This window comes from Nipponia nippon, unplaced genomic scaffold (assembly GCF_047370975.1).
Source record: "Nipponia nippon isolate SJK-2023a ecotype South Korea unplaced genomic scaffold, ASM4737097v1 scaffold_17, whole genome shotgun sequence".
Classification (NCBI taxonomy): Eukaryota; Metazoa; Chordata; class Aves; order Pelecaniformes; family Threskiornithidae; genus Nipponia; species Nipponia nippon.
Genome location: NW_028262333.1, coordinates 8,767,927 through 8,892,793, shown reverse-complemented (window position 1 = coordinate 8,892,793; position 124,867 = coordinate 8,767,927). Strand labels below are relative to the sequence as shown.

Here is a 124,867-nt window from a genome sequence, read left to right as displayed (position 1 = left end):
TTTGGTTGTTTTTTTTTTTTAACTCCTGAGACCTTCCTGGGACTCTGCATCCCATCGGGTGCAGAGATGGGAAGGGCCATTGTGTCTCTGCCCGTTACGTGAACACCCACAGGTGCCTGGCTCTTTTCCACCAGTGTGACCCAGTTCATCCTGCGATGGTCCAGAGCTTTACTGCATCTGCCTGTGCATAAGGCCAATGGATTGGATTTATTAGCAGTGTTTAACCAGCTGTGGTGCTGCTCCAAGGGTACCTTCTCCCACCTGATGGCCCAGGCTCTCACCAGACCAGGAGCCACAGCTCTGCAGGGCTGGGGATGTCACCTGCCCCACCGCCATGGGAGGGATCAGGGCAGCACCCAGCCTAGAAAACACCTTTCTCCCCAAAGGTGATGTAAACCATGGAACAGCCATGCACAGAGCGCTCCTGAACATCCGCTTGCACGGCACCGGCTGCGGCACTGCTCAGGCTTGGTCCCTGAGCGCTGCAGCCTCTGCAGGGAGCCTGGAGCTGCAGCACCGGTACGGCGGGGGCAAAAGCGGTCCCAAAAGCCCTGTCCCACCGCCTCCGACCACAAAAACCCACTGGGTGGTAGGAGCACGGGGGAGCAGGAGGGTGAGGGCAGGCTTGCTGGGGTTTAGCAGCTGTATCATAGAGGAATGTTTGCTTGTGTAGCTAAATCGCAATAGGTCTGGTTTTAGTAGCTGATTGGTATTTGATTCACTGGTATGTGGGGAAGTCAGAAGTAATGTGAGTTAAGTGCCTCCAACAGGTGTTTAACCTAAAAGGTTTTATTTGGAAAGCATTCATATATGGAAATCGTTGCTTGTATGTGCCTAAAAATACTTAGAAAGACAAAGCCTCTGAGGATCTGTGTGTGGCATGAAAGATTTTCACATAGTTTGGGTCTGTGGAGCTCCATGTCTAATTAGTGCACGTATTCAAATAATTAAGATGCTTATGACTCTCCCCAGTTAGTGATTTTCCATTCACCCTTAAATGCATACGTATGTCAGATGTGTTTATATGTTCTAGTCACCTCCATCCCTGGCCCCTCTGCCCTGGGCACTGTGAGGCTTCAGTCCCACGGCTGAGCTCTGTGGGGCGATCCCCAGGCGTGAGGCTGAAGAGGGGGACACAGGGTGCCTGGGCAGCCCTGGGGCCCCCCCGAGACCCCCCACTGTCCCCATGGCAGCCCCGGCCCATGCAGCAGCCACCGTCTGACCTGCCCAACCCTGGGAGCCTCCTCCGGGCTCCTCGCTGCTTTGGAAAGAGCAACGCATAAGATCAAACACGATGCAGGGCACCATTTATTAACTAAATGAGGTGGGACTGGGGCCAAACGGATTCAAGTTCTAATTGTTTAACTTTTTCCATGTATCATCATTAAAGTTTCCTACTTAGCTGGGCGTTATTTCCACCACCACACCCCCTTTTTTCTGCTGCTTTTATTTGGAGTGGTTTAACTTTGCTTTTGTTATTGGATGGCTGCCCCAGGGACCTTAAAAAAATCTCAGCTGATCCATTTGTATTAGGATAAAAGTCCTTGTGCCATAGGAGGGGAGGTAGATGGAAAGAGGCTCTTTGGAAAAGTTCCCTCTCCTCCCTTTCTCATGTGTGAAAGAGGCTATTTTAATTACTTCAGGGGAAAAAATCTTCCCCACAAGTATAATAAACCAGACAAAACTGCTCCTGACCATAAGGGCACTTATCTGCAAGTTATTTGCCTCTCTTTTTCTCCCTGGGAAAGCACAGGCTCTCGGAAGACACCCACAGAGCTCCCCCAACCCGGGAGCAGCTTCTCACACCAGGACATTTAAATATTTTGAATTTTTACATAGTCCTAAAGCAGTTCTTCTGTGCAGGGAGAGCTGGTGGGGAGGCCTGGGCTGCGGCCAGCGCTGCTGCTTTGGGCAGTTAATGGGCACAGGGTCACTCTCTTGCTGTGCAAAGATGCTGCTCAAGCACGCTTCATGCTTTTAGCTTTATTAATGAAAACAACTACTTTTTTTTTTTTAAGAAACACCTTAGTTCTTCACTCCCAAACCCAAAGGTGGCTGGGAGGCCAGTGGCGAGTGTCTGTCCTCCCCAAGCTGATTGACTCAGAGCAGATGCAAGCTGCCAGCACTGTGGCACCACGGGACAGTGGTGCTGGGGCCCGGTGGCTGGGGCTCACCTGAGGGACACTGAGCACTGCCCTTGGAAAAGGCGGCTGGAGGGGACCTCAGGAGACCACCTGGTCCCTGCTCCTGTCCCCAGGCAGCACCAGCCACCTGCATCCTTCCCAGGAGGTGTCTCATCTCTCCTCAGGATGGAGACCCCCAGCTCCCCAGGGAGCAGGGGTGCATGGGATGCAAAGGAGTGCATCGGGCGCATGATGTGCAGAGGCATGTACGGGGTGCGTAGGGTAGATAGTGGTAAAAGGGGGTGCCTGAGGTGCATGGGGCTATATAGGATGTGTAGGGGACGCATGGGGGTACATGAGGTGCATAGGGGCACATGGGGTGCCTGGGGTGCAGGGGCTTGGGGGCAGGCCGAGCCCCAGCCCAGCCTAACCCAGCCCAGCCTAACCCAGCCCAGCCCAGCCCAGCCCAGCCCAGCCCAGCCCAGCCCAGCCCAGCCCCGCCGGGCGCTGCGCCTGTCTCCCGCACCACCTAGTGATGGACACCGAAATAGCCAGCGGTTTCGGGCGGAACGGGGGAAGAACCTGCGCTGTGAGGGTTCCCGGCGCCGTGGGGTGGTTCCTGCGTGGGAACAGCCAAATCCAGCCAGAGGGCAGCGCTCCTGAGAAACCTCTGGCAAAGGCTGCTCCGGGAGAGGCGGTTTTAACCGGCAGCGATGGGTTTGAGCCCATCCCCTGGGCCCTTGGGTGCTGTCAGACACCCCATATCTTCTCTGGCAAGATCCCTTGCCTGCCTTTGCTCTGATGCAGCCCTGACCCACATCACTGTGCCCTGACCCAAAGGCCGAGGAGCCGGGAGGCAGGACGGGGTGGTGCTGCCCCGCGGCACGGGTGCTGCTCTTCTCGGCACGCCGCCTCGATGCGTCTGCTCCTGCTGCAGAGCTGCGGTGGAAGCATGTGCTGGTGCCCTGCTAGCTTGCAGGGCCAAAGTGGTGCGTCTTACCTGGCCAGAGTGACGTTGCACCAGGTAAAATTGCTTAAGTCCTTGGTGAGTGGTGGATGGTCTTGGGAAAGCTGCCTCCATGGGAGCAGATGCATTTCAGGGGCTTTATTCTAATCCTCACACATGTGCTACAGGCAGGCACCCTGGCTCCATCTCTTTTACGGGATTCCTACCACATACAATCGCCTGGAAAACAATGACGCTGAGTGCTTGTCTGCCCAGCTCTGCTTAGGAGGGGAAAAGTTCACACACCACTGCCAGGAACTGGGAAGCGATGGCCACAACTGCCCCTAAAAGCTCCAAGTCCCGTAAATTAATATGGTTTCAAGTGAGCCTTGCACCAGGCGATCCTCAGCACTGCTCCATGGGTAGGGCATGGCACTGCTGAGAGAGCTGCAGAGCTGAAATGAGTCAAGGCCTTTTCAAGAGTTGCCAAAGATAATTTTTTCCCAGATGCCATCAGTCCCGTGGGACACGGCCTGATCACCAGCTCCAGCCGCTCCAGGACGGACAGCAAGCAGGCAGGAGCGTAAGTCCAGGGCTTGAGCAGCGCACAGCCATACCATGCTCTAGCCGGGTGGCACGCGTGCCCCAGCACCTGGGCACAGAGCCCTTTGGAGGATGCCCTGCAGACTCAGCAAACACACTTACAAAATGGATTTTGCTTTGCCCTGTCGGTAAGCAAGATTCCACATGATCCGAGTGCTACACAAACAACACGGAATTACAGAACTCTAAATTATCACATTTTCTTAATTCCCAGCTCTTGAGATAGCTACTGGGAGGGTGACGTAGTAGTCCCACCAAGGCAGAGGAACCCTTGAGAGGGGCCTTGCCCAAGCAGAAGAGAAAGAGTGGAGCCGCCACAGGCAGTAGCCATCCTAACCCGGAGCAGCCCAGGAGCGCTGGTGATGGCGGCCACGTCACACCGCGTGCGGGTGATGGGACCGCATGTGAACAGGAGCCGCACTGCTCCATGGCTGCTGGGCAGCTTGCAGCATCACAGCAGCCTGTTGGTGCCACTTCCACCCCCAGCACCTGCCTGGCTGGTTTAGGTCATGTTAGAAAATCTGTTCGCACAAGCAAAATATTTGCACAAGAGGTGGTTTCCTAGCTATTGAAAGATTCGCTCCTTCTCCCCCTGCGACGGAGGTATTCGTCCTTTGCTCTGCAGGCTCCTCAGCATCTGATTTCACTTTACAGGAATCTCTCCAACCTCATTTCCCACACGCTGCTCTTCATCTAAAAGCTGAAAGGCTGTTTTAGAAGGCTGCAGTGAAATGCACCGACCGCTTTCAGAGGGGTCATTTGGGAGAACTAGGACTGGTCCTTGCACTACAGTGAATTTGCTCCACAACTGGCCAAGCCATTTACCGGCCGCTAGCTCCGTGTGGTTTTCATAACCTCCGTGCCTGGCTTGAAGCATCCCTGATGCTGGATCATAAGTGGGGTTTGAAACCTGGGGAGCACCCAGCAAAGGCTGGCAGGAGGGTGGCATTGCTCTGGGCTAAAACGATTGTATGCAGCAGCCAGTGGTGCCGTGGCAGAGCTGGCTAGAACACAAGGTATTTCTGTAACTACTACTAATTTATGTAGATTCACAATATAAGAGAAAACCCCATGGTGTTTTCATGTTGAGCACATGAATTTTATAATACATTAAGGATTCATCTGCAAACCAGATAAACCTGAGCGTGTCATACATGTCTACCACTTACTTTTGATACACTAAATTTGCAGTCTAACCAGAGTTATTTACAAGCACTGTAAATTATTCCTCTGTAAACAATTACTGTTGATTGAATAATTATTAAGATTGCATTAACATTAATGCTTAAAACAACACACTCCCAATTATTTATTTCCTCATGGGAGCAGGCATGCGTTGCCTGTCTTTACTGTGGTTCTTGCACAGCCCCAGGGCAGGGCAGGGCAGGGCAGGGCAACGGCTGCTGCCTGCTGCTGCCTGCAAGCCCCTGATCTGCCCGAATCGGCCCCTGCCCCAGCTCCCGCTCTGCTCTTATCACTGGGGTCAGCTTTGGCTGTGTGGTGGCCCAGGCCTGGCATCGAGATGCCACCTCCAGCCTCCCTCCAAGCAGGAGGTACCTAAATCTTCCCCATTTACTGCATGACATGGGCTCTCCAGCCCTTATCCCGAGTAGCAGCGGATCTCTGCCTGGCCCGGATAAATGCTGCCATCTGCTTCTCCTCCCCAAGCACTGCTGCAGCCATCGCTCCCCAGTCTGTGCCTTTACCTTCCCGTGCGCCCACATAACCCTCCGACCATCTCTGCTGGAGAGATGCTTCCCCAGCCTGCCCTCGCCCGCCACCGGCACCGGCATCCTCAGCTCTGCACGGTCAAACTGTCCCGTTCCCAAGCGGGAGCCCTGCTGTACACCTCCAGGGAGCTGTATCGTTCAAGCAAGCCGAGCGCTGTGCGTATTTGAAACACCGCCGTGTCTCTGAGTGCCTCTTGAGTTATTTCAGAAGATGACAGCGTTGCTCAGATTTCTGAAATGGCTTTACCAGCTGTCTACGTATCTTGTTCCAGGCAAAGCCAAGAGTCACGTGTAAAGCAATAATAGTTAACAGATAGGAAACGGGAATATAAAAAGCTCCTCTTCCGAGGCCAGAGCTGCTACAGGCTCCTTCAGAGCAGACACTGCTGACCTTGTCTGCTGAGTAGAGTAAACACCACTGGGAAAAAATACTGAGCTGCAGATAATGACAGATTTTCAGGGGCTGTGAACACATTTGATTTCTGAAGCTGTGCCTGATGCTTATTTTTCCCCATGTCAGTGTGTAGGAGAGGCTCACACCGCTGCTGCCTCCAGCGTTTCACGGAGCGCTGCTGCCGGAGGGGAGACACCCCGCTGCTGTGGGGTCCCGGCTGCGCTCCCACCGGCCAGGGCAGCCCCCCAGCTCAAGGCCTGATCCGTAACTGCCCCGCGTTCCGATCTATTAACTCTTCTGGTGACTCCCGGCTTTGCCCAGCTCTCGCAGCACGCGTTGTGTAATGGCATTCGTCCATGTTGCAGCAGCATTTACAGGGGGAAACCTGGTTTGGGTTCCAGAAGGGGCTGGATTCGGGGCTCCGGGGAGGGCTGGGGGCGGCGGAGCCATCCCGTCGCTCCCAGTTAATCCCACCGGCCGCTGATTTCTTACCGGCAGCCGCTGCCGGGAACGCCCGCCCCGTCCCAGCCCTGCGGCGCAGCGGGCTGCGGGCCGGGCGCGGATGCCGAGCTGCCGGTACCGGCGCAGCCCTGCCCGCCCCGAGCCTGCCGCCGGCAGCGACTTCAGCCAAACCCGTGAAATATTCGCGGTGCAAGAAGGGAAAACGCCTCCTTGGGAAGCTCCGGAGCCGGCCGCGGGGCAAAGGCGGGTGCCGAGGGTGCCCTGCGGCCCCGGGGATGCTGCGGGGCGGAGGGGCCGGCGGTGCCCGGGACGCGCCGCCTCCGCGGGGGGCCGGGCCGGGCCGGGGCGGAGCGGAGCGGAGCGGAGCCGCCGCGCAGGGCGTCCGCGGTGCGCGCAGAGCCGCGGAAGAAGCGCGCCGCGCCATGCGCGACTACGAGGAGGTGACCGCCTTCCTGGGCGAGTGGGGCCGCTTCCAGCGGCTCGTCTTCTTCCTCCTCAGCGCCAGCATCGTCCCCAACGGCTTCAACGGGATGTCGGCCGTCTTCCTGGCCGGCACCCCCGAGCACCGGTGCGCCGTGCCCCGCGGGGCCAACCTGAGCGGCGAGTGGCGGAACGCCAGCATCCCGCTGGAGCTGCGGGGCGGGCGGGAGGAGCCGAGCCGCTGCCGCCGCTACCGCCTGGCCGCGCTCGCCAACTTCTCGGCGCTGGGGCTGCGGCCCGGCTCCGACGTGGAGCTGGGGTCGCTGGAGCAGGAGCCGTGCCTGGACGGCTGGGAGTACAGCCGCGATGTCTACCGCTCCACCATCGTCACTGAGGTGCGCGGCCGCGGAGCCCCCCCCTCCCCGTACCGGTGCCCCCGGGGAGAGGCTGTGCCCGGCCGGGCGGTGGCAGGGCTTTGGCGGGGGTCGTTCTGCCTTCGGGGGGGTGAACCGGGAGCAGCAACCAGCGGGCCAAGTGCCTGGCAGAATGGGTGCGGTGGGACGCGATGCTGCGGGGAGAGGGAGGGATACGTGGGATGAACGGCCCCGGGAGGGGCTGCCCGTCCTTATGATCTGGGCTCTGTTTCCACTGAAACTTCAGCTTGTTTTGTTTGGAGAGGGTTTTTCTGTGGAGGGGGAGGCAAAGGCTGAAAATAGAAGCCCCATAGTTTCCTTCTGCCAGCACGCTGACTGTCCTGGTAAACTTGCCATCTGATGGAATCACTTGTTCCCAGTCTCACTGTGGATGGGGACATGGACACTTTCTGGTAAACACACAAACAGCCTGGCTGGGTCCAGGGCAGTGGTGGGCCCTTGCTGGCCCCGGCACCCCATGCCAGTGCTGCTAGCCACACCAATGTCTTTGGTGGCCGTTGGTGCTGGGTTAGGTGAGTCAGTGCGAGGCAGGTGCCATGGGAGCTGCTGCAGTCTGTGGCACACCGGCTTGCTGCAGCAGGCTCCTGCACAAGCCTGGACCCCAGGCTGCAGCCAAGCTGTGGCTCGGTTGTTAAGACTGTACAATAGCATCATTTGTGCAGCGTGTCTTGTGGGAACGTCGACGGTGATGGGTCATGTAAGCACTTGTTTGTGTTTTCCGGCTGTGCTGCGGTGCCACGGCAGGGACACACAGTCTTTCTGTCTGCCTGCACTGGCAGGGAGCACGGAGCTCTGGTAGAGAAGGAAAACATGATTCCCCTAAAGCTGCAGGGTTGCTGCTGCTCTTTTGTGTTGTGTTAGCAGGGTAAAGGAATAACGGGCTCATCCTCATCCCATGAGCCAGTGTTTGGGTTTGGCAGCTGGCGGGCACTGCAGTCGTTTGGCCAAGCAGTGTGCCCCAGGTAGCCGAGGGACGCCCCGCTCATGCACCGATGGCTCATGCTCCGGCCGCGTGGCACAGCAGGGAGCAGGCATCTGGCCCTCGTCTTGAGTCCCCGTGACTCAGCAGCAACATCTGCCACCAAAGAATGTTGCACGGGGGCACAGCCAGGAAAGGTCCTGACCAAGAGACGCGTGGCTGCGGGTCTGTGGCCCGGGGATGTGGGCGCACAGTCAGGGTCTGTGCCCCAGGGACACAGGGGCAGGGTCTCTGCCAGGGATGTGCGGCCATGGGCTCAGCCGCACCGAAGCATGCGGGGAGGGAGGGGAGCGGGGAATGGCTCCGGGCTAGGGGAGGGCAGGACACGGGCAGGGGATGCCAGCCACCTCTTGTGTGCCAGAAGCGAAGCCATTGGCACATGTGGCACCCGTGTGTGCGTGTCTCTTGCCATTTGTCCTGGCAGTCATGTTCAGTTGCCGGGGATCCCTCACAACACCAAATCAAGGCAGGGGATGCTTGGGAAACTCGTCCTGGTCCTGGCCGTGGGCGAGCTGTAGCGGCAGCCCGGCTGCAGCCCATGTGCTGCACGCAGCCGTGCCCGGCTGTAACCCGTGGGCTGGCACGGCCGTGTGGCAGATGCCTGGTAGCCGCCGCCAGCATGGGCAGTGCCGTGGCGCTCGCTGCCAGGAGGAGGACGGATTATCCCGGGGCGGCCATGAACTCATAATCTGTGGTTTGGAGTTAGCAGTTGCTCTGAGGGAGACAGTAAATGAAGCAAAAGGAGGAGAAATGCTATTCCTCCTTAATGAGCAGCAAACAAATTGTGTTGGCAGATGCCAAACAGGAGCCAGATTTGGATGGGATGCAGCCGTGGCGTTTGCCACGGGGCCTGGGGCATGCCAGAGAGGCAACAGCACATGCAGAGATGGAAACCAAGTGCCAGGTTCCCATCTGTAAGCCAGATGGAAGAGAAGGATACTTGTTATGTTTTAAAATTGTCATGGACATTTGGAAAAAATAGAGAATTTGGTTTTAAAACAAGGAAAACAGGTGCTGATGAAACCCTGAAAAGAAGCAGCTCAGTTAAACTTCAGATGATTATTTTTGTACCCAACATTTTTCTCCGTAGTAGGAAAGACAAGCCAGGACATGCCATCAGGAAACCTCCCTCATAAAACCTCTTCAGTTCAATAACTTAATTGAGGAGCAAAACTTGATGGTACAGGATTAAGCACTGGAGATTTTATTTGATTTGTGCAGTTGCATCAAGTCCTGTTGTTATTGCTGCTTTGAAAGGAAGAGGCCGGGAGATGCCAGCTCAGCACCAGTGTTACTTGGTCTGTGACGAGATGCTAAACCCTGGGAACAGAGGATCCCAAACTCAGTCATCTGCTTGGTCTTAAAATGGAGATGATGGCGGAAAAGTGAATGTGTCCACAGCACAGGTGAAAAAGGCGATCATCAGGCCAGGGTGATGAGAACGAGTCTGGAAGTGTAACGATGAGCAAGGGGAAGTGTGGGGTTAGGTGTGATCCTGCGGCCGAGATGAGGAGGCTGCAGGGTTTCCTTTTGCTTCGTGGGCCTCAGCTGGGCGCCTTGGCAGGCACCCGGGCTGCAGGAGCTCCTTGGCCCTGCTGCCTCCAGGGCAGCTCCCTGTCTGCTGCAGCTCCTCAAGTTGTCCCAATATAAAAATCCCTGTTTTCCACCTAACCAGGTGGCTGCTGCACTGGGTCAGTGCCACCCACGCTTGCACAAGAGGGCTTGAGCCGACCTAGCAGGTCCTGCCCCAAAGCAGGGCTGCTTTTCTCTTGCCACCCCGTCCTGCTTTCTACCATCTGTGCTTTGAAATTAATTTAAACATTAACGTATGTATTTTTGTTACATTGGGGTTTTTTTTTTGTCTGGAACTTAACCTACTTCTGCTTTAATTCCATATAACGGTGCTGAGATCTGACCAAAATTAGAGGTTCAAGCACAAGCACCAGTTTTGCTCTCCAAAGCGAGGCATTAGCATCCAGTTAATTCCCTTGGGCCAGGTTGTCTTCCAGCACCGCTCCCCAGGCACACACTCGCTGGGCTGCTCGCCGCTACCAGGGCATGGCACGTACGCCAGGCACCATCGCAGGACCACTGCGAAGGGCAGAGCGAGGGCCGAAGGCTTTGCTGGGGCTGCTTGCCTCTCGCCTGTGTTACCCTGCTCAGCTCCCCGGTCCCAGCCCTGCCACTGACTTCTCAGTGAAGGCAGAAACCAGCAGCTTTTGGGACTGGCAGAGGTGAGAAGCTGAATATGAAGTGTTGTGGTTTGAAGGCGTCTGAAGGATTTTTCTGTTCCCTCATGGCTTTTCCTAGCAGCGGTGAGCAGCCCGGCCCAACCCTGGTAGCCCGCCCAGTGGTTGGGCATGGAGGTGTCTGTGCTCATCACTTGTGCGCTGAGCGGAGCCGGTCTCATCGCTGGACGTGGTGCCCGGGGTGCAACATGGAGGGGGCAGCTCACCCTGCTGCTGCAGTCAGGGCAACTGGTGAAGATTTTTTGATGTCTCTTGAGCTGTTCGTCTTCAGATTTGCTTTTAGAAACAAGGTCAGATTTTCCCTGGTTTACAGCCTCGGCCATTTACACAAGGCTCTGCTAGTGTTTTCTTCTCTGATGTGAATGGGCTGATACTCAGGATGGTTAATTATCCATTTCGGATTGAGAACTCGGGCGGTAGGGTCACTTTGGGCAGCCAGGGCACCTTCTCCAGCAGTTTGTTCTTCAGAAAGCATCTCCATCCATAGTGTTCCCACTGGCGGTGCCTGGCAGAATTGACTCTTCCAGGAGCTGGTAGCTGGGAGCTTGTGGGAAAGGGTTGGAGAGATTTGATGGTAATAAAGTGATTTAACAGTGGTCTTGATCAGCTCTTATTCCTAGCATTCAAAGCACTTGCTTGGAAGCTTATGTGAACTTTGCTCTCCAGTATGCGTAGCCAGGGACATTACCGAATTACTTATTTTCTGGTTAATGAGTAATTATTCCAGTACAGACAGTTTGGAAGTTGTAGCTGTAGGTAGTTTAGCTGTGGCTGGGCTGTAGCTCCTGTGCCCATGGTGTGTGTGGCACTGGCTGTGATGGATGCAGCCTCTGAGGAAGAGGTCAAATAAGTTAAATTTCATTTTTTTTCCCCAAGGAAAAAATGTGAGGAGTCAGCGTGCAATGAATACCTTAAAGCTCTATACATTGAAGCACAAGTGAAATCTTACCCTGTCGACGCATGCTTCATCACTGTGCAGCACCAGGGCTTGAGCCTTCATCAGAGCAAGCGCCTTTGGGGAGGGGAGGCGAGGCTGGCGTTTTGGGAGAAGACGAGGTGTACCTATAGAGCAGGGCTGTATAGATCATCGCCCAGGTCCCGCGTGCTGTGGGTGGTATTGGCTCTAAAATAGGCGGTGTGCTTTTTTCACTCAGCAGCTTCAGGTATCCTTGGAGTCAGACGGATTTGATGTGTTTGTGCATTTTCTGGTCAAATACAGCGAGTTCCTGTAGACAGCCACCCCTCTCCAGCCAGCCGGCTGCTGCCTGCTGTTTACCATATCCTGCAAATCTTAAAGACTCAACCCCGTATAGTCAATTTTTGCTGTCTGTGCAGTATGTCATGGGAAAATGTAGAGTGAACAGCTGGGTAGGAGGCATTTGGCACCAAGGAAACACAGGAAGCAATTCAGTTTCATGGGCAAGTTATTATTTAGCTGGGTTTATTTTGCAGCCAAAGTGCCTTTGGCATGGTGGAGGCATTTTAAAAATGTTGACCCTTAACCTTGAGCGACTGAAGTCTAAAGGTCTGGGAGCAGGCGCTGCGCTGGTGGCCCCAAGGCAGGGTGCTCAGCGCCCAAGTAATTCATAATAGTCTGAGTCAGCTGCAAATTCTGCCACCTCGTTAGACACTGGCTTTCCCGGAGTGGGGAAAGGGAGGTGCAGGAGGACGTGGCAAAGTGTCTCTGTCATGTGGGGTGAGCCTGGCCGGCATGGAGCTGCCACAGCTCCCGCAGCCTGCAGAGCAGCCCCTCTGCTGCCGTTCCCTCGTCCCTGCTTGCGCTTTGTAAAGAAACTCTTGCTTTTAATGCATGTTTCCTGATGCTGAGTTTTGCTTTGTTTTAAATATGGACCTTGATTTCCACCAGGTTTCTTTACAGAAATCTGTTTTCTTTGACATGTGAAACAGATCCCTGTATATATTTTTCACGACTAGCATCCCTGAATGTATTGGAGCCCTACTGACCCGCACGCTCCCATCCACCGTGTCAAACACAGCGAAGATAAACGCAGGTGCATGGCCAGATGGGCCTACACCTCACCACCTCTCCCGTCCCAGCAGGGACAAGAAAATATTTTACAGAAATGGCTGCCATAGGTTTCTTTTAGTTGTTAATCAGATTTAAGTATTGGAGGGACGTTTCAGTCTGCAAATCTCCATATTCCCATGTTAAAGACTCTGTGTGTTTCTCGGAAAGAGGCATGGGCTGCGTTTTGAAGCTCAGTTCATCTTTTTGTCACGTAGCTGGTGTTACTTTGCAAGCTGGCTGGAGGGGCAGAGGTATTGGCTCCCCACCGCTGGCGGTGTACCTTCATTCTGCCTGAAAATAGGCATTGATTGCCTCTGCTTCCTCAGTTATAGTCCAGAGCAAACTGCATTGAACTACACCACATCCCTCCTTGCTCTGGGGTTTACTACTTGTTCTTCTGCAGCAGCAGCAGAAGTGAAGCCCAGCTGCCAACCCATCGGCTGTTGGGTTTGGTTTTGGCAGGACTTGCAGTGCTGTCAGATGGCATCTGGGTCTCTTTGTAATGCAAAAGTTCCTCCTTTTTGTTGCCTGCAGCTGAGCTGAGGAGCCTGAGCAGCCCAGAGAGGAGGTTTCTGCTCCACCACCCCTGCCTTTGCCTGGGCTCGGCCACCGCTTGCTAAGATGGCTCAGCCCATCCGTTCCCTGGGCACAGGGTGAGTGCTGGTGCCAATGATGTCCCCCGCTCTCTGACAGCATGGCTAATTATTAAAATCATGCTATACTTTGATCTATGATCTAAATAGCTTTGTGGTAGAATTATCTAATCTGTGACTGACATGTTTGAAGTCTATCCATAAGCACCCCTGGCAAGCATCCATTAACCGGGAGATTAGTCACTGGGATGGGAGCAGGCCGTGGCAGAAACACGCTCCGCTGTAACTTTGGTGGACGGAGACTCATGATGCTGTTTATATTTTTTTAAACCTTGTCTGGGGTTACGAGCGGCTTTAGGTGGAAGTTTCCACGCTGGCTCCTGTCCTAAGCCTCCAGCCCCAGGCGGGTCCGGTCGCGAGGCTGAGTGATGGGCAGTGAGTCAGCCCTGCAGGTTGTGAGGATGGAAAGGAATTTGGAGACACATCAGTGTGGGAAAAGAGCTTTTATTCTGTGCATCTTCTTGCATATGTCTTGTTGAACCCAGAAATTAGAGAAATGCAGCAGTTTTTGTGCTGGCAGAGGTCAGGTAAACTGGAAACCATCCCTAGCCAGGGATGGGGCAGTCTCCTGCCTGTCTCCCTCCATCGCTCTGCCTTTCTGGTGGGGAGCATCTCGGGCCATGGGGAGCCAGGTCCTGGGTGTTGGGGGGCCTGGCAGGTGCGTGGGGGGGAGATTGTGCAGGAAATGGGGCCAGGGCAGCCCCCGGGCTGCACGCACCGACTGCCCATCGGGTTTGGCAGTGCTGCTGCTCACCCACTTCAGAGGTGGTGGGGTCCCATCAGACGGCTGCCAGTGTTTCAGCCTGATGGGGCTTGCCTGGGGAGGCAACCTCTTTCCCTTTTTTTGTGCTTTAAGCAGGGCGTTCCAGCAGCAACCTTCACTGTTAAAACAGTGCCAGCGATGGGTGGAAATGTAGGTGTGGGGAAACTAGATTAAATTACATGGAAATGTGTGTGTCTCCAGCCAATAACCCCTCTGCCTGGATGAGGCTCGACGCAGCGTTGCGGCTGCGTCTGAGCGCGGGCCCTTCTCTTGCAGTGGAATCTGGTGTGCGAGGATGACTGGAAAGCCCCGCTGACCACCTCCCTCTTCTTCGTGGGGGTCCTCATCGGCTCCTTCATCTCGGGACAGCTCTCAGACAGGTAACGCCACTGCTCCCGCTCCGCTCGTGCACAGAGCAGGGCAGACCTGGTGCCATGGCTGATGTGTGTGTTCTTAAGAGGCGTAAGGGAGTTAAAGGTACAGTTCTCTGAGTTTTGATCAAAATGAGATAACTGGCCTGGCTTTTTCAAAAATCCCAACCTTGATCTTCTACCCCAGGCATAGGATTACTGCCTCTTGGGTGCTTTAGGAGACCAAGAGCTGATCTCTGCAAGGAGCCCACGTGGCTGCTTTGCAGATTGATGTGGTGGTTTTCACTTCACAACCACATTTGTTTCTTTATCCGGCCTTTGTAGTTGTTTAAAAGATGTTGTTCTTTGTCAGATGCTAACTGACAGTCCATTCTTAGAGCTGCAGGATAGAAACTTCTCCTTTGAATGGAAGCTCTGCATAGAAGAGATGGTTTGCTGGAAATAAAGTATGCATATCCAAGAGGAAGAAAAAAAGATAACCTGTAAATGGATAGCAATCATGTCATACCATCTAAGTAGATGCAAAACATCAAGAAAACATTATAGACACTTGACAATTATCTCAGCAGTATTGAACTTCTGGCCTTACTAGTGTCAAATGCAGAATATATGTTATATATGTTCCTTCTGTGAATCTCTGCTTCCCTCTTTATACATCCCTTAGCGGTTTTTTTCCATATCATTATGGCAGGGTCTCAAATACTGCTTTGATGACTGCCTCTTAGTGAGGAGTTCGTAAGAGTTTTGGCGCTCTTCAGGGTGTTTAGCAGAGGGGTTTCAAAACTCAATGGGAGTCTTAATCCTAAAGCCTCCAGCACTAAATTCCATGTGATCTGAATTTAATCTCCTGACTCCTGCCCCTGGTGCAGAAGTCAGTCAGTGTTACTGTTTGAAAGGGAGACGAGATAATCACTAAATCCCGCTGGTGCCATGTGCCCACTGGGAGCATCTGAGAAAGCATGCGTGGCCCAGCGGCAGTGCGGCTGGTCAGCTGCCCGATAGCCCGGTCACCTTCTAGCGTGAGCTATTCGTTGAATTTTTTTTTTAATGGTTTGTCAGTAAAGGGGTATGCTCTGAGCCTGTACCTGAGCCATCTCCCCTGTGCTGCTGCAGAAACCTTTCCTAAGTCAAGGGCTGCTGCAGGCAGCCAGCAATGCAGCCCGTGCAGCATCCGTGCAGAGGGCAGCGTGCCCTGGGCCAGCACGCGGGCGTGCAAACCCGTATGTAAGCTTGCTCTTACCTTTCCATAAGAAAATGCTACGTACTTCTAATGCAGACAAGTGGGTGAGAGAAAGGGTGCAATATGTATGGCAACTCAGAGAGACCGAAACCAGCTGATAAAGCTATTGAAGAGATTCAAAGTGTAATGGTGTTGCAACGTATAGATGCCAGTAGCCTAAATGCCATCATTTCCTAACTTTCGGCCATGTGCCTTGCAATCTTCAGGTGGCTCTCACTTACGTACTGTTGTCTAGTCTCTTTGGTCCCTGTCTAGTGGCTCCCAGAAGTTTCTGCTCTTAATTTTTCTTCTTGGTTTATTTCCTGGGTGTTGGAAATTTTACTTATTTCTTTTTAGTGCTTATGAAAATGATACATAAAATTCTTTAAAATTAATGAAACTTCAGGTTGTTCTGAGCTGCATCTCTTGAGGTTGGATATTTGTGCTCCCTCGTGCTCTCTTATATAGCCCTGCTCCGTAAATAAATGCTGTTTCAATAATGCTCTCCTTTATCTTTTGCAAAAGGTTTGGCAGGAAGAACATCCTTTTTTCGACAATGGCCGTGCAGACTGGCTTCAGCTTCCTGCAGATCTTCTCTACCAGCTGGGAGATGTTCACAGTGCTCTTTCTCATAGTGGGAATGGGACAGATCTCTAACTACGTGGTGGCCTTCATACTGGGTATGAATATGTCTGCATTAGATTAAATGCTTGCTTAATGTACTGTTACTTTTTTTCTCTGAACAATTCCTAATTTAGGCCAATATGATTTCTTTGCTCTTGGATACTTCAGGCCTACACTTTCTACAGGTTTAGAGAAAAAGATGAGAGCAGGAAACCTCTAAATAAAGATCCATTTCCCTCCTCTTTGGAGAAGACGTTGCAGGGTTTGTTATCAGAAGCAGCAGGTCTGAGATAGAGAAGGCATTTGGGTTCCTCCCTGCCCCTCCACCCCTTTGCAGAGGGGTTCCTGCATACCTGGGTGCAAAGCCTTGGAGCAAACCAGCGTTTCCAGGCACAGCAAATGTGGGGGGACCAGAGCGGAGGAGCTGGGCGGGTGTCAGAGCCCCGTTAGCCATAAAGTCACCAGTCTTGGTGCCGAGGTTAGTGATAAAGTCCCTAATTTTAGAGGCCAAGGTTTGTTTTGTTTTCTATGGGCAGTGCAGGAAGAAAGAGCCAGCGGCCGCAGGGAGGCTGCACAGCTGCAGTCGCTGCCCAGGGACCCTGTGGGAAAGGGGAACCCGCAGAATGTCTTGCTAGTCACAGGGTTTTCAGGAAGGGCAACTGCAGGGGTGAATTACTGGGATGACTGATGCAAGCCTTGGGGAGGAGCTGGGATTTGCAAGAGCTGTCTTTAAAATACGCATGTATATGTTTATGTCAGCTTTTAAACCAATCGTGTCAAAATTACAATTTGTAGATCGTAATGTGAGCTAGTCTAAATTAAAACCGTATACTAATAGTTAATGCTGCTCTTTCCTACCCCATGAGGCTTTAACAGGGTAAAAATAGAGCAGAAGAGCACGATATGAAATCAGTGCTATGGAGGGGATACAGCTTCGCGTCCCCAGGCAGCTGTGAGTCACCGCAAGCGGCAAGTGGCGGAGGGAGGATTAAGTAGGTCAGGCTGTCAGCGGGGAGATCCCTTGCCATTGCCATCACCACTGCTCCCTCCATCCTGGTAGTTAACTCTTGTGTGGAGCTGATGGAGCCGGAGCGAACACCCGCTGTGGGAATGCTGGGAGGTATGGCACTGGGTCAGGAGTGCTGGCTTCTGAAGCACATGGGATTTGTGTAGCATGAGCCCCTCTAATGGGGTACGGGATCTGATCAGACAGGAATTTAGCTCCGCAGCTCCCCCAGGAACATGGAGCAGTGCTGGATGCAGATCAGGACGCTGCCTCAGCACTCAGCAGAGGCAAAGCTGCGGGGGGGGTCCAGAGCACCCCACTAGCCAAATGTCCCCACTACTGAGAGAGAGGACTGGGTCTCCCAAAGCAATGTTAGGTTTGTTTAATTGCACAGCTGCAATTTGATGGTACTTTACCCCTTGTGTTGTCTCTTCTGCCATCCTGTTTTCTGTGGAGTTGTTGCAGCAGTGCTGACTCCCTGGGAGCGGAGAGGCAGGTGCCTCGGGCACTCGCTGTGCTGCTGGCCGTTCCCCCGGCAGCCTTGATGCTGTTACTAAGGGCAGGATTAATCTAAACTAACTTAGACACTAGCTTCCTAATTTAAGCAAGTCGTCAGCCACCTGCCATCGGTAAGGAGGGAGGCACTGAGGGAGGATGGTCCTTCCCACCCTACACTGTGTAGCTGCGTGGTCGGCGTGCCCCGATGGGTGCCCCAGCCTCTGCCCATGGCAAGGCAAACCCAGGAGCTTCCAGGAAGCTGCACATGACAGAGGTGCTGGATAGGAGAATATACGTACGAAAAGAAAAGTAACTCCTTAAGAAAGCCCATCCTGATTAAGGGATGCACTGGAGATGCTTCCCTTGTTTCATCCGACAGCAGTCAGGGCTGTGACCTGCACTCAGGAGGGGAGCAGTGACACCGGCACGTATAAAGTCCTCATTGATGCTGGCTGTGCTGCAGCCCTGGCACCCTCCATCCCCAAGTGGGGCATTTTTTTTTTTTTTTCAAGTGGCCACCTCAGCACAGGTTTCTCCTGTCGTTCCAGCTTTCAGCATCCAAACCTGTGTTGCCTCCCCATGCGTAGCTCAGACCCTGTTCCAGCATCCTCAGCCACCCGGGCTCTTCCTGCCCGTTGCACTATTGCTGCCCACCTTCATGAGAATAGTTTTCCCCCTAAGCTGTAGAGATTTTTTTTTTTTCCCAACCATGTCCTGTGAAATTTCTCTCTGCAGCATTTTTCCTTAGCTTTAGGCCTCAATTGTTTTCAGTGCTCAAAACTGTTGTGTTCAAGTTCTGGAACTGTAAAACACTATGTAGGTTTGTGAAGGCGTGTTGGTAGCGTCCCAGAACTGTTATTGCCTGGCCAGCAGGAGGGAGGAGAGGCAGGAGAGAAGATAATTGTAGTTGAAAGATGTCATCTCTATTAGCTTTGGATTGCCACAAATTATAACGTAACATTTAACAGGTATGAACCAATGTTTCAAGTATCAGACCTCTCCAAGAGAGCCCCTATAAACAAGAGCAATCAGTAGAGAAAGATGGTATAATTTATCCCCACACACCATTTCAATCCCTAGGAGTTCTTATCTTCAGCTTTCTCACTGTGACTTTATTCAGTTACTCCAAGTTTCTAAAATGAAAATTCAGGTAGCTATCAAATAGGATTTTTTTTTTTTGTCTTGGGTATTTTTTCCATTTTCTCTGCAATATTAAATGTTGGAGTTCTTACCACGCTACATAACCAAAATATACTCTCCAGGCTTCCTGAGACCCTCCTGTTTTCTCAGTGTCATTTGCTTTTTAATTAAGTCTGTATCAAACTGGGGGAGTTATGGCCCTTGCGGGGCTCCTGATGGAGAGGAGACCTCTGTAGACCCAGGGCTCAGAGCTCAACAAGAATTGAGGTGGACCTGAGGTCATCCATGGATTTTGATAAGCAGTGGCTAGGGATTTCATTGGAAACGAAATTAGGTGCTCTTGAAGGCTTACAACAGTCTCAATTTTTATTACTAGATATTAGGTTGCCACTAGGCTGCACATGACGCAGTGGTTGTAGGATGCTTCCATTGACTGCTGCCTGGCTTACTGGATCAGTAGCGTTATTAGAAGACGGCATCTTCCCTGGTTGTGTCCTACAGCCCGTGATGTGCCGGTGCGACATTCCAGCCTTCTGTTCCAAAAAGTAAATGTGACATTTGTTCCCACCTCACTGTAAATTCACGTCTTTCCATCCTGTGTCAGTCCACAGACCTGCTCTCCTCCAGAAGTGCTCAGCAATGAACTGCACCTTAAATCCCAAATGGGTTTAGTGGGGAAGCAGGCTATGTCCTAGCCGAGCATGCTGGGAAGGCTCCTGAAAGTCTGCTGCCCATTCCCCAGGCCTGCCCTTATCTGTCTCAGACAATGCATTAATCAAAGCAAACAGAAGTTGCTCCTTTATCTGAAGGTCCCCGATAATCCCAGCAGCTTTTCTGTACCGGGTGGGTCCCTGCTGTGCTGCAGGTGACCTCTGCTATCGCTGGTGCTGGCACTGCGGAGCAGCCCAGGTCTTCTCTGCCCTCCCACAAACTGCTGGGTAGGACAGAAGCAGATTTGCCAAGCAGGGAGAAGGACCAGGGAGGAGTGAAGGTCCTTCAGGTCCTCACAACTCTTTCAGTTCACCCAATAGTTTGGCTGGGGTTAGTGTACAGTCGTGGAACTCAGTATTTTGGAAATGAGGCTAATGGAGATAACTGAAATCCTCTCTGCTCAGTCCTTCCCATGAGGAGAGGACATTATGAGCTGTTTAATGCAGCTGGAATGTATGGGACTTGCTGCTGCGGGGAAGTACTGCAGTGCCAAGCAACATTTGGGCTTTAAACATACATTCAAGTTACTGCTCATCAGCTGAGCTGCTTTAACTGCCCGGGTGCACGTTCTTAGGCTGACACAGAGGACAAAACACGTAACGTAAACTCTTTCGCTCCAAGCTCAGCCTCTTTGCAGGTACGCACTAGTTGACCACCAGGCTTGGTCCCGTCCCCGCAGTACTCCCGGTACCGCAGCGGCTTCATGCCTTTACGCTTGCATCTGCCTCTGACCGCGGGTGGGAGCTGGACTGGGTGCTCCGTCATCCAGTACTGGGATTCCTTCATCTCTGTGTCCTTGGGGCAAACCACAGAGGGTTCATGTTTCACCGTGTGTTTCCACATGGTAGCCTTCATTTTCTGCTCCCCACTCATGTAAACTCCTGGCAGATGTGAACAAGAAGACTTTGTTAAAAGGACACTGTCAGCTGTTTCTCTTTTACTTTGCCGGCCTTTGCAGCAGAGAACTTGCTGAACCGTGGGTCTCTGAATCCTCTGCTAGATCTGTGAGCAAATACTGATGGTAATAACATAGACACTGCATAGATGTTGCCATTACAACTACGTTTAGCATTGAAAACGCTTTTGTATCAGACTCTGCCAGACTGCTGGGGCACTGGAAGAGCCCAAATGGTGCTGGTCCCGTGGGTGCTTCAATGGCAGCTCCAAGGGAAGAAAAATCTGGAGGAACCTCCCCCCAGATTAATAGCACCGTGATGATGATCATCTCTTGGACCATTACTCCTTGACAATGTCCCTTTAAGTATTATAAGAGAAACCACTCTTTTCTAAGATTGTTTAGCTTTTTTGTAAATGCAGTAAAGTAATGATTGAAAAGAAAGAGTTAAAATGCTAATCCAACCTCCCTTGTTTTAAACAGGAACAGAAATTCTTGGCAAATCAGTTCGTATTGTATTCTCTACATTAGGAGTTTGCATATTTTTTGCAATTGGCTACATGTTGCTGCCACTGTTTGCTTACTTCATCAGAGACTGGCGGATGCTGCTGCTGGCGCTCACTGTCCCGGGGCTGTTCTGCATCCCGCTCTGGTGGTGAGTGCCCCTGCGCTGCGAGGCCACGCTCCCCACCTCCCCTCCCCGCCTGATGCTCTCCCGCACCGGGTACTGGGTAATGGCAGGGTGTCGGGGGGTCCTGTTTCTCCTCTTTGGTTGTTTTTTTTTTTTCTATTTGCCATGTGAGGAGGCTTTGCCTTGAGGCAGGAGTTGAGGGGATTTTTTGTTCGGGGTATTTTTGCCAGCTTTAAGTCAAGTTAACTACGTGCAGAGCCTCGGTGGTGCTGGCCGTGTGCTTGAAGGCACTTTTTCACCAGGTTTCCAGAGCAGCTTGGGAATTCTATATTTGACTCCTAACTCTGGACACTGTTAACCACCTCTAGGTTTACCCCCGTATTACCATTGGGTGATTCATTCTAACTTTTCTTCCTTGCTTTCTTTAAGCCATTTGTAAATGCAGATTCACCTGCTGATTGGTATTAAAATCTCAGGGAAAGGCTGAGCCCCTTCACTTGGCATGCAGCACCTGGCAGTTTATTGCACGTAGTGCCATTAAGCAGTTCATTGCACTAGATGCCATTAAGCAGAGGCGTTGGCCGGCAGAGCTCGCAGGGCCAGCCCTCTCCCACGGGCTCTGCGTGCCAGGAGCTGTGTGTCCTCCCAGGCTTTGCTTTGGCTGCTGGAGCAGAACTTTGATTTGTGAGCTCCTTCAGCCCATAGTAACTCTGTCTGGCTAAGCCAAAGTTTGGCTCTTCCTTACCCTGCTCCTCCGAGCCATCCCACACTGTCTTCTTGGTGGCTGAGTCCATGTTTTCTTTCATCTTTCCATTGCACTCACCCACTCCTGCTCTAATGCACTGGTGGACATGTAGGTGCACCCGCACTTGCCCATGGATGCTCTGCCCTGGGGGACTGAAAAAACAGTTTTGGAAAACTCCCTGCTCTTCCCAGCTGGACAGAAGCATTGAAGAAGGGCAGATATCCTTGTTTCATTGCTGCCTAGGTCATCTGTTGTTTCCTGAAGAGATAGGTGTTTAGAAAATAGGAAGGGAAAGGCAAGGTATCATTCACACCCTTAAAATAAGGATAATTTACAATAAAAAGAGTTCCTTCCTTTCATATTAGTCTTATCTGGGGAACTCCGTTCTTCTTATTATCTTGAAACAGTTATACCTATGAGATTAATGTCTTTATCACAATTAAGTGATTTAGACCCACTCTTCTATAGTCTAAAAAACCTCCTGCAGACCTCAGTCTTGTCAGAAGTCTCTGCTGATCGTTTTGGCTTGCGTTGGTTTTTTTTGTTTTAGTCCTCAAACCAAACCAAACCTTTAAAATGGTTTTCAGCTCCACTTCTGCTATCATCTGACTTCGAAGATAGTCTGATTCTATTTAAAGGTTAATTTGCTTATTTAACTTGAAACGTTTCAAACTCCTTCAACATGGTGGCATTTCCCTCCGCACCAAGCAGCTGCTCTTTGGGGAGGTTGGTTTTGGGTGGAAGCCTCTCACATGTCTGCTATAGAACAGGCACTGTGAGGCACATGAAATTTGTCCCCAAGGCATGGCTTCAGAGTCCTGCTTTGAAATGTATTTGGTGGGAACTTCCATGCTTTTCAAGAGCATACATCGTAAAGCATGCCAAAAATTTCCAGGGATGGCGCTTCCAGTCTGGGGCTAATGTGGTGGTAGATGGGGATCAAGGTGCACTGGCAAAGCTGTGCCAAGGCAGATTGGTATTAGCTGGCATTTGGGCATCTGGGCCCACTGCTTCCACGGGCAACGTGATTGCGCATCCCACTGCTCTGTGCCATAGTTGCTCTTTTATTCATTCCTCTTCCAAATTCTCCACAAGGTTCCCAGCATCGTCTCTGCAGTCTTGTGTTCCTCAGCTTGCCCACAAAGAAGAGCAGTGGAGACAGCTCACCTCATGGGAAGTCACATTAGTGGTTGAACAATCTGACATAAATCATCTGACGCCGAAACTGTTGACATGGCTTTGGGTCAGTCCTTTAGGGAGTTCATCAGAAAAGGAATGTCTGACCTGCTTTTTTTCCAAGGAGAGGAAAAAGTGCTGCTGGCTGAAGGGAGGAAGGTAGCATCTGTTAAGACCAAAGGATTTAGTTAAGGAAAGGTGAGATTTTCTGTCCTGTGTTTGGTGTTAATTCACTCAACACGTGCCTGGAATTGATTAGAAAATGTCATCAACTCTGCAAGGGGACACTGCCATTGTCCTCTGCCTGGGAGAGCCTGCCTCAGAGTTGTGGTAAAATTGTGAGGTTTGTGTATAAGGTTCCTGTGACACAGAGCCTTTAAATATAACTGGTGCATATTTAAAGCATTGACACATTGTGTGCAGTTTCCTAAGAGTATTTTTGCTCAGCACTGGTTAAGCTACCGCCATCTTTGCTGTCTATCTGGTGACATCTGTTTTTTTTCTGGTGCACATCAATTATTCCTTAAAAAACAACCACCCAGGACAAGGGCCCAAGTGTGCATCTACTTCAGCATGAGAATAAACACATGGCACATATTTGAATTCTCCCACTGATCCCAGTGGGATAAATGCATGAATTACATTGCCCACATGCCTCTCTGCTGACTGTCTTCTGCTGCAAGTAATCTGTGAGATGAGAGCGTAACTCATAAAAACGATACATGTGTTTTTAATAACGTTTTACTTTTGTGAAAATGTTGAGTCATTTATTCTGAAACTTATTGCAGGATCATTCCTGAATCCCCTCGGTGGCTGATCTCCCAAGGAAGATATAAGGAGGCAGAAGTTATTATCCAAAAGGCTGCAAAAATAAATGGCGTTCCAGCCCCAGCCGTGCTTTTCGACACCGCGGAGGTATGTTTCATACGTCCTGGTACTTGACCTCGATGGCAGTTTCCCCCTTTGGCCAGTTGACTTGTTGGGAAATGCCAGCAGAGAAATGGTTTGCACCAGCAGCTCTTAGAGGCTGGCAGTGATAGTTGGCATGAGGTAAGTGCTGGGTTAGCAAGTTCAAAATGAGAAGCCAGAGGGAGGGTTTTATTTGTTTGCTTTTTACAGTAAAATTCTCTTCCTCAGCAGTGGTTGGTTGTGGTTTTCAGAGCAAGGGTGACCCAGATTGCTTCATCCCTTGGGCACTGAGAAGACCCGAGGAAGATGTGTTTGTCCCCATTTCAGCTTGGTGCAGTATTAGCGATTTGCAGTTTAACAGCATCCCTTTGCAGCGGGGGGCTGTGCAGGGGACCCTAAATCGGCACCCACGTGTGCCAGGGCTGCGTGGAGCCCCGAGGAACTCCTCAGGTTGCACAAACCAGCCAAAGCACCCGAGTGCTACAAGGGCACTTGAAAACCATGACGGTAGCGAAGGTGGTGAAGAACATTAAGCTCTTCTTCAGGCCTGTTTTTTTCTTGTGTTTCATATTTATTGGTTAAAAGGAGAAAGCCTAGCACAAGCCTAGCCCCACAGCAAGCCAGGGAGCAGCGCGGCCGCAGCGGGATGGCCGGTTCTTGTGCTCATCTCCCCCTCTAGTGGCTCTTCCCTCGCCGGAGGCTCCTGCTGAAGAACCACAGACATTTTTCTTGTGCCAAGAAACCAGCAACACTTCCAGCCTTGCATCAGCAATGACCGCGTGTCTGTGTGCCAGATCTTACTTTCCTGCATTATACTAGCACCTGCATTTTATGTCTCCTGATGTCTCCTGATAGAGCAGAAAGCAAAGCGCTGCGTGCTCCTTTGCGGGATCTGCAGGAGAGAGCTGCTGCATGCTGCACCTCCTGTGGGCAGGATCCATCTGTTGAATGTCATGCTTACGTTTTGGCTGAGCTGCTGAAGATCTCTTTTCCAAGTGTATGTTCTAATGTAAATTGAAGTGCGTGTTCCAGCTATGGGAAGCTCATCCTACAGAAACCATGGAAAAGCACTTTCCTTACTTCACAGCCAGAGTTCAGACGTCTTTCATACTGGACATGACTTTTTCAGGCTCCAGCACGTGACTTTGCTTTTCATCACTTGTGTATTTTTGAGACCAAGCAGCAGCTCAGCTGTCCTTTACTTCATGGGAATCTTGTGTGCCATAAGCGTCCATCCACAAAAGCCTGAGGATGACGTTTGCATGTTAAGCCCTCTGTTGGAAGTATTTTTCAAATAGTGCTAGAAAGATATTCCTCGGAAACCATCCTTTCTTCCTAGGAAAGGAAAACTTCTGGGTAGCCCCATAGGGAGGGCCAGGGTGGTTCGCTCTTTGGGCTTGGGGGGAAGCCTGGCCACGAGGGCTGGCTTTGCCCTGGCGAGGGCTCCCCGTGCAGGCAGAAGAGCACCCTCACGCCATCCAAAAGATTCCTGCTTCAAGCCTCAGACTGGACCCTCTGTCTCTGATCCGGGGTGGTGGATGCTCCTGTGATGTGCCCTGGACACCTCACTGAGCTCTGGGTGCCGGCAGGCAGGCAGCAAAACTGGGTGGTTTGCTGCATTTATTTCACAACGCTTGTGGAGGTTGAACAGAAGAGTTGAGTGGACAGTGCACAGAAAAATGCCTTTGGTAATGAGGTTACTCCTGGAAGTACTGTGTGAGATCCTTAAGGAAATGTTAATGAATCTTTCTTGTCAGCTGATACTCCTTTTTAATTAGTCAGCATGGTGCAGTCGTCTCAGTGCTACCTTTTTTTTAACAAAAAACTGGAAACTACCACGAGTACAGCTGGGTGCAGAGACAAGCTCTACCTAAGGACTGCCCTCCCTGGTGCAGAAGTGGCCCTTGGGCTGGCTAGTTATCCCCTGATAGAGTCGTAACTTCATAACTGCCCAAACGTGTGGGTATGCAGAGGTTGTTTTGCTCTTAGGTGTGTGGGAATTTTTTTGGTTTTGTTTTCCTCTTTCCTTCAGATGCAGGATTCGAAGCCTCAGCAGCAGCAGAAGGCTATCCTTCTGGACCTATTTCGAACCCGAAACATTGCAACTATTACTATTATGTCATTACTTTTGTGGTAAGGAAATGTGTATTCCTAAAGTACCCAGGCAATAGAACAATTTCTGATTTGAGGGCACGTGCCACAGGTTTAGATGATAAGTCTCAGCCTCAGAGCCCATCTACACACGGTTCTTGGCCTGTACATGGCCCTCAATGTCCTTGCACCCGCACTGCATTAATACACAAGAGTACGGAGACAGTAGCCTCGACTCAGATGTAAAATAGTTAGGAAACTATATGTAACAACTTGTGTATTTTAAATTCTGTTGCTTTTTGGTTTGTTTTTTTTTTTTTAAGAAGCTCCCATCTCTGTTTGAAGAGAAATGTCCTTCTTGAAGCAGAGGCAGCAACTCAGTAACATAACAAGAACCAGACCCATGGCCAGCGTTTTTGTTCTGTGTCTGTGCAGTGCCCATCTCAGTGAGATCCTGGTCCCTGCCTGGGCAGCCACGAGGAATGAGGACCCAATAATACCATATAGACAAACCGGGACCCTTTTCTGTACTTATTTCCCCCGGCAGAAAGGAACTGGCCAGCACACTTGGCATGCCATAGTAAGGCACTCTTGAGATTTGAAACCCGAACATCCAGCTCTCTCGTGAAGATTAAATAAGATGTAACGGAACTGCTGAGGGTGGGAGATCCTGTCACTGGAGTTGGCTACAAGTAGGAACGTAGTTGGCATGGGAAGCTTTCAAGAGTTATTTCATTGTGCTGTTAATGAGTCCGTTGCAGTGAAAAGCCTTTGTGAATGACGTCCACAAAGCCTTTTACTTGGTATAGTGTATGCAGGAAGGACAGAGAAATCAGAGGTCTCTTCAAGCCGCTGTGGATATGATCACTGGAAGGGATGACAGAATTAGAAAGATGGGGTTGCCACTGAGAGTTTTTTTAAGCCACGATGCCTGTGGCGACGTGTTGCAACATCCTATTTTTGTAACAACATCTGAGGCAACACAGAAGTCGTTCAGACACCGCCTGGAATCATTTGGTGTTGTTGCTTTTCTCAGGTTTTTCACATCAGTTGGTTACTTTGGCCTGTCCCTCAGCACTCCAAACTGGCATGGAAGTGCCTACATCAACTGTTTCCTCTCGGCTGTTATTGAAGTTCCAGCTTACGTGATTGCCTGGCTTCTCCTCCGCTCCTTCCCTCGGCGCTACTCCTTATCTGGCACCCTGTTTCTAGGGGGAGGTGTTGTCCTCTTCATTCAGCTGGTTCCTGCAGGTACAAGAATCAATACATGACTTAAGGATATAAAATGTTAGCAATATTTTATGGTACTGTCTAATAGTTCTGTAAAATTACTGGAAACCACCATCAAATTTAGAATTTGAGGTCAAGTTTATGCTGACCACCTCCAGCCATGGTGAATTTTTTTATATGCGTATGTGTATGCTGAGTCATGCACGGCGCTCATTTATTGTGTCAAATTACTGAGCTTTTTATAGTCCAGGGGAACCAGCTTGTAAAATGAGAGCCAAAAGTGTACTGTGATTTATCTGGTTGTGCATAGAGGCTAAAAAAACCTGCAAGTCTTCCAGATTTCACTGTGTGTAAACCTCCGCAGGTTTTTTGTAAAACAGGGGTGGATTTAAGCTTGCGCTTTGTTGTTGTATAATCCAGAATTTTGTTCCATTTCAAGAATGCTGTTTTACTGGGAGAGGACCAAAATCTGAGAAGTACAAAATAACCTGAGCTAACATTATGCTCAGTGGGAAGTCTGGAGCCAAGTCATCTAGGAATGGGGCTAATACATTGTATAATTAAAAAAAAAACCCAAACTTGAAACCGCTAGGAAGAAAACAGTGATACAATCTTTGGGATGTAGAAGAAATACAAGAAATAAGCACAAGGTCTTGTTTATTCACCTTGATTTTATTTTTTTCCCCTCCAGATCTTAATGTTCTGTCCGTTGGCCTGGTGATGCTTGGAAAATTTGGCATCACAGCTGCGTTTTCAATGCTTTACGTCTACGATGTGGAGCTATATCCAACACTAGTGCGAAACATGGCAGTCGGAGCTACTTCCACAGCTTCCAGGCTGGGCAGCATCATTGCTCCTTACTTTGTTTACCTGGGTGAGACATTTTGCGTTTCTTGCCTTGTGCTACACAACTGCTCAGAAAAGTTTTCAGAGCTTCTGCAGTGCAGCCTCAGCTTTAAGTCCCTTCATTTGCTGTCTTTTAAGTCCCTTCTCTCATCTTGGGTCTGAGTTCTCTGTCAAACACCGTAGCAATGAAGTGGAGCTCCTTGGGTTCCACAAAAGAATCAGGCACTTTTTTCCTTTATTGAGGCTAGGGCCTGTTCGTACAGCACCAGAGCGGGTCCGAGCTGGTCCAAGACAATGGCGGTGTTTATAAACCGTGCAAGCGGAGTGGTTGGGATGATAATTGGTCACATCTTGGCAATGGGCTTTACCCCTGGGACACCAGTTAGTTTCCCAGGGGAGTGTGACAAGAAGCAATCTAGCAAGTTAAGTGCCAGTAGGAAGTTCATTGCATTGTACTCTTCATGCGCATCCCGAGATGGGTATGTCAGGAGCAGATGAACCAGACAGGAATCCAAACATCCCCTGAATCTGTGCTGTCTAAAGCAATACATGGAAAACATGCAGATTAAGCAGCACAAGAGTGTGTTTAATTGTGACCTTCATGATTTTTTTTTTGAGTTACTAAGCCAGGTACCTCGGCACTCATTTTGCTTTTTCTTATTGGTCATGGCTTGGTCTGCAAGCAGAATTACTGATTTCCTCATAGACTCTTTTTTTGACACTTATTACCATCACATTCTGAGTGCTGCAAAAATATTAATTGATAATTTTTTTTTTAAAGTACACAGAAATGATCCTCATGTTGCAGACAGGAAGGGGTGACAGAGATTAGGGGATTTAAGGGTGGAAGTATCTGTGAATACCGGCTGCTCAGTCCAGCGCTCAATCTCCCGTTTCTTTCACTCGCACATGATTTATTTCCTTCTGCCATCACTGGACCCACTGCAGCTCTCCCCTGCAGCTAACGAGTTTTGTTTTCTGCTGAGACCTTTGATACAAAATGAGTGTGGCTGCTGACTCTGGCGGAGCGTTGCTGGTGTATTGCTAAGGGGTTAATGCTGCTTCACCATGGCAGGAAAGGGGAGAGGAGACTACTGTCGGTAGCTCACCTGTGTTGTCTCACCTCTACATTCCAGTGTGACTGTCACACACTGTACCAAAAATGATGAAAATAATAGTCTTTATTTCATACTCGTACAATGCAAATGTAAAGTAAAAGGGACAGCATGACTGTGATGCTCCTTAGGGTCTTCAGTCTCCGTTGCAGCACAGGTAACAGTAATAGAGAGATGTAGACAGGATAAAGTTTTTACTGTTTGTTTTGGGTTTTTTTCTCCCAGGTTTCCATAGGCTCAGCCTTTAAAACATCTTGTTCCAGTCATCGGAATAGTTTCCTAAATTTTAGGAGGTTTTTAGGAGAAACTCGTCAGCTGCTGATATTTGCTACAGCTAAATTAGGACCTTGCAGTTCATCCAGCTCATGAACACAGGAGAGATCGAATCACAGCTTTGGCTCTATGTGAAATACCCAGGGGTCTTCACTTTAATCCTACTTTATTCCATACATTATAAAGCATACTGCTCTATCCCAACTAAAAAATAAAGCTGTCAAGTCCAGTTTAGTACTTTCTCTACCTTAAATACTTTAATTCCTAGCTAATCCCTTTACTGAAAGACCTTTTCATTGCTGTGCTATTGTGACTTGAAGATCTTGCATCCTGCCCAGCCACATGTGCACTAGCTTCAGGCTGCTGGCAGGGGCCGCTGCCTTCTAGTCCAAAATAATATTCTGAGTAGACCAAGGTCAGAGCCTCCTGTCTGTCACAGAGGCCTGATGCTTTCTCCCCTTGCAATAAGGAAGGTATTTAAGGATTCCACCTGTTAATGGTCCACTAGTCTGAAATTGGCCTGTTCAGCTGCCATCAGTCCCTTCCCTTCTTTTGCACAAGATCAGCAGGATGCACAATCCCAGGCAGCGGATGAGTGCTTCGTTGCTTATGAGCATTTTTATTCCCTCACATCAAATTCTTTAACTGAGGATTTGGTTCCAGATGACAGTGTAGTACTGAAAACTCCAGCAGTGATCCCAGCAGAGCTGTTACCTTGCAGAGATGTTGGCTATCCCAGTTGAAAATGTACAAAAAAACCTATTAGCTGCTACACAAACATGGGGGATGGTATGAAACTGATGGTAGGTGGTGACCATCTTAGGGTGCACGTTGTAGTTTTAAAATTGAAAAATCCCTTTGTTTGCTAGCAGATACCAGATGTAGCTCAGTTTTGGAGTCACCTTTGGTATTTATGAAGATTTCAGCTAATTATTGCAAAGTAATTCTGCATTACAGTGATGTCTAGAATACAAATTTTACATGAGTTCATTGATCGTGGACATATAAGCATTGGTGTCGTGTCCTGTGTTCTGTCAGGTGCCTATGACAGATTCCTACCATATATCCTGATGGGAAGCCTGACTGTGCTGATTGGGATCCTCACCCTGTTTCTCCCGGAGAGCTACGGCAATCCCCTGCCTGAGAGCTTTGAGCAGATGCTGAAGGTGAAATGGTAAGGCGGCTGTCATTCATCCCATGCTTCGCAAGAATTCAGGACCTCTTTCTACATAGTCCCTTTTCACAATCAGTAAACATGTTTCATCAGATCCACTGCAAAACATCAAAGCTCTCAATGTGCCCTTTAGATTTTTTGGGGGGTTGTTAATTTGACAGACAATGACATTATGCAGTTTCTCCAGAGTCTCCGAACCTGAGAGCTGATGCGCTTGAAAGTGGGCACTTGCAAATCAAGGCTGACCTTCACATCACCTTGACACTGTTCCTTCATATCTCCCAACACCTTCCATCCTTTGACATCATTCACTCTCCTTAATTCTTCATTCAAACTATTCAGTTAGTAGGATGATTTACATTACAAAACACTTTACTCTTTCAGTGTAAATTCATTAGGTATTACTCCAGATTAAACACAGGATTTCAATATTCTAGCCTCTAATTATTATAGCCTCTGGAGACATGCCAGGACAGCTTTTCTCCTGGTTTATTTTGTTTAGCTATAAGCAGTGACACTTCTCTTGCCCCACCACCATTGCTATTTAGGGTACCCTGAGTAAACATCTCCACTGAAATCCGTGCGCGTACATTATAGTGCTGGGGCAGTGGAGATGGCCAGTGTTTGCAAGTTACTGTCATGGGAGCAGCAGGGGGAAACTGAATTAGCCAAAGTGCCGCTGCATAGCTACCATCCAGCTTAGTGAGAATTTGTACTGGAACAGAATTTGCCCTTATAAGCAGTAATCGCTTGAAAAAGATGGAATTGCCTGTATCTAATTCCTGGTTGGTATAAGGAGCTGTCATTATGCTTCCAGAATAAGAAGAATTCTTGGGACAGGTTCCTTGAGAAGGGCGTGCTTGTGTTTATCACAGTTAGGGACTTCTTGTATGTCTGACCTATGGCTTTTCGGCTTTGCAGTTGACGAACTGTAGCTAGAAATCCGAAAGTCAAACCAGATTCCCTTCGCCAGCTTCTTGCATAGACTGAAGGAACTGAATTACGTTCAAGTTCCAAGTGGTGTTTGCTGCACTGCTTCTGCCATCCGGAAAGGCATCTTTTACAGAGCACTTGGTTTTTTCCTAATGTTTATATTAGTAGCGTAACGTGGTTGTTTTAGCGGTGCTAATTAGGAGGGTGTCTGATGTAAAATGTTCTCTAGCTTCTCAGTCTTTTACTTGCTTTCAGTTTCAGAAATGGGCAACAAACCACTGGCATTAGGAATTCAAAGGAGAGTCCTAAAATGCTGGTAACACCCTTGTGAAGAAGGACGCACACTCTCAGAGGGGCTGAAAGAAGATGATCTTCTCAAAATGCATTTCCTGCCAGAGGAAAACAAATAAAACCCAACAGTCAGTGCTGCTGCACCATAGTAGTTATCCCCTGTGCTACTGTACCCAAAAACATAGTTTACTGAACAGATGCCGTCTACTCCCATAGGATTCTCAGTCTGTAATTCAGTGTCCTGATACCTGGGGTTTGTCAGCACATACAGTCCCTCTTGAGAAGTGGGGGCCTGCCTGTGCTAATAAACACGATTTGAGGAGTGAGCTAGAAATGATCCTTAGGAATAATAACAGCGATGACTCCAGTCAGTCAGGTACTCAATGAAAGCTGCTTAGAGGTAAAAAAAGATAGCAAACATAATGCTGGTGTTTTTTCTCACTGTGAGTATTGACTGGATGAAGGGGAGCTGGGTGTCTGTCTTTGAAAATCTCAGCACACGCCCCTAAAGGAAAGATCCCAGCCTCTTTTGAAATCTGTGACCAAAGCCCGATAGACTAAGTGGGATCAGAATTTAGTTGTAGCAAAGCAGATATAGACTTCACTGTAAGGACATGGTTTTTAAACAAGACATCGGAGTATCTTTTGATGTCGCTTGCTTTTCCCAGGACCTGGGATCTACTCCTGATCCACTTGTCCCTGTAAAAGCTGATTTTTTTTCATAACGCCTCAGCCTGCTGAAATCCTTGGGCTTCATGAATGTTCAGTGTCTTTGGGGATGGGGGCAAGCTTTTAACACCGAGTAAGGACTACAGCTTGCTGACCTTCTGATGAGCCATGCCCACTTTCAAAAGAAACATGGGCTTTAGCAAGTCAATGATCCTATCCACACATGCCATGCAGTTTTAGCTTTCAGTTTTTTCATGATGTATTGGCATAAGCATTTTTTTTTAGATCTTTGGATTTTTTTTCCAAAGCATTTAATTTCTCCTTTGAATATATACCATATTGTTCTGTACCTCCAAAGAAAGCTCATTGCAGTTTCAAAAGCCTCCACAAAACCTTTGTACCATTTACAAATTTAAAGGGATTTGATGCTCACAAAAAGCTGATGTTCTGTACTGCAGATGTTCACCTGCAACTGTTAAAAATGGAAAAGGACTAATTTGGGACCACGTTTTTTTCAAAACAAAAAAAAAGCCAACAAAGCCATTGTTTTGTTTTTCAAATCCTACAGGTTATGTATGCATTTTTTAAAAGTTCAGCAAAGATAGATTGGATAAAAACTCAAACGTAGAGCTTAGAGTTGTGCTACTACTGTTATATGAACACTACATAGTTTGAAAAAAACTATAATACCTTTTATTTTTCTATTTATTGGCTGTGCATGCACTTCTTGGCCACATAAAATCTATCAATCAGACCTGGTAGACTGATTTTTATCCTCTATAAATAACCATTAGCCATGATTCACCTTCTGTAAGGGCCAACAAAAGCACGCTGTCTCCTCTCTAATGTGAAGTTCATGGCAAGGTGTCTTGTGCTGGCACCTGGCACAGGAATGAGGGTCTCCCTGTAAGTTCAAGCACAAGTATAAAGCTTTATAACATTTAAATGCAAGGAACTTGTGCAATTATTTCAAGCTGCTCTTTGGGATGCGGAAATACTATTTACTTTTGTATTAATTTTCTGCAGTTATCCTTTTGCCATAAATGTAATGTGGCATGAGGCAACCATTATCCTGTGACCCCTGATGTTCTCATCCCTTCTCAAGCTGGAATTTCTCTAACAGCAGCAGTATTTAATCTTGTTTTTACTTATTACAAAGTTAATCTATAGAATAGCTGTTAAGACATAACTAAATTTCTCAACAAAGCCTTTAAATCAGCGTAGGACAGGTTTGAGGACTTGGTTAAATATAGGTGGCCATATTTTTATGAAGATTTTTATATTAAGTTGATACTTATTTTATATGATCGTAGGCTTGGGTATTTCTAAAAGGTACATATTTTTGTACTCTTGAACTTTGTAGTATCTTAAAAACTAGTTTTCCTTTTTTAAATAAGAAAAAGGGTTGTGTTTTTCTTTAAAATAACTTGTTTTAATCAGTCCCATTTTTCTTGCTTATACCATTGATCTCAAGCTAGTGTCACATTTTAGTATTTTTAATGGGAGATTTAAAAAAAAAAACTTTCATAAGAGTGGAATGCCTTTCTGAAAAGTATGTGATGTTGTTATAAGGCCTTATGGTGTCTGAGCGTAGTAAAAATGAGAAAAGGAGATATCTTCAGCTGATGAAACATTCACAAGGAGAATTTCTGTCCTCTGCCAGTATCTTTCCCAGGCTCGAATAGGGATTTCTGATAAAACCCAAAGAGCAATAGTCTGCAGAGGAATCAAACAGGGCTGAATCCGGAGGGCAGGAGTGCCCATTTCTGCCGAGCTACTATTTTTTTAATTGTACAGCTGAAGAAGGCAGCACTGGTTTAGTAGCTATTGGCGGAAATCAGATTTATTGCTAGTGAGCTATTTAAGCCTCTCACTGCAATCTTCAGTGAGTTTTCTGTGTGTCAGATACGCGGCGGGGCTCAGTACGGGACCGGTGTGCTGCCACGCAGCTGGGGGATGCCTGTAAGGCTCTGTCCTGGGGATGGGAGGGAAGCACCAGCTGGATCGCTCCCGCCGACCGCGGAGGCCAGTGCGCTGTGCCTCATCTGTCACCTATGTCACGTTTACTTGGGTCTCTCTGTGCAACCTTTGATCCTCAGCTGGCTTATTGGATCTGCTAAAGCATAAGTGAAACTGCAGTAATTGTCACTCGTTAACTTCTGTCTTCATTGTAATAAAAATGTGCACTGGCAGTACAATAAAAATGTAACCTGCTTTCTGTGTGGATTGTAATTGAAGAATAAAGTCTCCTAACTGTAACACTTTGGGCAAAGAAGTTTAAAGAAGTAATTTAAAATGTATTTAGCATGGATAAAGTAGGAAAATAAAACCCTAAAATAAGCTCTTCCACACAGGAAGACTGTTATGGTAGTACAGTTTTTCTGGCTTTCAGGGGGTTCAATCCTGACTCTGCGATCCTGCAAAGCCCCAGACATAGACCCCGGCCAGGCTCAAGGATGATTTTGAGGTTTGACTTCTATTTTGTCCATTTCATTTCCCACCTTTGAGGGTTTTCACAACTGTGTGATTCCAACATGGAACGAAAGCTCTTTTTAAATACAAGCATTCAAAAATGCTGTAAAAGGTATACATTTGGCTTTTATCAATTAGAGGTGGAGAAAATATCAGAGACAAAAAGCCAGTCAGAAACGTGAATTAGTCTTATGGAGAGCAAGGCCAATTTCTGCAGTGATAATCATGAAACTTCTTAACTGAGCTCTATGGGAGACACGATCTTCCTGACAGTGCCGCTAGGTAACAACCTGGGATTTTTGGCCCAAGAATAGAATATTACTGATTACATTTATTAATTGTCAAACACATAGTACATGTTCCCTCAGAAAATAGTGTCATTGTCAGCAAAACCTTTTGACAGCCGCAGACAATCCTGCTGAAGGGATGATGGAAGCTGTGGGAAGGCGCTGCTGCAGACAGAAACAAGACGAGGAACCATTTAACACTTGGACTTGCAGAAAGCTGCCTGCTCTTGATAATGCGAAGAGCAAAGCAATCGGTGAAGGCTCTTGGCTCATACGTGGTAACAACCCAGACCATGGTGTTACTGAAGAACCCTGCACTGGTTCACCTGTAACACGTAGCTAAGCCCTGGGTGTTGCAGGCAGCTGAATAATGATTCAGTTAATCTGAGGAATCTGGACAGGCTGGATCGATGGGCCAGGGCCAACTGTATGAGGTTCAACAAGGCTCAGTGCTGGGTCCTGCACTTGGGTCACAACAACCCCAGGCAACGCTACAGGCTGGGGGAGGAGTGGCTGGAGAGCTGTCTGGTGGAAAAGGACCTGGGGGTGTTGGTTGACAGCTGCCTGAACATGAGCTAGCAGTGTGCTCAGGTGGCCAAGAAGGCCAATGGCATCCTGGCTTGTATCAGGAATAGTGTGGCCAGCAGGACCAGGGAGGTGACAGTGCCCCTGTACTCAGCACTGGTGAGGCCGCACCTCTAGTGCTGTGTTCAGTTTTGGGCCCCTCACTACAAGAAGGACATGGAGGTGCTGGAACGTGTCCAGAGGAGGGCAACGAAGCTGGTGAAGGGTCTGGAGCACAAGGCTGGGGAGGAGCAGCCGAGGTTGTTTAGCTTGGGGAAGAGGAGGCTGAGGGGAGACCTTATTGCTCTCTACAACTGCCTGAAAGGAGGTTGTAGCGAGGTGGGGGTCCGTCTCTTCTCCCCAGTAACAAGCGATAGGACGAGAGGAAACGGCCTCAAGCTGCGCCAGGGGAGGTTTAGGTTGGATATTAGGAAAAACTTCTTCACAGAAAGGGCAGTCGGGCATTGGAACAGGCTGCCCAGGGCAGGGGTTGAGTCTCCATCCCTGGAGGTATTTAAAAGACGGGTAGACGTGGTGCTCGAGGACATGGTTTAGTGGTGGACTTGGCAGTGATAGGTTAATGGCTGGACTTGATCTTAAAGGTCTTTTCCAACCTAAACGATTCTATGATTCTAAAGCCCGGTTTCTGAACCCTTTGGGCAGTAAATAAGGGATCTCACGCCTGTATTAATGGGTTGCTTCTGCGAAGGAGTCACCAGAGGGCAGGGGACATGCCACCCAGCCGGGCCTGGGCTGCGCGTCGTGCGGGGAGCTGGAACGCAGCCCTGGGCCAGGGCGACGCTCGCCAGAGCGCGCAGCCGAGCCCTGCTTTGGCAGGCAGGGAGCAGCGTACGGGCTGGCAGAGCTCCTGCCGGCCGGCCTCTGTGCGCTGCCTGCCGCCCCCGGCACAGCGGGCTCGCCGCTTCCAGCCGCGGCTGTGGGCCCAGGCCCGAGGCGTTGGCTGAAGCGGGGCCTGGGCCTGGGCCTGGGCCTGGGCCTGGGCCTGGGCCTGGGCCCTCCCTCCAGCCGCACTAGGCCGGCTCGGCTCAGCTCGGCCGCCCGGCCAAGGCAGCTCCCCCCGCGGCGGCGGGGCTCGCAGCGCTGAAACCGGCGCCAGTCCCGGCCGCGCCTCCCGGGCAGGCGAAGGGCATGCCGGGAGCCGCCCGCGCCGCGCCAAGGCGGCCGGGCCGGGCCGGGCAGGGACGTGGTGGCGGCGGCTCCCCCGCGGTGCCGGTAGGGGCCGGCCCCACCTGAGGGGCCTCCGCCTGCAAACCCCACCCCCGGCCGCTCCCCCGCCGGCGAGGCCCGGCCCATGGCGAGGCGCTCGGCGGGCTGCGCGGCGGCTCGGGGTGGCCGGTTCCTGCCCGCGCCAGACGGGTCCGCAGGTAGCGGCGGCCGCAGCTCGGCCGCGCCATGCGCGACTACGAGGAGGTGACCGCCTTCCTGGGCGAGTGGGGCCGCTTCCAGCGGCTCGTCTTCTTCCTCCTCAGCGCCAGCATCGTCCCCAACGGCTTCAACGGTCTCTCCATCGTCTTCCTGGCCGGCACCCCCGAGCACCGGTGCGCCGTGCCCCGCGGGGCCAACCTGAGCGGCGAGTGGCGGAACGCCAGCATCCCGCTGGAGCTGCGGGGCGGGCGGGAGGAGCCGAGCCGCTGCCGCCGCTACCGCCTGGCCGCGCTCGCCAACTTCTCGGCGCTGGGGCTGCGGCCCGGCTCCGACGTGGAGCTGGGGTCGCTGGAGCAGGAGCCGTGCCTGGACGGCTGGGAGTACAGCCGCGATGTCTACCGCTCCACCATCGTCACCGAGGTGCGGGGGCTGCGGGGGGCGGCGGGAGTGGGGCCCCCTCGCAGCGGGCGGGTTGCACCGCAGCGCTGAGGAGTTGGTCGTGGCTACCGCAGCACCGGTTTCTTCTGCACTATTCCCGTGGCCTAGGGTCCCTGCGTGGGCATCGCCCTGCTGTTAAACCTGGCATGCTGAATTTATTTTGAGGCCTTCTGTTCGCTTCCACTTCCAAACGCGGTCTCCCAGCGCAGCGCCTTTCCCTGACTGGTGCGTTGTGCAGGGTAACGGCTTCGTGGGTTTCGTCTGGTATCTGCAGAGCGGGCTTGGAGCAAGGGTCAGCGCAGGGACAATGGGTTCAGCTCGCTCGGTGGTTCAGAGATGTCTCTTTGAACTCGGGAGGTCAAAAGGGTTTGTTTCCTTTCTTTAAAAAAAAAAAAAAAATGGTGGTAGAAGTCACCCTGAGTTGTACAAGGTGCAGCAGTTGGGGAGCCCTCGTTCGATGCTGTGTCCAAAAGGACCCTGAGCTTTGCTGTGTGCCCACGATGCCTCTGCTTTGGTCATGCCCGGCACTTTGGTCTCCCCACTCACCTGCCAGGACAAGTCAGGTTCTCGTCTGCTCACATACACCCCTCAAGTCAAGTCTGTGGTCAGGGCAATCACCGAAGTTGAAGCTGTGCCGATTGTCCAGTGCCTTGTTTCAGGTGAAAGCTGTACAGACCCGCAGGTGCTGGTTGGCTTAAGATGCAAGGAAATGGATTTTGAGGAATACTTGAATTTCAAAATGTGCGCAGGCTTTTTCAGAAGGCTTCCAAACTATTTGTGCAGTCCCATTGCCTGTTTGTGCCTGTGGACAAGTTTACAGAGCTGGAATTACACTCGCCTTTATTCCTTTCTTTGCAAAATGGGTTGTAATGGGTGTTTGGGTGGTGCTGGGTGTGAGTACTTAATGACCATAAGCTGATCTGAGCACAGAAATCTTCCTCTGGAGGACTGGGGTGAGGAAGGGAGCATGGGAGAGGAGCCATGCCAGTACAGGGAGGCATGGAAATGGTGAGGCCGGAGTTGGAAGCTTCCCTTGAACATGCGCAGCAGCAGGGACTTGAGTGATTCTGACAAGTGGCATAAGGCATTGCCTCACCTGTTTCTAAGGACCTGCTAGACAGCAGGTCTTTCCTGGAGAGGAAAGCTGCTCTGAATTTCTAGATCCTGGTCATTGCTGAAATGCGCTTTTGTGAAAGGCTGAGCCGCTCTTAGCGTGGCGTAACGCAATTGGCACCTTCTCAGGGCAGTCCCGCTCGCGGGTGAACGTCTGGGTTTTGTTCCAAGCGCTTTACTATAATGGCCGACCTGGCTTGGACATGGTTTCAGCCAGTACTTTGTCTCTGGAGCATCTTCACTGAGCTTTGTCTCAGTGCAAATTAAAATGTCTTGAGCTACCAGAGTGTCATCAAGGAGTCTTATAATTTGTAAGAAACAGGAGCTGGTAATGTTTTGCTGAGACTCCCCAGCAGCTCTGGCCTGTTGCCTATATGGTTTGGCAGATGTTTTGTGTCTGTGGGAGGTAATGTTTGTCTGCCCAGACATCATGCACAGAGGCAGTATTTTTTTTTCCTTTTTAATATTAATGCTTCTGAAGGAGTTTTGTAAGAGCTGTGGCCTTTCACATACTTGCAGGTTTTCAGTGTTAAACTTGTTTAATTTCTTGGCTTGGTGCTGCTGCTTTTATGATTCACTAATCTTGTGTTTGGTTGCATATCTCTAACTTGTTGAATAATCATGAGGACCTTTGTCCCAGATTTCCGTCGCTGACACTGGGAGGGGGAAGGGGGAATTTTTTTTAAGAAAGCTTTTTGCTGAATCTCTCGTGAGTCTACAGAAAGTCCTCGTTTATGGTTCTGCTTTTCAGGGGAGACTTAAAACATTCAGTTCCCTCTCATTTGAAGAGAGACTTCCTTTTCTCACACAGACTAACAACAAAAGGTTGTTATTAGCCAGTCTGCAGTATGTAACCAGCTCCAGTGTAATAAAATCCCTTTCTGTCTTTAACTTCTTGAAATGCTGTAGCTCGGGGGATAAGAAAAGCTTTACTTCAGCTCAAGAAGCCATCTGTGTCATTCCTATTCCTCCAGGAGTCCCTTAAAAAAAGAATGTAGGAGTAATAAAAGTTCATATGTGGTAGTAAGAGGAATAAAACCGGAGTGATTAAAGGAGAAGGCTTACTTCTGCCAGTCACATCTGTTATGGGGCTATACTGAATAACTGGGAGTAGAATTGAGCAGTGGAGTTAAGAGCATGAGCGGACGAGAAATACGATATAATGAGAAGATGTTAGATGATACAGCAGTCAAAACATTTTAGTCCATACGGGAGTAATTCTTACATACTGAAACATAAATAGACACCAAATTTTGTATGCACATATTCATCCTCAACTTCTAAAAAGGTGTTGCATTGTTCATTGATTTGAAATCAGTTCAATGCAGGTGACATACTCCAGGGCTCCATGTGTTATGCCTGTTGTGCTCATAACAAGCTTCAGGGACTGTGGCTTTTGCAGAGGAAGGACGCACGTGGTGGGAATTGCCAAGTGTCCTGAGGCTGGGCGCAGGGCTGGCGCTCTGTCCGGTACAGATGTGCAGGGAGAGGAAGTTCTGGGCAGATGCGAGGGCCCAGAGGCTTCCATTCCCTGCACACCAGGGATTCAAGCGCCCTGCTGTGCTGTCAGACCCCTCTCGCTGAAGATCGGTGGGTTATGCCAGACCTTCAGGAAACAAGTGGCGACTGCAGTGCTGACATCTGGAATCACACAAATGGACGCTGTGGTACAGCTGTCAAACTAGAGGCTGCGATGTTCAGTCTTTGTTGGAAGGCAGAGGGATGTATTGTTTTGCTTTACCAAAATAAAACCACAGGCTTGTGCTAGACACTGTAATTTCCACAGGCTTTTCTAAGTTTGGAGCCAGCAGCTGAAGTGTAAATCAAGCCCGTGTCATCCAGGTTCAGCTCTCGCAGAACTCTTCATTAACGTTGGTCATCTCCATTATTTCTCATCTTTTAAAATACGTGCATCCTCTTTCTTGCTGTAGGTTAATATCTGCTTTTTTTTCTGGCCGAAGTTCTTACTGACAACTTCTCAGCGCCAGGATAAAGTTATGGAAGGACCTTTAGGTGATTTGCAGGTACAAAATCTTAGTACTAATAGTCTTGTCAGAAGAAGGAATAAAAGTCTAGGTTTCATTTAATAAGTAAATATGAATGTCTGAGAGATGTACAAAAGTACTTCTAAAATGCTGAGGTTTTCGAGGTGTTATTTAAGCAGCACGTAATGCAGGACTCTTCAGAATTGTACAAAGTACAGACATTTCTGACCTTGCAACATAAAATAGGGTTAGTATTATTAAAGAATAATAGGCCTGCAGTTGATATTGTTAAAATGGAAACAATTAATGACAGGGTAATGTTCCCATTATGCTGTCTTTACTTTTAGGTTAACACTTAGCTGATGTTTCTCAGTTTCTGATGTCAGTGCCCTGTCTCCTATTTCTCCAGCCATCTCAAAAATAAGATGTATGGGGGAGAGTTAAGTTTCTGCACTGGAATTATAAAATATTTGGCACTTTCCTTCCTGTTCCATGCAAGTTTTACCTCTGTAAATATTTACAACAACTGCAAGGGGAGAAATTGAGCAGAATGTGTCTTTTGTAGATACAGACTTCTGTTTACATTTAGATAATAACCTTTAATGTAACATCTAGAACTTCTAAGTATTTGGAATATACAAATGTGTTTTCAGAGGAAAGGGTGTTTAATAACATTCATAGCTCTCAAGTAAGCAGAGAATATGTATACAGGTATAAACAAGACCAGATTCTGAATCGAAAGTTGTAAGTACTCAGTTGTGAGACTGCGAGATTTTTTTTTAAGAACCTGCCTCTACTTGCAGAGGGAAGCAAGTGGTAGGAGAGGGTACAGGATATTGAATTAGTTTCAAGAATTCTTGCTAACATGTTGATTTTAAAAAGAAAATATTAGCACATGGGACTATCCCACTTCATTTTTCAATCGTGCGTTATTCTCAGCAAGAGAGGAAAACAGTTTAAAAAAAATAAATAAAGGAGTGGGAGGACACAATATATTGTAGCTGTAAAAATTCCTTTTCCTAGAAGGCTTTTACTTACATAACAGGGCTGTAAAAGTTTTTGTATTTGTCATAGTTCATCTTTGTTTAGGGTTCTAGTGATGCTATTAGGGAAGTGCGAGTGCTCCTGCGGTGGAACAGTTCTCTGTATCTGAGAAATGCTTTTTTCAAGTGAGGTCCTAAATTACTTTATTGATGGCCTTGCAACTACTTCTGTAACTTTCCAGGCATATTTGGTAATGGTGTTTATTTGGTGGTGGTATGTATTTGTTTGCTGTGATGCTGTATTGCAAGAACTTTTGATGTTTTGAAGAGCTCCCCTATAATTAGACTTGCAATTTCCATGTTATGATGCATTAAAAATATTGGGCAAATTTTAGGCTTACATAGGATAGGCATCTTGTTGTTAGCAGCTAGAATTTTGTTATTTCCTGTTTTGTCATCTCTTACAAGGTGATATAATTGCGGTGAAAGTGAAGCAGGATGAGGGATCCGCATTGGTGTCTGGATGAGAGCCACTGCAGGATTTACTGTTAGTAATTCATGAAGTGCCAGCTCTTCTTTCGAGGCAAGTGGTATTCTGCAGGTGCAGTGGATGCAGAGCCTGTACATGGGAAATTAGTCTTTACCCCTTAAGGTTTTGAGTGCCTAGAGAACTTAGAGCAATGATATTTTTCACTTGTGGTATGGCGGTATCTTCAGCTGGACTTCTGGCATCCTGCCTGCCTAAATTTGCCTTGCAATTTTAGTTTGACACCAATGTTTTATGCTTTGAAGGTTGTTCCACAGATTGCAGTTTAAAGAATTCAAATATTTCATCTTGGAGTCTGAATTTCATTGTGATTGCAGTTTGGGTGAAAATTGTAAGGTAGTTTTATTTTTGGATAGAGGTGTTATATTAATGTTCAGTTTAATATTGGAAAGGTATAAGAGAGAATACAGGAAACACCAGTCTAGCAAGACTGACACGCTTCTGTGTATGCTGCGTAGTGTAATTCTAGCTAAACCTGCAATAATACTTCTTGTTCAGGTTGTGTTGCGATAAAAGGCTGGAAGCTAATAAAATGTGGCTGGGGAGGGTCTTGTGTTTGGGGGAGGGAGGAGATCTGAAGCAGTAGTTTAGGGTTTTCATTCTTCTCAGTTTTGTAACGGGGCTTGCCTTATAGTAAGGCATTTGGAGATGTGGTTCCAGGTAGCTGACTCGCCATGCGAGAGATGAAGCAGAACTTGGAAAGTGCTCTCCTAAAGCGATGCTTAAACAACTGGGAATACCTAGGACTGTTTCATACTCTGGCCCCAAACCTGTGCTCGAGAAGCAACTGCTTCAGTCCCTCTCCCTTGTGGTGTCCCGCACCTTCTCCCCTGAGCTGTCCACGTTTTCTGGCCGTCCCCATAGCCTGTCCTGTTTTACTCATCCCCTTTTCCCACCCGTCCTGACCAGCGGCTGGTATCAGCCAGGAATCTGTTACGGAGGTGCGTATCTCACCATGCAATTTGCCTCTGATGCATAAGTGATTATTGCTCTCAGGTGTGAGGCTGCAGATGAAGACATCACCCCAACCTGATGAATTGTTTGGGAAGCAGCTACAGCCCAGAGTATCTGCAAGCTGTCTGAGTAAGAAGATAAGTTTAAACTCCAACAGAAGGATGTCTTCTTCTAAAGTTACAATAAAATTGAGTGAGAATGCTCTGTGCAGCACCTTGAGCGTTGGGTACCAGCGTTTAGGAGCTCAATGCTTTGCAATATCGGCAGCTGCTGTTTGAAACAAAGCTGAAATGGTTTTATCCTGTTTGGAGCCCTGATACCTTGCTGAGGTTAACCTTATCTCATTCACTGGGGCAAAGGCTGTTACAGCTAGCAGGCTAACTCAAAGGATACTAAGAAGTGAAAATAGCACATGATTTTAGAGCACTAGGTCACCGTACACTGTGTCAAAACAGCACTGCCAGCAGCAGAATTCAATCAGTAACTACTCCTGGGAGACTCGCTCTTTGCGATGCTGGTCTTCTAACAGCGATACTTCAGTGACTACTTCTTGGACAAGGTGCAGTTGAGGGAAGGGTCTGGTTGCAGAATGGTTCTGGAAGACTGATGCTACCATGACTCACAGGCAAAACAGTAGACCTTGTTGGTGAGTCATTAAAAAGCTGAAGACTTCAGCATTCATTTACTGGGGCAATGGTAACAGACCTTAAAATCCCTTCGTTCTGATTGTTGTGCATCTGTGGAGTCTGTAAATAACTGGTATTGCGCAACCAAGGTAATTTTCCCTTGGAAATTTGATATTGAAGTTCACTTTGGTGCCTGGTTCAAGCGATCTTCAGCACAACAGCTCCTACTGTTGCTTTAACAGAGCAGACAGAAAAACAAGGCGGTAATCATTGCTGCATTTTAAGGACTGGTATGTTTCCACCTGCCAATGCAAGAAGCTTTTGGCAGAACAGTGCAAAACATTTTAATACCATGAACTTTTCCAAGCAATGGCTCTGCCTCAGTGGTCTGAAGAAAATGTTCGTTACTGGGCACAAGCACGCCAGTGTCTGGAAAGCCAAGGGCTGTGCAGCCTTGTGCCAAAGTACAGAGTGTAAGATAGATGAAAGGAGACAGCTAGCTCGCAAGCACACGGTGATCAGCTGGAAAATAATGACTTATTTAGTAACGATAGACTGTAAATCACTGAGCTAGATGTTTGGCTAATTAGATTTTAGTTCTGTTATTGGAGTGGTCTGGCTCCAGTAGTTGATACAAAGATGATTCTTTGTGAGCAGGCGAGTCTTTATTAATGCAGGATCTGTACTGGGAATGGTATTTGTTTTCCTGGTAAGTGTTGTCATATGATAAACACAGAAAGCTTTGACCTATGTAAGTTTGATAACGATCATTTGCTGTGTATTTCCAAGGTGCCAGATACATTTTGCTGAAGCTTCCTGGCTGGATTAGCCTCTGTGGTTGTCACAGAATTGCTCAAACTTTCTTTAATCTGTAATGAAATACAGCTTTTGTTGAATAAATAGAGATTTAATTATAAATGTTAATTACAGTTTTTAATCCAAATGATATTGATAACTGTAGTAAGTTAAATCCCTTACATGAGCGGTATAAATTTGTTAGCACATTAGAAAGCCACGATTCTGAAAGGAACTTCTGTAATGATGCATAGTTGATGGTGGTGGTAGGATTTGTTGGAGCATTGCATTGGGTGCTGGTGTCTGCTTCAGGTGGTGTGAGGCTGGAAAGGTTTGGGAAATAAGTGCAAGAATAATGTTGAGGACTATGAAATCTGATATAAGGAGAGGTTCTTCAGACACAGAACCACAATCAGATTTATCAAAGGAGATGTTAAGAAATGACTTGAATACAGTTACAAATTGGGAAAAGGTGCATTTTGTTTGCTCCCATGACTTTAAAAAAATAATAATGATGAGGTGAACTCATGAGATAGTCTAAGGATTGGCAGCTAAAGTTACACAAACACTGAGTGCAGCCTGTATGAATGAGCATCATTCATCACTAGAAAAACTTCCAGTTCTAATTCAAAACTGGATGCTCTTCCATGAAACAAGTGGTGGTTTAACTGAGTTTTACCACGGGCATCTGGGAGTGGGAGGCAATTGCTGGTGGTGTTCATTCAGTGCATGGTTTTTAGTGATCTCCCAGCCTTGAAACATACACCGGGGTGTAGTTGTAGCGTGCACTGTTAATAGACGGAGGGCTGTGAGATTCCTGGAGTCAAAGGCTTAATGCTAAGGAGACAGGGCTGGCAAACAAAGCAAAACGCTGGCATTCCCATGTGCGGGACCGCAGACGAGGTGGATGGCGGAGCTGGGACATGCAGCAGCTGCAGGGGTAGGTCTTACAGGGTGGGTGTTCCAGTACAAATTTTAAAAAAATAGGAGGAAAACACGCTATACTGAATTACTTGTAATTGGGGAGTAAGGGGGATTAATTGTTGGGGTCAGGGTGAATATTTTCTTTTCATATCAACCTTTTTAATACAAATTAAAAACGAAAAGTTTCCATCCCTAAAACATCAGAAGGGGCCCTGTGGGAGCTGTTTGAATAACTAAGCTCAGGAGGGTTTGGCCTCACATCAGAAGCATTGGTTGCCTCCAAATTCCTCTCCTGTGGGGCTGCAGCACCTCCTGCCCCCTGCCAGCAGGCTGCTGGGTGAGCGTGGCAGGACGGGGAGAGCTCTGGGAGCTCCTCCAGTCACAGCATAGCAGCGAGGTAGGGCATGAGGTGTCCCTGCTGGGTTTTGTTCTTTCTTCTGTTACTTACATGCTGTTTTTCCCCCAGATAACCAAAATAAAATTAAGACTATTTCAATAATAGCTGTTGGTATAGATACAAAAATAACATGAGTGTTATTTCAAAAACATCAGACTAAAGTGTGTAGGAGATTAGAAACTGTTGCAGTCTTCATTTAGTAAAAATCTTTTCGTCCTCTTTTTTGTTTTCATTTTGGAAATCTTCGTTTGTTTGGTGTATGTTTCAATTTGTATTCCAAAGATAATAATCTATGTTTGTTAGGTTCCCAGTGAGCAGTGAACAGTCTCCAGTCTCTCAAAACCATATTAAAATCTAATAAAGGAGATTTTTTTTTTTCTATATTCTTGTTTGTGTAGTTCAAGTTCTTTTAAATTAGAAATGTGAATTTTTAATGGCAAACTTTACCATATGCAGGGAAATCAAGTTTGGGGTCTGTTCTTACTCCTTCCAAAACTAGCAGAATTGCAACAGTTTCAGGGGCTGCAGAGCCTTTGAAAGGGAGCTGAACCATGCACGTGATGAAATTATTAGTTACTGTCACTCATATACGTCATGGGGAAATACCACAGCCATCGGCTGTGTAAAGAAAGCCACACGGGTCACACCTGAAGGTAGCGTTGGGGCCTGGGCTGCATGGCTCCCGAGACAGCTCAGGGCGGGTGGCCTTCGCCCTCTGCTGCCCAGCATCCCTTCCCGTTATTTCCATGGAGCTGCATCTGTGCCGTAGGTTAGTTATTCATTTCTGTTGTGGAGGTTTTCTGGCCAAAGGGTACACCTTCATCTGGGCTCAGACGAGGCATTTAGGAGGAGGGAGGGGAAATCCTGTTTATTGGAAGACTTTCATGTTCTCTCTCCCCGCAGTGGAATCTCGTATGTGACAATGACTGGAAAGGACCCCTGAGCACCTCCCTGTTCTTTGTGGGCGTCCTGCTTGGATCTTTCGTATCAGGACAGCTCTCAGACAAGTAAAGTATATACACCAGAGCTGCTGGCTCTTTGTTTGATGCTGTTAGTAAGCAATTCTTGTATGTGAAGTTTGCTATAAGTCTCTTCCTGCAACTACTAACATGGCTTTGTTCTGTGACTGTCTAATCTGAATGTACAGAGAGTGTATAGAGTAAATGTCCTGAAGTAGAACAGAATGTTACAAAAATTGTTAGTGAGTGTTATCTTTGTCTTTTATTTTTTCAGCAAAATCACCTCTGGAGCAAACTGGTTTTATGCCAGAAAACAGGTGTAGGAGATAAGTTTCACGTGGAAAAGTCAGATCAATGCCATTTTCTTCTAATTACTTTGGACTTTGTTCAGAGGGTTCCCAGAGGCTTGTTTTCCTTTTTTTTGAGGTCAAATTTAAAATTCTGTTTTTATAAACACCCATGGCTTCGTCATCAAATACAACATCAAAGTCCCATGACCTGTGTTTGCAGAAGCTGCAAAGCATGAATGCTGTTCAGTTGTACTTCAGAGAAGCAAGGCTTTCTTGTTCGGGGATTTCTTCCCCCCCCCCCCCCCCCCCCGTATTTCTAGTCCCAGAGTAAGCTGGCTTTCTTGCTTAGCAGTACAAACATGAAAAAATGGAAGGCAAGGATCCTTGAAAATCAACCAGCTCCCCTGAACTTCTTTCCAGAGCTATATGCCATGGGATTTTTCCAAGCAGATCCCTGATCAGGCCGGCGTTTGCTCTCCCTCTGGTCCTGCCTTCTTCATTGTTCCCTCCCCTCACGATCCTGCTCTTCACCATCGCACAACCAGCAGCCATGGCTGCTGCTGACCTTTACATCCCCAAGCAGTTCTCCCTTGTTTGCAAGCATGGGGTCCAGCAGCGTTCCCCCCTTGTCAGCTCCTCAGACATCTGTGTTAGGAAGTTGTCATTGATGCACTTCAGAAAATTCCTGGGTCTTGTCCGTCCAGCAGGTATTGGGGTGGTTGGAGTCCCCCATGATGGCCAGCGCCTTTGAACACGAGGCTTCCTCTGGTTGTCTGAAGAAGGCCTCGTTTACTTCTGATCGGGTGGTCTGCAGTGGACACCACTGCCTGCTAATCCTGACCCATAAGCTCTCAGCTGGCTTGTCATCCACGCCCAGGCAGAGCTCCGTGTGCCTTCCAGCTGCTCTCCTGCGTGAGGGGTGATTTCCCATCTTTGCCATGGGGAGTCACCCACCCCTTCGTCGTGGTGCTGCTGCAGGGCTCAGGTGCTTTGTTCAACAGAGCTTCTAGCCCCTTACCTGCTGTGAGGGTGCCAGGTGTCTTCCATGGTGGCGAACCAGCAAGTGAAGCAGGAGCTGTTCTCCTGGTGCCAGAAGCCACGAGTTTCCCACTTTACCATCACAGGAGTCTCCTCCTGAAGCTCCTTCACGTGGGCATCCAGATCCTCACCAAGTGCCATCAAGGAAGCCATCAGTACAGCTCAGCCAGTTACTCTTGTAGCCACTGAACGGCAGCTGGCTCACAGTCTAGAGACCAAGTGCATCCAGGAGCCCCGTGAGCAGACTGCTTCGTCGAGGCTGCACACAGTGTTTTGCTGCCGCCATCTGCCTGTCTGGTACAGAAAGTCCTGCAGCGAGCCTGAGCCCTGCGCGCCTGGCCAGGCGTGATGGCGAGATTGATGAAATATTTTGCAGGTTTAAGTAACGGTCTGTTCTTAATGCGTTGTCATCTACCCGAGTGAGGCTCGTGGCACCCAACTGCAGACCTCCTGGTCAAGTCTAACTTCAGAAGGGAGCTGTGTAAACCTGCACTTAGCAGATGTCCTGTCATAGGCTGCAATGCCTGCCTGTGGTGTGGAGCTGCCCAGGCCAGGACATCGGCACTGACTCTTGTAACAGCTTCATGGGTTGGGTTTAGTTTCATTTCTTTTCTTTTTCTTTAATACTTCATCAATAGAATTGCTAGAGTCCCTTAAATTGGTTCCTTTTTTTACCAAGTGGAATGAAGATTGCAGCGTGGGATCACTTACTGATAATAGCATCTTACAAACCTGAGTTTTACCTCTCTGTCAGAAGCTTTCCTCTTACTGTGTCATGAGCTGTGTGCTCCTTAGAGGAGAAGGAGCACCTAATACTCTTGCATTTTAAATAATTTGCTGCTGATGATTTGTCTCCCTGCTTATCCTATCTGTAAGGAAGGAATAGTGTTCTAGCGCATACCTAAAGGCAACTTAACTAGCAGCATTTGGAATATTATTTTCTCTTGGTCAGTGGATTTCTCAATGTATTTAGAATAGTTGTGCCTGAACCTCTGTTCTTTGCAGATGTTCTGTATCTCCCTAAGTATGCATATGAGTAATTTTGTTTTTCCATTTCTGAAGATTTCATTCATGCTGTTGTATAATCTTTTTTTTTTTTTTTTTAATCTGTCCATGGAAGGTTTGGCAGGAAGAATGTGCTGTTTGCAACTCTGGCAATGCAGACTGGCTTCAGCTTCATACAGGTCTTCTCTACCAGCTGGGAGATGTTTTCAGTGTTCTTTGTGCTGGTCGGCATGGGACAGATATCTAACTACGTGGCAGCATTTGTTCTCGGTATGCAAGTCCTGCTGGGCACAATAGGCGTTGTGTAGTCTTGTGCTTTTCCTGCTCCTTTTCAGCACTGGCTTAGGGTTGATTCGTTTTGCCAAGCAACACTGCTAAGAGTGTGTCCTCACCATGCGTGGATAATTCATGCTCTCCTTGGAAGTTTCCAGTTGATGGAAGTGCAATCTGAATTAAATCTGTGGCTTACCATCCTAAAAAGGCAAAAAAAACCCCAGAAATTGATTATTCGAAACAAAAATCTGTCTTCCAGTTGGAAAGATAAGACATGTAAGACATAATTTTTCAGGGATTTGTGTTGTCTGGTTTGGGGCCTAAATGCCTAATTGATGTAAAAAAACTGTAAAAGAAAAAAGATCAAGTAAGTGTTAAAAAGTCTTCTTAGAACAGCCTATAGTAAAAAATTAAATGGCATAGTGATTCCTGCTTGGTATATTTTCAGTTTAACTAAGACCATATTTGATCAGATGGGAATGTGAATTACTTTATGAATCTGAGATTTTTTTTAAAAATTGGGGGGGGGTGGTTTAATTAATATTATTTACAGTGGCCTCACTGTCCAAAGTACCAGATGTCAGCAAGAAATTCCTTTTGGGCCAAAGAAGAGCAGTGCAGCTGTGAAAACAGTGTTTAGCTAACCTCACTGCAGACACCCTGCTGCAACTTCTGTAATCTTCTGCTATTTCTGTGGAAAGGAGGAAGATTATGTCTCTTACAATGTCTCCTGATTTGCAGGTCCCAAAGCCTTTCAGAGGGAAGCATTGGCCCCTGTTAGTGCATTTAATTCCACTGCCAGTAGCCTGGCCTTTGTTAGTGACCCTCCACATGCATATGCCAAAAGACTGCAAGATTTTTGGCCAATAGCGAAATGGTCCTTTAGAAGGTGATACAGGTCAGGAACCTAATTTAGGCATCTCCGAATTATCCTTTAAAGAAGCTAGTCTCTCTCCATAAGCTGGAGAGGACCCTATAGGGATCAAGCTGAGGCTGTGTTGTGAATGTTTTATAGTAGGTCTAGTGGTTTTAGCTCCTCAGGTAACATGGGAGATCCTAAGAACATAGAACTATAGAAGTTTTAGCTACTTTGAGCTACAGAAATACTTTATGGCCTGGTTCTCTTCCTTTTATATTTACCTGGGTTGATGCAGGATCACTCCATGAAGCAGGTCTATGCTGCCTCTAAAATTGGATGGCAGAGCATGCTAACACTGTAACTACCCGGTATAGTAGTATAAAGCCAATCATTAGAGGTATCTTTGGTAAGTTACTTGGTTGCTATTAAGTTAAAATACTAATCTTCACTGTTGTTTTGAACAGGCACAGAAATTCTTGGCAAATCAATTCGTGTGCTGTTCTGCACACTAGGTGTTTGCATATTTTATGCATTTGGCTACATGTTGCTGCCACTGTTTGCGTACTTCATCAGAGACTGGCGGATGCTGCTGCTGGCACTTACTTTACCTGGGCTACTCTGCGTCCCGCTCTGGTGGTGAGTATAACTAATTTAAAAGACTTCAGTCTTTAGAAGGTCCTGTCTGCAGATTTTTAAGATCCAGACTCCAAGCCAACCAGCCTTTACCAATGAAATTCAGCAATGGGCAGGTGAAGAATGAACAGGCGAAGAATGGATGTTGTGTCCTTAGCTCTTCCCAGTTGTTTAGCTGCAAGTCCATAGCTTTGTGGGTGATCTGACTCTTGCTTGAAAAGTCTATTCTTCATTCTCTGTAGGCTTCTATAAAACTAAGTGATGCACATGCAAAGAAAAAAAAAAGTCAATAAAACTCATTCTTCTGCACCAACTGAAATCCATGAACTTTTAAAAGTAGGCCTGAACTAAGGGCAGAAGGAGAAACCGGTTGTTTTGGGAAGCTGGACAATGCTAGGGTGACAAAGATATGACAAGCTACAAAACAGTACTTGCACATCTGTGAGACTTCATTGTTTTCTTCCGTAGTTCATGAAATGCTACTTTTAGGTGGCATGTAAAGCTTAAACAGTCCACACGGTGGTGGTGTTTCTTCACGTACGCTGGCATTTGTGTTTGTGATCCCATCCAGTTTCTTACAAAGTTGAATGACTCAGGCGAATTCTACTTTCTGACTTGCCTCTATATGGCAGTATTTACAGTTACTAATTTTATATGTGTTATTCTCTAAGGATATGCCTCTTAACGTACAGCATGCTGCTTGTGTATTCACATTTGTGAATTTCTTTAATTAAACTGGTTTTCCCATACTTTGAAGGTTTTGGTTGCTCTTGTTTTTCTGAGTCATTGCTTATTTCTTTAGTATTTCTAAAATCCACAAATGCATTTCAGTCTGTTCTTGTTCAGTATGCTAGTCTGCTCTTGTAAATTTGATTTCTGCTGTCATTGCTTTAATGTCTGCAAGATCTGGCAAGTTTTGAGCTCTTCATGCCTGGAACAATGTGTCTTGGTGCCTGCAGCGGTGCTTTCTGTGGAAATGCAGACTCGTTATTCTGCACCTTTTTTGCAGGGTCATTCCGGAATCTCCACGGTGGCTGATCTCCCAGGGAAGATTTCAAGAGGCAGAAGACATCATCCGAAAGGCGGCAAAAACTAATGGCATTACAGCCCCAGATGTAATACTTGACCCTAGTGAGGTAAGACTCATTCAGCAGTCCAGCTGTTTGCTGGACCTATGAATGACCATGTAAAGTGAGTAATTTCCAGACATATGAATTGAGTTATGCCTGCAGTGTATTGCATACTTCTCAAATGGGTAAAAGGTCTTCCTTTTCCTGAAAAGCAGAATACCCTTTTCCCGCTTCATTAAGATTTACAAAGCCCTTGCTGTCCCATTCCCATGGGAATGCCAACATGCATTCTAATGCAAAGATCTTTTTGATCCAGTTTACAGCCACCTTTTTCCTTTTAAACTCTAGTTTTTGGGGGAAGGTAATGAATTTGAGGTACCTATTGCTTTGTTGTCTAAATACTTGCGCTGTACAGATTTTATGCTTGCACAGTCTAATATAGTTCTATAAAAGTCTAACACAGGACTAATCCTGGCCAGTGGCAGTGGAAAGAATGTCATTCTCGTTCAATTCCGTATTCAACTCCAATTTCTATTCCATGTTAAGGAGAGCAAAACTTGAGCTCCTTTTGGGTGGAGTAGCTAGCAGTATTTTTTTTTCCCCATGCGTTTCTTCCAACATGTTCTTCTTTCCTCTAGGTATCCTCCGTTTGTCTGAGCTGTTGGTGACCTTAAGATGTAGAAGCAGTTCCACACTCATTCAAATGTCACTTCCAAAAGTCAGACAGACAAACTGTTTGCATAATCCAGGAGAATGGTCTCTAGGCAGATCTGTAGAGCCTGTCTGGGCAGTTGCCCCATTGTGTTCTGGTTGACAGTTAACATTGTCTTGTCATTTAGGTGAAAATACCTTGTATATTCACTTGCATTACAAGGCCTCTGTACCAGACTAAGGGAAATGGTTAGCCATTAAACTGTAGTGTGTTTGCTATTGATATTGAAAGAGCTTCACTTGGGTTGAGGTTAGCTGAGGTGCAAATAAGCTTGTTTGTCCAAACTTGTTTGTAGACAGTAGGACAGACAGCCTGGTCTTGCTGGAACAGAGTGACAGGAAAACCCAGACCTGCTTATGATAGCTTTTCCCCCTGAATTTTCATTAGAACACGGTTTTTTTTTCCTTTTTTTCTCCTTCCTTCTTATGCTGTAGGCATGAAAAGTCACTCGTTGCCAGCACTACACCAGGAGAATGGAAAACAAACTCTGGCTCCAACATCTGCTTAACGTCACTGTCCCTGGAATCCTCCATCTCCCATTCTTAGAATGAAATATTGATCTGTTTGTCATCTCTGAATGAGGCTGGATGATGAAGTAGCAGAAGGCAGGGGCAAGAGTAGAGATGTTGCCCTGGGGAACACTGGACAAGGGGAAATGCTGACTTCTGCAGCAGGGTGGGCTGGAGTACACGGTACTTATTTACAGATAAATCATTGCATATCAACTTTCAGAAACACAGATTAACATTCTGACACCGAAAGGAAAATAGGCTCAATGAACAGGCACTGTTTAAATACAGAACTCCTGTCCATCTTTTTACTTAAGGTAAAAGTAATACTGTGACCAAAAAATCCGTGCAAAACTTCTCTTCATCAGTGGTCTGTTTACGCTGTTCTTTTGTCTGCTTTCTGAAGAGCTGTAAAGCAGAAGGCTCGCAGCCTCTCTTGAGTTTTTAGGAGGCATGTTTGTGCTGCAGAGAGGTTCTCGGAAATCCGTCTGGCCCCTAGCCCTTGTGCAGTTGGAACGTGAGTTCTGGAGAGAGAAGCAACCTGAGCTCGTGTTTGGAGTATTCCTCGAACCCATGCAGCTAGGGAGCAGCACCTGCAATATTTAGGCTCCAGAGGTTTCAAAACCAGTTAGGATCCAGCAAGTGACTAGTCGCAAACAAGCTGCGGAGCACAAATAAGGCCCGGTTGGCTGAATTATCCCATATGAGGGGGATAGACACGTTTGGATGATAGGTTTAATGTCGAATCATTGTTTTACCCTTCCTGCCCTTCTCAGCTTCTTGTTCCAGCCTGTCCTGTTAAAGATTGTATTGTCTGCTTATCTAGCTCCTAAAAGGCAGGACCCTTTTTTCTCATCAGCTGTGACTCTCTGAATGTTACTGTTCCTGGCTTTGTTTTGTGGTTTGTTTGGTTTTTCTCCTTTTTTTGTTTCCTGTTTGCTGGTTTCTTGGCAACGAATAGTGAGAGTACTTAGGAAAGATCATGTGATTTATGAGAAAGGGCTGTGAGCTGTAAAGCTGACTGCAGTTTGTGTAGTGGGAGGTTTGGCTTCAGGCAGAATGAAGGCTATCAAATGTAAAGAACTGTTTGCATTTCATAGAAAATGAGGATTTATGAAAGCAAATACACTACAGTTTGGTGTGCATGAGCAACTATTTTATCCTCCAGGTCTTCAGAACAAAATATCACTCAGAAAGAATTTTCACCTGACTGCAAGGGTTACATAGACTTCATGTTCCCATTAGCTCACATACAGTTTACAAGACATTGAGGAGATTATGTGTATTTTGAGTTGAGCGACAAGAGTTAAGGGCCCCAAATCAGCGTCCAGCAACTACCTTGCCAAAAGAAACATCACTAACTGAATATGGAAGAGAGGTTGATGAGGAATTAAGTCAAACTAATGGTTGCTTTTGTCTCTATTGGTGTGTTGTGTCCTGCAATAAATCCAGCTACTTCTGCTGGACCAGCCTAATGTTTTAGGGGAAAAAAGTATTGTAAGTTGAACTAATACCGAGTAGAGGATGGTATATTAGACCAGGCAGAAAGAGTTCAGAAAAGTTTCTAGTCGTGAGTAATTGCAGTCTTTTGAAGCTACAATCATGGTTTACTTTCATTGATAACTATTTGGATGTACCATGAAGGAATACACAGTGCCAACAAAAGGGATTCAGTCTTTAAATATATTAAAATTGAATTTGACATTCTCGGGTCACTCTGACTTAAAAAATCAAGGGAGGAAGTAATCTTTGTATACAGTTTATTGTGCTTGTGCATAATAGAGATTTGTCAGGCAAGACTGATTCTTCCAGTTGTGGAAAGAGAAGCCCTCACTTAAATATTGCGAGGTGTCTTGGCAGCATACAATGCAAAAAGTGTGAAAAATATTTCAGTATTACCTTTTTTCATTTGATAATTTTGAGCTGCTTGTTTCTTTCTTGGTTAGATTTCTAACTATTGACTATTGAGTCTCAGATTCAGCTAGGTATAAAATGTTCTAACAGAAAAAAGATTCTCTGTGGAAAATTGTAAGATCAAAATCTTGTTAATGTTCTTACTGTAAGACTTAAAAATACCATTAAATTGATGAGTAAGGAGCCTGTGATAAATCCTGGAAACATACCATTTTTTGCAATAACAAAAATGTGACATGTCTAGAAAACTGTGGCTCTTCAGCCATATAGTGTTGCTTTATCAAAGTTGATAGTTTTACTCGATGGAACTTGTCCTCTTAAATCACCTTTTACGTATTTTGAAAAATCTTTCCCTTGTTACTCCTTGTTAGCGGTCTAATTTAAAGTCCTAAATCAAAAAAAACTTAGATTCTTTCCTTTTTTACAATCTTATCGAGCACAAAACTTGTTTGCGTGTTTCATGGATGAATATCTTTGCATTGTTTACATGGAAGTGGTTTCATTTTGAGGAGCTGGAAAGTTTCATGGGGAAAGGAGAAGTTTGTTGTCTTTTTGCTTATATTCTTAGAAGAAGATCTCAAAACCAGGCTAGATAATGATGGGGACTCTTCAGCTCATTAGTCAGTTTGTCTCAGTTTACATACATTACTGTTAGGTCCAGCATGAGGAGTCATTTACTAAATCTGTCCTGCTGCTGTTTAATCTTGTTACTTCTTGGCTTGTCTGCAGTGGACATAGAGGACAGTTAATCACTTTTTTTGCTGGTCTTTGAAGACCATTCTTCGTCTTCTAAGGCTTCCTCGGTCTTCTGGCCCTTAGGCTAAATAAGCCCTCTGCTTTCAGACTTTTACAGATCACTTTTTTCAAATGTCTCATCATCCGTGGTGCTCTCCTCTTGTCTGGATGCAGCTGATTTACATGATCCTCAAGGTGGATGGTAACTGGACCTAAGAAGTAGTGACGTACAAATCCTAAATTAATACTGTTGCTTTATAATTCAGTTATAAAAGTAACAATAAGCAGTTGCTTTATGGAGCCTCAGGCAGAGAAAATTATTACAAATTTCAGCCTAAATTTTAAGTGACTTTAAATTAGGGAGGAGCAACTGCTTTCACAGGTAGTTGGCTCTTATGGCTTATATGTGTTTGGTTAAAAGTCAGGCACCTGTTTCAGCTCTGCAGCATATCAAAATACTGATGTATAAGTTTGGGGGGGACTTACTTTCACAATAATTCTGCTTGCAGGAAGTTAATGTTCTCATGGGTTTTTGTTTGTTTTCTTCCAGCTGCAAGATTGGAATTCCCAGAAGCAACAGACATACACCATTTTGGATCTAATGAAAACCCGAAATATCCTAACTATCACAATTATGTCAGTGATTCTTTGGTAAGCAAGTGTGGTTCAGGAGTATGTAAGCACAAAAGCAGCAAAACAATTAAAAACTGCTCTTTGAACACTAAGGTGTTCTGAAGAGATAAGGACAAAACCAGCTCAAAAAGCAACGACCTGCTGGCTGAAGCAACAAAATTCTGTAGGTTCAACAAAAATATGTAGGTTTTTCATCTCAGTAACAGTCTAGAAACACATCTGGATTGTTATTTCTTTCTGAAGCAGTCATGCATATCCTGAACTGAGCAAGAATCAGATCAGCTGGCAATGATGTGTGGGAATCCTGCCTGATATTGGCCCTTGGGGAATCCTCATCTGACTGTAACAAAGTTTTTTAAGAGGAGTGAGTCATGCCCTGTCCCCTAGTCAGAGAACTGCTGCCCAGGGGTCTAAACACGGCAATGCCTGACTTGTGGGGAGAATCTTCCTTTCTCTTTCATATTGTCTCTTAAGTGGATAAAGCTGCCTTTGAAGTTCTAATCTGAGATTTCCCTAGACTTTCCTGCTAGCTACTCTTTCTACCTGCCATCTTCATTTTGGTTTTGCACTAGCTGAAGCCGTACTATATGCTTAATTTGATTAAACGGTTGCCATTTTCTTTTACTGGTAATCTCAGTGAGGTTCAGGAGAAAGCTCATTTGCTCAGAAAATGGAGAGTGTAACTTAGAGCCTGCCAGAGGTTTAATTAGTGCATGTACCTACAGTGTCCTAACCAAGAAGGTCCCTCGAGTGCTTTGGAGCTAACTAAGTCTATTTGCTGCCTTATTGAACAATGTTCCTGTGCTTTAGTGAGGCAAAGCCTTAGAGTTCAGTCCACTGAGCTGCCAGTGCATACAAGCTGATGTGGCTTTTTGGGTCAAAGGATGACTTGGCTAATATTTAAGCCAGATTCCCTTGCCCATTACCAAGCACAGTGCTACAAACACACTGAGAAAGGAACTTGAGCAGAAAACAGCTCAGACAAGAAAAGTAATGTTGTTTTTTTGTGGACATGTCAGTACAGTTTCCATATACTGTTGTTTTCCCTCCCAGTCCAAATGCTGACTCTCACCTTTAATTGGAAGTGAGCTAGAGTTGAGGCTGCCCTACTGCTTCTAATCATCTTGGAGCAGATCAGTAGCGAGTTCCTAGGCACAACCAATTTTGTGTGTGTGATTGTAGAAATCCAATGCGAAACCTGTTTGAACGGCATTTCTGGTAGGACAAAGCATCTGAGAGAAACAGAGTGACGTGGCATTGTGTAATCCGTTCCATATGCTGAAGGGCTTTTTGCCACATGATTAATGCAGTTTTATGATAGGCAGAGTCAAACATGTGCCACTGACTTACACAATCTTACCTCCTCTTGCAGAAAAGTATTCCATTGATTTGGGCCATTTTCAATTGCCTGACCTCCTTTTAATTAATTTCCCAAAATATAAAGCATCCTGTGCTGACTCACAGCAATGTTTTCCAACCCATAGTATACTGATGGTTTATTCTGCGTTATGAATTGAAAGATCTCGTAAAAGAAGCTCTGTAAAAGAGGATGGTTGCAGATAGCCATATATCACCTTGACATATCGCTGAGTGTGTTGTTAATTTTGAGTAAGTAGCGGGCCTTTAAACTAATCCCTTTGCTGGGTTTGCGTCGGAGGAGAAAGTTTGGCTTTTCATCACCATGTCATGTGTAAATACCCCTAAAGCTTTCCTAGAAAATGTGTAACTATATAAAAAAATATATATATAAATTGTATATAAAAATAACTTCTCACAGCACAGGGCTGGGCGTATTGCACGGCATCGTGGAAAATACCGTGTAACTACTTTTGAGAAGAATAGGTTTAGCTGGCAGGGCACATGCAGCAGCAGGGGGGTTACCCTCAGCTGTATGACTTCGTACCTTCCCAAGTACACCAGGCAACTTATTTTAAGCAATTGGACCATGAAGGCTCTTCCCATGTGAAGTGAGGAGGAGGAAGAGCTAGTCTTTGGTCAGTGATCCACTTTGTGCTGTGCAGTGATTTTACTCTGGGTTCTGTTGTAACATAGATGCTGAAGGACACGAAGTGCTGAGTGCTCTGTTCCTCACCATTGCACCTGGACATATCCTGACCCAGTGCCTGTTATTTCCTTGTTTGCCACGTGTTACTTGTTGGTGAGGCATAACCCTCTCTTCCCAACATCTCCCAAGACAAGACAGGATTTGTCTCCAAGGCCAGTTGTGTGTTTCCCTTCATCACGTGGAAGCCAGTTCTCATCTGGCAGTGGCATGGTTAAGATGGCAGTATTCCCAGCCACGAAGCTCTGTTCTGCTACGCTGACCAGCCCGGGCACCGAGCCTGTGCAAACGTGACTTGGATGCTGCCCAGCCACCTTGGGGCATGGCAGAGAAAATCCCAGATTGTTTGGGTCTGCCAGGATGCCATACTCTCCTCTTTGACTTTGTACACAAAGCATGGAGGGTAATGACCCAGAAACAATGTTCTTCCCCCAGAGCTCCCTGGTAAACATAATGAAAAGCTACAGTAGGCGTCAGCAGCAGTAAAATTCAGTAGTCCAAACTTTCAGGCTAAGGCTATAACTGCTAGTAATAGGAACTGCTGTATCACTGCATTGTGAATGATTATGACCTATCTCCCAGGGGTGACCTGAAATATGGGGGCATACGTGAGAAGTAGTCAGCCCCTCTCCATCAGCACGACTAGCAGAGACAAATGAAATGTCTGAAAGTGACAAATAACCGGAGCTTCCTTGCAAGGTCGGAATGAGAGTGAGATGGACAATTGCAAAGTCATGCAACGGCATCAGAAAAGAAGTATGACCGGTATAGCTGCAGGACCACCCAGCACTGGTGGGCACATAGGCCCGTGCCTCAGCAAGGCTCGCAACAGCTCTGGAGTTACCTAATTGCGTTAATGCTGAATAGGACTTTTTTAAAATTTATTTTATTCCTTGATTTCAAGAGAAACTTGAAAGATAAAAACCATCAGCACTGTGTAATTGTTATCTTGCTGTTTCTGAAGTCAGCATTTAAGATGCTTCTATGGTGAAAGAATCTGGCAGATGCTGAATTTGCCTTACATTGTGATTTCTGTACTTAACAGAGGTTCATGGCAACCTCAGGAAGAACAGAAAATTGTCTGATCCTGTTATTCTGCTTCTTTCAGGATGATAATCTCTGTTGGTTATTTTGGACTTTCTCTTGACACACCTAACTTGCATGGAGACGTCTATGTGAACTGTTTCCTCTCGGCAGTGATTGAAGTTCCAGCCTACATTATTTCCTGGCTGCTGCTTCGAAATCTCCCTCGACGGTATTCAATGGCTGCTGCGTTATTCTTGGGAGGCTGTGTTCTTCTCTTCATTCAGCTGGTGCCTTCACGTATGGAATCGTTAGTTGATCTCAAATATGTATGACAGGTGAAGTGCAGTACCATGCACTGGGCAGATGTGGAGGAAGAGTGTCTAACTAAATACAGATATTCGTTCCCTATCTTTGCCCCTCTTCCTTGGTTCTCAGTGCTGCTGCACAGGGAGCTCACACAACATGACAATTCAGATACATTTTTAAAGGTGGGTCATTGGCTTTGTGGTCTGTTGGGATCAGCTCTGTAGTCTGGTTTTGCCGTAGTGTCGGCAAGGTGCCCTGGTAAGGTCCAAGTGTAAAACCAGGACTAGACCAACCAGAATTTGGTAAGCAGAGGTTACCAAGAGGCTGCAGAACTTACTTCCCAAACAATTGTAAATGACTGTCTCTTTATGGCTTGTTCAAACGGTTACATTTGAGGGAGTCATTGCGGAAGCATTTTTGCTTCTCAAAAGCAAATGTACTTGTACTGATTTAGTGTTGATAGTTAAAATAATGTTTGGCAACTGGAAAGGAGGCCAAAATAACATTTGTTGGATATCAAACCATATGTGTCTTTAGACCAGTTAGATTAAGAGGGTTATGGACTCTTACTGGTAATGGTGTTGAATACGATGGGGGGGCATTGTTGCTTAGCACTTGTATTGACTTGTAGCGAGGAATGTTAATGAAGAACCAGAGGAGGAAACCAAAAATAACTTGTTTCAAATGTTTAACTTTGTTCACCTTATTTCACCTTTGTTCGCCTTATCTTGGGGCCGGTCCTGTTCAATATCTTCATTGATGATCTGGACGAGGGGATTGAGTGCACCCTCAGTAAGTTTGCAGATGACACCAAGTTGGGTGGAAGTGTCAATCTGCTGGAGGATAGGAAGGCCCTACAGAGGGACCTGGACAGGCTGGATCGATGGGCCAGGGCCAACTGTATGAGGTTCAACAAGGCTCAGTGCCAGGTCCTGCACTTGGGTCACAACAACCCCAGGCAACGCTACAGGCTGGGGGAGGAGCAGCTGGAGAGCTGCCTGGCGGTAAAGGACCTGGGGGTGTTGGTTGACAGCCGCCTGAACGTGAGCGAGGAGTGTGCTCAGGTGGCCAAGAGGGCCAGTGGCATCCTGGCTTGTATCAGCGATAGTGTGGCCAGCAGGACCAGGGAGGTGACAGTGCCCCTGTACTCAGCCCTGGTGAGCCTGCACCTCGAGTGCTGTGTTCGGTTTTGGGCCCCTCACTACAAGAAGGACATTGAGGTGCTGGAGCGTGTCCAGAGGAGGGCAACGAAGTTGGTGAAGGGTCTGGAGCACAAGGCTTACGAGGAGCGGCTGAGGGAGCTGGGGTTGTTTAGCCTGGAGAAGATGAGGCTGAGGGGAGACCTTATTGCTCTCTACAACTGCCTGAAAGGAGGCTGTAGCAAGGCCGGGGTCGGTCTCTTCTCCCACATAACAAGTGATAGGACAAGAGGAAACAGCCTCAAGTTGCACCAGGGGAGGTTTAGGTTGGATATTAAGAAAAACTTCTTCACCGAAAGGGCAGTCAGGCCCTGGCACAGGCTGCCCAGGGCAGTGGTTGAGTCTCCATCCCTGGAGGTATTTAAAAGAAGGGTAGATGTGGTGCTTGAGGACATGGTTTAGTGGTGGACTGGGCAGCGCTGGGTTAACGGTTGGACTTGATCTTAAAGGTCTTTTTCAACCTTAATGATTCTATGAAAAAGGAATATATGGCATTGTTTGCAATAGCACAGATCTAGCCCCTGAAATCTGAGAGGACCTCTCCTGTTCTTGCTCTCTCCTCCTTATTTTTTACTTGGCAGGAAGCCCCATTCTCAAGGAAACGAAAATGTTGAGTCCTAGTAATTTTAAAAAAAAAAAAATGTTGTCCATGCTTGTAGACATGTACAGAGAAAAAAACACCAGATACTGGAATTAATTAGACAGGAGTTATACAAACACAGTGGAATTAAGAGATACCATGAGTTGTCAGAGCTTTATTGAAATCCTTACTGCATTTTGATTTCAGATATTCGTGCGCTATCTATTCTACTGGTGATGTTAGGGAAATTTGGGATCACGTCTGCCTTTTCAATGGTTTATGTTTACACGGCTGAGCTCTACCCAACAGTAGTGAGGAACATGGGAGTTGGAGCAAGTTCCATGGCCTCTAGACTGGGCAGCATCCTCTCACCTTACTTTGTTTACCTCGGTAAGTTAACTCGTTTGTGCCTGTGCTGGGCAAGTGCTGGCAGGTGGAAAGCGATGCTTTTTACCCAGATCAGTGTCCTGCCTCTGTGGGTCATTGGGACTTTCTGACTGTTCTTCGTTTCCAGGTGTGTTGTGAAAGTGCAGGTAGGAATGGGGTCTCAACATCTCTGAGCAATGGTCATAAAGTATTGTTTTATGCCCTGTTGAAGAGATGCTCTGAAGACTCAATCTTATTGACTCAGTAGGGACAGTTCTTATAGCTATTGTTTCCCAGTCTCTTGAGTTCCTAAAACCACATTTAAAACAACATATGCTTTGAATGCCAGACTGTGAGGGGGTTTGGTTTGTTTGCTTTTTACTGAAAGCATAAATCTTGCATGGATAAAGCCCTGTACCTAGGTACAAACATTATCAGAGGCTTAGAGCTGATGCTACCTTTTTTTTGTGTGTGTGTATTTTGCTAGGTGCCTATGATCGATTCCTGCCTTACATCCTGATGGGGAGCCTGACTGTGCTCTCAGGAATTCTGACTTTATTTCTGCCAGAAAGCTACGGTATGCCTCTTCCGGACACAATTGAGCAAATGCTGTTGGTGAAAGGGTAAGTGTCGCCTTCTGATCTTAACATTCTTCTCAGAATAGTTCTCTGTTCTGAGAAGAGGAGTGGACTTGCCTAGGTGTTGTCAGAAGGAGGGACTGGTTTTGGTAGTCTAGTTAGTGCTCTGTTGAAGATATAAGAGCTTGGCTGGAATTCTGGTTCCTCTTCCCAAGTGTGTATGTTCGTATGTACATCTCTTGGCTCCAAGTTTATCGTTTTACTGTAAGGACTGAATAAAATTACATATAAGGAATGCGTTTGTAAAAGTATATTGCTTTATATAGTTGCTTTTAAAGATATAGGGACACTTTGTGGGTTATAATCTATCTTTCTAGGTTCTGAAAGTCGTGTAAGTACTGGTGAAGGGCTGAACTCTTCCAGTTTAGTTCAGCTGACATAAAAAGGCATTGAAAGCGTTTGGCCTTTTGCCACAGCTATGACTGAAGATGGCACATAAGCACATACCTGGTGTAAGAAAGGGACCTGTCCAACAGAAGTCAACAGGATAATAAAATTAGGAGGCTGTAATGTCAAATAGGGCTCAAGATATTTGTTGTTTTAACTCAACATAGATTTTTTTTTTGTCTGTTCTCTCATCTGTTTTTTAAGTTATTTTCTTTTTTCTTTCTTTTTTTTTTTTTTTCCCCAGATTAGAATACAGGCCTGCATCTAGTAGCACAAGGGATTCCAAGGAGGAAGAAGAAAATCCAGAGATTCTTAAAAGCACATCTTTTTGATGGAACTCCTGTGTACTTCCTGGTGGACTGCAAGTTAAATGGACTTTTCTTCTAAAATTCATTCTAGAAAGGGCTAGTGGCAACACTTTGTTTCCTGTCATTTTAACCTTATTTATTAATTTAAACACTATGTTCCGTACATTCTCTTTTTATATGAACATAAATGCTGTATAGCCTTCAATAAGATTTTTCAGCCACAGTTGCTTTAATGCAGTAGTACCATGGTATACTATGTATATATATATATATAAGAAAATATATAATATATTATATATATATATATATAAAAATACCATACAAGTATCTGATCAGTCCTTTGTAACTTTAAGTGTATAGTTCTGCTGAAAGATACTTGAAAATGAGTTCAAGGGCTGGCACGGTACCTGGATTCCTCAGTGCACCTTCTCCAGAGCTAATGCACATCAAGCATCAAGAAGTAAAAATTGCCAGAAAAAACTGCTAACTGGTTTCGATTCCTTAACTTCTGTCTCTGGACAGGAAGTTTATTTATTATAGTGAAGGTTATGAGAACATGCCTCTCTGCAGTCTTACTCAAATGACTTTGCACATGCTGAATTTGTTACCAAATTCAGAAAGATGCAAAGAAAGATTTTGAGAATTAATTCAAACTTGATATGTTTTAACTCAACATAGATTGTGAAAGGATTGTCTTGCACAAAATATTTGTAGCACTGAAGTTTTGCTTACAGAATTCACCTGATTCCAATGCTGGTTTTCAACTGTACCTGTGTGGTGAAGTTGTTTACACCTGACCCTGGGTGTGGCCTGCTTCCAGGCTGTATTTATTTTAAATGATGCAAAAGGTTTCATCTGTGTGTGGAGGGAGCGGAATTTGGGGTTCTTCCGTTTCAATGTGTGTTAGAAGTTTTATGTCTAAACTGTTTTAACGTCTTCTGTGCAATTTGGATGATGGAAACAATTCTGCTGTCTTCTGTGTTTTTCACACACGTGCACATACACACGCACACAATTAATATAGTTAGAGCTGAATTTTTGTGTTAATCTATGCCACTGCGTTGACCTCATGGTGGAATGTACTGAGAACAAAATTCAGAATACATTTCTCAAGTGCCAACTGTACAATTACTATGAGGTCTGTTATTTCACTTAACTCATGTAATCAGTGAATGGTTTTCAAATTGTTCTAAAAAAAAAAAAAACCCAAACCTTGTTGACAGTCTGCCAAGAAATTATTCCTTGGGTCACAGAAGCGCTCTTGGCATTACCTGTGTTTCTTTAAAGATATACAATATATATGTAAACTCAGTCTCATTTGTGCTATTGTGATCGTACACTACATTATACTTTGACAGATGTGAGCGGTGAAAGATTTCTCTCTTGTTTTTGTGTGTTCTGTCTTGTAGAGACTTGAACAGAGCCTAAACCTCTGTAGCCAAAGCTGGGGACCTCACTCTCTGCTGTGGCAGCTGGTCATGGAAGTTTTGCATTTTCCTACTGTAATTAAATACATAGGTGGCACTGGCTGATTCCAGTCTTTTGTTAACCAGTACCCCATATTCTGGCCGTGATGACCAGCTCCAGTAGTCAGACCGATGCACTGGTGTGTGTCCTCCAGCCTGCTTGTCTTAAAAACAAGGAAGTAGAAAAAACTGTATAGACTATAGTGGTTTGGGTTTTTGTTTGGGCTTTTTTGTTCAACTTCCTAGCGGTGTCTTGATCTTTACGGTTTGTTCCACTTTCCCTGCATCTTTTCACCTACTTGGTTAGTATTTTAATTTCTGGATGCAGCAGGAAGTTGGCCAATGTTACCAGGTCAGAGAAGGATACAGAGAAACGTAGTTTTGTCGTGTTGTCAGTTCTTCCAAGGAGAGAAATCCCAATGTTTGGGCAGGTTCAGTGTCACTCCTGTTTCATAGGTTGACAGGCCCTTGGCAGGCAGGTTTAAAATGCAATGTGTGATTTGAAGCTAGTGCAAAAATCAAGAATCTCGATTTTGCAAGCCTCACTGCACATCATATAATAGCCTTGACATGAGCAAATACATGGCAGGAGAGAGCATGTAACAGCCAGTCTCCCTTGCCCAAAAGACATGACACAATTTGTCAGGCTTACCACCTTTTTGGAAATATTCATTGCAAACTTAATGTGTTCTAAAACTTGGTACAGATATTTTTCTTTGTAAACCTTATTTCTAGGAACTGGAACGTTCAGTAGCAGCTTCTTTTCTGTGTGTTGTAGAAGAATTATCTGATAACCACCGGAGTCGGAGGCAAAACACATTTAGCTGCTACTTCCTTGTCATGAATTTGCCAGTGTAAACAACTGTGTCCCATTAAAGTCTCTTCCTTTAAACTGTTTCAGAAAATATCCTGAAATGTAAGATACGTGCTTGCCTGTTACATGATCTAGTATAGGACAGGAATTTCCAAAGTGCAGAGTCCATGTAACGTCTGATTTAGCTGTAATTTCTTATCCACTGTTTTATCTAGGTATGTGCCTTGGCAGGGAGACCTTTGTTCTTGAGTCTTTAAATATTCTGATATTTACTGAAGTTTTTTTTATGGGGTTTTTTGTTGTTTGGGTTTTTTTTGATCCAGCCAAATTGGGGAATTTCCTGGTTATGACTAATATACAAAACGCAACGGCAATCTCTGTGTCAAAAAAATACTTTTTTTTCCTTGCTTAACTTTTTTAGAAATGAAAGTATGAGTCAGAAATGTAGAATATATTTAATATAACATCCTGGGTTATTTTGTATTTACTTTTTTATCCTACTCTTCTCAAGTTTCTCTCTAAAACAAAGAGCTTGTTCTAGTGGGTAGGCAGAATCCAGCTAATGCGTATTTCCAAAAGAAATTGAGGGAGTATTTTAATATAGGTAGGTGATCTGATCTGTGCAAATAAGATGTAGATGAGGGGAACACTTTCAGACATGACTGACTCCTAGACAATGTATGGTATCGTTAACAAGACATGTTGGCATGTCACGTTGTGTCACGCTGATGCGAAGCAGGATTGGGACTGACTTTCTGAGACTGCTGTAAACAGAGCACTTCAACTTACATTTTTGAGATGTTTCACTCACCCCTGCGGAGCTGTTGCGTGAGTGTCATGAAATGAGTCAAGGTCCAAGCGGGAGATGCTTCTCGGCCTCGTGGTGGAGGAGGGAAGCATGGGACAGCCTTGAATCCCACGGTGAAGTCACACGCAAGTTGTCCCTTCTGTAAAGAGTTGATGGGTTTTGGTACCAGTATCTGAATGCACCTACGCACCAGTCTTGGCTGGTGTGCTGGCTAGTGGGGAAGGACCTGTTCTGCTGCTCTCTGGGAAAGCCAGTGCTTTTGCTTCTGTTATCCTCAAAGAAGTAGTGAGTGGCACTTTGTAAGGGGGAAGGGACAGAATTTGCCTTTGAAAGAGGAGTTGTGATAAACCTAGGAGCTCCTTGTACTGCAGAGGAAGATAATACAGACTTCAACATGCAGGCTAACCTTAACCTTGGAAATAATGAGGGGTTTTGGTGCCCATAACATGTATTACAGCAGCAATACAGGTTTATACAAAATTACCTGGTTAGGCAAAATTCTCTGTTGCTAGAGAACAATGCACACTACAGTACCTTCACCAAGGAAAACAGCATATGGCCTCGAGCTGGGAACTAGGATTCCTCCATTCCAGCTCGTAGACTGATTTCTTTCATCATCTTCAGTATGTCGCATAATCCTGTGACTTCGGTTTCTTTGCTTGCAAGTGGAAATAGCATTTACCCAAAAGGTACCATAATTCCTTGTGATGTTCATGCTCCACAGTCTGTATTCATTAGATTCTCTTTTTGACCCTCCTGATGGTGAATGTAATGCTCATGTGAGCATCATTTAATATTTCATCTTTCAGAAGCAGGCAACTTCGGATGACTTCTGACACTCTTTTTGTTAAGTGGTGTGAACACCTCCTCCCCCATTTCCAAGTTACCATTTGGAAGAAAAAAGCACAGGGAGGTGGTGCATTGCCCAGGGAATTGGACTGCAGTAAGTCAAGCAAGGACTGGGTTTTGAACGCTTAATCATATTCTTTTAATTGCACAACCCCCTTCATAGTTCTACAGAAAACTGCCTGCAGCGTGCCGCCTGTGAGGGGGGGCATTATTGAATGTTTTCACTGTGCGCCTAACTACACTGTAAAAATACTGTTCTTTCCAGAGGATTTTCGTTTTGAGATACGGTGATGCTAATACTGTATTGCTGTTCTCATGGAATTTGAGATTAACGTGAGTTATACCCATCTCTGCTTTACAGCCGGTTCCGTTTTATAGCCTCACCTGGAGGGGCTCTTCTTTTTAGCGCTCCCCGGGGGCCTACGCACATGAGCACAGCGAGCACGTGAGGACACTGATGGGACTGTCGCTGCCAATGAATTTGTATTTCGGTATTTGTAGAACAGAACCTTAATCTTGGCAGTTGTAAACGGTTTTCTTAAAACAAAATCAGCTCAGGCACTGTAATGCCTTGCTTACAAACGCCTTTGGGGGTACTTTGAACTAGGAATGGCCACAGCCTTGTATATAGAAAGATATAGAAATTTCTTCTAAGAATGTAAATATTCCTAGCTGTAACTAAATTGATTCTTATCCTAGTTTTTTATAGAAAAATGCTTATTTGTAAAATTCAGAATAAAATCATATCTGGAATTATCTTTAAAATGAAGTATTCTCATAATTTTTTTTACATCTTCATGTTTTAATGTGTTTTTTGCATAACAGAGCTACTTCATTTTTTTTGTGGTCTTGTAGGCTTTACCCTTAGTCATTATATATAATACAAGATTTCTTTCCATAATTTTTTGAAAAAATATGTGCTCTAAGACCACCCTTTTGCTTAGTAAGTGGAGCACTGTCTGTGGCTGCTGTCCGTGAAGGGCGGGCGGGAGGCGGGTGCTGGAGCGGCAGCGCGGGCGCTGGCTTCCCCTGCTCCCTGCGGAGGGGCTGCCTTCAGCAGAATGAGCTGCTGAGAGGTCTCCTCGTGGGTCCTGTCCTCGTGGGTCCTGTCCTCATGGAGCGTTTTCCGAATGCCAGCAACACAGAGAACCAGTAATTTGACATTTATTTAGACATGGCAGGTTATTGAAAAATTGCAAGGAGTTTCTCTAAGGTGCTACTTCAATGTTTGTAGCAGAACTGTATGGGAGTCTTCCCGTGGCCCGAGACGACAAGCCATCATCGCAAGATTCGGTCTCTGGGGTTTTGTGGGGTTCCCCCGTATGTGCTACGTGAAGCTGTGTGCTTGTAGATAAGCAGAAGTACCACCACAAGGTCAGCTGCATTTGATATATTAGGAGGTTTAAGGAACAGTGTGGGGACTCTGCCTATCATTGCCTGTTTTTTCTTTCTCAATAATTAGCAGTTGGCCCATCTTGTACGTGGTACACGCAGGTCTGGTTTATCTGCAAAAATCTTTGCCTATCTTGTGAAGAAACAGCTCCTCTGAGTTTGGACCAGCCTCCACAAATTATCTTTAAAACCTGGGCCGCTTCTATTCTTCTAATACATTTTGTTACTTCCTTTTAAATAAATGCAGTAGAACAGTAAGGAAGTATGAAGATGAGATAATGGGGCAGCAGGAATTTACTTAACATGTTTACAGAACTGAATACTTGGCTGACTGTCTACAAATAAACCCTTGCTGTCCGTAGCCTGAATCGCTAACTTAATCCTTCAGGGAGGGCTGGAGACAAGGCCAGCAGAAAGGGAGGAGAACCCCTTATCCAGCGGGAGGTCGGTTGGAGAGCCGCTTCCCGGTTTGCTCTTGAGAAACCCACCCTTGTCTGAAAGGGCCACCAAGGTGGGAGGTGAGGGCAGGTGGTCCTCCCCTTCCTCCCCTTCCTCCCCTTCCTCCCCTTCCTCCCCTTCCTCCCCTTCCTCCCCTTCCTCCCCTTCCTCCCCTTCCTCCCCTTCCTCCCCTTCCTCCCCTTCCTCCCCTTCCTCCCCTTCCTCCCCTTCCTCCCCTTCCTCCCCTTCCTTCCTCACCTGGTGCAGCAGGGTTTGCCCGGGGCAGCAGAGAGGATGAGATTCCCCCTGTGGCCATGTGTGAAAGCTTGGTTGTGGGTTGTTTTGTTTTCTTTTAGTTTTTTTCTTTAAAATAAATGAAGCAGTGCAGAAATTTGTAGTGCAGAAATCTCGAGATGTGAAGAGAAATGGATACCTTTAAGACAAAGCTCCTACACTGTAGAAGAGATCTGACTTTGATTTCAGAGGGGTCCCGAGCATCTCTGTGCGATGGGATGTGTGTTCCTGGCTCTGTGTCGCTCCTGTGAGGCAGAGGCTGTCCTGAGCAGCTGTGACAGCAGAGGGACTAGCACGCTTTGCCCTCTTATCTCTGGAGAAGTCCAGAACCATGACTCAGGTAAAGCAGGACTCCAGGTTTTTTTGAGGAGTTTATGAATACATCATGAAATACACGCACTTTCCTCTCTCTGTATCCATCAATCTAAACGATTCTTCCCAAGTTCCCTATTGTCCCCTTCAATTCTGTCAAGGATAAAAGTTAAAACAAGTCTTGTAGAGATGCAGAAATCTGAGCTGGGCACCAGGTGTCACCAGGAGATCTTCTGGCAGCCAGGAACAGCTCTTAGGTCAGGGTCTGAAACTTCACAAAGCCCAAGTGCCGGGACTAAACCCAGCCCCGAGGCGTGTGCCTCCGGGTATTGCAGAGGCAATTAGCAGCCTAAGTAACTGGTGTCTGGTTCCCATAACCCACATTTCAAATATGATGTAAATAACTGAAGGTCTCCCCAGTAGCTAGAATTCAGGTAAAAAGTCACCTTTGAAGCAGTGCCTTGGATTCCCAGACCACCGAAGCACTTCTGGGAAACCTGGGTAGTCCATGGGACGCTGTACCGGGACTGGGGGCTCTGGGGCTGCTTCCTTGGCAAGTTGCTCTCATTTCCCACGGCTCAGTTTTCCCACCCGCAAAATAAGGATCATGATTCTGCAAGTTTATAAAACATTTGAGGAGGGCAAGGTATTGCTTCTTCACCAAATACCAACCTTCTTCCTTTATTTAACCCAGTTGCGACAGATTTTAGAAATATATCCCAGAATCTCTTTGAAAGGCTGTTAGTGTGAGGTTTCGTCTTTAACGGCCAGTCTGATATCTCTCGGACTGTTTGTATACTGGATCCTTTTGTGCAAGGGGTTACTGTGTACATCCAAATAGCAACAGTCCCACAGGCCCAGGGGCACCCATCAGCCGAGACAGCCCAGCGGAGAGCCGCCAGCAGCCCTGCGCAATCCCGACTTGCTGCCCGGGATCCAAGGCCGAGCCCTCCCCTTGGTATTCCCCTTCCTCGCAAAAAAAACACCAAAAAAAAAAAACCAAACCAAACCAAACCAAACCCTTTTAAGAATGTGAAATCCTTGGTGCCTCTAGCAGCCTGTGCATCTGTTTCACAGATTTGAGTCATTTTTCTGTGTGGGGCCTGTGAGCGGCATTCTGCAAATCCCTGTGTGGAAACGAGCGCTTCTGAGAAGAGGGAAAGAAAAAACCAAAACACAAAACCAGAGACTGCACTCTGCTGAGCCAGTGCAGTTTCTGGGGATGGATGTCCATCGCTGTAGGGAGACAGACTTGGACCATACATCTTTGAGCTCTTATGCTAGAAGACCTCATCACATGCCTCTTTACCTGCCTTTGAAAAACTGCTGCTAGCTCCCGCGCTAGCCTTACCTCGAGGCAAGGTAAATAATGAGAGCGATAAGCAAGAAATGCCCAAGAACACCCGGTAACTGATTAAATTCCTGAAGAAAATAGCTTTAAAGTGGGCAGTCGTTAAGTGAGCCTTCCCCTAGCAACAGCTTGCCTCCCGGAGCGTGCAGCTGGGCAGGAGGAGCCCAGCAGAACAGCTGGGGAGCGGGACCTTGCTCCTGCTAAGTGCTCGTGAAAGCCCCAGCTCTTCCCCCCTCGGCCGCGGCCGTGTCGATGCGGGGATGCTCCTTCTCTGTCGCCTCCCTGGTGGAAGGGAGGCTTCTCGAGGTGTCTTAATTGTGACCATCTGGAGGGTTCTTTGACCCTGGGGTGAACCAAGTTAATTTCCTTTTTATTTATTCTTTAATTGTCCGTAGCCATCAGAAATCTTATGGCTCTGATAGCTTTTGCCAAGCTACCAGAGTTCATACAGCTCCTGCTTACAATTGCAGAGAGGGTTGGTCAGAAGGAACTCTCCTCTGTTACCAGATTGCTGCTTTCCCTTGAAAGAAGTCGCTCCCTACGTCCCAAGCGCCTCTCCTTCAGGTCCCAAATGGTAAATCACCTGGTAGGGGCCAGCTCTGCCACATCCACAGGGATTCTGCTCTCTTTGGTGAAGGGCTGAGGTACCTCTGCACCTGCTGTGCTGCAAGTCCTGGGAAACATCGCCTTCAGGCAGCTCGGGAAGAAATAAACTCACTTCGTACCCTGCGAGTGAGGAGTGGCTTTCACCACCGACCTTAGGGAGCCCTGGCTTCGGGTCAGGGCGCTCCGGGCTCCGTCCGGGCTCCTCCCCGCCCCGGGCTCCCTCCCGGCGGGGTGCGGGGCCCGAGCCGCCCCCCCAGCCCCTTCCCCGGGGGCGGCCGGCAGCGGGGCCGCCCCTCCTCCGCGGGGAAAGGGAAAGCGAAAGCGCAGCGCGGTGTCACTGCGGAGCGGGGCCGGGGCCGGGGCCGGGGCCGGCGGGCGCTCGGCCGGCACCGCGCCCCGGAGCAGCATCCCCGCCGGAGCGGCATCCCCGCGGCGACGGGAGGTGAGCGGCGCCTTTCGCCGGTCCCCCGAGCATCCCCCGCGGTGCTCGGGGAAGGGGGGAGCCGGGGGGGCGGACCCCGGGGGCCGGCGCTGCCGGGAGGGGAGCGGAGGGTCGGGATGCCCCGGGAAGGGGCTGCGTGCGGCTGGGGAGCGGGGCCGAGCCCGGCGGGAGGCAGCGCCTATGGATCTATAGGTACCTGGCTGGGTGGGTGCCGGGGCAGGGCGGGTTTTGCTGCGGGAGATGGAGGGGAGCTGCTGCCGCCGGGTCCCTTCTTGGCTCCCCGGTGCTCTCCTCCTCTGCCGTGGGCAGGTGCGGGTTTGGGTGAAATAACTGCCCGTTTGCAGATAGCGGTGATAGCCTCCCCCCTCCCCGCTGCCTCTGCCTGGCCGCTCCCGGGGCTCCCGCAGGCTCCCTGCACCCCCAGGGCCTGATTTTCGGACTGCTGGGAGCTCCTGTTGAAGCCGGCACCTGTGAAAGTCTGACCTTTAACTTATAATCTGAGGAGGTTTCTTCCGTGCGTGTGCTCCCAGAGATAACAGGTTTCCACAGGCTGTTGACGAGCCGGGCACTGCTGCCCATCGCTCGGGTTGTTCACTTTATCCCACTGCGAGTTCCTGTTTTAAAGTTTCCAGTTGCTTATAACCCTGCCAACTTTAGTTGTTTGAGCTGAAAATGTTCTGTCCTGGATGTCTGCCTCAGCTTGGTTTTCATTTCTGTATTTATTTATATTATTGAAGCCAAGAGGGAGGCAAGGATTGACCCTTGTCTCTCAGATGGCCGTAGTTCTGGTGACCTTTCCTTGGAGCAGCACTGCCTGCCCAGCCTCCCGCTCTGCTCCGAGCAAGGAATTTGCATTTGGGAAGGGAGAACAGATTTTGTAAAGATCTGTTGCCCAAATATAAGCTGATTTACACAAATTATAATAAACTATAAGCTTAGTTTCCTTCTGTTCTACGTCAGGTCAAGCATTAATTGAGGCTCTGGTAAACACTGCTGGTGGTGCCGCAGCAGGAAGAATAGGTCTAAGTCAGGAGCCTGGAAAGGGTGAGAAATAGATGTGGATTAGAGGAGACCCGTGTGAAACGTGTGTGAGCTGGGGGGCAGGGACAAGGGGGTAAGGCTGAGGCTAGACTGAGACTAGACTAAGCGCTGCTGAGGATGGAGACCAGTGGGGACAGGGTCCCCCCACAGGTAGCTGCTGCCGGAGCCGAGTGCCCCAGGCTTTACCCTTGCCTTTGGCAGATGAAATTCAGTTTGTTCCTCTAGCCACAGCTGTGACCTCTGCTGCTCTCCCTTTGAGAACAGAGCCCTCAACACATCAAACAGTTCAGGCCACGCGCCTTTCCCACAGCCCAGCTGTAGGTTAGGGAAGAGCTAGTAACACCCTTCTGCTTCCTCTGCGAAGGGCGGTTGGAGCAAGCAAAAAATGGGTGCTGCAGCTGGGGAGAAGATCCCATTCACCACACAGCCACCGACGTGTTTGGAAAGGCAGTCTGTGTTCAGGCACTATTCACGCCACTGGCTCAGCTGTCACCATGTGCTCACATTTGCTCATTTTTAAAGCAAGGGTGTGTGCTGACCCCAGGGATGCGCCTGGCCCCAGGTACCCTGCAGGCACTGAAACGGCCAGAGCCAGGCTGCAGGGTCGCGTACAGGCTTCGGGCAGTGGCTGAGCGAAGGTTGCTCTGACATCCCCATCCCGGGCTTGTGCGTTGTGGCCAGGAGCCGGAGGGAGGGAGCTGCGGCCAGGAGCTGGGATGGAGAGAGCTCAGGGAGCAGCGGCGGGAGGAGGTGGCTATCTCCAGAGCCCAGCCTGCTAGCAGGGAGGTTGGCAACAGTGCAGGCAGGAGCAGCAGCTGAGGAGATGCTCTTCCAGAAGTGCTGAGTGCTCAGAGCAGCCACAGAGCTGAGAGAGAGCTGAGAGCTTTGGATATGTGAAGTTCTTGTTGATGTCATTTGAAAATTAGGTGGTGTAGGTTGGTCACTAGAACGGCAGCATTACTGCCACTGCTCTGTCTCAGCCCAAGAAATAAGACCACGAGGCCAAGCCCTGGAATCACACAATAAATATTCTGGCAACGCGTACCTCAGAAGAGCTGGTGAGACGATGTGGTTTGTCCTTGGAGTGGGGTTTTACCAGCACGGGGAGAATGCCAGGCTCGAGCGATGCAGAGAAACAGCACACAGCGAGCGAGCCCCATTCGGCTCCTGCAGGCAGCGAGGCAGGGGACAACAGAGACGCATTTATGTTGCCCAAGTGTCTTGTAATGATGTGAGTTGGGGGATTTCAGTGTTCAGAGTCTGAGTTTGTGACTGCCGTCGTGTTGTTTCTCTATCGCAACATTGCTCACAGAGCGCTTGAGCCCATTATGATTCTGTACCTAAAGATACATATTCATCACTGGTAAAACTGTATGAGCTCTGATACAACTAAATGTTGGGTGAATTTGGCCCACAGGCTCTTGTTAAGCTTATCGAGTCTTGAAAATTGGCACCAGTTTATGGTACTGGGAGCTGAGTGCTCTGCGCTGCACTGGGATCAGGGGGCAGTGGTGGATAACTGTCTTCAGCTCCAGCTCTGTCAGGGAACATCCTTCCAGTTCTCCCCCAGGAGTCAGCCCAGCCTCGCTGTCTTTCTTACCCTTATTGTGTTTATAACAGCAATATTACTGGAGCTTTTAAAGGTGGACTCCGAGCTGGAGGTAGGGGCGGCGGGGGGACGTCACGTGGGAGCCATGGGTGTTCTTAGCCTCTGTTTGAGCTATGTCGAAAGCGCCCAGGTGCCAGAGCCCTTGGCACAGACGCCCTTTCTTATCTTCTGCTTTCCATTTTGCAAACAAGCCACATACTAGACTGTTTTTATGATTAACTTGCTGCTACAAAGCAAATACTGCTCGGCGCTTGTGCTAATACACACATAAAACAAGAAGCTCTATTACCGCTTTTTGCATTAAGGCGTAGATTTTACATGTAATAATCTGACTGGCTTACTAAGAAAAGCCTTCAGAGCAGAAACGTTTATTCGTAACCATAGCTGCTAGCTCACCAGCACGGCCAACGTGCTCAGACCCAGGTCCGTCCTGGCTGGCAGCCTGCGAGACGGCTGGGGAGGAGCGCCAGGCCGGGCTGGAGCGAGGGTGCTTCCCACGATGCCCCCAAAACCAGTCCCCTGCAGCCAGCAGACTCCCTGGGGAGTTCTCCTGGTCTCTCTGTGCAGCTCAGGGAAGAGCAGGGGTTCAGAGCAGTGCTCCCAAAGCTGGTCCTTGCTCTTAGCTGCACTGCAGGGAGTGTGTCTTCTCAGCCGCAGGATGAGGAGAAAGCCGGGAAGCTTTCTGGGCGTGTGGAGCTCTGCTCTGCGGAGCAGGAATGCAGTACTGTGTGGGGAAGGATAGGGTTTAGTTTGCAGGGGGTCCACCAGCCCCGAGCAGAAGGAGCAGAGCTTGTGCAGGGGAGCATCCCCATCCCCAGCTGGGGCAGAACGGGGCAAAGCTCACAGGCATCATCTGCCTGATGCCACACTCCCAAAAGCCTCAGAGGGCCCAAGAAATGCTTTTGGCTGGGACTTCATGATCCCAATGCCTGGAAAAGGGGAAAACCCAGCACTGGTGAAGGATCACCATCCCCTGTGGCTCTCTGGGAGCTCCCAGCCATTGCCCCTCCTTCAGCAGCCAGCCAGAGGGACTCTGGAGGTGTCCTGATGGCTCACCCGCTCTCTGCCTCTGGAGCGATGCATCCGCATGGGTGGCTGAAGAACTTGCAGCTCCTCTGAGTTGTCACTGCCCTGCCCTCTGTCCTGCCCTGATCCTGACCCAGCCAGGTCTCAGCAGTCTACAAAGCTTCAACAAGGACCTTTACGTGAGTTGCCAAAGCTGTTGTCCTCTGCAGCATGTTCCCTCCTGGTGCTGCTCTCTGCCTCCTCACCTCGACTGCTTCGACTTCCACTTTCGGCTCAAGGCGAGTGTGTTACACTCCGCTGACAGAGTCTTTGCTGACTATAAAAGCAGCCTAAAGTAGCTGGTTTCGACTGAGACATCCGTGCTGAGTCAGGCGTGTCCCAAACTACGTGACTGCGGGCAGCCATGGCTCTGCTCTCAGATGCTTGGGGCACGTTTAGCTGCGTTCTCGGGACCAGCTGTAAGAGGGAAGGTTTCCTGCGAATGGACACAGGTGGAGGGATTCATGTGGGATAACACACTCTGATTAGGCTTTCAGCCGTTCCTTGACACCTTCTGCAAGAACCGCAGCTCAGTTAGTGAGTCTCCATCCCTGGACGTATTTAAAAGATGGGTAGACGTGGTGCTCGAGGACATGGTTTAGTGGTGGACTTGGCAGTGATAGGTTAACGGTTGGACTCGATGATGTTAAGGGTCTTTTCCAACCTTAACAATTCTATGATTCTAAGATTCCCAGCTGGTGAAATGCATGGGGTGGGGGGTCAGAGCCCCCGCTTGCCCCCAGTGCCATTTCCAGTGCTCCCACTGTGGGTAAATTCATTTCTTTGGATGAATTATCTTCTGGGCTGGGACTTCGTAGGGAAGTCCATGTGAGGTGAAGCTGGAAGGAGAGGATGCCGGAGGGACGTCCTGTCTGCATGGTGGCGAGCTGCGTGTTCCTCTGGGGACTGCAGAGGGCAGTGGCACCCATGAGAAGTGCGGGTGGCCCTGGGTGCTGGCTGGAGGAGCTGCCCCAGAGCAGCTCCTGGCAGGCTGGGTGGGAGCCCTGGGGTGGTCCTGGGTGGCAACGTGGGTCGCTGCATCCCTTGCTGGGCTCCATCTTTCTGCTTGGTTGCCTTGCCCTGCAGAGCGTCTCTGCAAGTTACTGCATGTGCTGGTGGCTCATTGCATGCGCTGGTGGCTCGCTGCTGGCTGCCAGGGGCTGCCCTGGTGTTCCAGCCCTGGGCTGCCATCCCTCGCTGCCAAGGCAGCAGGAAACGTCCACTCAAGACAAGACACAAGTGACCACCTCCGTGATGCTTCCCTTCTGCTGCCCTGGTGGCGAACACAGTCAGCGGTCTACAGCAATGAGAAACAGCCATGGTCAAGATCAGGACGGCTCAAAAGGCAATGGAACTAAGCGCAGTGCGCTCTTCCCTCCTGCCTTCTCCTTTCTTCCCCCAGTGTGATTGCTGGAGCCAGCTCTGATGGGAAGGAGTCTCTGAGTGCCTGAAGTATGGCGTGGGTTAGAACAGTTGCAGAGCACACGCAGAGCCTGTCCTGCCCCACCCCAGCATCATGCCCCAGAGAGGGGGGGTCTGGCAGCCTGTCAGGCTCTCTTTGCAGGTGCTGATTGCTCATGCAGAAATAACAGCAGCTACCCTGCCTGGGCAGGGTGAGAGGGTGAGGACATGGAGCCTGTGGAGCACAAGTGTATGGAGTTTTCTGGGGTGAGGGTCAGAGGCAGAGAGACTGGAAGATGCTCAAAGTGCAATCAGGGAGGCCCCATGGTCATGCAGTCCCTGTGATCTCAGACCTTGGAGACACCCACCATCATCTAACACTTTATGGTAGCCTCCACATCGGCATCTGGAGGAAGGGTTCAAAGGAGGAGCTCAGCTAGGAGACCCCAACACTTGCTGCTTGTGGGGGACCTGGACACTCTGAAGAGCTTCCAGATCCTGAGGAGTCCTGGGAGAAGATCAGCAGCTCCAGGAGGTCTTGGAGGAAGATCTCAGGTCGAAGGTAGAGAGCTGCTGGTCCTATCAGAGCTGTCAGGAAGAAATGAATGCACTGAGTTCAGTTTTACCTGTCTGTGATCAAAATCCTGTGCCAGAACTTTGCCTTAAGCACTTGGAAGAGCATGTGTGGTTTACTCCCAGTCTCTTTGCCCTTGTCTGCACTTCATTTTACTCATCTCCTTTTCTCTCACCTGCTGGAAGCGCAGCCTGCAGTTGTCACTCTTCCTCAACAGAGTGTTTCTCTGTTCTTATTTAATCCCAATAATTGCTGTACACAATAGCTGTCTGACAGGTGCAAGGGAGTATCTGCCATCCTCCCTAAGCCCCTGCCAACCTTGTGCCCACAATGACTTTCTTACCCTTGGGGCCCAAAGCTCCAGCTGCCAGCCCTCAGTTCAAAAGGCCTGGGCATGGTTCCATTTTGTTTCTGCCCATTGACATCCAGAGGAAAAAAAAAGTCAGCCTCCAGCAGTGGCTTTGAGCTGTAGGGTGGGAGCCACATCTCCTAGTAGTCCTGGGACCCTTGCACAGAAACCATTGGCTTCACCCCCATGCTGAGTTTATCTCCAGGGCTAGAGGTCAAGTTCAGGTCTATGGTGTGACAGCAAAGAGCTTTTACATAGGCTGCAGCATGGCTGGAGAGAAAGACGTAGAAAAGCATGAAAAACACAACTGGTTTGGGGTCTGTGCCACTCTGGGACCCATAACGTGTGTCGGGCAGCTCTGCGGGGCTTCCTTTCCTTCACGGCCCAGGAGGTCTGCGGTCGCCCTTACAGCATCTCTGGTACATCAGGAGTTTCTGTCTCCTGCTTCATGTTTGTCACAGCTTGTTCTCAAGCTGACACCCATCCCACCCTTTCCTGTCTCATCTCGAGCTGCTGTGGGGGAAGGCAAGCTGCTGTGGCAGCCACGCTTAGTGCTTCATAGCAGCCATGGACATCTGCCAAATACAGCCCCATCCTGGAGCCGGCTCAGCTACAATAGCTTAAAAAAATCAAATACAGTCATTTTTTAAAATGCTCCAGGCTTTTCAATATAGGCAGTATGGAGCATTGTGGGGAAATCGCTGGACACCAAATGCAGGCAGAGCTCTGCCAGCTGGGAGACAGGAGGAAACCTGGAAGGGGGTTTATTTGCAGAAGAGGGATTTGCAGAAGAGAGGTTGGCAGAAGTGGGCCAGGTCTGGTGGACAAAATACAGATTGAAGAAACAGGCAAAGGACATGTCAAGCGCTGTGTGCCCTCGCTGGTGTGCTGTGGTTGAGGAAGGGAAGAGCAGGTTCGTTCCTCTCTAGCTCAGATATGCTCACCATGCAGTCATTCTTCAGTGGATTAATACAAATTACTCTAGTTCATTACGGTGCTATTACTGGCCAGGCCAGGCCCTTGCTGCCAGGCGCTGCTGCCAAGGCCATGGGTTGCAGAGGTCCAGCGGAGCACAGCCGTCGCCTGCCTTTGTGGGATCGCCTTCTGCCGCATCTTCCCGCTGGGTCAGTATCTGAGGCCACACAAAGACAGCTCTATTTACATAGATGCAATCCAGCCATCGCTTCGAGATGAATTCATCATGATACAGAACTCCTGTAACCGCCGTTTCGCTGCCCAGTTCATGTTGTGCAGCATAGACGTTGCATTCATGAGCACATTAAATTACTCTGCTAATGAGCCTGTCAATCCCCACTAATTCATCAATATATAATCTATTCCTCCTCTAGCATAGCCATTCTTGCATAGCTATGGAGGAGTCTGTACGCTTTCTATGGCTGGGAAAACAACTGAGAGATCTTCAGCATAGCATGGTCCGTGCTGATTTGCTTTAGGATTATTTTCTGTACACAGTGTCCCGTTTAAGCCCCCAATATGGATTGCATTTTAGTTTTCCCTTTGCTGCAAAAGGCAAATCTGCGGGGAGAGGTGGGGTTTCCTCACACGAGGGGCAATTAAGCTGCTGGTAAAAGTGCTCAGTGACTTCAGAGGAGTTTGGGTCAGTCCCCTTTGCCTTATAGAGCCTTTGCATTTATTTTAGCAAAATACGCCCACAACTTATCCTTATGCTGCTAAGTTTAAGAGCCCAGTTAAGTCTCTCCCAGCTGAGACTGTGTCCGTGGAGAAAGGGGAACACCTTGTGTGACTTTGTGGACCTCAGTGGTCTCAGTGAAAAACCTCGGGGCACCTTCTCCTCTCTTCTTTACCAGCTGTTGGGAGTGACGGTCACCTGCTGTTGGAGAGAAGGCTATAGTTTCATGGGTGAGAGGCTCTTGTTTTAAGTGAACCCTACTTAAGGAGGTTTTACACTAGTTATACAACTTAAATGGTGTTCATCTGGTATACAGTTAATTAACCCAGTGATTAGGCTGAATAAAGCTCGCTTGCTTGCTCTCCCTTACAAGCACCTTGTTTTCCATCAGCAAATTAGCATGACTGAAGGGCTGCAAAACCAGTTCTGCCGCTCTTTTACAGGAAAGGGATCGTCTTAAATGCGAGATTCTCATAAGGCGGTGTTGTGTGAATCGGAGGTGTCCGCTGCCGCCTGGATGCGACTCAGCAGCTGTGTCTGCTCTTGGCTCTAGAGATGAAACAGCTTTTGCTTTTGCCTCATCTGATGGTGGAAGGTGCAGAACGGGGAAATCCGGAGGTGACAAACGTTGAGCCTGTGTGTTCTTTTCTCTGGGTTTCCCATTATACCTGTTAAAAAGCATAGTTGTAGTCTGTCGCCTAAAGCCCTTACCTGCAGGATTATTTAAATGTGGTAACCTCCACATCCCGCAGCGTGCAGCCTTTCCGCAAGCTTAAAAAACGGCATTGTGCCTTCCTGAGAAATGTAGGCTGTGAGCCTTGTGGTACGGAAACTGAAGATGCACAGGTCATGGGTTGCACCCTGCCCGAATCCCGCTGAGCCGTGATGCTCGTGGGGAGATGGGCTGCAGGGTCCCACCAGTCACCGGTGCGTGGGCTTGGAGAGCCTGCTAATTACCCTCACGTCGTTACGGAGTCAGTGATGCCTGCTGATGGGAATGTTGCTTTCTGCAAGCGGGAAATTGGTTTTAATGTGATGTCAATGTGCCTTTATTAATTTGACTGTAGCCATCCTTATGTGTCTGGACCAAAACGCCGTGAGATGCTGTGGGACTGTATGTCCGCAGGGGTCCGAGTCCCACTGTGGCTGCCTGCAGGTCCTGCAGGCAAATGGGGTGGGAGGCCACGTGCACCTGCACCCAGGTCTCTGTGGCTGCTCATGCTAATTTTGATTTTTGCATATAGTAGGAGTAATTAAGCAGTGGCTGGGTGAAGCGCAGCCACTCACTTTCACTTCTGTGAGTGAGACGACATGAGAAGTCTGAAAACTGAACTTAGTTTTAATTGGAGAAAATTGAGTTTTATCAGTCTCCATTTATCCTGCTTCTGTCTGCATAGACTTTTGGATATAGTTAATGATTTGCAGAGGGCAATAAAAGATAATGGCTCCCAGACAGGCCATCCAGTGGAAAGGTTACATTACTGACTATTTAATGCCACTGGAGCAGCAGCGTGCCTGCCAGCTCCTTTACAGTGCGGCGCTCTGCCCGGCACGCCGCTGCAGCTGCTGCTTTCTGCTTGGCGCTCACCTCGATGTGCCGCTTTCTGCCGCCGAGGAAGTGGCTTTGCAGAGCAGAGCACGTCGACTCACCGCCTATGGAAGCCAGGCGGTCCAGCCCTGCCTTCTTGTTTAATAATAATAATTTTGCTTCTGCTGATTAGTTATTGCCTTAGCCACCTGCTTTTAATGCACATTCATAAGCTACTGTTTATCACCTACATCTGTTTTTATCAATATATTATGCTGTCATTTAAATCCTTCCTTTGTTGATGTATGATGTGATATGCCTGGACGCAGCAAGCTCCTATGAAGTTAGTGATGATGGAGATGGCTGGAACTGATGAAGCTGAACTGATTTTATGTCCCTTATGAGAGAAGTGTAACTGCAAGCTACATAAAAGAAAACAGGCAGACATTTTAATTCCACATGCATTATTTGCATGGATCAAAGTTCCCCTGCGTGATCCTTTCCTGGGGAGAGCAATGCCACCTCTGCTCCTTGGCAGCAGCATGCAGCGGAGGATGGACCAGCTCCCCCAGCCCTGTTTGCACCCCAGGCAGCGCCATGGCTGCTGCTCCCACCGAGAGAGTTTAACTGAGCGGTGGAGAAACCAACATGTGTTTGTGCTGAGATACTGCAGCAGAGAAGAGATTAGATAGAGAAAAAGGATTGTCTTATCTGTTCAACCCTTGGAGTTCAGCCCCCAGGAAAAGCCAGAGCTGGTGCAGAGGAGGAGGATCATGGGTCAGGGACAGTGCTGCTTGATTTTGCCGCTTCACCAGCGTGCAATAATTTTTGCATCCTGATATTTTTGCCTCCCTTTCAGGAAAGAAAAGGCAGGGCCAAAAGCCTTCTTGAGGAGGTCAGTAAACGTGGCAGCGACTGTTCCATTTTGAAAGTCTCTTTTCTGAAACAATAAACAGCATTGTACAAAATAGCTGACACTTCCCATGCAGCCATTGCATCATCTTCCTCTGAACAAGTATTGTGGTTAATAAAAGTGTAGTGTGTGACAAGCCGGTGATAACAAGCATAAATATGGGAGGTCCCTCAGCACATGAAAGTGCTCTGGAAGACCTGTCTCTAAAGAGCTTTAGTTTGTATCAAATATACAGTGCAAATAAAACTAGCTCACGCTGTGCAGAAAGCGCTGCAGGCACAGACAGGCAACACGTACACGTAGCACATATCAGGCGTTGGTCTCACGGCGTGTGCTGGACAGGCCACGGGAGCTGCACGTCCATCTGGACTATGGGGAGGGCTAGAAGCTGGTCTGGAAGTGAAGCGCAGCCGCTGCTAATAGTGCTGGGGAGGTATTTCCTCGCAGTGACTGTGTTACGTTCTATCCAGCCGTGTGAATATATACCCTGCAGCTGTAACTGTTTTCATTAGTTCCAATAGATGAAGTACAGTGCACTATAAGAAAGTTGTGTGGGATTCCCTGTGGCTTTTCTTTTCCTTCTGCTTATCTTTTGTTCTGCATACAGCAATGAAGAGAAAGCTGGTTTTTTTTCCCTGAATGATGGATCGGTGGAGATGACTCACATCATCTGTGGTCCCTTGTTATTCCTCATGACCAAAGTCCATTGGGGAGAGCAGAGCAAGTGTCCCTTGCCTCTTGCCTTGAAGAGGAGAGTCAGCAGTAGCATGCTTAACACCTAAGCCTTGCTCGTCAGAGGCAATGAGCTCTCCGGTGCCTCCATGGTCTTCTGCAGAATGCTCGGCAGAAGAGCATCCTCCTCCACTGCTCTTACTCACACATCCGAATGTGGGTCTCTGAGCAGAACAGATACCCATCTTTGCCCTCTCTGCAGTAGTTTCAGCTTTGTCAGTTTTATACAGTTGTATTTCCTTGTATGATTCATGCAAGCTCACCTCGAGAAAAACCAGCCACCTCTGCCTGGTGCCAAGATATAGTGTTTCACAAACACTTTAAGCTGGAATCACCCACAGAAAAGCCGTTCCTCTCTCTCCTCCCTGAGGGCTCCTGCCAGCCCCGGGCATCCCTCGCCAGCTGGCACGCGTGGCAGCGCGGTGGAGTCGGGCTGGCAGGAGAGGAGGGGAGGACTCGTGCTCACATGTTTTCCAAGCAGCCATGGTGCAAACCCCCGGGCACCGCACTCCCCTCCCGTCCGTGCCCTGAGCTGTCCCGGATGATCTGCTGAGCCTTATCACCAGGACTGCTCAGTTCAAATCTAATTTATTTTCTTCTGTATCAAGCAAACCATTGACTTAGGAGCTAAAGCAGATTTTCTTGTGTCAACAACCCAATCTGCATGTCCTCCTGTTATGTTGGTTTCCTTGTTTAGAGAGAAATTGCCCATATGCCGTGGTGTGCATCCCTCTCGTGCAGCTTGCACAGGGAGCGGCCGCTGTTTGCGATGGCAGAGTCACAGCTCTTATTTTAAGGCACTGATGCCCCAGGTGAGCTTCTCAGCTGAGACTTATTTTTTTTCAGGCAGGTTTGAGCAATGAGCCATCCTTTCTCTCTTTGAACTACCCTCCTTCCCAGTTGGGTGTAGCCCAAAGGAGATGGAGCAAAATCCCAGTTTCACTCAGGTGGAGAGGAGCTTTGCCGTTGACTTTAGCAGCATCACAGCTTACCCTGCAGCTTCCTCTAGATGAAGCACTTAAAATGATCCGTGAGCTTTCCAACTTTCCTCTTTTCTTCTGAGAGAAAAGCATTCACTAAGTGCTTTCCCTCCTGTTAAGCAGATTATTTAAGTTTTTGATACTTTGCCCATTTTAAATGAAGTTTTGAGTTCCGTCCTGGGTATAACATTCAGCCACACGCTCCAGCAAAACCAGGCCTGTGTCCTTGATTACGGGAATCATGTCATTAGCTCGGGTTTTGTTTGGTATGTTTGAGAAGAATGGAGGATGCTGTCTCCTAGCCAGTATAAACAGAATCGAGACAGTTCTAGGAACAAAAAGTATATCTATTTGTTGAAGTACATCTTCCCCCCCTAGTTTACCTTGCCTGTTCTCCTTTGTTTAGAACCAAGAGCAGGGTTTAGAACCACAGAGCAAGGGACAAAAAAAGCCTGTATGAGTGTTCAGTAATATGACTTTTCTCTATTATAGTCAGCAAACCTGCTTGATAATGACTGTTCTTTTGCCTTGGAAAGAGAAAACAAAAATATCCCTGGTGGCTAACGCATTTTTTAGTTATACAGCTGGAATATGGATAAGCTTTCGGATTGGGAGTCATGTCAGTAGCTGCTGCTGGCTGTACACTCTGGGCTGTAGGAGTCCTGGTCTGGAGTCTCCTCCACGTCAAGGCAGTGGTGTGCACCATTGCCCTGTCCCCCTTCTCCTCATGCTCTGCTTTCCATTAGAGGGCATTTGGGCTGGACTGGAGCATCCAGGTCTCCATCTGAACGGAGGCAGCTGGAGAAGCGAAGCCAGGCTTGCCAGACCACCTTATAAATACACCCAGCTGGAAGCCTGGCTGACTTTGCAGACCTTACAGTCATGTTTCTGACCCTGTGCATGCCCCGGGATGAGTTTTGCCTTCCTGATGTGCCATATGGCCCCACTGCGAGAGCCGGGCTGGTGCTGCCGGGGCTGCTGGTGCGGGCTGGGTGCTGGCATCGGCTGCGGTCAGCTGGGAAGTTTCGGGCTATTTTGAGCCCAATGAAGGTGAGCGCAAGAACATGACTGTATTATGGCCTCGAGGAGGAGGGATTGTAGCTTCCAAGTGAGTTTTTCCTTTGTTAGGGCGTGTAATGTTGACATGTTTGATTTGGACATGTGTTTGTGAATGCATCTGGTTTCCTCTTGGTGCTGCCATTTCTGAGAACAGATTGCATTGCAACACAGAGACAGCCCTGATGACCAAGTCCATCAGAAACTCTCCTTTGTTGCTGTTATGATCTTGGAAAGAGCACTCTGCTAAGGACAGAAAAAAAAAAAGGAAAAGAAAAAAATTTAAAAAAAAAGATGAAACAGAATTCTGTGTTGGCTTTAATGTTGGTTTGAAGTTGATCAGCAGGTTTGAAGTTGATCAGCAAATTGAATGTAAAGGCATGGAGAGCTGGGAGGAGGCAGGTGAGGTGATTCGTCTGGGGTTACCGCTGCTCGGTCATTGATTCTTGCTCCCATGATCTGGTCATTATTGCTGTTGAAGTACGTAATCAAATCCCATATAGCTTCAGTATAACTTGGAAGGCACAGAAATATGGCAATAAGTGAATGTGCAGGTGGGCTGGAGGGATTCACGCGTGCCTGTACCGTGGTGGGTCAGCAGAACCCCATGCTGCCACGGTCACACCAGCTCTGCTGTGGAAGCCTGGCCACAGGATGGGAGAGGCTGAATTAACCAGGAGTTAGACGCCCTGGGAGTAAATAAGGTGGTTCGACGGAACAGACCCAAGCATGATGATGAGGGTTACTGTGGTGAGGAGCGTCCATGGTCGCTTTAAACCTGCTGGGGCGGGTAGTGCCATGTATCGCTGGAGTCAGGTAAAGGGTCACTGTGCTATAAATAAGTTATGATGTGCTGCACGAACCTTGAGTTATCAGGATGTAAAATATTGCTTCCCGTAAATCGGGGTGAAGCAGCAGAGGCACGCAGAGCTGAGGCAAACAGGCTGATGGAGGCTGTTTCAGGCTGGTCTGGATAAAGAAAGCAGCTAAGCCCAAAGTGGGGTACAAGTGCATACCCGTTTGCCAGAAAACTGGCAAAACAAAACTATTTTAATTCTCTTACAGAAAGCTGTACAGCATTTAACCCACTGAAAATTAAAAACATCACTGGGGGAACTTCCTTGGAAAACAAATAATGGCTGCAAGCAAACTGTTTTGTCAAAAACTCAGTTTTCTGCTAAAAAAAAAAGCAGATTGACAGAAAAGTTTGGGCTTGTCCTTGTGCTTACACAATGAAGTGGGCAGAGTGCTTTGTACCCAATTAATTGCAGCCTAATAGCAGTCGTAATTTTGACTGCTGGACTGTGTACACAGAAAACTGCTCTGACGTCCAGGTATTATAAAGTGCAGTCATAAAGAATTTGAACCATCTTGCTAAATTGATGCTGCTCTACAGCATAATAGGTTGCTAATGGAGATATATTTGATTTAAATATGACTATTTAACAAATCCAGCAGGCACTTTGGTTTTGGAGTTGTGTTGCAGCCAATATTTCCTAGACTTATTTATATAATTCAGTTTTATTTTAGTCTTACTATTTTAACCCTGTAATAACCCTCGCAGCTGCCATGCGGGGCATCTTTTCCTGTCCCAGACTCCAGCCATAGGAAGAAATGGCCCAAGTAAGTCTGACTTCCAGGCAGTGAGGGGGAAATAAAGCCTTCCCGTTACAGATCTCTTAACAGTGTTGCAGCATAATAAATTTGAAAAGGAATATTCGGTTGGGATACCTTCCAAGGTACTCAACTGTAGCTTTTTGCCTTGTCTCGTTTGTTTCCAGAGCTCTTCCCTCCGCTGGCTTGGTGCTTATTTTGCACCCGCCGTGGCCCCTGCGCTGCCTGCAGAGGAATCCTGCAACCCACGCTCACGCTGCGCCTCGGTGCTTCCCAGGGCATCGGCTCTTCTGAATCACAACCTTTTGTGGTTTCATATCTTCAGCCCTTTTCATCTGAACCTCTCCAATTGCCCCATAAACATTAATGAAGTGTTTTAATATGCATCTGCAGGCTAGGAAAAATGTCGGTATTCCTGTTTTAGAGATGATGAAAGTATAGAATAGAGAGGAAAAGCAAATAGTGGCAGGTTTCCTGATCCTAATCTTCTGCTTTAAGCGTTGCATTGTGCTTCCTGTTGATGCAGAGCAGTTCCCCCGATGACCTTCATTATACTGTTGATTCACATGATTAAGGTGAATTAAATTATTGGAGTTACTTACCCAGATAGTCAGGCAGCCTAGGTTTTTCCGTACTCTTGGTTTTGCTTTGTTGTTTTAATTTACTTGCTAGAATGAATCAAGGCTTGATTAAGGTGATAATTAGATAGTCAGGTGTTCCTGAGACGAAGCATTATTCCTACAGAAATTCTCAGACAGTTGAAAATAAATGGTGTGTCACACTTGAGAAATGGGAGCTGGTAGCTTTTGGGCATACATACATGTGCACCCGCAAATAAGCACCGCTGACAGCTCGTCAAGCAGCCTCGGAGAACGAGCTGTTGCCCATCATCTCCCATAGCCTGCAGAAGTGGCAACTGCTTGGGCAACTTCTGGGAGTCGTTGGAAATTTCTAACAGGAGCTGGTGCTGAGCACGTCACGGGAAACACGGGAAACTCCTGGGTAGGGGTTTCTTCGGAGTCGGGTTTCATCCACGTTGGCACACACAACGACTGTAAGCCTCAAAAAATAGAAATAAACCTGCTAGGGAAGCAGGGAAACATATGTATGTGTGTTGGATCAGGCCCATATGGCAGAGCACTACAGATAAAGGAGCAAATGCCATGAAGCTGGTGGAGGCTTCCAGCAACGTGCCAATTTTCCAACTCACCTGCTGGCATTTGAAATCCTGGCGGGTAGCGCCAAAGGCATGTTCCTGTGGTTAGCTCCCTCAATGTATGCCATTTCCCATTTCTGATTAATTGTCCTCATGTAATTGCCTTTGAATTGCCTCTTGCTTCTTCTGCGCCTTCGGAACGGCAGGGCTGAGGTGTCTCCCTGCTCGCGGGGTGCTCTGTCTGCTGGAGCTGTGAGCGATGGCTTTAGTTCATCCTCATCGACATCTGTATCCTCAACAGGTGTCTGGGCTCTTGTAGAAAACATGAGCTTAGGAATCGCATTTGCTATTGAGAAATGTTGCAATGAACATTTTAAGGTAAGTAGGTAATAAGGGAGGAGGATGGTTTTTACTCCAGGTGATGCAAATCCATCTGGAGGGTTTCGGGGGAGAGCATGGCATTGCATGAATTCGCAACAGATGCATTTTGATTAAAAACAAAAGAAACTGAAAATATAGGTCAACGGTTTATCACGCGTAAGGCTGACTCAGCTCTCTCTCGGGGCTGTAATAGCTGCCGGCTGTGTCCCATCCCTCCTGCAGCCCTGCTCTGCCTTTTGCACTTGCTGGTGGGTGCTGCCTGGGGACAGCAGGAGCTCACCCAGGGCTGAGCCTGGGCCGGGAGCCTGAGGGGCCAAAATTCAATAATATAACTGAATATTGAGATTGAGCCACGTAGAGTTGGAAGCGCATCGTCAGGGACTGCTAAAGCTTTGCCCAGCACATCTCTTAGGAAGCTGGAAGTAAAGTGTGGGTAACCCAGGTCTGCGGGGCTGTTACCAAGCTGGCGATTCTCAAACTTTTTGATCCAGCTACCAACTCCCCTGAGTATCGTGGGCTGCACAAGCCTTGACACCAATATCCGCATTTCAATGTTTTGGTCATTTATTTTTGGTAGCAGGGTAACCACACTGTGTTTCCAATAGCATCGTAATGAATTTCTAACAGTAGTGTTCACACCCGTATAATTTCTTGGCTGTTTTGTTTGCGTGGGAAGGATGCATAGGCGGGATTGTGCATGCCAGGAGGTGTGTGGGGTTACAGCAGTCCGGAGGAGATGGGGCTGAGACCAGGGTTACACGCTGGTTTCAGTGTCATTGAACTGGAAAGCTCTGGTTTTTGTGGGGGCTTGGTGGCCGAGTGGTGTAAGTCCAAGAAGAGCAGATTTTTTTTGCAGCTGGCAAACTGGTTAACATGGGTGAGGAAGCAACTGTTGCGCGTGAAGCTGAGAATTAGGCTTTTGCAGTCTATCCTCAAAAGCAAATGCATCATCCATATCTCTGGAAAGGGTCTGTTTGCTGTTGGCTGCACTGGAGGCTGGGCCAGGCTTGTTTGGGAGCCTCCGGGGTGTCAGACGAGGGTACATAGGAAGTTTCTCCTCCTTGGCAATCCCCCGTCTTTTAGGTTTTAAAGCTTTTGGGCAATTTTGCTGTGAGAAAGCTCACTGCATACACTTGATGTGAGAACAGGAAGAGCTTGAAGTAATATTTGCATGTCAAAAAAAAAAAAAAAGAAAAAGTCAAAGAATCAAAGCAGCAATTGAAAAAGGGAAGAAAAACACTGGACTATGTCAAATGCCTGCTCGTGTTTGATGCTCTGAGTGTTTCAGCCTGGTTGCTTCCGTCCCACAAGTACGCCCACCCTCCACCCTCCCCTTGTGTGTTTTATTAATAACTCTGAACTTGAAGTACATGGTGAGCATTTCAGGGCAGGGAGCTGCAGCCCTGGCCGGGGCTCGGGGCAGCTCTGGACCCCACGGGGTGAATTAGCACATGGAAAAACCCCCCGGAGCGGCTCCTTATCCATGGCCATCTGGTTTCAGAGCCTGAGTTCAGCTGCTGCACGCCCAGCAGCGCTGGGTGCCTCCAACCTGCTCCAAACCTCCACTTAGACTTTTATTAATGTAGGAGAGCAGAGAATTAGAGGTCAATCCTCTGCTGTTGTAAACCGGCATGTGTATGAGTAATATCAGCACTTGCTTGATCATAGAATCATACAATCATTTAGGTTAGAAAAGACCTTTGAGATCATTGAGTCCAACCGTTTACCCAGCACTGCCAAGTCCACCTCTAAACCACGTCCCTAAGCACCACATCTACCCGTCTTTTAAATACCTCCAGGGATGGGGACTCAACCACTGCCCTGGGCAGCCTGTGCCAGTGCTTGATAACCCTTTTGGTGAAGAAATTTTTCCTAATATCCAATCTAAACCTCCTCTGGCACAAGTTGAAACAGTTTCATGTACATCCAAGACTCTTGCATGGACCTTGTGTACCAGGGGTTCGAGTTGGAGATCTGTAGGGCAGTTGGAGCTTTCTGTGCTTTGCAGGATGTCTGACGTCAGGGCTGTGTGTCTGCTCGCAGTGCTTGTGCACGAACACCTCGCCAGTGTCATTTCCTCCACCCTCCCCTCTGCTTTCAAGCAGGGCACTAGCTCAGAGCCTTGGCACATACCAGGCGCTCAGTGAAGTCCCCAGTAGGACAGGGAACCCAACGCAGGCTCAACAACGGTCATAAAAATGAAAGAAAACCAGTATCGCCTTCAGTCCCCAAAGCGTACAGCCAGCAGGAAGCTGCCTGGGAACTGCATTCCCATCAGGAAGCACCCAAGTCCTTGCCCTTTTAGCTCTGAAGGGTCTGAGTCTGCTCTACAGAGATAGTTTTTGATGGGCTCTTAGTAATTAAGCCGAGTTCCCCCCTCCCAGCCTGCTCCACCCGCCCTGGGAGCTGGCACTGTTCATAAGAAATGCTGCAACTGGGCCGGACAGATAGGCGTGATGCCAAGGCGAAATGCCTTCTTGTTGACCTAGGAAGAGTAAAAATGTTGGGCTTAGCGTGGAAAAAAAAGACCGACTTGGAGGAAGTTATGAAAAATCACACAAAAACGTCTGTGAACTTGGCCACTCTGCAGCGGCGGTGCTGAAAATAGCTGCAAAAACTGGCCGCATCGTGGTGAGCAAAGCTCCAGAGAGCTGTGGCTTCTGCTAAAGCGTGAGGAGCAGGGGGTGACAGGAGGAAGATGATGCCACATCTCATGACAAGGGCTCGCTCTGTCTTGAGGAATTCACCTGTTTTAGCATCTTGCACGTTTGAATGTCAACTTGCATTTATTGGCTTGTTTTTAGATGAGTTCAAAAGGTATTTGCATGAATTTTGGAAAAAAAAACCATAAGCAAATGAAACGGTCTCCACAGGAAATTTTGACATAATTACTGTGACTCAACTTATTAAGCCTAGCTGTATTATGTAACTGTTGGTCTCGACGCTTTCTTCTAATCTTGCCTTGTGAGTGTGCTACTGGGCACTAATGGAGATAAAAGAATTTGTCAGGTATGAAGCTGAAAATCTAAATTTTCAGGTTTTTCAGTCACCCTTTCCAAATACAGCATAAGAAGGGTCTCCACTGAGCCCCCCTGCAGGAGCAGTCACTCACCGTGGGGCTCCTTAATACCAAAACAGGGGAGGGTGCATCGGGAAGCAGGGTTTCATCCCCTGGGAACAGTCTCATTAGTGGTCATGAACATCCATGGGGTAGCACCAAGATGTAATTAAAGGCTAAATAGATTGTGTTATGAGTGATGTAGCCCGGCTAAGGACTCTGACCACAGAAGTGGGGTCAGGAGGTGCAAAAATTACTTAGAAACTTCATGGCTTGGTGGTAGCTCAGGTGGACACAGGTCACAGTCAGGCTGAGCAAAAATTAAATATTTCAGCTCATTTCAACCAGATAGCTGTTCTTCGATTGTTTTTTGGTTTGTTTTTTTTTTAATAAACACAACTGAAACATTTTGTTTTGATTTTATATTTATATGGGGTGACTTAAGCAAAATTCAAATGTACTTGTGGGAAATTCCCTTTTGATCTAAATCATGTTTTCTGAGAGAAAAGTGCTGTGATGGGAAAGTTCCAAACAACTCAGATTTCAACATTTGTTTTAGTTATTCGAGACATATGATGCTCTGCACATTAAAGTATTTGATTTCATCTTGTTTCGTGATGTAACTGAATGATCCCTGTATGTCCATATGCTTGTTATTGCCAGTAAGTGGTGTTGGCTGGGTCCGAGGTGCAGGTGACAGATGCCATGAGAGCGATGCCAGTTTCTATGACTTTCCATTAGCTATATAAACAAGTAGGACTGCCACCAGCCACCACTATTGTACAGGGAAATTCAGCCTAAACGTGGTCTGAAGCCCTGTAAATACAGGGTACAAATGCAGCTGCTTCCCAGGATGATGCATGAGTCAATCCCAGCCAAACGCTAGTGGCTGAGGAGTGATCAAGCTTCTCCAAGGGCTTGTCCTGGAGTTACATCAGCTATTTACACCCTACTCTTTAGTGGCTGTGCCTTTTGTTACTGGCAGAGTAACTATTCCAACTAGCAAAAAAAATAATATATATATATATATATATATATTTATATAAAATATACCCTTTAAAACTGTTTACCCTGTGGCTGAGGAAAGTCCATCTGCTGTTGTGAAGCATCTTTACAGGTAATATAGCTCGAAGTCTTGGCTGTCCTTTAAACGGCTGGCATACTGGCTTTCATCTCTCCACATTTTATATAGGTAAATAACTTATGAAATAGGAATATGGGCAATTCTGATGTAGAGGACAACAGGAAGAGGAGCTGGGCTGAGGAAACCAAGGAACATGCGTGTGCTGTAGGACCTCTGCGTTCATGCATGGAAGATATGTATGAAAGTGTCCTGAAAATGGTACCATCACTTTGGATCTAAAGACTGTGTTTAAACAGGTGATGGATGCACCTGATTGTGGCTGCGTGGGAAATACTGTTAAGAAAAGAGATGATAGTAAAGGGGTTGCCTTTATGCCACTTGTCAAAATTATTATCTTGGGCTATCACTGACTGGAGGCTTTGCAAAAGTTTGTTCTTTTATTTTTCCAGTATTATTCTGCCTGATGGCTGCTGCTTATTAATTATTAAAGGAATTTTGCATCATTCAAAGGGCATGTTTTGCATTAGAGGGAGGAATGTCCACCTGACTGTTGACAGGATACCATTAAGGAGTGCCTTTGCATCTACTAAAGAAAATAATCTGAAATACATACCGAATACAAAGGTTTTGGAGGACCAGAACAATCTGACTTACTGCTTGTTATTTACATTCTCTTTTCCAGAGAATGAAAATGCCAGAAATAAAGGAGAGGAGCTACTTTGCACAATTTCCAGTGATTTTACAGACTGAATTTCAAATTTGTAGAAATCTGCCATGGGAAGGGGTTGCTGGCAAAGCTGGGGGCTCGTCCGCTCAGCCGGTGTCACATGGAGCGGCCAAAGATGGAACCAGTTCCCAAAGCATTCATGGTCTGGTGGCTAACCAGGACTTCGGTTCAAGACATCAGACTCTAATCAATGAGTTTTGGGAGACTCACGTACGGCTGCATGGACCATCTCAAATAATGTCTCTCTGTCAGTAAGGAGCTGGTCCGTCTGCCCTGTTGTGTCGATTGTCCCATGTGCTGGAGAGGATGCAGGTATGAAACTGGGCTTTTTCTCCACCAAATAAAACACTTCAAATGAAGTTCTGTGCATGTGCTAAAAAAAAAAACAAAAAGAAAAAGACTTGATTACTGGAGACGAACAGTGCACATGCTGAGAGGCTAATGTTAAGCTGACTTCGAGGTGGTGGGGAGATTATCTGTATCATTACCCCTGTTCTGTCTCCTTGCATTTCGGATTGGGCCCCCATGTAAACACTATAGATATATCAGCTGTTGGACTGTTTCCAGTCTGCTCCTCCAAAGTCACGCATCAGCAGACATTGCCGAGCAAGAAAAAATGGTATTTGTTTTTTTAATGTGCAAGATAACAGGACATAAAGAGTTGGCTTGACTTATGGCTGTAATACGTAATTTTTATTTTAAGTCTACTGATTTATTTGTTCAGTTTTATATTTGTATCTTGATAGCATGTTCCCTCTACTTCATACAGCTGTTCTTCAAAGTATGAGTTTTCCATCATGGTGCTGCTGAACTTCATGGCTCCATACAACAGGATTTAGAAATTTATCACAAATAAGGGGTGTTTTCAAGGGGCCATCTATCATCACAGTATTTTTTAGGAAATAAGGACAGACTTTTGGATTCTGATGTTATTTTTTACTCACTTAGCACTGGTGTAGTCTTAATTACACCACTTAAATTAATTCTCACCTACATGAGGAAAAAATAGGACAGTGTTGGGCCTGTTTAATTTTTATCCAGAATGATGGAATGGTTTATTCAGCCAGCAAGGAATGTCAGAATAATACAGATTTATCTTCTTTTGCAAGAGTATGATAAATTTGATTAATCTGATCTTGTGGTTATGAAGATTAGGCCGTCTCATGTGGCACAGAGCTGTTTGATGATTGTACTAGGAGGGGTTGTTTTGAAGCCAAGACCTCTCTATGCAGATGCTGCGCAGGCAATGGTGACTTCTGCCATTAAACGTCAGGCTCTTCTCTAGTTCTGCTTCCCACACTAGACATGGCTCCCGTCTTACCCTGCCTGCTCACATGGAGATATTGCATGCTTCAAGAGCTCAAAAGGGAAAGTTCAGATTTGGTCCTGAGTTTGGACAATGCCAGTGGTAGATCCAAAACCACCAAGAGATCAGGTCTTTGCCTCCTGCATGAGTGCTTCTGGCTCATTTTACATTAAAGCATGTTTGTTTTCTGCTGGTTAGCAACAAGATCCTGGTCCACCATTAGCTTGGTCAGGAGTTCCCTACATGGCCACCTGCTCACGCCTGCAGGAAGGGAGCGCAGCGCAGCCATCCGCAGCAGTGAGGGGAGGCGAAGTGGCAGAGACCTCAGTGACATCCTTTGCAAACTGGGCAGTATGGTGTTTGGAGCCCGTGGAGAAATTTCACTGCGGGGGGAAAAACCACTAAGATGGTATTCTGTAAGTGTCCGAAATGATGGATATCTCGAAGTGTCTGAAATGGTCTAGTTACGTGGTACCCCGGGTGCCTGGAGACACCCTGGAAGGTATGCTGCTTCACCACGGACTTCTCCAATGCTTTTCCCATCTTCTCACCTGCTAAGCAAAGCCTTCAACATGGCAACGAGCAAGAGGGACAAAGCACAGCTTGTGTGTCTTACACAGCACAAGGCTTTGTGTCATCTGAGTTACAGGAAATTAGATTACTGCAAGAGGTATCTCCTTGCAAAGGAGATGTGTCCAAACCTGTCTGACACCTGAGGCTGCCTGAAATCAAACCTCGGTGCTGCCTGTTGAATATGCTACTTTGAACCCACTGGAACTGAGCAGATATCCAAGAAGGACTTGGAGGCTAAATTTTGTTATTGGCTTGGTTGACAGGTACTTGAGCCTTTTAAACATTTCTGGTGTGTCAAAAACCACAAAAACGTAGAAAATTTCACATAGAGACCTTGTGTCCCATCCCTTCCCCTGTCTCACCTTGATTTCTGGTACTTGCTGTTTGGTTTGGCTAACATCAGAAGTGAAAGGACAGTATTTCTCATTTCTCATTCTGACCCAGACCAGGAAATGTGGAGAAGCATTTCTAGTCTTTCTAAGCTGAAGTCTCTTTTTTTTCTAGCCTGTAAGCAGGTAAAGGGAAATTTGCTTTTTGATCTGAGGAAGACATAGATACCCAAAACACTTCGCTCACCTTGGGTAAAAAAATATTATGAGATGCTCCAGCCTTTAAATGTTCTGGCTCCTGGAAGCAAAGAACTTCCTACTTTTATTTTAATTAAAGTTCGTCCTTGGGTAATCATACTTTGCTTTTCTAATCGAATATAGTGTGTGTGATGTGGGACTTTCCAAAACCAGCATCTGATTTGGTTGCTGTGTTCTCTGTCCCACTGGCCCTGATGAAGGAGCTAATATTTCCCTGTAGCATTTCCAAAGTTCATCTTCCTATGCAGTGTACTTCTCAACCTTCTTCATCAACAAAGATAAAATTATTAGTTTGTGATTTTTTTTAGAGCAGAGAAAACTTCCTGTGAAGTTTTTCATCTTACATTTGATTTAAAAATATAAGGGATTAGAGGGGGCTGAAAGCAAATAAAAATATTTGTATAAATTATCTGCTTTCCACAGAAATTGTCCATTTTTCTGTGATTTATGGAAAAATGCTTTGCTTTCTTCTTTCTCCTCTGCACTGCTTCCTCCGTCTTCTCATCCAAACAACTTTTTCTACACTTTGCAAAGTTTTTCTGTTTTCTACTGAAGAAAGCCAGGTATCATTTGGGTTTTTTTTCTTCCTTTGGAGGCAAAATGAAAATTTCTCTTACATCTGCTATTTTTCTTCCGCAAGCACCCTCATTTTTCTGAGCCCTTTTACAGTGCCTCCTTGTTAGGGGACAGAATCATTCCAGTGATAACGTAGATCTGTTTGTTTTGGGAGAAAATGCGAATTATTGCTCAGGAGGGACTGTTTCTTTTGTGTTTTCCCATGGTAGATCTGTATTCCCGAGCATGGTGGGTTTCCCCCATGGACCTTTGTCATCTCCTGGCTGCATGGACCGTTACCGGCTCGGGGATGAAGTGTGAAGAGCAGAAACTCACTGTGCACAGCCTGAGTGTCGGGAGATGCTGCGTCTGCTCCGCTCCTGCCCCAGCCTGACATCCTGTGCGACTTTCAAGCAAATCACTTGATGTCTTTGCATCGCCATACCTAGCCATCCTCGTCCGGGGTAATTACAGCTTCCTTGCTCGTAGGGTGCTGGTAGGGGAACTTCAAGCTTCAGCGGTGGATCCGTATGTTGAAGCGGAGCCCTGCATGCTGTGCTGTGCTCCGCGAGGGGAAGCAGCTTGTGGGAAAGGTATGAACTGCAGAAACAAGTGGTGCCTTGAAAAAGCTGCTGCAGGCTCCAAGCAAGCTGAGGAGGGGAGTTCCTGAGATGGAACTGCACAGAACCACAGGAGCCGCTGCGCAGACGGGCGCCGGGGTGCTTTGTTGCTGGGAGATGCAGTTCCTGGGGGGAACTTGGGGTTTGGGAGGCACCATCTCTGTGCCTTCATCTCTGACACCCTGGCCCTCACTTTTGTTTAAAAGCATGTCTGGGTGCTGCACCCTGTTAAGTAGTGGATCTGGGAAATAATCAGCCAGAGGCTGGAGTTTATCCCTGTGCCAGAGCCGTCTCTCAGGTCTTCAGCGGCACAGAACTCCCTGGCTTGGTTCATATTTCTCATTATAAACAATTTGCTTGAGTTTTATTGCTGAGGTAGCCACAAACTCTAGAGCTTCCGATACCTCCCTGCTCTATTTCTAGCCACCAGCAAGCCCTGCATTAGTCACTGTATGATGCTCCAAGCCGTTGCACAGGATGAGGCGGTGGAAAGCCTGCGAGTCCCAGCACGGTTGGACACCTCCAGCTGGTTCTTATTACAAGCTGGATGGTGTGTGAGGTGTGTCCTGGCCAGGCCTTTAAACATTATCTCGGGTCATGGGGAAAGCAGATCTTAGACAGTTAAAGCACCTTAAGACAGTGCAGGAGATGAGGAACATGGGAAATTATTTTTCGTGGTGAGCTGGGTCGGCTGGAATGGATGAACTTTTGGGAAGCAGAGACTGTGCCAAGGACTCCCACAGCTGTTGGTGGAGAGCTACAAAAATTTTAGGCTCCCTGATCTAAGTTTTCGTCTTCCAGTTGGACTGCAAGGAGAGAATTTTTGTCTTGGAAATGACTTCAGGGTAGGAGCATTAGAAAAAGGCAGTTCTCCATCTTCACATCTTGCCACACTGAAGCCTTCTGCAGGGCAGACCCTGCTGTCCACCTCACGTGGGACGGTTTCTAGCGTGAGGAAGACAACGGCACTTTCCCACTGTAAGGGAATATAGCCAGAATAAGGTTGTGAGATGGAAGGTGGTTGGCAGGGTGTAGCCAGACCTGTCAGTGGCTGCTTCAGTGATGGTGTTTGGAGAAGAGCTTTATAAAATATACCAAAGGTAATGTGCTGTCAGCTGTCTTGATGCCAGTGTTGTAAAAACATGTGTGTGTGTGTGTGTGTGTGTGTGTATTTAGAAAAAACACTTGCAGGGAGAATGGATATCAGCATGTGGAGAAATTAATACACTTTGGCAAAGAAGGAATACTTTTTATCAGCTGATCCAGAAATACAGTAATATTCAAGATGTTAACATTGTCCCTTTCCTTACAGCGCTTGATATGTGGTTTATACCCAGAGGAGGCATGGGATGAAGCCAAAGCTGGGAAAGTTTCCCCATGGAAGCAGGGATGCAGAGGAGGTTTCTGGTGGAGCAGCAGTTGATGGTCCGCACACCCAGCAGCTCCAGTGCTCCCGACCAGTGCCTGGGCGATGGCCAAGGGAAAGCTCTGGCCATCGGGCGGCTGTTGGGTGAATAACGTGGCAAGGGGACACCACAGGGAAATGTGGAAGAAAGACGGTTGAGTTAGTCCTGAATCTGAATTCAGATTCACGGCCATGTGCTTTGCAACCGGTAAAGATTAAGATCTTAATTTTGGCATTTCTTGTGCATTCTGCAGCCAGAACACGGCCTGTGTCTGCTCTGTGTAAGAGCCTTGGGAATGCTGGCATGCCGGGTGCGTATTTTTAGGTCACTTCTAGAGAAGTGGATTCATTTCGATGGAACCAGCCATGTCATAATGGGGATGAAGGACGGTTTCCACCTTACGTTGTCTCACTGTCGAAGGTTTTGACCTTGCTTACACGTCTGTTACCGCTAGATTTATCTTCACTGATGTTCAGACTCTGACGCTACCAAGATCATTATCAGACCGTCTCTGGATTTCAGTGGCCAAACACTCAAAAGCAGGGGCCCCCAGCAAGGGCTTCCTCTGCCTAGCACAAAATAAACACCAACCTGTGCTGAACTAATTCATCCCACTTTAATCCCTCTCCTCAGGAGGTCTCTTTGCCTTCCTGGAATCACCTGGCTTATTAGAAATTGGGCTTTTGAATGTGTTAGAAATTTAAACCTCATATTTCCACAGGCCATGGGGACATGGTGGAATGAATGTGCTTATTGTATCTTAGCAATCTAGTCTTCTGGGGTTGTCAGACTTTTTGAAGAAGGTTTGAAATAGGGACCAGTTTTATCTCACAGCAGGCATTGGGTCCTCACTTAACTAACTGTGCAACTCCATATAGATTTCTCAATGTAAAATATAGCACTGTACAATAATCAGGTATTATTTAGAAAGTATTTGGTAAGTAACATCTGCTGCATGGAAAATTAAATTAAGGGTGTTAAATAGGAGTTCAAAGAAAACAGGTTTGGAGGAAAAAACCTTTGAAGATACCTATTTTAGTTCAGATTTCAAGTTTAAATTTCCTCAAAGATGTTGGCAGGATTCATTTCCCCTTTGTACATGTAACATATTTGTTTATATATATACCATTATACAGCTCCTTTCAAGCTGAATATTATACTGGAATACAGCAAAAGACAAATTTATGATATGAAACTGGAGGAGACCATATTTCATACTGCATAAAATGCACCTCTGGAATTTTCAGTTCTTCTTTTCTGCAGTATTACAAATGCCTTCATGAAGTATCATGGCTGATGAGCTAAAAAAAAAAAAAAAAAAGAAAAGAAAAGAAAAAAATAACCTGTGGCTTTGGATATATTCACTTCAAGTTTGTGGTTAATATTTCCCAGGCTGCCTAGAGGTGAGTGTAAGTTCAGTCATCGCACCGCTGCTTCACCAGTCTCTGCCGGTGTTTCTAAATGATTATGAAAAAAGATTGTGAAAAATGGACCTGTGGTAAATTGCATCATCCTTGTTATGCATTTTTGGATGGGGACACAACATAAGCTCTGTGTGTGGGTCACGCTCAGCCTTCCCTTGCACTCCTCTTCCATCCCCACGGCAGCCGGCGGTGCATCCCTGGCCCAGCCCACGGTGCGTGCAAACCCGCTGCATTCTGCTGTCAATTGATGGCATAACCGTGCAGCTCTGGCCACGCCGTGTTCCTCCTTCGCACTAGAAATTCTGCATTAGCTAGTGGTCATGGAGACACCAGATTTCTCTTTGATGGAAGATAAAAAGCTGCTCTGGGTAGAAGTGCCCAGCCACTGTGCATAGGACCCCCATCAGCTACAAGTGTTCGAGTGGTGTGAGACCGAGAAATCCTAGAACAGCACTTCACTTTCTCACTGCCTGTGCCCTGAACTGTACAACTGCTCTTTAAACCCCTTTCTTTCCAAAATACAAAGAGTTTTTTCCTTCTCAGTCTTTGAGAGGTTTTACTTTAACCTCATTAAACTTCATTGCCAAAATCCAAAACAGAGATGAAGCAGCTGATATGTGAGAATACGAGTTACAAACTGGTGCTGAAGAAACACTTGCAATAAAACAGCCTCTCCGTACACGTCTTTAAACACCATACATTGCCGTGAGTTACAATAGGAAGAAGCGGGGAGTCCCCAGTTTGGCAGAGTTATGTTAGAAGTTAAACCAAGCCCAGTCTCTCTGGGTACAGCCAGGGCTGTTGTCTGCTGGCTCCTTGCATGTGGTTGGTTGGTGTGGTACTGGGATATATTTATGTTTTTTATTTGTACGTAAATATAAGAAAGCAGAAACATAAACCCTCCCCTGAACTTGGCTATTCTAAAATAAACCCCCACACAGCCACACATTTTGAGGGAGGTAACACAGATGCCACAACCATAACAAGTGTGAGTGTCCCTGGGCTTGTGCTGTCCCCACGGGTGCGAGTCTGGGGCTGTGTTATCCTGTGATGCCCACGTGCAAACCTGTCCTGTTTTTGGCTGGGATAGAGTTCATTTCCTTCCTAGTAGCTGGTATAGTGCTGTGGTTTGGATTTAGGATGAGAATAACGTTGATACCACACCGATGTTTTAGTTGTTGCTAAGTAGTGCTTACGCTAAGTCAAGGACTTTTTAGCTTCTCATGCTCTGCCGACTGAGCAGGCTGGGGATGCACGAGGAGGTGGGAGGGGGCACAGCCGGGACAGCCGAGCCAGACTGGCCCAAGGCCTGTTCCATACCGTAGGGCGTCATGCCCAGTATACAAACTGGGGGAAAGCTGGCCAGGGGGCTGCTGCTTTGGGAACTAGCTGGGCATCGGTCGGTGGGTGGTGAGCAATTGTTTTTCATTTGCATCACTTGTCTTTCTTGGGTTTTATTTCTCTCTCTTTTTGTTATTTTCCTTTTCTTCATCATCATCATTATTATTGTTATTATTATTATTATTATATTTTATTTCCGTTATTAAACTGTTCTTATCTCAACCCTTAAATGTTCTCACTTTTACTCTTCTGATTCTCTCCCCCGTCCCAGGGAGTGAGTGAGCAGCTGTGTGGTGCTTAGTTGCCGGCAGGGGTTAAACCATGACAAAACCTGATAAACCACAACAAAACCTGATATGCATCCATATCCCAGAGCAACTCCTGGTGCTTCAGGTGTATGTTAGGTACTTCAGCCAGGGAGCTACGCTGCTGGATAGGAGTTTGGTGCTAATTCACACCGGCACTTCTGTAACGCTTCCTGGCATCCATCTGCATTTGGGTACCAAACTGCAATGCGTCACCTAGACCTGCGATGCTCTTTACTCTGCATCTTGCTTCTATCATTGTGCGGTCATTTACTGACCCAAAATAGTCCTTAAAACCTAGCACAAGTAAGAGATCCTTTTGTTTTTTATATTTTGTCTCCTAGGTAGAAAACGCGTCAAGTCTGGCATCCATAAACCAGACTTTGCAACTGAGAGGTTACTTTCCCTATTGCAGTTTTTGCACAAGAGGGAGAATGGTACCTTAAATAAGAAGTGCCCTGTGAATCAGTCCCCATATGATGGGGTGTCTCCATCGGTACCCTGATTCCCTTGGCAACCCCGGGTCTGGCACGGACCTCTCCCTTTCCTACTCATTATAAAGCAGGAGTGATTGTACATGAAAGGAGGTGTCTGGATGTGAAACCAGCTGAGAAATATCCTGGCCACTTCTCTTTTCCCATCAGTAGATATTGCTTCAGTTCCCATTTCCTAATACTGCTTCTTTCATCAGCTTCAGGCCCTTTTCACCAGTTGCTTGCCAAGGATTTCTGAGCCTTGGACCAAGACATACTTCAGCTATTTTAAATTAAATCTTTGATATTCCTATTGCATTTTGTCTTCAAATGGGTATTTATCATCCTTTCTACAATTTTTTTCCCTCTTTTATGGCTACTAGAACTGCAAGCTAGAGTAAGATATTTACACCATGCTGTCTGCAGGGCTCTGGCCATGGAAATAATCTCTGTCCTCCTCACCTCTTGCCTACGCCTGACTTTTCCCCACTCTTCCTTTTAGCTAGACCTTTCTGCCGGCTTTCTCTTCTAATAAACCTTGTGTCACTTCCCTGTCCTTTAATATTAAAGTAAAACGGACACCAACTTGTATCTCAAATACCCTGTAAAATTTGTGAGTCTCAGACCATTAGAAAATTGCTCAGATACTTGCAGTGAATCAGGCTGGAGTTGGCCGGACAATACCTGCAGTCATGCTATCATCATCTCATCGCTATATTGCTGCTTCTGCAAGTTTGTAGCTTTTGCGGTATTTAAATAGTGCTGGTTCCACCACAGTGCCCAGGGGCCTCAGTTTCCACCAGGGATGGTGCTGCGGTTTTGGGATCATAGTGCACAACAGTGACGAGGGGGAGGAAAGTGGTTCTCCTGATGGTGCAACACACACCCGGGGCTGGGTGTTCATTCCTGCTCCTGCGGAGCTTGTGCTTTCTCTCCTCCGGGCTGTTAGACCAAACATACCTTGTATCTGTACAGAAACTAACACAATTCAATGCTGATTTTGGCCAGCAGCTTTGGCACTGCTTCAACATAAAAATTCAATAAGAATTTGCTTGTTTCCAAGAGACCCTTCATCGGGCAGCAGCAGAAGGGAGCAGATTCAGACCCAAGCTGCCTTTGGGCTCTGACAGCACCACGCTGCTCCCTCCCCACCCCGGGCATCCCTGTGCCCCATCGCCAGGTATTGCTGTCACCAAAGCTCCCACTGCGGTGCTTTGCACCCCGGTGGTAAGTAAATCAGGTAGGAAAGCAGCAGGAAAGATCAGGCTGGAAACGGCTGGGGTTTGGGACCTGGCTCCTGAGTGTGCTCAGCTGGCCCCGCAGCAGCACCGCTCTCAGCTGCCGGATTACCAGCAACTGTCCCACCCCCCCCGACCTCTGCAGCTATTCTTTTCAGAGCTGTAAGGAAAAGGAAATAGGAAGTAGAGCTGCTGTAATGCATTTTTGTACACTGCTGGGTTCTGGTATGCTCCAATGTGTTGCTGTTTACCTTGCAAGTGGTTTTTTGTTTCCATTTGCATGTTGTAATCAGCAGCTGCAGCTCTTCTGAGCTCAGCACCCTGCCATACTCCGGGTTTTCTGTGGGGCAGTTTAGCCAGGGGCACCTCTCAGCTGCATCCTCTTATCAGCAAGGGCTTTGCAGTGAGGTTATTTAGCACAGGGAGGAAGGAAAGGAGCCAGCAGGTCCATTTATCTGAAAGCAGGGCTCCTGGGGCAGCAGGGCCAGCTCCACAAAGCCCTGGCTGTGGGTTCTGCCCTTGCAGTGATGTGTAGTAGAGCCAGGCTGGAAGCCTGCATCACATCAGCTCCTCTTTGCAGCAGGTACTCTGATATTGTTTGAAATTTTTATTGCTTGTTACCTAAGGATAGAAGTGCTTGAGAGAAACTAGGAGTGCAATCCCAACGGTGGGGATGCACTGGTTTGCTGGTATCCTGGGGTTAGAGAGGAGACTGCAAGCTAATTTAGTGTGACACTGGGTTGAGAAATAAGGGCAGGTAAACTACAGGGTCTGGGTTTTAATGACTCTTGGTCTGGGGTTTCTAATACCTGTTTTAGAAATACATCTAAGGAAGTTTGTATCTTGTTGTTTGACCTACATGTGGCTTAGAACTGCTGCAGTCATCCTTGGCTTTCTTTTTTACCCTCAGAAGATAAGTAAATAAACATAATCATTTCCATGTAGTGAGTGCTGTGGGCTATCACTTATTGGCATGAATCAAAACGATTCAAGAGCATTACTGAGTGTCCTGGCAATGAGAGGTAAATGCTACTGGTGGAGCTGCCTGCACAGGTGGGTCTCCAGCACATTACAAGTGTTGCATTTGAAAACAAAATGAAACTGTTTCTTCCTCCCCCAACCCCCTTCATTCATAGACACAAGCCAAACTCTTACTGGCTCTAGGCTTTCCTTTTCTGTGTGTGTGTTGTCATCCCCCCCCAAATATTTCTGGGTTTTCCTCTCTTCCTTTCACTGTACTTTACAGGACACTTCTCCTGTGCCTGTTTCTTGTTGTCCTCCTGCTGCAATGCTCTGGATGGGGGCCAAGCCTGAGGGCAGGCAATGTCTGCCCCTGTGTGACTGGGAACATCATGCAAAGAAGGAACTTCCAAGGCACCAAATGCCTCTTCCTAACCTGTGCCAATTGCCCTCCGCTCCTATATACTTCAGTAAGAATGAGCAATTGTCTACTGTGGCTTATTCTGGTAATAATGTGCATTAAAAGTGCCTTCAGAGGAGCTTCCCACATCGTATAGAGGGCAAGGGATCTCTTGTGCTTTAGTTTTCTGCATCTAGATTATTTTGTTTGAGAGGCTTCCTGAGAAATTCAAAGCACTTGTGCGCACAGCTGCGATACCACCAAACCCCAGGGCAGGCAGGGCTCCTGGAGGCTTTGCGGAATTGCTGGTTGTGCTCTCCTTGGTGTCCCTCCGGAGACAGAAACAGGGGTGAGCAGATGGACCTCTGCACCTTGCAGCAGCACTAGCCTGTGAAGGTTATTCCCCGCTTCCAATTCAGTGAAAGCTTTTGGTCTGATATTTCTTGGTTGGGGAGTGGAGGGTTTCTTGTTATTGATGATCCAGCTTTCCTCAAATAGTAAGTTTAGAGTCCTTTTTTTTGAGTTTTATAAAGCAGATATTAAGGCAGCACCTCAGTGCATAGAATGCCTTAGCTGGTGTGAAAGACTTGAGTAGAAATGCCATGTAAAGTGTCGTTGGGATTCGCTTCTGCTGTTGAAGCTGATACAGATGGTTTCACCTGGGAGCTTTATGCTGCTATACTTCTGGGCAGCATAGAAACATCATCCACCAACTGAGGGAATGACCACCAATAGCTGTATTTCTATGGCTGTGAGGTGTGGAAAAACAGGAGACTTAGTACCAGACCTTAACTGAAACATAATCAAAACTTAACAAGAAAAGAGCTCTTGTGAAAGCATGGTCTGGAAGCCAGCTGCTGATTAAAGAAAGATGATAAACAGATGGTAAATCAGTGCACTAAGCAGGAGGGGAAAGCAAAGAGCTTCTTGTGAACTGCACCGCCTGCAATGATCTGCTTGCTGGTGGAAGAACACAGCGGAGTAGTCCTGTAGCATAATTCATGTGGGAAGGGACCTCAGGAGGACTCTAGTCCAACCTCCTGCTCAAGCGGGGTGACAAGGTCAGACCAAGTTGCCCAGGGCTGTTTCCAGTCAGGTCTTGGAAACCTCCAAAGATGGAAACATTCCTGGGTGACCTGTCCTACCACTGGACTGTCCTTGAAGGAAAAAACATCCCCTGATATCCAGGCTGAGCCTGTCATTTCAGCTTTTCCCCCTTGTCTCTTGTGCTCCCACCATGCACCCTCAGAAGAGCCTGGCTCCACTTTCTCAGTAAGCCCCTAGCAGGAGGGTGCTGTGAGCCCCCCCAAAGCCTCTCCTCCAGCAGAACAAGCCCCCTTTGCCCCCTCCTCTTACAGGAAGGGCTCTGTGCCCCTGGCTGTGCTGGTGGCTTCAAGCTTTTTGGGCTTATTGGTCCAGTTTGTCAATGTCTTTCTTGTACTGGGGGGGGACTCAAAACTGGGTGCAGTATTCTAGGTATGATCTACTGAGTGCTGGGTGGAGGGGACCCTTCCTTCGATCTGCTGGGTATGCTTCTGTTTGTGTATATTGACGTGGAGGTCTGAATAGACAAGCCTGTGTGAATTGGAGACGCGAGCAGGAGGTGACCTGGTCCTCTGAGGTGGAGATCAAAGCAGAGGAAGTGCTGAATTGGGGCATGAATCATGCACACGCTGAATTTGGGGTTCCCGTGACTGCAGCAGACGGGGCCGGAGCTGGGCCCGTGCCCCCATGGCATTAACCCTCCTGTGCTGATGACTGACGCCAGCAATCAGCCTTTCTTCTGTGCTTCTTGCAAGTGTTGTGAATGATGTTGGTGAAGCATGTTTTTAAGTGGCAATATATTAACGGGTGGCTTTTGCACAGGAGACCTCCCAGGAGCTCCTGTGGGTGGGGGCTTATCATGTGAAGCCAATGCTCTCCAAGCACGGAGATCTGTCTTCTCGTCTTCACTGCACGTGGCTTGGTGGCTCCAGGCAACGCTGTCTGCTGGACACTTGCTGGATATGGACTTGGTAGGACAATCAGTGAGTGCCTGGAGGGATAAGAGCAAAGATAAATGCTTCTGCAATGATCTGCCAGACCCGCGGGGCCATGAGTACTGGTCAAGTCACTACTCCCCCATATTAGCTGTGGGGAAAAGAGGATATCCAAGGAAGCAAGTTCTTGGTTCTTCAGGTATGGCCTTACCTGGTGCCCACAGGCACTTCTGGCCACACTCCTGCTGCAGTAGCATTAGACTGCACACTCCAGTTAGGCATGCTATAGAAATACTTCGATAGAAAGTGGTTTAGACTAAATCTACACTGGCTATACAAGCATTTTTACTGCCACCTCCCCAAGCAAGACAGGGAGTTTTCAATTACAGAATCACAAGCAGCCACACAGGACGCACCCTGATTTATGCATCAAATACCAGGAAAGGTTTAAGTTCTGTTTGTCACTTAGCAGATGGTGACGGTTGCTCCAGCATGTGAAATATTTTATGCCTGACACCTCAATTCAGGAAATAGTGGTTTGCTCAGCAGAGGTACAGGAGGCAGCAAGTTGTTATCGAGTATAACATTAGCCTTTCTCATAGTTTTTCTCAATTTACTGAGTTTGTTTTCCAGAGCAGAAAGCTGTACTGGGCTCTGCACAGAGAGCAGTGCTCTGCCCCAGGTGACACATGTGGGCTCAGGGCGCCCGCAGCAGGGGACGTGTCCCAAGTGCCAAGCTCTCGAGTGTTTTGTTGGGTTTTTGACACCATAGCAAGTTCGTTTTCCTGCAGGGTTGGGCTCGCAGACCCGAGTCGCTGAGGTTCCTGTTCCTCAGACAAAAAGTGCCTGAGGTTTGCTGAACCACAGCGAGTTCATTGTGAAACTGTGCCACCGAAGTGGCTCCAGCTGCCCCCGCATTGTTTGTTATTCTGTAAAGGGGGGTGAAGTCAGTCCCTTCTAGGTCCTTACCAAGAAGTCAGGAGGCAAGCGCAGGGCTGTGCTGGGCGGCTGCTGTGCCCATCCCATGGGTGGGAGGGCAGCAGTGCGTTTCCCGCACTGTCCTCTTGACTTTGAGGGGGGACCCATGGTAAGGACAACACCTGGGTCCTCTGTCTTGCAGGTCGCCAGGTCCTGCACTGAAAGCAAAAAGAAACAAGTTGGAAGGCCAATGTCGTCTTCCTCACCTTTACAGGGGCTATGTGAAAGGGTCATGGAAACGATGGAGCGGCTCCTTCCAGCCAAGGGCCCAGGGGAAGCTGGAGCGCAGCCCCTTGCTGCCTGCTGGCACGGCTGCTCCCACTGCTTCTGTGATTGCAGACACCTTCTTGTTTGTAAAGCGGTTGGTGTGGGTTTGGTGAGCACTGATAACCCGGGGAGAGTTGTGGAGCTGGTGAGCCAGGGCCCTCCGCAGGTGGCCTTCAGCCAGCCCCGTCGAGATGGGCAGGGGTGCAGAATCCCTGCAGCAGCCAAGCAGTGAAAAGGAGCTGGTTGCTAAAAGCGAAGCCTAGCCCGCCCGTGCCCCTCCCGCAGGGTACAGGATGTGCTTGGCAGTTCCTGGGGTTGGCAGGGAAACACCTCTGCTGCAACGTGATCCCAACAGCCTTAAACATGGCTCGGGATGGAAGTTATTCTTGTTCATGGCAAGAACCTTCTCCAGGGCAGTTAGCAGGTTTCCCTGAAATACAGGACATTTGCCTTTACTTGGATCTAACTGTAAGGTACCATCCAATGTGTTTGTGGTGCAGTGTCAATGCTCCAGCCTCGGCACTGGGAACAGTCGAGCATCAGCTGTGGGATGCCTTGTGCTGCCTGGGTCAGGGGAGCAGGCTTCTGCTGCTGTCCTGCTGCAAGGTCTGTAGCCCCTGCAAAAGGGGGAAAAGCAGAGTCATTCCTGATCCTGGGGAGACTGCCTTGAAAGGCCACCTGCTCAGCCTGGCTGTGCTTATCCATGGCAGCAGGAGATGTCACCCTGCCATGGAACATAGAAAAAGGCTTCCTCATACCTATGCACAGTTTGAGGGCTGCCCACACTCCCTAAGCCCTGGATGCTCCTGTTACATAAAGGTGCACGCAGTGTAATCAAAACACCTCAATGAGTTCCGTCTCTCAAGATGTTAATTAGGCAGAAGATTTGCTACCTGGTTATCACAAGTAAAATACTGGAGGAAAGTGAGCTGGGGTCTTTCTCCTGCTGAGCTGTTCATCAGGGATGGGGATGAGGGGCTCAGCCTGTGCTTCCAGCAAAGATCTCCATGCTTCTCCACGAGGAATTGCTGTTTTGAGGGAGGGGAATTTTCCTGAAGATAGGCATTATATTCAAGCTTTGCTGCCAGCACGTGCACATGGCTTTCATGGGCCGCTGCCTGTCTCAGAGCAGAGGTGCAGGAGGTGTTCAGCTGCAGGGATGAGGCCGTTGGGTTCTGAACTGTTGGGATGAACCCAACAGCAAACAGGATCTGGGAATTAAGGCCCAAAAATTAGTCAGCTCTGCATACAGCTGGGCAAGAGTATAATCTAGGTGGGCCCAAGCCTTTTAAAATCAATGGAAAAAACTTCTGTTGTCTTTAGCTCTAAGGAAAGATAACATTAAATCAGCTAAGAAAGGGTGGTTTCAGTAACAGCGCTTTCATTAAACCCACCACCAATCTGAAATCTGGTCAGTCACAAGACGTAAATTAAAAATAGGTCCAAGTACGCTCCTATTAATTGCTGTGTGTTTTTTAAATCCGCTTCCTCCTCTTGATGATTGCTTTCCTCTCCCTGCCTCATGGAGAAGAAGCCAGTCAATGAGACAGGCTGATCACCCGTGCATGGAAATTGTGCATGTAACATCGGTGAGCTGTGCTCGTTTGGACCATTCCTCTTGACTTGCCTGGTGGCATTTTGCACAGTGGCTGGGAAGTAGCACATTTCTGATGCACCGGTTGTTGTAAAATGTTTGCAACCCTTGTGGTTCAGATAATACTCTGTAGGCAACTTCTAAGATGCTTTTGGTATGGCTCAGATGCAGTTGTTGATTGTTGGTGTGAACCTGATGGATGTTATACATTAGTAGATACAAACTACGTGAGATTTCTTGATGTGATGCAGCTTGTGCAGGGATTTTGGCACGCAGCCTGAGATGATACAGCCAACACATGAACATTAGGCAAATGAAGCACAGCTTTGCCACAGCCCCGGCCTGCACTGGGTGAGCTGGGACCCCACCACGGGGTGAGGGCGGGGGGCGTGCGGCGCTGCAGGGCAGAGCAAATGGTGGCCTGCGTCACTCACACAGAGGCAGGTCACCCTGGTGCATCCCCAGGAAAGTCTGTCCGTGGGCTTCCAGAAGTGTGGCGTGCGGCATGCGGAGCAGGAGAAACCCCAGTGAGGCTCTTCTGAAGCTGATGGCAAAGGATAGCTCTGGGCAGGAATGGCAGCTGCTGGATGGAATACTGACTAATTATTTCTGTGTGAAATGTATACGTGCTAACATGGTTCACTTGCTGATTTTAAATAATGCCACTGGTAATCCATGCTATCTCCCTCCAGAATTTTTTAAAAATATCCTAAAAACCAGTTTACCAGCCACAAGGCTGGGAACAGGCCAGCATAGTCCACGCTCCGCTCTCTGCTTCCTCTGCTTTCTTCAGCAATACAGTTGGTGAAAACAAAGTTGTACCTGTCTGGACTTGGCTTCTCAATTAATTTTTTCTGCCTGAAGACCGTTGGTGAAAACTTTATAGTATTTAGCTCATGACAGAACAGACTCGGGGAAATGTATTCTTGCAGTGCAGATATTAAAACTGGGCACGTTCAGTGTTTATGCCTGTGGTTATCCTGGATCTTGTTATTTAATAGCCCGGCTTACAAATACTAATACATGTAATGCTTGTGCTGAATTCATTTTGAACTAGGGCCAGCATCCTTATGCTGTTTGCTGTGCTTCATTCTCTGTGCTGTCACTGCTAAACCACAGCATGCTTAGAAAGGAGCAAAACCTCCATCTACGCAAGCTCCTCAGACCATTACCCCATCCTCCTCCCAATGAAACCTGCCTTTTAACCACTCCCTTGCTTTTGTATTTTTAACCATTGCTCCATGCAAACAGAGGAAACAAAGTCCTTCCCTTTGCCAGTGGCTGGCGAGGCAGCACTTTCTGCTAGGGCAGTCGTGTGAAGGTGGAGAGATTGAATTCCCCTGGAAGATCCCCAGAAGCTGCTGCACACATCTCAGCTTGCCCCGGTGTTTCCGTGCTTTGATGCTGTGGCCACGTGCCTGCAGCGTAGCGTGTCGCAGCCGTGCGATGGGGAACAATGCACAACAGGCGGGAGCATTTATTTGAAGCGTGAAATTTCCTATACCAAAATAGATTGTGAGTTCATCTGCGATGACTGGGCATCCTCTGCACAGGCACTGGCAGTCGTCATTGTTGAGGATGCTCATGTTGTGTAAGTAACACGCGTTGCTGCTCTTCTGGCCCAGGAGCTGGGTGCCGCTTGCCAGGGAAGAGCCGCTGGCAACCTGACGTGCCACCAGCTCAGCCTTCTCCTCCCTGCAGCCTCATGGCAGCTGAGGAGACACCGGTGAGCTGCGAGAGGCAGGTCTGTGCCGTGCGGGCTGTGACAGCATCTCACCCCTAACCCTGCCAGATGTCCCTAGCTGGCAGCTCCACTGGCAGGTGACAGTGGCTGCACCCAGCCATGCCCAGGCCAGCCAGGCACCGACCGTCAGGCTCTTCAAAGGCTTCACAGTGAAGTTTCTGTATGAATCGTGAGCAAAACAAACGGGGTGGATCATCTGGAAGATAAAGAGGCTGAAGAGAGCCCAACTACTTGTCGGCTGTCAGGGGGCAGGGAGAGAGGCTGGGTCTGCTGTCCTGTTTGCTCCCTGCAGATTGGATTCCTTGTTCCCAGAAATGTCCTGATAACCATTGTCCAATACCTATTCCATCCATGCATTTGTCCTGACTTTGTTTACCAGCCTTATATACCAGAAGGGATGATTAACTGCTTTTGTATTCATGCAGAGGCAGACCCTGGTAACCTCTGGCACCTGGGTCCCAACCCGCAGTGGATGGGTGGGTGATGAGATCTGCTGCCCTCATCCACTCCCTGGCCCTCATCATCTCCTAGTCCTGTGGCTACAGATCCTCTGGCTACCCCATCCTCCTTGTTACTCCTGTCATGCTGTCTGTGACTTGGCACCACTCTTCACCTTGGTCAGCAAGGCGGTTAGTGGAATGAGCATATGATTGTCCCCACCTGGCAGCCCTGAGTCATTAATACCATGGTTTGACACCTCTGCTTATATCCAGCTGGTGACCAAATATGTCTGCCAGCAGGATGAGCAGGTTTTCTAGGGTTTTAGGTGTTTTATGGCTGCTGCTGTCTTGGGTTGATGTGGCCCTTGAGCATTCAGCTCAGTGGCAGTGCATACCATGCTCTTGTTTGAGCTCTGAAAAGGGCCATGGGAAGCTTTCCCTGACCCTTTCCAGCTGCTGGGATGGGGTGGCTACCCACAGCCCAGTGTGGCAGGGAACCACGCCGGCTGAATTTGCATCCTGACATTATCAAACAGATAAGACCATAGGTTAGAGGGGAGAGAGATAGCTCGAGCTACACGCACCATGCCGCCTGCACGAACGTGATTTTATTACTGCCTTGTTTCTTTTGTGCGTGGGGGGGCCGGGGAAGGACAGGGCGAGTTTAAAAGTGAAAGAATTATTGAAGGGGATGGAAAAATGTGGGAGGAAAAGGATGTCTGAAGTGCAGCGCTGTGGTGGTAGAGGGTACAGAGTGGACTGAAGCACTCGGTGTAGGAGAAAACACAACTTGGATACAATTTCCATGAAAATGTGACTTTCCTCCCTTTCTGGGAAGCTTTTTCCTTATCTAAGCTCTAAAACCAACCTTTCTACAGACAACACTACTTCTGTTGGCCCTCGTGAGCCTCTGGGAGAGGTTTCTGTCCTGCAGAAGTTTCTGTCTTCCTTGTGTTGTGTGTAGGAACATGGGGGGGAAATGGACCCTTGGGGAACCAAAGAGGAGGAATGACCCAGCGCAACAGCAGAGAAATGATGTTTGCAGTCCAGGATACTCAGTTACTATCTAAGCAATAGTTTGCCTTTGCACCACAAACAAATATTCCACTATTTTTTGCGGTTATAAATTCATACCTTTGGTCTGAAGCATTGCTGTCCTTTATAGGTGTGATATGGTAAATCATGTGACTGCCTGGAAATGCGTCCAATTATCAGGATTCAATCACCATGGCAAATAAAGGTGAAACAATAATTGCAGGCTCTGCTGCCTGTTTGGCAAAGTTCATGCAAGGTGCCACCGCTCTGGGCAACCAAGAGCAAAAGGCTCCTTTAGACAGTGTGGTGCCGAGCCGCTCACAGGTTGTTCCTAGTGAGCGATTAAACCATGAGTAATGTGCTGAGCAAATCACAGGGGAGGAAGCCATGTTTCCCTCTAATTATGGAAGGGCATTTTAACAAGTCGTTTGGACAAAGATCGGGGGAAAAAGCAACAACTCTTTATTTATAGGTCAATGGTTTTCACTAGGAAAAGCTGCAGTTAACAGATGCGTGATATCCTTGCCTCTGCAGCACTGAAAATCCCTGGTGGCATGAACCAAGGTCTGCCACCTTGATGCAGGATGCTGCAGCAGAAAAATCTGTGCCTGAGTCACTGTAGGGCTTTCCCAGGTTCAGGTTGTGGGACTGTTTCTGAGACTGTGTGTTATTTTCAGGATGCTTTGTCCTGTTGACATCCTAGAGTTCTAAAACTAAATAAGGAGAATTTGGGATTTGTCTTTAAATGGTTTCAAGGTTTGTAAGTAAACTGCAGCCAGTGATGGTTTAAGTACAGTGTGAGCGATGGAGAGCCCCTGCTCAAGCAGCCTGCCAAGCCTGCAGCATTAGCTCGGCTCATTTCCCAAATGACCACTCATTACATAACGACTACTTTTTGTTTTCCACCACAGAGAGGTGATCTCTCTTTATTTTTAAACCAGTTGCATTGCCTATAGATCTTCCTCACTGTTACACAAGGTTCATTGCACAAGAGCCATGTACCCTTCAAGCCCTGCCCATAAAAACTTTCCTTTTATTGCTTTGTCTGGGTTTGGCAGGGGTGAACTCTCTCCAATGACCTGGTCTCCTGAAATGTAATTACTTTGCAGCTAAATGTAGCTGTTTGCGTATTAAAGGTGAAAACAACTCTTACTCCAACACAGGAAAGTCAGCTGAAGTTTACTGGGTTTATGAAGAGCTTGATTAGGATTGGCAAGTTCAGAAGAATCCAATGTCAAGGTTTTAAAACTGTGTTTGTCGCATAGGCTATGCAGGAGGTTCATCCTAAAGAGCTCATGATGCTCCTCTGGGTACAAGCAGCCTAAAGGTCTCCTTAGTTTGCACTGGGAGAAGAAATGTCACTTCTACAAATCCCACCTGCCCTGGAGGCGATGGAGGAGCCAGTCAGGCATCAACGTGGCACAGCAGCCTCTGAGTCTCAGCTGGAGAGCTCGACTCTGCTTCTTTTTCCACCTCCCAAAATGTTCAAAACAACAAAACCAACAAGAAAGTACTTTGAATTTGGAAGTTATTCACCCAGTGAAGCAACTGGACGGATAAATTCCACCCTGTGATGGGACTTCACCACTTTTCACTGGCAAAATACCTAATGTGCGGTTGGCCACGCAGGTACCTCGGCAGGTGGTGAGGGAAAGCATCTCCTCTGTCCCGGTAAAAACACACTTGGAGCGTGTCTGTGGTCCCTGGGTGTGAGGCACTAGCTGCTGTTTCCTTCTGTCCTCAAATCTTGGTCAAACCTTTTACCTGTGAAAATTTAAGTGCTGGGGTTTTTTTGTATCTGAGCATAACTTGCTCCTTTTAATGCATGAAGGGGCAGATTAATCTCTATCTTATTTTTAGCACTGTCTGCATCATAGAAAGTTTCCCTTCTCTCTCCTGTCCCCTCCCCCTGTGTGTAACAAACTTGCAGCAGTTCCTAAACAAAACCGATTTCCTCTGGTTGTGTCGTGACATGGAGCTGCTGTCCCTGCCTGGGCGTACAGAGGCGGCTCTGGATCCAGCAGCCCCACGCTCTCCCCAGCAGTAGCTGCTGCTGCAGCTGGCCAGGGCACAAGTCTGATCTGGTGGCTGATTACTTTGCTTGTGCACAAAACGCTCCTGCTCTAGATCTGCACTGGGTAGTTGGGCAGGATTTTAGGTGGGTGTGATCTGAGGCAGCCGTGGCCTCTGCTCCGGCAGCCCTGGTACCCAGCGGGCTCCTGGCTGGACGGATCCCTTCCCAGGAGGTGGACCCTTGGGCCAGATACCCTGCCAGGGAGTGTGACCACTGCAGGGAGATGGCAAGGTCATTGCTTCCCAGGCTGCCACCCACACAGAGCCAGGATGAGGCCCTAGGAAGCTGCTCTACCTGGTGCCACCTGGAAGGGTGCTGCCTGCAGCTGCCTGCTTTGGGCTGTCGCAGAGGTAGGGCCAGTTAATGACTAACAGGCACTGCAGGAACCCTGCCCAGCCTCTCCCTCTCCGGGCTGCCCATCCACCTTGCTGTGCCGTATCCGAACCTTTTAGCTGTGCTGGATTTGAGACCCACCACCACCACCCGCTTTCTATGGCACTTATTTTTTCCCTCGGTAAACACCACATCTGTCCCTGCATGTCTGCAGGTCGAGTCACAGCAGAGCCTGTGCCAAAGGCCGTAGGAAACGTCCGCTTTGTTCCAGCCCTTTGGGTTGGGTCTTCCTCTCCCACAGCCTGATATTCTCCTTGGTCCGCCCTCGCTCTTGCTCAGTGAATGAAGTTTTTCCCCAAAGGCCATCACGGCACAGCTTTGTTCAGTACAGGGGTTTTCCAGGCAGTGTCAGATGCCAGCGGCTGCAGCTGGAGACACATTGCATCAGCCACGCTTGTCTCTTGTCTCCCACCCCAGACGACGCAATAACGTCAGACCTTTCCAGCCTGAAAGTATGGCAAATGAATAAAATACATAGTGGAAAACCAGCTTGCTTTCCGCTTGCCTTCTGAATTGTTCACGTGCTTTCTTTTAGGCAAACCTGAGTTATTTAGCTAGGTCTTCACTGCTGATCTTATCACAGGAGTTGACAGTGTTGCTGGTAGGGACATCCATAGCAGGGACTTAGTGCAGAGGGTTTTTTAATAGCAGAGCCTGTAACCCTGCTCTAAGTTAGGTCTGCCTGTCGCAGGTGATGGCAGATACAAACCAACTACCCGACATGTGCACAGGACCTGGACAAGCAGGATTCCACCCATCAGCTGCACTGGGAAGAGGCAGGGTGGAAAACGGGAGCAAACGGTATTAATTCCCTGTGCTTTCGGGATTCCAGAAAAAAAAAACACCCAACTGTCTCTGTCAACAGCACATCTGTTTGGGTATTTTCAAGGAATCTGGAATGCATTCTCAGAGCTCTTCCATGAGAAAAAGTAAACATGTCATATACAAAACATTTTTATTAAAACAAATATACACCATTTTATATACAAAATGTACAAGAAAATAGTCTATTAAGCTTAGTGATTTAATTTCTATGTATTACATGCAAACTAGAACTTGTTCCGTCCTGCACTCTTATGCACACAGTGGCCCAGGGTAGGTCTGCAGGGTGATACAGCTGGCTGCATACAGTACTGTAAGTATCCTGGTAGAGTGCTAGAAGGGATCACAGAATGGAATGGCATAAATAGAGAGCTCTGCCCCATCAGTGCAAAAATGGTTTCATGTGGCAGCTCTTCAACTATTATGTGGAAATAGATAAGGCATGCCTACGAGCAGATAACATCCTATGAGTGGACCTGGGTAACTGTACTACGTGGAAGCAAAGCCTAAACTGAGTTTTCACATTTTACTGGTCTAAACTATTTACACAGTTTAAAGATCTGAAAGATGAACTATGTGATGGAATAAATCAGAGAGGGCCAATTAGTGCAATTTTTCTGACTAAGTGTAATGACAGTTGTTAAGCTCAATGTCACCAGTGTTGCACAAGTAAGCAGCAACCAAAACTAATAGGCAAGACACTCATTTGCAGTGTCTCTCCCAAGCACTCCATGAGTAAAGCGCTCATCACGTCTCGCGTGGGGAGGACAGTAACCTCCTCCCCAGGCCTCCGGCACGCAATGCCATTCAGCGGTACCCCACCAGGTCAGATCCCACGGCACATCGGCAACCTTCCAGTAAGAGCTTGACCGCTGAAGCGATGACAAGGTGCGTACTGCGGCTGAGCATCTTCAGTGCCAGGAGTCCTGCTAGTGAGATGGGAGTCGTTTTTTTTTTCTTTTTTTTTCTTATGATGGAGTTTTTCTTGCTAACCTTTTCAGGCCTAAAAGTTAAACGGAATATAAAAACTACTTTCTTTGTTCAGTCAGTAACAAACGATTTCTTCCATTCTCCTCAGGCTCGTCAAAGTTCCTACCCAAGAGCAGTTCATGGTCGGAGGAAGCCAGGGGTTTACAAGCCACAAGAAATGACTTGCATGGTAGGTCTCACTGTCTCCACCCAGGAGAAGTCTAGGCTGTTTTTCTGGTCAAAGAACCTGAACTCCAGGTCTCCTAGACAAAATAAACCAAGAATGAATACTGAATCTCACGCAGCAAGAGCAAAATAGTCAATATATGTAAATATATAAAAAAAGAAAGATTTCTCAGATGTGAGCAAATACCTTAGTCTAATATTTTGCTAAAATACTCCAAACACTCTCTATTAAACTGCGCCATTTAAGCTACTGCTAGTGGAAATTCTTCGGTTACATTGCAAGGATTTCCTGAGGGCTGACATAACTTACATGTGTACAACCCTAAAACAAATCTGTAGTATACTCTTACTGGAGGCATTTTTCGCCTTTTCCTTTTTATCAACAAATTCCTTACAGCTTTCCGACAGGCTACTTGGAAATCTCAGAACACGGGGATATGCAAATTCCTCCATTTGCTTTGCTCCCTCCCAATTAGTGTCTTGCATGAAAACCCTCATCTGCCTCGTCCTGTGGCCTTGACCGTCAGTGGTAACCGAGGAGTCTGTACCTGAAGTCGTGTCGATCTCCCCATCCTGCTCCTTGTAGCTGTAAGTGCTGCACATGGTCTGCGTGCCCAGCTCGTTGGTGAGAAAGCCTTTCCCCCCAACGCTGGTGGTGTGCCAGTCTTGGGCTGGTTCAAGCAACTGTAAGAGAATAAGGAGATGGTAAAAACTACTCCTTTTTTTCTGTGGGTGCAGTATTTTATTCCTTTCTTTTAACTAGAAAACAGGTAAGCAAAAAAGATCAAATTATATCTTCTTATGCTAAATTACATAAAACTCTGTTTACTCCCAGCTAAAAAAAAAAAAAAAGTTAATGCAAAACAGGGCGGGCCACAGCCCCTTCGGTGATGAAACCCCCATCTTATCAGTGGGATGAGCGTGACATGTCTGGAAACACAGATTAAGTGCCATACATGTCAGAGATAGAGGGAAGGGCAAAATGAAAAAGCCTAGAGAAGCTTTGCAGACTCTAATACAGCAACCTCTACTTCTAGCAGTACTCAATAGCTTTCTCTGACTTTCACATGAAGAGTAAATATTTCCATGAATGTGTCCTCTCCAGCTCACGTTTGTGAAGTAGCCTTTTTATACTGAATTTTTCAGGCTTCCTCATTTAATGAGGGTCTTGGATTACCTAAGTGTATGTTCAGCTTGTATAGGGCTGGATCAGATAGCTGCTTCCCTTCCTCTCTAGGTGCAAAGAGCAACTTTGGCCAATTTTATTCTGACCAGAAGGGCTGGTTTTACCTTAAAAATCTCCGAGTTCATTTCCTCTTCATCTTCGTCTGTGACTGTTTTGTAAGCACATTAAAAAAAGAGAGAAGAAAAAGAGACATAGATGTCAACTTTTTGCACGTTAGCCCTCGCACTTCTGCTTCTTCACCACACAACCCACTTCTGTGTGACAAGTCTCTTGTCACACTACACCACTACCTTTTATTTTCCCCCCCCTACGGATGACACCGAGGAGTGGCTCATGGGTTTGAGGTGGGGAGGCCCATCAGCAGCTCCGTGCCCCACACTCCCCACAGCCCTTCATCTCAGATGCTCTTCAACAACTGCACGTTGGGTTGTGTGGCTCCAGCCAGCTCTTACGCCTCCCCAAGAGTCACCAAAGCAGAGCCTAGTTGGTATGCAGGAGGAAGAGGATTTGCACCCTCTGATATATCTATGTTAATTATTTTTTTTGCCCCATTGGGAAGCATGGTTACCTCCACTGTCACTATTGTACCTATCTCTGTCCTGCTTCTGGCATCACCTCATTTCAGCTGCCTTGGGAACCCCCAGTCCCACCCTCCCGGCTTCTTCATCCCACTGCCTTGCCTCCAACCTGCCTCCAGTAGACCGATGAAAGACCGGGCTAGGAAAAAAGAAATACCTTCTGAGGATGAAGCCAGGGGAGACACCTGGAGCTGGTAGAGGTCATTGGTGCTGTCAGCCATGGTGATTTCCATCGGCGACTTCCAGTCAGTCAGGGAGCCACTCACCTCGCACGGGGAGAGGTCTGCGGGATGCACCAGGAGGAGTTGGCACTCACAGGAGAGACACAATCATCTCTCTTTCCTCCCTGCCTGTCTGACAGCACAGCCAGGCCCAGCCCCAAGAGTTATCTTTGTCTTTTGGCATAAAGATTGTGGGTTTAGCATAAACAGCCCTTTCCACTCCGCTCAGAGAGCTAAAAACTGAGTCTCACCTAAGGTGATGGACGTGCTCTCAACGTCCACTTCCTGCCCCGTGTAGTCGTGAACGGTGTAGCCACTGTGGTCATCTGGCAGAGGAGTGTTGGTTAGTCTTTCTGCTGACTCCTCCATCCTCATGTCTTCATACGACTACAAAAATAAGGGCAAAGAATGAAAGACTTGTCTAAGAATGCACGAGTTCCCATATGAAAAAAAATTAAGCACTAAAACCACCAAAACCTCTAGCTTCTTCAGCTGCCTCTACAGACACATACCTTTCTCTTGCTCTTGTTTCTTGCTTCTCTTGAAGACTTTGACTTCCTTTCTGTTAAATAAAAATAAGACAAATGTGAGAAAGGGCTGCCTGGCTGACATTTCAGGCAAGCGTGAGCTCTTGCAACTTTGAGCCCTGCTCAGCGAGCTCTTGCTACCACTGTCCCAGTAGCAGCAAGTCCCAGTTGCTTCCTGATGATGCCTTTAGGCACGTTTAAAGCAGTTGGGATAAAATGAACTGTGTGTACAAGCTGTTACCAATGGCAATAACCAGTGACTAACCCCAGCAGCACCAGTGCTACCAACAGGTCTGTTATACCCCTGCCTACACAGAGCAGGAAATTTAAGCGGTGTTTAAGCGCAGTAGTGGAAGCTGCGTAACCCCAGCTGGATTGCTGAGGGCTTACCTTTCTTCTGATCCTTTGTCAAGGGCGGCAGCATCCTGTAAACCCTGACAGCACTGGAGCCTTTGTTGATGCTTTTGTCCTTCACTTCTTCGATGTCAGGCAGTGAATTCATAGCACAGCGGAAGTTCGCCTTCCAGGTTTTCGGGTCAGGGTTTTTCTCACCTACTTTATATCTTCCTATAAATAAGGGATGGGGTGAGTGTTTAGACTTTTCAGTGCTAGTTCTTCCCTCCAAAAAAAAATAATTATTATTCTGTTTTCTCTGACATATATACTAGGAGTTAATATAACTACCTGAGGTGTAAGTCAAGGCAAAAAAAAGCCTTCTTTGAGATATTCCTCTGACTGATGAAAACGTAACGCCAGCACACACCTGTATGAATGGCCCAGCTCCGGAAAAGGCAGGCATCTTTCTCCATGTCCCAGCCATGCTTAGCTGCGTGTTTCCACGGGATTTGAAACATCATCTTATCCTGAAGTTAAACCAATAGAGATTTGAATTGAGAAAGAAGCATTACATGCCAGTTTCAAATGATGGATTTAGTCAAAGAATTCTCAGTAGTAGCTCAGAAATTTTATAAACCCTCTGCTCTGTATCTTAACTAAGCATCCATTGCTCCATCTATTTTGTTCAATGCATACAAGGTTTTTTATAAGTTCTGAAACTGGGAAAGCCACATGTAGTATGGTACAGTGCAAATAAGCAATACCATCAGTTTTATCCCAGAATCATTTAAATGCATCTAATCTATCAATGCATCATTAACTACAGTATATTTTCCAGGTACGCTTTGGTAGAGAATCCCTTTTTAAAGTTGCCCATAAGATCCTGCATGAATCCTAAGAAAAGCATTACTTATCACCTAGCTTACATATCACCTTGGGATGGATATGGAAACTTCAGAGAAAGAGAATAAGCCTAGTGATCTCATCCTGCGGTAGAGGTACAGGGATGTGCCTTCCAGACCAAAGTCAGGCAAATCCAGAGCTTCTTTCAGGCCAAATCTTGTAACTGGGAGCAACTGGGACTGTAACAGTAGCTACTTAACAGGGACAGGAGGTGACTTAGCTCAAGTGGGCAGCAGGAGTTCAAAGAGATCTTGGAGTTTTCTTGGTTCTCCATGATGTTCAGATTGCTTTCACTTTAATTTACCATTTCCCTCCTGGGAATTTTCCCAGGGAAATAAATGGAACTACTACATTGTGTGCCAACCAGAACTACCTTTTCTGAAAACAAAAATAGTTGCTTTCTAAACATAATGCTTGCAAGTTTTTTCCATGTCCTTCTTTCCTTTATGATCTTGACTTATGTTTAGTGTTGTCTAAGAACAAGGATGGTTAAGGATATAGAAGTAATAATAATGATAATAATAGTAATAAATGACCCTCACCTTGTTAATCCATATCAGTCCTGGTATTTGATTGGAATTAATCTGCATTTCCAACCAGGGCCTCATGCGCATTCTTGACACTGGCATGTTGTCTATGAAAGAAATATTAGGTCAGCAAAACACTCATCACTATTTTAACCATTCTGCAATGTCACCCCTCCTTTCCCTTCTGTACTGTAAGCATTACCACTAAGGCTATCGATGCAACCAAAACTACTTTTCCAGCATCTTAACTCTTTTTCAGTATCTTCCACCTGCTTCTGAATGGCAGCGCTGGCGCTCTGCCTGCTGAGCACCAAAAACACTCCTGAAGGTCGGAATTCTGGAAAGGGGCTGATTGCAGCGGCGGGTGCTCGGCCCGTGCTGTTGGGAGGAGTTTTGCGTGGGACAGGGCCACCCGGGAGGGAGCCCGGCCCCGACCCCCCACCCTGGGAGGGAGCCCACCGCCAGCACCGGCGCGCTTTTCCCGGGAGGGGGTGCGGGTGTCCCCCCGCGGGGACCGGTGCGGGACCCCCCCTCCGCGGCCACGGCGGGGCCTTAACTGCACAGCCGCCTTCTTAAAAGTTTATTATTAATTAAATTGCGCAAGGCGGGGGGGGAAGCCCACCCTGCTGCAGGGGGGATCCCCAATTACCAACGCGGCCAGCCCCGGCAGACCCGCTCCCGGCCGCCCAGCACCCTTCCCCGCCGCGCAGCACCCTTCCTTCCCCGCCGCGCAGCCGGAGCGGGGCCCTCCCAGCCCTTCCTCTGCAGAAATAATTTCCTGTTTGCGGTGTTTTTTTCAAGACAAACAGGCCAAGATTTCCCAAACAATGCATTCCAAACTTTCACCAACAAGGCGCTCGGCGGCGGGGGGACAGCGGCGCGGGGAGGAGGGCAGCCGGGGCTGGCTGCCCCCCGCGGGGAGCACGGCTCGGGGCCGCGGGGTCCGGCCCGGGGCTCGGCGCTGGCAGACGCTCAACGGCGGAGCGGAGCCTCCGGCAGAGCGGCGGCCGCGCCCGGACATGCCCGTCCCCGCGGGTGCGGGGGGACATCCCGCCCCGTCCCCTCCCGCGGGTAGGGTAAGGGGCCGCGACCGCCGCCCGCCGGAGGGATGCCCGGTGCCCACCCGACGGCCGCCGGCGCGAAGAGCCCCGCTCCCCCAAACCGCCTCCGCACGGCGAAACCCGGCGCTGCCCCCTCTCGGCGAGGCAAGCCAAGCTCAGCCGAGCCGAGCCGTGCCGTGTCCCCGGAGCCGATCCCACGAGGGATCGGAGCCCCGCTGCCGTGCAGAGCGGGCGGCGAGCGACTGGACGGGACGGGACGGGACGGGACGCACCGCGACCCACCTCGCTGTGCAGTGCAGTGCCGAGCCGTGCAATCCTGTGCCGTGGTGTGCAGCGGTGAGGTGAGGTGAGGTGAGGTGAGCCGAGCCGAGCCGAGCCGAGCCGAGCCGAGCCGAGCCGAGCCGAGCCGAGCCGAGCCAACACTCCCGCGCCCGCTGCCCGCCGACCCGCCTCTGCCGCCCGCGGGGCGCGTCCTCGGGTATAACGCGGCGGCGCCCGGGATTCCCCGCCGCCCCAGGCCTGGCTGCGTCTCGGCCAATCAGCGCCGCCGCGGGGGACGGCCGCGCCTCCCATTGGCTGCCGCCGCCGGCATCACTTCGGGGAAATCACGCTGTTGTAGCACCAGCGCCGCGGGGGGGGCACCGCCCCCCCGCCCCGCCGCGGGCCCGTCCCCGCCCCGCCCGCCGCCGTCCTGCGTGGGTGCGGGCTCGGCCGGCCGGGGCTCGGCGCGGGGTCCCGCCGGGACCGTCCCGCCGAGCGGCTGGGACCCCCCCGTCCCGGCCTGGCCCCGTGCCACCCTCGAGGGATCCGGCCCCGTCCCCACGGAGGGATCCATCTCCTGTCCCCACGGAGATCCCTCCCAGCCCCCGTCCCACCGAGGGATCCAGGCCCTGTCCCCACCGAGGGATCCATCTCCTGTCCCACAGAGGGATCCAGCCCCCATCCCCACCGAGGGATCCAGCCCCCGTCCCCATGGAGGGATCCATCTCCCATCCCCAGGGAAATCCTTCCCACCGAGCGATCCAGCCCCCAACCCCACAGAGGGATCCAGCCCCTGTCCCACCGAGGGATCCAGCCCCCATCCCCACTGAGGGATCCAGCCCCTGTCCCACCAACAGACCCAGCCCCCTGAGGGATCCAGCCCCCGTCCCCACCGAGGGGCTCAGCCCCTGCCCATGCTCCCCCTGCACAGCCGTTGTTCACGTGCATCCCAGGCAGCCCGAGGCAGCACGGTAATCCCAACATGTAGGTTCCCAGGCTTTCCACCAGCCCGTAGCAATCCTCATAAAGTAGGAAAGGAAGTAAATGAAACGCAGGGTCTAGAAGAGGCTATCTTGAGTTGGGTGGGAGCTCAGCCAGCGTCTGGGCTGCTCCCAGTCAACTTGCTGAGGAGTGTCGAGGAACCAGCCCCGGTGCTGCCTCTGAGCAGCCCAGTTCCCTGGAGCACTGCCATGAGACTCTGGATTGCTACCGGCTCCAAAAGGCACGCTTTTGCTGTTGACAGCAGGACTAATGAACAAGGAGGGCCAAAACTGCATGCGGATTTTGTTATTCAGCTTTAGCAATTTGCAGAAGGGATGTGGTAGGGCCTGGAGTAATAGGAACTGTCACGGGTGGTAGGAAGAAGGTCAACAGAAAAGGAAAATACGTGAAGGTTGTGAGTGATGCTCCTGACCGTCTCCTCTGCATTTATGCTTTCATGGCGTGTAACGGTCAGTATGCAACGAGTTGTCCACTGTCAGCCCGGTTCCTCCCAATGATGCAAGAAGCCGTACTGGAGTGTGCTGCTGCATTCCAGTGTGGAATGCTCACTAAATGCACAGCTGAAAGAAAGGGGTCGATGGAGTTGCCAGAGCAATTCCTGTGCACATCACGGGGCACCTAAGCCAGGGGACCACGTGTGACACAGGTCCCCGCCTGGCCTCAGCAGACAACCACTTTTCTGGTGAGAAGCGGTACTACAGGCACTGCCTGAACTTGCTCTGTCATCGGTTTGAAAGCTTCGACAGTCTTACAGGACTCCTCAGCCTAGTTACAGCTGTAACGTAGTCTGTTTTCAGTGCTTTTTCCTATAAAGCTCCCAGCTGAGACCCAGTCTCAGTCGCTTCGCTGTAGGGTTTAAGACTTACAGACGCTCTGATTTCCCAGCACTCATTTGCCATAGGTTGTGCAATTATAGTGAGAAAGATATTGCTAATCATCTGTTCTCAGGGTAAATGGGAAAAGGCGTGAGGCAGGACAACACGAGCGTTTTGCAAAACCTGGGAATGTTTTTTCTCTCATCTTCCCCTGGCCTGGGCTGTGTGTCGGCCTGGGCTCATCCGAAATAACTGTGTTAGGAGACATAAAGTGTGGTGATTGGTATTCTGTCCTCTCCTACCGCTTGCGGATGAAGGGTGCAGGAGGGAAATGACAGCTTGAGAGAAGGCTACTGAAACCATCAGGATTCCTCTCCAATCCACTGGATCTGGATGGCAATGAGATTAATTTGCATCCAATGTCTTCAAGGTGCCTTCAATCCAGCAGAATATTAGAGCACTTTTAGTTATTTCATTGTCCTGTTTTTGGCTGGGATAGAGTTCATTTCCTTCCTAGTAGCTGGTATAGTGCTGTGGTTTGGATTTAGGATGAGAATAACGTTGATACCACACCGATGTTTTAGTTGTTGCTAAGTAGTGCTTACGCTAAGTCAAGGACTTTTTAGCTTCTCATGCTCTGCCGACTGAGCAGGCTGGGGATGCACAAGGAGGTGGGAGGGGGCACAGCCGGGACAGCCGAGCCAGACTGGCCCAAGGCCTGTTCCATACTGTAGGGCGTCATGCCCAGTATACAAACTGGGGGAAAGCTCGCCGGGTGGCCACTG

The 124,867-nt window shown here is 47.8% G+C and overlaps 3 protein-coding genes and 2 long non-coding RNA genes across 15 annotated transcripts; 3 read left to right on the top strand and 2 right to left on the bottom strand.

Annotated features, from left to right (window-relative positions):
- The first annotated feature begins 6,614 nt into the window (after nt 1–6,614).
- LOC104012049 (solute carrier family 22 member 4) lies at nt 6,615–34,541 on the top strand. The gene is made up of 10 exons (XM_009464390.2): nt 6,615–7,073; nt 14,062–14,165; nt 15,901–16,055; nt 20,733–20,904; nt 23,590–23,716; nt 25,743–25,843; nt 26,838–27,052; nt 27,723–27,905; nt 30,304–30,439; nt 31,628–34,541. The coding sequence occupies exons 1-10, from the start codon at nt 6,681–6,683 to the stop codon at nt 31,701–31,703; spliced, it is 1,662 nt and encodes a 553-aa protein (XP_009462665.2). The 5' UTR covers nt 6,615–6,680; the 3' UTR covers nt 31,704–34,541.
- A 2,217-nt stretch (nt 34,542–36,758) lies between these two features.
- Nucleotides 36,759–68,007, top strand: LOC104012050 (organic cation/carnitine transporter 2). Of its 3 annotated transcripts, none has more exons than XM_087754009.1 (10): nt 36,765–37,461; nt 46,707–46,810; nt 49,211–49,365; nt 50,692–50,863; nt 51,870–51,996; nt 56,351–56,451; nt 59,604–59,818; nt 61,814–61,996; nt 62,460–62,595; nt 63,247–68,007. In XM_087754009.1, the coding sequence occupies exons 1-10, from the start codon at nt 37,069–37,071 to the stop codon at nt 63,263–63,265; spliced, it is 1,605 nt and encodes a 534-aa protein (XP_087610135.1). In that variant the 5' UTR covers nt 36,765–37,068; the 3' UTR covers nt 63,266–68,007. The 3 variants fall into 3 exon arrangements, 2 of the variants coding, with proteins under 2 accessions (XP_087610135.1, XP_087610134.1); XM_087754008.1 differs by having other exon boundaries at nt 36,768–37,461; nt 63,242–68,007; XR_015703901.1 differs by lacking the exon at nt 63,247–68,007 and having other exon boundaries at nt 36,759–37,461; nt 59,604–59,828.
- Nucleotides 68,008–69,398: 1,391 nt separating this feature from the next.
- Nucleotides 69,399–73,418, bottom strand: LOC148056160 (uncharacterized). Of its 2 annotated transcripts, none has more exons than XR_015703910.1 (2): nt 72,274–73,418; nt 69,399–71,755 (listed from the first exon to the last, which is right to left on the bottom strand). It is a non-coding gene; the product is annotated as an uncharacterized LOC148056160 (long non-coding RNA). The 2 variants fall into 2 exon arrangements; XR_015703909.1 differs by having other exon boundaries at nt 69,399–71,726.
- LOC148056159 (uncharacterized) lies at nt 71,748–115,481 on the top strand. Of its 7 annotated transcripts, XR_015703904.1 has the most exons (7): nt 71,748–72,077; nt 86,758–90,944; nt 92,378–92,565; nt 92,952–93,308; nt 94,501–94,718; nt 96,248–96,481; nt 97,950–115,481. It is a non-coding gene; the product is annotated as an uncharacterized LOC148056159 (long non-coding RNA). The 7 variants fall into 7 exon arrangements; XR_015703905.1 differs by lacking the exon at nt 94,501–94,718 and having other exon boundaries at nt 92,378–92,527; XR_015703902.1 differs by lacking the exon at nt 94,501–94,718.
- Nucleotides 115,482–115,626: 145 nt separating this feature from the next.
- On the bottom strand, nt 115,627–122,441 carry IRF1 (interferon regulatory factor 1). Of its 2 annotated transcripts, XM_087754011.1 has the most exons (11): nt 122,287–122,441; nt 120,959–121,050; nt 119,941–120,040; nt 119,568–119,744; nt 119,163–119,212; nt 118,902–119,037; nt 118,587–118,712; nt 117,956–117,999; nt 117,214–117,349; nt 116,607–116,742; nt 115,627–116,513 (listed from the first exon to the last, which is right to left on the bottom strand). In XM_087754011.1, the coding sequence occupies exons 2-10, from the start codon at nt 121,043–121,045 to the stop codon at nt 116,642–116,644; spliced, it is 957 nt and encodes a 318-aa protein (XP_087610137.1). In that variant the 5' UTR covers nt 121,046–121,050; nt 122,287–122,441; the 3' UTR covers nt 115,627–116,513; nt 116,607–116,641. The 2 variants fall into 2 exon arrangements, with proteins under 2 accessions (XP_087610137.1, XP_087610136.1); XM_087754010.1 differs by having other exon boundaries at nt 115,627–116,742.
- Between the last annotated feature and the right edge of the window lie 2,426 nt (nt 122,442–124,867).

What these genes read in the sequence shown, in the direction of transcription:
- LOC104012049 (XM_009464390.2), top strand. Translation starts at nt 6,681, where the DNA reads ATGCGCGACTACGAGGAGGTGACCGCCTTCCTGGGCGAGTGGGGCCGC. An exon ending in CGTGGTGGCCTTCATACTGG is followed by an intron (nt 16,056 to 20,732) that starts GTATGAATATGT and finishes TGTTTTAAACAG; the next exon opens with GAACAGAAATTCTTGGCAAA. An exon ending in TCCTTACTTTGTTTACCTGG is followed by an intron (nt 27,906 to 30,303) that starts GTGAGACATTTT and finishes GTGTTCTGTCAG; the next exon opens with GTGCCTATGACAGATTCCTA.
- IRF1 (XM_087754010.1), bottom strand. Translation starts at nt 121,045, where the DNA reads ATGCCAGTGTCAAGAATGCGCATGAGGCCCTGGTTGGAAATGCAGATT. An exon ending in GACAAAGGATCAGAAGAAAG is followed by an intron (nt 119,213 to 119,567) that starts GTAAGCCCTCAG and finishes TTTATTTAACAG; the next exon opens with AAAGGAAGTCAAAGTCTTCA. An exon ending in CCTGGCTTCATCCTCAGAAG is followed by an intron (nt 118,000 to 118,586) that starts GTATTTCTTTTT and finishes CTTACAAAACAG; the next exon opens with TCACAGACGAAGATGAAGAG.
- LOC104012050 (XM_087754008.1), top strand. Translation starts at nt 37,069, where the DNA reads ATGCGCGACTACGAGGAGGTGACCGCCTTCCTGGGCGAGTGGGGCCGC. An exon ending in CTCTGCGTCCCGCTCTGGTG is followed by an intron (nt 50,864 to 51,869) that starts GTGAGTATAACT and finishes CCTTTTTTGCAG; the next exon opens with GGTCATTCCGGAATCTCCAC. An exon ending in CAAATGCTGTTGGTGAAAGG is followed by an intron (nt 62,596 to 63,241) that starts GTAAGTGTCGCC and finishes TTTTTTCCCCAG; the next exon opens with ATTAGAATACAGGCCTGCAT.